The 144179-nt window shown below is 39.5% G+C and overlaps 3 protein-coding genes and 1 pseudogene across 9 annotated transcripts in view; 1 reads left to right on the plus strand and 3 right to left on the minus strand.

Annotated features, from left to right (window-relative positions):
• Positions 1-847: 847 nt before the first annotated feature.
• HPS3 (HPS3 biogenesis of lysosomal organelles complex 2 subunit 1) lies at positions 848-36713 on the plus strand. Of its 6 annotated transcripts, XM_072958954.1 has the most exons (18): positions 853-1226; positions 7954-8445; positions 8984-9155; positions 9261-9346; positions 12312-12504; positions 16170-16251; positions 18714-18868; positions 20387-20495; positions 22677-22858; positions 23696-23876; positions 24794-25027; positions 26215-26418; positions 26744-26932; positions 27878-27985; positions 31559-31765; positions 32397-32487; positions 35890-36019; positions 36207-36713. In XM_072958954.1, the coding sequence occupies exons 1-17, from the start codon at positions 1010-1012 to the stop codon at positions 36015-36017; spliced, it is 3030 nt and encodes a 1009-aa protein (XP_072815055.1). In that variant the 5' UTR covers positions 853-1009; the 3' UTR covers positions 36018-36019; positions 36207-36713. The 6 variants fall into 6 exon arrangements, 5 of the variants coding, with proteins under 5 accessions (XP_072815057.1, XP_072815058.1, XP_072815055.1 ...); XR_004190271.2 differs by having other exon boundaries at positions 850-1226; positions 32393-32487; positions 35890-36713; XM_015237969.3 differs by having other exon boundaries at positions 854-1226; positions 35890-36713.
• On the minus strand, positions 26478-79935 carry CP (ceruloplasmin). 2 transcript variants are annotated; one of them, XM_015237966.3, is made up of 20 exons: positions 79579-79935; positions 71304-71551; positions 68559-68771; positions 67657-67830; positions 65801-66055; positions 64363-64534; positions 61029-61168; positions 59740-59880; positions 58494-58708; positions 52333-52483; positions 50709-50921; positions 49538-49745; positions 48109-48248; positions 46930-47058; positions 44370-44476; positions 42658-42874; positions 42089-42228; positions 40823-40985; positions 30449-30553; positions 26478-26929 (listed from the first exon to the last, which is right to left on the minus strand). In XM_015237966.3, exons 1-19 carry the CDS (start codon positions 79722-79724, stop codon positions 30450-30452), a joined length of 3276 nt encoding a protein of 1091 aa, XP_015093452.1. In that variant the 5' UTR covers positions 79725-79935; the 3' UTR covers positions 26478-26929; position 30449. The 2 variants fall into 2 exon arrangements, with proteins under 2 accessions (XP_015093452.1, XP_006202852.1); XM_006202790.4 differs by lacking the exons at positions 26478-26929; positions 30449-30553 and adding an exon at positions 37086-37563.
• A 13681-nt stretch (positions 79936-93616) lies between these two features.
• LOC102525920 (ceruloplasmin-like) lies at positions 93617-123442 on the minus strand (annotated as a pseudogene).
• Positions 123443-135264: 11822 nt separating this feature from the next.
• The window catches only part of TM4SF18 (transmembrane 4 L six family member 18), a 14151-nt gene continuing 5236 nt past the window's right edge, over positions 135265-144179 (minus strand). The window contains exons 4-6 of the mRNA XM_006202791.4: positions 140701-140843; positions 136907-137087; positions 135265-136306 (exon numbers count right to left, since the gene is read on the minus strand). Coding sequence (XP_006202853.1) covers positions 136292-136306; positions 136907-137087; positions 140701-140843 — 339 coding nt within the window. The 3' untranslated portion in view covers positions 135265-136291. The remainder of the gene's footprint in view (positions 136307-136906; positions 137088-140700; positions 140844-144179) is intronic.

A 144179-nucleotide genomic window follows, 5' to 3' on the forward strand; every position in this document is an offset into this window, starting at 1 on the left:
GTCCAATTGCATCTCATTTGTCAATTCTTAGAAGAAAGGGTTATGGTTGCCTAAAGAAAATTTTGCTTTTTCTTTTCAGTTCTGTCCCTGTATGCCAAAAGTAAGACAGCATCCCTCAATCGGTAGATTACTTTCTGGATGAATTGAAAAGAGTATCTTCAATATCCGCTTCATCTAAATCTGTTTTTTAAAGAATGGGATTGCAACCCTGAGCTCCGCGTTGAGATGTCACGAATACTTACAGATTACAGGACAGTCTTAGGAGCACTGGACTAAGCGCCAGTGGTTTCACCCCTACCCCTCTGTATTCTGGAGCTTATACGGATCTTTTCCCAAATATTTGGAGTTCATTAGACAATATGATTCTTAAGCAAAATTTTTTTTTCCAAGCACGTTAGAGGCGTTACTCTTTTCCAACCAAACCATTCTGAAAGTTCCAGAATTTCTGAGAAGCTCTTTGGTGTGTTTAGCCCGCAGCTGAGCTGTGTGCACTCGGCTGCAGTTTTTGCACCCCTATCCTACCGAGGCTCGCAGGCTATCTCCTACACACAAGTGATGCCCCTGAAACAAGTACAAAATGGTACAAGACAGCATATGATCAAGTGTTAAAATGTGCTCAAGGAACATCTCGCCTGACCCAAAGCAGTAATGTGAAAAGACGAAAGGAAGGACACAGCGATCCCTGTGCCACCCATCCTCTGGGCGCCGAGGCGTGGTCAGGACTGCGCGGCTGGGTCCAAGGCCGCCGGGCGCGGGCGCGGACGCAGGCGGGCGGGGCGGGGCAGGGAAGGGCCGGCGCGATCTCTCCCCCGGCTGCGCCCTCGCCGGGTAGCTGCCCCTTTAAGAATCCCAGCCGCAGACCCGACCGGCTGGCGCTCACGTGACTCTGCTCCGCGCAATCGCTCGCGGAAGTGGTCCAGCTTCTGCGAGCGGTGCGGGATCTCCGAGAGCCCCGCCGGGCGGGCAGGCCGGAGCGGGCCCAGTGGGCGGCCCGCAGCCAGTTGCGGGGATGGTGCAGTTGTACAACCTGCACCCGTTCGGGTCGCAGCAGGTGGTGCCCTGCAAGCTGGAGCCCGAGCGGTTCTGCGGTGGAGGACGCGATGCGCTGTTCGTGGCGGCGGGCTGCAAGGTGGAGGCGTTCGCCGTCTCGGGCCAGGAGCTGTGCCAGCCGAGGTGCGCCTTTTCCACGCTGGGCAGGGTGCTGCGCCTAGCCTACAGTGAGGCCGGTGAGTAGCAGCGGTGTCGGGGGCGCATGGGCCCGGGTTTGGGGCCTCCTTCCTAGAGCGAGCGACGCCGACACCTCTGGGTGGGTAAGGGACTTCGTGCTTGCCCTATGGTCTCGCCCGGTCAGGCGGCTGACGGAAGGTAAGGTGAGCTGAGCTGTGCGGTTGTCGTGGCAACCACAGGTAGGGGCCTGCTTCTGGTGGGCGGGGGACGCTGATTGTTCCCCCTCTTCTGGAGCACTCGCCGGAAAGGCCCTTGATTGGGGGTGGAGGCTGGATTCCACTCAACCCAGACACTTAACCAGACCAAAGAAACGTTTTTCTAGTATAGAAAATGACACACACAAAAGTACAGAGATAGTCTCCTGAATCTCCCAGGTACCCATCTTCAACAATTACAACTCATAGTCCCTTTAAATCTGTAGTTTTATCCATTTCCTAACGATTTTTGACCCACATTATATGCTGATTTTTAAATCTCTCTTAAGTAGAACTCGGGTCTTAGACCCCTTTCCCCCTAAACAGAGTAACAGCATCTACTAGTCTTTTTTTTTCACCAGAAATGTGAAACAGTACCTAGGGATACTGTGTGGGTGTATCCTTATTTTAGAAAAACCCAACATTTAAAAATAGGTACGTCTTCAAGTTACAGAAGGATTCACCATAGGAGTCTCTTAACTAATAAACACGTGAAGTTTGAGTCCTGCTTTTCAAGAGGGGTGTAAAGGTGTAAATTGCAGCATTTAAGGTGGAAAAGCCTGTAGCTGAGTACTTACTAATAAAAGTGGAGAGCGTGGACCTGGGGGATTTGAAATCTCTGTCTAATCTTTACTCTGTTTGCAACTGGTCGGGTGTGAGTTTATGGAAATGTTTGGGTCTCAGTTTCAGTTTTTTGTTGTTGTTGTTGTTTTAAAGTAAACTGAATACTAGATCAGTGATTTCCAGACATTGGAATTCTGTGGATCAGCACAAAACTATAGGGCTGTCATACACAGTATCTGTTCATTTTACCAAGTAAAACTATATATTAAAAAAAATGAAAAGCCATACTATTCACTGACACCATTATTTATAAAAAGAAAAACAGCCCCAAACATTGGATGTTGTTGCTTTATGAACAACTTACTATGCTGTTATTATTTTATCTTTTTGACTAGTGAAGACATCAACAGGGGCCTGCAGGTCCACAGACCTGTGTGAAAGCCACTTAGTAGATCTGTAAGTTCTCCTTCAGCATGAGATTCTAATTTTGGTATTTCTTATGGTATCATTCTCCTAATCATTTCACAATATTGGTAGTTCTCCCCACTAACTTTTTAGACCTAAGAGTCCTGTTCTTCAAGAGCTCTACTGAGTGATAAACTCACCAGTTTCAACATTAGTATGTTTACATGATTTGCCGCATTCTTCCTAACGGACATTTAATCTAGTATTAGAAGTGGCAGGCTTTATGTAAACCTCTAGCTTTCTTGCCTGTTGGTAGTGGTGATTCTGGGGAATCCTTTAATGCCACTACTTGTGTATAAGAATCGCCTGGGGAACTTTTAAAAGTACCGATTCCTGGGCCTGACAGCCTCAGAGAAAGTGTCAGTTTTCCCCGGGGTGTGGCCCAGCATTGTCTCCTGTTTAGTCGAGATTGAGAATCACTGACCTAGAGCCATACTGGCTGCTGTACGCAGGGAGTAGCGTGGTACTGAAGCCTTGAAAAACAAAGATGGTTTTGTAATTCAGTTGGCTGTCTTAGAGTTCAGGAGTCATGTGGTATGGCATTAGTCATATAGCTCAAGGGTGACTTTCAGTCCTGGAGACAGCTTCTATCAAGCCACTGGTGGTGACTCCTAACTGTGCTGATATCCAGATAACACATCTTCCACTTCTCAGTTTTTTTCCTTTGGCTCTCTTTCCACCTGCTCACAGTCACATGGACATGGAGATTCCTGCTGTGAGCCCAGTGTCTCCCCCACCTTTTGCACCTCATTAAAAAAAAAGAAAAATTTTGTATCAGCAATTTATATTTACTGTAAATGCTTTGCAGTTCTCTTACCGAAGCAGAAAACATTTTCAGTTTTTTTTTCTTTTAAATCTTTAATTAGCAGGGTATCAGTCTCCTTTTATAAAATTTGGGGGAGTTAGGGAGAAAGTGGTAGAAATTTTGAAGGATAGGGGTTCTAACATCCTCATCAATAATAGAAACTTAATTTAGGTTTTGTGTGTGAAGGGAGGAAGGGGAGACATGGGAACTCCTTGCTCTGGAGGGAGAGAGACCTGGTGGCCAGGGTTGAGTGCTTTGTGGTGAACTCTGGTGTTGGACACTTGTTTATAAAGGGGTGTCTGTAGGTGGTGGGGCAGGGAGGACGAGACCACGTGGCCCCCATCACCTGTCGTTTAGAACAAGTGTATTAAAAAGCCCGTCTTTCTGTTTTCTCCCTCCAAGCCCTACCCTCCCTAAACTTTTCTAAAGTTACAAAGCAGTTTGCTGCATAATATGCTATTTCTGCCTTCTAATATCAATTTTGTCATAGGAGTGCAACCTGTTCCGAAATCTGCTATTAGTGTTAACCAGGTTTATGATCCTTCTATATAAAAGGAAAAGTATAATTATTTTTTTTAAATCAATAACTCACAGCTTAAGGGTAAATATAAGAATAATTTTATAATATATAATATTAATTTTAATTAATATAATAATAATTTTCAGGTTTACTTAATGAAGACAGAAGCTGTTAAAAAATAAGTAAAATAAAGCCCTGGGCACATAATGCTTTAAAAAGGTTGATGCCTTTCTTTTATAAAGGGCTAAAGTGCCACAGAATCCTCTAGACTTATACCTCCTTTCTAACATTTTTTGTTTTCCTTCCTAACATTTTGAGTGACAGCATTATTGGGGAGTGAGCATTGACCTTTGAGCTAACCACATCCAGGTTTAAGTCCCAGCTCCATCATTTATTGGCTGTGTTGCCTTATGCAAATTACTTAGCTTATCTGAGCCTCAGATTTGTGATCTGTAAAATGGAGAAGGGAATAATGTCCTGAAGGGCTGTTGTGAGGATTAACTGAAAAAAAATGCTAATCTAAAGCTCTTCTTGGTCATTTGGCTTGTCAGGTGGACATACTTAGCAAGTTCTAGTTCATCCTTTGTTAAGTTATTAATTTGAAAACATATAGGACAGCATAGTTCCTATCTACAGTTTGCAAATTATATATAAACAGTTGATGTATAGAATTTGCCAGTGAAATAGGCATGTATTTATAGATGCATGAATAAAAAGCTTTTATTGTAACTAAACAAATATTCTTATTTTTTAAAATTTTTTAATGGAGGCACTGGGGATTGAACCCAGGACCTTGTATGTGCTAAGCACACACATTACCACTGGGCTATTCCCTACCCCAAATATTTTTAGTTTCAAAATTCAGTTAGTAAATTGAGTATGATACTGAAGTACTGACATCAAAAGAAAAAAATTAGAAAAAGTGGATATCATCAAAATTAAAAACTTTTCTTCATCAAAGGACACTATCAACAGATTGAAAAGGCAACCCATAGAATGGGAGAAAATATTTGCAAAGCACATACCTGGTAAGGGTTTAAAATCTAGACTATATAAAGAGCTCCTTTAACTCAACAACAAAAAAACCCAATTCAAAAATGGGCAAAGGACTTGAATAGACATTTCTCTAAATGGCCAACAAGCACATGAAAAGATGATCAACATCACTAGTCATCATGGAAGTGCAAATCAAAACCACAATGAGATACAACTTCATGACCTGTTAAGATGGCTATTATCAAAACAAATAGAAAATAACAAGTGTTGGTGAGGATGCAGAGAAATTGGAACCCTTGTACATTTGCTGGTGGGAGTGTAAAATAATAGAGCTGCTATAGAAAACAATATGGAGGTGCCTCAAAAAATTAAACATAGAATTGCCATATGATCCAGCAATTTCACTTCTGGGCATATACACAGTAACTGAAAGCAGGGACTTGTGTAGATGTTTATACACTAATGTTCTTAGCATTTTTCACTAGAGTCAAGAGGTGGAAGCAACCCAAGTGTTCATCATCAGGTGAACAGATAAACAAAATGTGTTTTATACATACAATAGAATATTCAGCCTTAAAAAGGAATGGAATTCTGACACATGCTACGACAAAATAAACCTTGAAGGCGTTATGCTAAGTGAAATAAACATGACACAAAAGGGCAAATATTGAATGATTCATTTTATATGAGGGTACCTGAATAGTCAAATTCATAGAGATAGAAAGAATGGTGGTTGCCAAAGTCTATTTTCATGAGACACTACTATAATTTATGACAGTGTTCAGTCCTAGTTTCTACTTTCATTCTTAAAGCATTCAGTTTTGCTTTCAATTTTGTGTACCTTAGTTCTGAATTGAATCTGCAGATGTGTACAGATAGTTCATATTTATGTATTGTACATAATCATGCAGCATTGATGCTATGTTGTATTATGTAAATAATGAAAGCCATGTAGAGAGGGTGGGGATGGTTGCACAACAGTGTGAATGTACTTCATGCCATTGAATTGTACACTTAAAAATGGTAAAAATGGTAAATTTTATGTTATATGTATTTTACCACAACTAAAAAAATTTTTCTAAATGTATTTACTGAGGGAATTCAAGGAAGATGGAGGCCACATGGCATCTTTTGCCCCCAACCCCATGAAACTGCTTCTCTGGAAATTTCTGCTTCCACCTCTTGACTAGTGAAAAATACTATGAACATTAGAGTGAACAAGTGTATGGAACCTGCAGGATATACCTTGGCATTCCACCAGGATCTCCGTGGACAGGACAGATGCAGGCTCTGCCTCTGTGGCATCAAAGGAACCAGCAACAGGAGAAGTTTTGCCTCTCCTGAGGGCTGGCTCCTTCTGGAGGAGGAGGAAGGAGACACTCAGGAGGCTGGCAGAAAGGGGCTGCCCCCGCTTGCACGCTGCCTCTGTAAAAGGGAAGTTAGTGTGCTAACAGCAGCACTTCAATTTCAGTTCACTGGGAAAGGGCTTGTTTACCTAATAATGTTTAAGCATATAGTAGGCTCTCTGATTGGAAGAACCTCAACTTATACCTCCCTCACCCACAAAATTCTGGAGAGTAAGAATTTAAATTAAAAAACACTAAAATAGAATGTGTGAGGGTGTGTTTATGTCATTTGGAGGACAGAAGAGATAGTTTTAAGCAAGTTAGGAAACTCAGAAGCCAAGAAGGAAGAAATACATATCTGGCTACATGAAAATTGTATGGTAAGAGACATCATGTAAAGTCAGACAATAGCCAAGTCAAAAGTCAAACGTTAGACTACCAAAAATGATTTGCTATTCATGGCCAACAGAGGATTAATATTGCTCTTACCCAGAGAGCTGCTATTTCTTTATAAGAAAAACAAATCAGTGTAATAGAGTGGATAACTTGCAGAACAGAAATTATACGTGGCTGAATAAACACAGGATAAGATGGCCAGCTTTATAAGTGGTCTGAAGAACATAAATTATAATAACCGTGAGAGTGCCTGTTTCCTCCATCACATCGAGTCAGTGCTACTGAGGATGTGGGGAAGCAGTCCCATTCAAGCAGTGCTGGTGACGACCTGTGATAGTAATCTGGAAATATTTATTTCAATTCAGAATGTGCCTGCCGTTTGGCCCGGTATTCTCACTTTGGGGAATCTGTCATTGAAACTAACCTCCAGTAAATAAATATAAAGGTATAGGCCTGTTTATTACTGCATGAAGTATAGTGGCAAAAAAACTGGAAATGCTTGAATGTAGTATATCAACAGGGGAATTGTTGACTCAATTATGACATACATATACATACAGGATTGTTTTGTGGATATTGAAAAGGATGTTAGCTATCCATGTATCTAACCTGAAGAGAAAGCTATATTGGTAATCTTTTGGTAGTACACTGGCAATTTTTAAAAGCTGCAGATTGTTAAATATATTTAGTATGCTTCCATTTTGGTAAAAACAAAAACAAAATGACAAGCTGCCACTCTTTGATCAATGTTTATCTGAAAGAATGGTTTAGAAGGACACAGAGCGGGCTGTATGTGTTAACACTGTCTCCTCATGGGTCGGACTCCTCATGCTTTTCATTTTGTATCTCTATCACTTTGACTTCTCACAACAAAAAGTAATTACAAAATTACTTAGTAATTTTTAAAAAATTAATGAAATCAACAACTAAGGCAAAATTAACTTGGATTTAAATTTTATTTAATATGTACAGCTTTATCCTATTTCTCAGAATTGACATGAAGATATGACTTTTGTGGGAAGCAGAGGTGTAGTGTAAGTTCTGCTAACCTCTTCAGAGCTTCTTAATTTATACTTAATTTTAACATCATGCCAATATTAAAGTCTATATGTCAGGAGAGCTTTGTTGGAGCTGTACATTCAGAGCTATTGTAACACTTAAAGTTACTATAAGGAATAAAATATAAAATTTCTCTGTAAGCTGCGTGAATCATTAATGGGTTAGCTTAAGACATTAAAATGAGGAGAGATTATATTTCAGATCCTAAATGCCTAATGTCAGTTAAAAATACACACAAGATCTTGTTACTTAGAGTTTTGTTCTAGTTGATCTTAAGTTTAACCATTCACATTAAGATTCATTAATAGTTCCTTTTCATGGTGCAGGGTAAGTGGTTGTTTCTAATTACAGATTCTAAGTATAATCTTATTTCCTTCTCAGGAGACTATTTGGTAGCAATCGAAGAGAAAAACAAAGCTACGTTTCTACGTGCTTATGTGAACTGGAGAAGTAAAAGGACTGAAAACTCCCGAGTGTGTATCCGAATGGTTGGACATAACGTGGAGGCACCCTTCAGTGAAACCTTCAGGGACCAGATGTCTATTTTGGAGATGCCGCTTTCTGAGACCCCCTTGTGCATTTCCTGTTGCCCTGTGAAAGGAGACATTCTTGTTGGCTGCACAAATAAGTTAGTCTTATTTAGTTTGAAGTATCAGGTGATTAATGAAGAATTCTCAGTATTGGACTTTGAACGTTCCTTAATTATACACATTGACAGTATCACTCCTGTTGAAATTTCTTTTTGTGTTGGATATGTCGCTGTCATGTCAGACTTAGAAGTCTTAATCCTAAAACTGGAATCAGACCCCAAAAATGGAGAGAATGTTACCCACCACCCACGGAAGACCAACAATCCAATGAAACAGGCAGAAGGTAAATAATGAATTTAGCTTACTTCCTTGTTTTAGGTGAAAACTCTACTCTGAAAGGCTCTAGTTTGTGTATTGCCCAGCCACATTATTTATAGATTTAGTTATTCCTAATACATGGGATTTGGATTTATGATCTTGTTGCCCAGATCTTATTCTGTAGCACGTAAATGTATTTCAGCATCTACTTGTCATTAGAAATAGTGAACCAGCTGCTGCTAGATGAGGACTTTCTAGTCCCAGTCCTCATCTTTACTAGCTGAATGATCTTAGGTTAGGAATACCAACTCTGAGCTTATTTCCTCGTGTAAAACGGGGATGATGATAATACCCTATTGTACTTTATCGATTGTGAGGAATAAATGAGTAACTGCTAAGGCTTTTCAGAACCATAGTGCCTTATAAATATGTGAGATGTATGTGTGTATAAATAAATAAAATTTCTATATGTCTATTTAATTGGTGGGAGGATGTGAAATCTAATTGCATTCAAGTAGTACTTAGAGTTAATTAAATAATTTCCTTCAATTTTATTTTTTAAGGCATCAGTGATGAAACTTTACAGCTTGAGCCGGATGATTTTGTTATCTGCCAGAAGCCCATGGAACTTCTTGGTGAAAAAAGTGAACAGTCTGGAGTATCTGTTACATTGGAATCAACAGGATTAGCTGATGAAAAAATAAAATATTTCCACGTTCAGCACCTGCTTTACAGGTATTAGAAAGCTTTTTATAAACTAGGATTTAATATGTATTAATTAATGTGCTTATAAGTACATGAAAATTAGATTTCTCCCTCCCTCTCTTTTTAAACTCACAGACGTTTTGCTCCTGATATTTCGTCCTATGTCTTGTCTGATGACATCAAGTTGCATTCACTTCAGCTGCTGCCCATTTACCAAACAGGTCAGTGTGACAGTGCTGCAGTGCAGTGAGGTGAAAGGCTCTGGCCTGGGAGGGCAGACCGATGTGAGTAGTAGGTGAGGTTCTTCTCCTGAGTCTCCCTGTGGCCTTGGGTAGGTTCTTAGCGAATAACTGAGCACTAGAAAGGGAAGTCGTGACTGCTTGGAGAAGCCATGCCGAGGACCTGACTGACAAAACCCATTTCCCTTTTTGCAATAGTCACTGGGCCCCAAAAGGGGAATTGGAGCTGTATTATAGCTGAGGTTCGGTTGGGTTCCAGCTGGGCTTTTGGCAGAGCTTCTTACGATGGTCTTGTGAGCAACGTGGGAAAATGTGTACTGAATGGAAATCCATTTAGAGCAGTGGTTTTCAACCTTGCTGCACATTGGCCTTACTTGGATGCTTTAAAAATACCAATGCCCCGTCTCTTCATGCTGGAGGTTCTGACTTAATTGGTCAATATGATCGGCCACCAAGATTAAGAATCACTGTTGAGTTTTGTTCTTAACATCTTAAGGTGATGCCTAGGGAGAGATATAAATATTACTCTGATTAAATGTGTTTATAACCTTCATTTATTTTTTTCTTTCTTTTAGTCAACATGTTTCACGTACCTACTCTGTTGGGTATTGTGCTGACCACTAGGGAACCAATGATGAGCAAAAGTAGGCCAAGTCCTTGCACGCATGGCGCTTACTGTCTCTCAGGGGGAGGCAGACGTGAATGGAATAATCCCAAAAAGGAGTGTATATTTACACACTGACAGAAGTGGTCTGTGAGAAAAGACCCTGGCCTTGAGAGCCTGAAAGGAAGGATCCTGACCTCGCTAAGAGGTTGGGGCAGGCTTCCTGAGAAAGAGGATCTGCAGAGTGAATGGGGGCTGATCTGGGGATACGGCTGGTGCAGAGGAAGCAGCAAAGATGCCGAGGAAGCAGCTTGTTTGAGGAACTGAGAGAAGCAAGGGAGAGGAGTTGTAACGAGGCTGGAGACCAGACAGGGCCCCCAACCACATTAGAGGGTTAATGCTTTATCCAGTGGCTTCCCACAGCACCCAGAATCCCAAATCCTTTCCATGGCCAGCATGACTCTGACTCTGGGCTTATCTTGTCCCACTTGCCCTGCTTACGATTCTCCATCCAAGTAGCTTTTCTTTGTTCCTCAGATATGCCAAGTGCACTTGTCTAAGACTTGTCATTAACTCTTCTCATGCCAAGAATGTACCTCCCTCCGATCTTGCACAACTGGTGCCTTCAGTCATTCAACTCATGGCTCAAATGCCACCTCACCACTGAGGACTTCTCAGTTTAAACTATTCCCTCTCCACATACTGCAGTTTGTTTAGTCTCTGTCCTAATCCCCTTCACTAGAATGAATGCTGTTACTTTGTCTCATGCACTGTTGTATCCCCAGAACCTGGAGGAGTGACACTTAGTAGGCGCCTGATGGATGTTTTAAGGATATTATGGACAAATGAGGGCATAGGTAGTGCAATGTGAGCTGAGCCCTGATGGATGAGTAAAACTTTTAGAAGATGGTGATTTTGGTCCAGCACTTGCAACGTGTAAAGTCATCACGTGTGTTTGGCGATGAGTGAGCACTTCTGTCTGACAAGCGCAAAGATGTGTGTGGGAAAAAGAGGCAGTAAAAACTGGACCAGTTGCTTTGGGCCAATTGTGGGAAGTGCAGAATGGGACCTTCTTCTGTGGGTGTCCTTGAAGAGTATCAGTCAGAGCTGTATGTTATTAAAAAAAACTTTGCTTATGAAAAATTTCAAACACACAGATGTAGAAAATATAGTACAGTGTCCCCCATGTTCCTACCACACAGCTTCAGCAGTGTTGCATCATGACCACCCCTGCCCCATGCCAGATTATTTTGATGCAAATCCCAGAGTTATTATTAACATTTTATCCATTAATGTTTCAACATGTGTTTCTAAAAGAAAAGAATTATTTTACTTAAACCCAGAATACCATGTCACATTTTTTTAAATGTCTTGATACCATCAAATATCCAGTCAGTTCAGGTTTCTCCAATTGTCTGCAAGTTTTTTTCTCTAATCTATTTGTTTGAATCAGATTCCAAGTAAGGTTTATACATTGCAATTGGTTCCTATGTCTTTTATGTCTCTTTTAATAGGTAGGATCTGCCTTCCTCTCTCTTTCTCTTTTCTTTGCAATTTCGTTAGCAAGAAACTGGACTATTAATGTGGAATTTGCCACAGTCTGAATTTTGCTGCCTGACTCCCCGCAGTGTTATTTAACATGTTCCTGTATCTGCTGATTTTCCCTGTGATCTAAAGCTGCACTGTTCAGGATGGTAGTCATTTATCACAAGTGGCTACTGAGCACTTTGAGATGTGACTAGTCTAAGTGGAGATATACTATGAACATAAAAGTCACACTAGACCTTAAAGATTTAGTACAGCAAAAAAAAAAAAGTCTCGTTAATTTTTTTTATTGCTGGTTGAAATGATAACATTCTGGATATGTTAGATTAATACAACTTATTTTTAAAATTTTGCCTGCTTCTTTTTACTTTATAAAAAGTGGTTACTAGAAAACTCTATATTACATATGTGGCTCACATACTTCTATTGACAGTGCTGATCTAGATAGGTTTGATCAGATAATGAGGTGATGATGATCATGTTTTTTTTGTTGTTGTTTTTGGTAACACAAGTAGTGTTGAGTTCTTTCAGAACGTTGGCTCTTTTTGTGATGTTAAGAGACATTGATAATTGTTACTTACATCTGTTAACGTATTAGAAATTTCAAAATGTTCTACTTATATCACTCCATTTTCATTTCTTACTGGCATTCTTCTACAAAGAGCAGCTTCCCCTAAGCAGCTCTTCAGTTACCCATTTATAGACTTTTTTTTTGCATAGAAGTCAAAACACGGATTCCCTTTATTTACTGATTTCATGGCTTGTGTTTTTTTTTTTCCCCACATTTTTTTCATGCAGGTTCTCTTACTTCCGATAGGAAAAATTCATCTCAGGAAAAAGAGTTGCTGAGTCTCTTTTGTTTCTTCTCATTACCTCATGTGGGCTATCTGTACATGATTGTCAAATCTGTTGAATTAATGTCAGTCTACCAGTATCCTGAGAGGTCTCAGCAGGCGGTGCTCACACCACAGTTTTTACATGTCATCACAAGGTATGTTCCAGTCACTTTCTAGTCTTTGAGTCACTTATTTTTCTGTAAATTCTTGAGGTACCTTCTAAATCTTTAAATGAGAATTATGTGAATCAGTGTGTAGCACTGTAAATTAATGATATGCATCTTTTTTTTTTAATGGCCCATACCTACTTTTTCAATGTAAGAGATTCAGATTCTGGTTTTGCCTTTGTTTTATTTTCTTAGACTGGATGGAAATCTTTCTAAGAAAGTATAAGATTCTTCTGAGGGAAAATTTTCATAGGAAATTCTAATGAACGTCAGTGGGGCCAGTCGGGGCATCTCTTTAGATTTCTTTTTAGATTTCCTAATTTTTTTTCCCCACTGCTATTATATCCTGTATGCATTGAGTTACTTCATGATGGGTTAGAACTGTGAAGAGGTCAGAAAGACCACCTGATTCCCCCCTCTGAGTAGTGCAGATGGGGAAGGAGTCCAGAGGTTGGGATTGGTCAAGGTCATGTGGCTAATTGGTAGCCGATGTCTTCCGAGTTGCCTTACCCTAGTAAGCTGGCATGTGAACTGGGTTCCTAAGCGGGACTCTAATCTCATTTCCTTTTATCTCAGCAGTAAATGATGCTTGTGGTTTTATTTCCTGTTTTTTGAGTTTCAAGTACGTGCAAGGCGCTGCGTTGAGCCCTCTGGCCAGCCAACCATGAATAAGGCACACAATCTGCTTCCTGAAGCAACAACACAAGAGAGGGCCAGAGATACATACAAGGGACACAGACACTGGGAGATTTGTGAAAAATGTCTTAAGGCTTTGTGAAAGTGGCGTAGGCTATGGGAGGAGGGAAATTACTTCTGGCTGAGTCACAGAGAAAAGTTCTTTGTGTTTGAACTGAGGCCTGAAAGCTAGTTAGAATTTGACAGATTGGAAGAGAAGGGCATTACAGCTAGAGGGAAAACTAAGCAAAGCTATGTCCAGGTTTGCAGGAGCATCCAGTATAAATTGCACAGGACAGTGATTTTTTTCCTTCAACTGAGTGATAGTATCAGAATCTCCAGCAGGTGCTGAAGTATACTTCACAGAGCACAGGACCCACCTGGAGATTCTGACGCCCACTCCCAGTCGGGGTGCTCCCCTTTCTTCCTGCTCTTTGGTTTAGGGAAAAATGCTATTGTGTGTTTCTTAACCGAACGGTGTGGAGGTAACTAGTCTTTTCAATTTCCAAAGTGTTGTATAGTGATGTTCTTTATTAAATATAAAGGAGCTGAAACATAGAGAAGTGGGGCAAATAATGCTTGAGAGAGAGCTCAGGGCTTTGGAAATTAAACTAAAGATTCGTTTAAGGTTTTAACGAAAGAAAGTGATGTGATGAGAGCCCTGCTTTAGGAAAACGAATGGTGGCCACTATGGAGGATGGTTTGAACATAGATTATGAGTTATTGGGATGGTTCAGTAAGGGTAGTGAGTGGGCAGGGCAGTAGCAGTGACGAGAAAAGGAAAAGGGGATGGGAGAAGCTTCAACAAGAGAATTATAAGACTTGGCGTCTGGATGGGATAACGGGAATGATATAGGGTCCTGAAAATACAGTATTATGAGGACTTAAAGGGACTTAAAATGTGTGGGTTTTGCCTGTTTCCAGGTAGGAAATTATTGAAGCTTTTCTTAACATCAGCACCAAGAGATACTCTGATATCATTAACCTAACTATACAAGCATTAGACATTAGAAGAGTAGTTGTTATATATGAATTCATATTCTTAATAAGAATCCCACCCCTGTATTTTAAATTCTATATTGTTGAATGTATTTTAACATATTTTTTATTTTACCCAATAGATACATTTTAGAAATATCTTGATCTATAAATTTGTCTTGAAAATTTTCTTGAAGAGTGGCATGTTTATAGACCCTAAAAAAAAGGCAATAGAATTTTTTTTTAAAGAACTTCCTAACTAGAAGAGTAGCTCAGACCCCCTTGGAGCAGTTTTTCACGTACTTAACTGGTTCCCACCTCACCCCTACCAAATCATAATCTCCAGAGTTCATATAAAATCATGAGAAATGTTATCCTTATAAATACTCAAAAATGAGAAAGCCTCCCACAGTCTTCCTTCTCAGAGTCCATCGTGTCACAAACTGGTCTATATTCATCCAACTATTTTTTTTTAAAAGAATACATGTACTACTATGATTTGTTTTTCACAGAAGTGGATCATATGATGTCCACTGTTCAGTACCTTGCTGCTTCACTTAGCAGCAGATCCTGGACGTCTTTCCAGGCTAACGCACTTCAGTTTACTCCATTATACTGCTGCTTAGTATTCCAGCAGTAGCCAACAGCTGGATTATTGTTGGTGGAGCTGAGTCAGAGGACCCAGCCTTTTTATCTCTAGAACCTAAAGGTCATTCATTCATCTTTGTGGTCATAGCTACTCTGACCTGTCATTCTGGACCCTGCAGGTGCTTTTTTTGATCCCCGCTATCTCAAAGTCCCTTCTGTTTATTTTACTTCCTGAGGGTCCTAACTCTCTACTTTAGATTTGTAAGCAATGGTGCTACCATCCCAGCTGTTGTCATGACTCCAGAGGTCATGTCCTAGAACAGTGCGGACATGGACAGAGACCCCCGTGGGCTGAGGCTGAAGTTGAAGCCCTAATAAACAGATGGATAGTCCTGTGCAGGGTCTTGCAACATTGAAAATGTCAGAATGCCTCTCTTGTTAAAGAAGTATTTTTTTCTATTTGAAGATCATTGTTAGGTTTGCTTTAGTCCTTCATTTTTTTTAATGTCAATGGAGTTCATTTTTATTTCTCTCCCTGTCTAATTTGTTTTAAAAATCATTCCTGGGAACCCATGACGAGATAGGTTTTGTAGCTAAGTTAACCATTAATGGTTTTTAATGTCAATCTTGGAGTGCTGACTTAGCTACTAGTCTCCAGGTGTCTATTGGAGCACTTACTGTGGGGTCCCCAGGTTGTTTTTCTGTGCAGAAGCAGCCTGGGCTTGTGGAAAAAGCTAGAGGAGGGTGAGGAGTGAGGAGACCTGGGGTCTAATTTGGCTCCACTCTGCAGAGAGGACTTGGACCAGTCATGTACCTTGCAGGCCCTAATCTTTACAGCAAGCTGCTGGACTAGGTAATTCTAAGGATTCCTCCAGACAGTCTCTGATTTCCCCTTCTACCATTGGATTTGGGTTTGTGTAATCTAAGCATGTTGCCAGCATAATCCAGGCTCCGTTTCATCCTAAGATGAGTGGGATAGAGATGATAATAATCAGGAAACTTGGGTTCTAATCTTGGCTTTGATTGTCACCTATCTGTACTTTGCGCAGATCCTGGGGGAATCGTTTTGTCTATAAAGTGAGGGTGTTGACCCAGATTCATGGTTCTTAACTAGGAGTGTACCTCACAGCCACACATGAAGCTTTGTGGAATATACTTATCTAGATTCAGCCCCTGGAGATTATGATTTGGTAGGGGTCAGGTGGGGACCAGTTATGTACGTGAAAAACTGCTCCAAGGGGGTCTGAGCTGCTCTTCTAGCTAAGAAGCGGTATGACTTGTCAGCATTTGATAAGTACTTGGGTCGTCCCCCAGCCCCGCCGTCGCTCTGTTCTCCTGTGAAATCCCCCCAGCTATGGGCACGTTGGTTACTGGCCTCCGCTTTGCTCAGTGGCCTCTCTCCTCTTCCCCAGTAACAACCTGCAGTGTTTCACGGTGCGGTGCAGCGCGGCAGCCGCTCGCGAGGAGGACCCGTATGTGGACACCACCCTGAAGGTTAGAACGGCTTAGGGCAGTGCAGCCTTAAGTCAAAACGGAACCTGTGAATGCTTGCAAATTTCCTCATTGGATCTAAGCTTGGCAATCGTTAAAGTCTTGTTTGTTCAGTTAGAATGTTTGGATATAAAATAGTAAGTATTTTGTGATTCATGGTTTAGATGACAGTTTTTATGATTCCTGGGAAAACATTTCACCCACAATTTAGGTATAGTGCATAGTTTTAAAGTTTGGTGAAGAAAATGTACAGTGTTTAACTTCAGAACACTTCACAACTATAGTATACTACAATTTTATTCTCTTTTAATGGAAATATTGGTGGCAAGTGTATAGAGCTGTTAACGAAACAGTACAGAAATCAGTTTATTCAAGAGCACAAAATTGAATAGAGTGTATTAAAATGATTTATTTATACTATTGTCAGATATGCCTATAATTCTTTTGTCATTTTAAAGACCTCAACAACTTTCTGTATTTCCGTAGTTTTGATCTAGTGTTAATGGATCTGCTGGATCTGTAACCCTCATTTTTAACGAGAAGTAATATGCTTAGTTTCTGAAAAGCTCTTGACCACAAAAATAGACGGAGGCAATTTTATGCTGAAATTCTCTGTTATAACCTTGAATTTCTCAGAAATACACTGATCATTTGCATCCTGTTCAACATGTGCAATTTCACCTCTGAAGCATAGGCTTTTGAATGGATGTTTGTTATGAATATACATGCTTCAGGGAACCCCCAAATTATGATGGCCTATATTTCACAAGTTAGTTTATGTCCATCTGGCAGCTGGAATGCCTTTTTCTGGAAAAACATGTGTTCAATGATGATGGTTACATTAACAAGCCAGCCCCTGTTTAGTGCTCACTGTGTCTGATCACTGTTGCCCAAATCGTGATATGTAATAGCGTTTTATCGTGATCTGAGTTCTCTCTCTTGCTGTGGCCTGCCTGTAACTTTCTGCTGCTGACCAGGCTTACAGCCCACCACTTACCTTCAGCTGGTCTTTCATAGGCTTGAGAGACCAGAATCACAGCCCTCTCGTGCCTTTCTGTCTGTGTTTAACACACATACACACATAGCCTTTTCAAGAGATTATTTTAAAATTAAGGATGATGTCCCTAGTTAAAATGGAAAGGTGGCAGATTCCTTGTCTCTCGCTTCTTCCCCTCCACCCCATCTTGCCTTGTTTTTTGTTTTAAACCTCAGGGAGACATAGGCTTGTCGAGGTAGTGATGGTGGAGTGAGGGGTGCAGAACAGATTGAGGTAGGATCAGTCTGCATTTGAAAATAAATCATAATTCCAGGTCTTCTCAGAGACTCATAAAAACGGAAGGAAGAAAGGAAGGGAGACAAGAGGAGAGACAAGAGCTGGTGAGGGACACTGCTCCTGTGGCCCGTCCTCCTGAAGGCGGCAGAGCGGAGGACAGGGGTGGTTACACCTCCTGGCCCCCCCTTCCCTGAGACGCCCCCATTCTGAAGTCCTAGATGCCCCTGAACGAGCAGGCTGTCATTTTGCTCCCTTGCTGACTCAGGCTTGGGAGCTGTGGTGTCTGAGAAAGATTTCACAACCTCAGAGACAGGTTCAAAGGGCATGTGGTCTTTGTTTCCCTTTCCTCTGAGATCCTGCCTCAGCGTACCCAAGGCCACATTAACCATTCTCTTAGAAATGAAAAAATAAACAGGTGTTTCCCCAAGCACTTAGTATAAAGGGGACAATGAAAATGACCCCAGAATCCAAACAGCATTAATGGAGGAGGTGGGGAGGCCTCGCCACGTCATTTTGTGAGTCCCAGAAAGAGCTCCTCCGTGATCTTTCTTATCCATTCTACTTGAATGAATGGTTCCTGATAAGGACAGGAACCTGGCTCCTGGTCCAGGGTTTCCTCCGGGTTACCTGACACACCCCAGCCTGTCAGCCGTTCTAGGCAGTGTTCACATCTACAGAGCTAATAGGGGCCATCTGAACACGCAAGCATTTCTATCGTACACACCCATCCACTAGGAAACATTTTATATGCAGTAGAATATCCTTTTATAGTGTCTGATTTTGCCCAGAAGCCCCATTTGGACGTACCCTGAGCCAGTCTGCTGTTGGTGGGGAATCCTCTGGGTGGCAGGTAACCAGCGCCGGGCTGGGCTCCTGGAGCTGCTCTGGAAGGCACGTGCGGGAGTTCCCACGGCTGTGAGGGGCCTCTGGTGCACCGGCTGTCTGCATTTATCAAGTCAGCAAGTGCTGAGTAGCTTTGTCAGACACACATGAAATAGTTAGTTAGTTATATAAGTTTAGATAGGGTAACTTCCTTGCTCTGATGAGAATAGAAATTTGGATTGCTTTTGGCAGGGGAGTGGGGGGAGGAGGTTGGGGGAAAAGGAGAAATTGTATCAAATACATTAGCTTTTGGAGATCAGAGTTCATGTACTTTATTTCTTGGCTTAATTTGTGTTTGTTTTTTCACTAGGCTTGCCCACCTGTCAGTCTGGATGTCTGTGCTTTAAGAATACAGCTTTTCATAGGCTTGAAAGCCATCTGTCACTTTAAAAACCACGTCATACTTTTGACCAAGGCAGACCCTGAAAGCATTCCAGAGAGAAGAGAGTCACCCAAGAGGCTTCTGTAAGCATCCCCTCACCCCCTCAGACATTCCCGCCAGAGCTTCTGGAATGAATTGTTTACTGGTATATTTTGCATACATCTTAGCTTATCTTCTAAATCAAAACTTGGAGTGATCCGATGGCTTTTCTATGGTGTTCTTTTTACAGAGTAAGAAAAGGTTCTAATGATCTCTATCATGTCCTTTATAGTTGACTTTGAACTTTTAGAAAGAAATGAATTGTAAAGTAGTTTCAATAAAAATCTGTGGTATTTTAGATAAGAAGCTGAAGGACGTGTTTTTCTGTGTAATAAACGAGTAAGGCAGAGCCTCTTATTCTAATCCAAACTACAAGGCTCTTTACTATTTTTCTTCTTTGACCTTCCAGTGGTTACATTTTTATCCAAAAATTATTTTCTGGTATGTCAATTCAAAAGAAATTAGGAATGCATTTCTTACCTTAAAGCACCTTCATAGTGTATAGATATGTGTTAATCTGCCTTAAAATTGTATTTTGGTAATGCTGATTTCCGGTTGGCTCTTTGGTTTTCTGCTTTCATATTGTTTGGAATAGAATGCTTAATTCCAGCTATGCTAATTACACTTCTGTTTGATGTTTTCTGTACTGTCAATTTAGTGGTAGGGAATGCAATCTAATATGAACATCCTCTGTGAACAATTTTATCAGGAAAGAAATCTGTTTTAGGGGAAGAGTATATTTCAAGTCGAACATCGGTTTTAATTTTTAACATAAGTTTCTTCTTTTTCAAATTATTTGTGCCTGTGCTTTGTTCCACCAACAGGAATAACCAGGCTGACCTGGGTAACTGGTCATTTAGAGTGTGCACTAAGTGGTCTGAGACTGACTGATCCTGAAAGCTCTCTGGCGAGAGGAAAAACCACTTGTAATCTCGCACATTTGACATCTTAGAACATACTGTATTTTTCTAAATGATTAAAAAAATTCTAATTTATTTGAAACTTCATTTGGTCAAAGGTCTACATTTTTAGAAGATTGTATACTACAGAAAATGCATCACATAGTGAAAGCAAGAGATGAGATGATGCTGTAAGCAGGCTTAGAATTCTGTCTTTTGCATTTTGCCAGCAGCCATGAGTCTTTTGCTTGTTGCTCTGTTGGGCGTCTGGTTTGATCTGTAGTGTAGGGCATGCTGGACTCAGGAAGGCCCCATGCTGGAGAGAGCGTGAGCACAGGGACTTTCACAGCCAAGTTTCTCTTCCTTCTGAGAGGTCTTGCGTGTTCTGTGAGCATACTGCCCATTTAAGAATACTTACAGAATGTATTGGAAGTGATTGATTGATCAGTCCATGACAGTATAGTATATTAAATGCTGTAAGCCTACAGGGTATTGTGAACTGATGTTCTGTAAAAAATCTACTGTGTAGCCACCAAAGAAAATATTAAATGAGAATGATATCATAGTTATAATATTTTAGGTAACTGATACTTACCATTTAAAATTGCCATTTATTGATAATATGTCTTACCCTACAATTCCTGTGCTCTGTTTTGCTTTTAGTTCTAGAAAAGGAACCAGTGTTAACCTCAAAGCACCTCCTGTAGCTGAGGCTGGGTGGAATTTGTATATTGTGAATACGATCTCACCAGTGCAACTGTACAAAGAAATGGTACTCCTTTAAGACTTCCTAATTCTTATTTGTAGAAGTTTAGAGTCTAATTGATGACTGGAAATTGATTCTAATGATCGTACATTCAGAATGTGACAGCCAGCCGGCTTCCAGGCTCTGTCTGACAGAGGTGTGTGTATCTTCACCTTCTTATTTTCACAGCTTCTGACCTTTGAGGAGCCAGGAGAAATTCCCTTCACTAAAATAAAACTCCCTTATTCATACCTACTCTCCTATGAGAATTGATTAGCCAATCTAAATATAAATAGCCTTTGACTGTTACTTTGAATTCTAGCAAAGAGAACTGAAATGGAGCTGAAAGAAATCTTAGATCATATGTCCCTGTCTCACTCTTCTTTGAAGTATCAGCAGATGGTCCTGGGGCACTGCAGCATTGTCCCATGGGCATCCTTACTCCTTTTCCCAGAGTGACAACTGCCTGCTTAACCCTGACAATTTTTATAAACTCTTTATTTTGAAATAATTTCAAACCTACAGAAAAATTGCAAAAATTAGAATAGTAAAAATAAAACCTATATATTCCCCACACAGATTGACCCATAGTCAACATTATACCCCTTTTGCTTCTCTCTCTCTTTTTTTAAATTTTAATTTAATTTTTTTTATTTAATGGAGATACTCGGGATTGAACCCAGGATCTTGTGCATGCTAAGTACACACTACCACTGAGCTACACCCTCCCCCCACCTCTTTTTTCACTCTTGCACTTTCCAAATGTGCGCACACAAACACGTTTTTTTTCCTGACCTGTTGGAAGGTAAATTGCATAATGGCCTAATGCCTCTAAATACTTCAGTACATGTTTCCCAAGAATGGGGATATTTGCTTTCAGAATCACAGTGCAGTCATATGCATCAGAGAATTTAACGTTGACATAATACTTCATCTAGTCCATGGTTCATATTTCAATTTTGTCAGTTACCCAGTAATGGCCTAGCAGCATTTCCCCACCTCTGGTCCAGGGTCCAGTCTAGCATCAGGTAGTGTATTTAACTGTCATGTCTCTTTAGCCTCTTTTAATCCAGAGCCTTTCTTTATTTCATTTCAAAATTTTTTTTCTTTTCTCTTTTTTTAACTTGAGACAGTTGGTGTACAATATTATATAAGTTATAGGTATACAATATAGTGATGCACAATTTTTAAATGCTATACTCCATTTATAGTTGTTGTAAAATATTGTCTGTGTTTCCTGTGTTGTACAATATATCCTTGCAGCTTATTTATTTTATACATAATCGTTTGTTCTCTGTATCTGTCTCTTTTTTGTTATAGTCACTAGTTTTATTTTTTAGATTCTACTTTGTTTTATAACATACATAGATGTTTTTGAAAAATATTTGTCCCCCTCCACCTTTAAAAAATTTATTTATTTAATATTATTTTTCATGATTAGATTCAGTTTATGTACTCTTTTTCTTGGCCAGAACATTGTGTAGGTGACTTGTGTCTCTCTTGAGGTATCACACTGGGATGTGCATAATATTTATGTGCCCCTCCCTGGTGATGTTAATCTTGGTCATCAGGTCAAGGTTTGCCTGATTTGTCCCTTGCATTTTAATGCTGATGATTATATCAGCTTCATCCTGTCCTTTTAGTCTTGCTTAACTGAAAGTCCTAGGCTTCATCTTGATAATTTGCCTACTGGAGGCTAAAAATACTGATCAACTCACATTAGCTGGTGATAATATTTATAAGCCCACTCTGTGAGTTATAAAAATAGATGTAGTAGAACCTAAATTCACCAGATGAAACTAAGATAAAGGAAGGATACTCAGTCTGAATTTGAGAAAGATTTAAACCACAGAACTTTAAACAAAATTAACTGTTTCAGATATGTTCACTTGCCTGATCAAATTGTGATTCAATTATTGCTAAGTTAACAGTTTTATTAGTATTACAGTGTTACTTGTACCTTCTCTAATGTGCTGTTGAACAAGAGAATATTTACAATCATGTATGTATTAAACTGGCTCATAGATTGTGGGGAAAAGAAAACTGCTTCAGCTAGGCCTTATCAGAATGATAAATATTTTATTTTTTTAAGATTTAATCTGTTTAAGGATTAACTTCACTCACAAAATATATAGGTATTCTTAAGAATTCGGAAACTTTGGGGAGCCTTTCTGCAGCAACATTAGCTGCTTGCCTTTTTTGTGTTAGATAGACTACAGTAATACCTACAAGACTGCGAAAACCCAGAGCTGCATCCACCTTCTCAGCGAGGCTCACCTGTTAGTGAGAGCGGCCCTGATGGATGCCAGTCAGCTGGAACCGGGAGAGAAAGCGGAGCTTTTAGAGGCATTTAGGGAAAGCTGTGGGCACCTTGGAGACTGCTACAGCAGGTTGGTGATGCTGCTTGGAAACTTGTTAGAGAAGCCATCCTGAGCTTCAGGTGTACTTACTAACTTTTCCATCTCTGGTAGTTACCTGATAAGTGTGGTGGTTCATGTATTCATTTATTTCACAAGCATTTGTTGAGCACATTCTGTGTGCCAGGTACTGTGTGTGCTAAGCTTAAAGATACAAAGATGACCGTGACCTGTTCCCTACCTTCAAGGACTTGGAGTTGACTGGATGAGCAGTGAGTCTCAGCCTCATGAGTCTCCCACCAGTTAATTTAGCTTCTTTTCAGGCCTTTGGGTGGGGGTGGGGCATGACCAGTTAAAAATCCCTGAGACAACCTTATTCCTAATTAGCCTGTTAGCTTTAAGGAAGAGGCACCAGTTGGACAGTCTGTGATTTTAATCTTAGTAGTCAATGCTTTTATGATGTCAGAAAAGGACACTAGGTTGAATAGTGGTTTTTATTCTTGAGAATGATCTTTATAATTTTTTGGTATATGATTGTTTCAAAGGCTTAACTTGACCCATAGGAATCATTATAAATTAAAAGACTTTTCCTACTTATAAACATCATTATTTAAGAGCCATGTTATGAATATTAAAATCACCTTATGAGTTGTTTTTCTGTTTTTATTATGAGCAGCCAAAAGAAACTACATTAATTAGAATGATTTTGTAAAATAAAACTCAGGAGCTTGTTCCAACTCCTAATTGCAGTGGAAAAGTATTTTGAGATTAATGTCTTTTGGAAAGCATGATCTGTTTTATTATCAAGTGTGTTAGACATCCAAGCTTAAAAATGTCACATTTGAGGTTTCTTTACTTCCTTCCCTTTAGGCTTGACACCCAGCATTCCCACCTTGCCTTGCCATACTACAAGATGTCTGGTTTGTCTATGGCTGAAGTTTTGGCCCGCGTGGACTGGACAGTAGAGAATGGATCGCAGAAATATGAGAGGGGATTAATCTTTTACATTAATCATTCACTTTATGAAAACCTGGATGAAGAATTAAGTGAGGTGAATACAGTTTTTTCTGTTTAGTTATATCTAATATTTAAAATTTTTGTTTTAGCAATTTATTTTATGTAATTCTGCTTACAAATCAAGTTCCAAGTATTTTCCTTTGGTATTCTTCTTTTTCTAAAAAAAGTAACTATTGTGCCCTTTTCTTCGTTAATAACAGTCATAGAATTATAGCCTAGAAAAGAACTTATAGTATCTTCTCATACTTTTTCATCATATAGACAAGGGGATGTGGTCCGTTGTGGTTGAGTGACCTGCCCAGTGTGACAGTGGTCTGTCTTCAGGAGAATGACACAGAACCTGGGCCTTGCCCGCCCTCTTCTCATCCACAGCCCTTTTCACAACCCTAGTTGCCCCAGTCTCCAGGTGTCCAAAGCTTCCCTTATGAAATCATGGCCTAGAGACCTTCAGACATGATTAAGGAGTATTTTTTTGCCCCTCATGCATTTTTAAAGAGTTGAATGCAAATATGCAAAGTTGGGTGTTGTGATACCAAATGTTTTAAGCTATTGGGAGAAATGAAATTTTCTCTTCTAAATTACCTCATTGAGTATATTTTGTACTAAGCTGTAATTTTTTATAATGGCCTATTAAGTGTACTTTAATCTAGTTATCTTTTTTCCTTCTTCAGAACTCTCGTTAAGATTAGAAATGCTGACCATGACTTGGTACACACTTTCCCTGCTTTTCCTTCAACGTAACTCAGTAAAGAGTTCATTTCGAGTCATCTCAGATCTCCCACTTTATCACCATCAACTCTCCTTTTAAATCAGGACATAATACTATACTATACTGTTATCTTAATTGGAATGTTTGTATCTTGATTTTTATCTTTTTTTTTTTTTTGCTGATTGATTTTGTTGCTTTCTGTTGGCTGACTGACCTTCAGTGTCTCATTTGTGTTCATAAAGGAATTAGCAGCAAAAGTGGTTCAGATGTTTCACGTGGCTGAGCCGAAGCAACTGCCCCATATTCTCTGTAGTCCTTCTATGAAGAATATTGATCCTTTAACTGCCATCAGCTATTTAAGGAAGCTGGATACTTCTGGGTTTTCACTGATCTTAGTGACATTGACCAAAGCAGCAATGGCTTTGAAAATGGGAGATCTTGACATGTACAGAAATGAAATGAAAAGCCACCCAGAGGTACGGTACCCTCCCTGGTTTTGACAGCAGGCTTAAATAGGACCCAGTGGTCCTAGGGTGTTTAGCTTTTTCGTGGCTTCTGTGCAGCTCATTTTTTCTTAGTTGTAGAGGAAAACAGACTTAATATTAGAGAGGAAGTGACCCAAAGTGATAGTGCTTGGGCTTTGGATTTGGCAAATGGAAAAGAAGTATGAATGGTAAATGGCAGTGGTGGGTATACAGAGACCTTTCAGCTTGGTGTCAGGCATGTTCACAGCACAGTGCTTGGTACCGAAGACTATGCAGGCCCTGCCCTGAGCCGACAGTCTGACTGGTGTGAGGGGAGGGTGTGGTGTATCCACTGGAAACAGAACAGTGGTGTGTATTTGAGTACAGAGAGTAGGATATTAACCTTGAGCCTCCAGAGTCAGGTAGTTGCAGAAATAGCCAGCACTTGGGAAAAGTCACAAGTGACTGTGTGGGGGACTGGACATTTGAGTGGTATTTTGAAGAAAAGGCAGCTTCCCCATGGAGGAGAGGCCATTCGGGGACATGAGCCAAAGACGCTAATCACTTGGGCAGGAAATTAAGAGGAGACATTAATTGAGCACTTATTATGTCTCAAACCTATTCAAGAAGAGGAGGAGTGCTTTATTGCTATCCAGTGGCATGTTTTGTTTGAGGATAGCAAGTCAACACTGAGATGTCCTCTGCTGTGAAGAGTAGTATTCTAGAAAGATGAATTTGCTCTTCATAATTTTGAAAAAACTTACATAGACCTAAATATAAAGGTGTCTACAAAATAGGACACCTTGATGCTTAATTAAGTAATAGTAACTTCTAGAAAGACTGTTATCCATTATGTCCTTAGAACTTATGGTTAAGGAAAAAACTGAAATTAAATTATTAATGGCTTAACTGTGATTCTTTTTTCTTTTTTTTTAATTTTGTTTTTTATTGAAGTGTAGTTGGTTTGTGATGTCAGTTTCAGGTGTACAGCAAAATGAATCAGTTACACAAATACATACATATCATACATGTATATTTTTTTCAGATTCTTTTCCATAATATGTTATTACGGGAAATTGAGTATAGTTCCCTGTGCTACACAGTAGGTCTTTAACCATGACTTTTGAACGCACTAGCATGTGTTTGGAAGATGAATGCAATGTATATTTCTGTTCCTAAATTTCTTTTTCTCTCTGAAGATGAAGTTGGTATGTGGCTTCATCCTGGAACCTCGGCTCCTGATTCAGCAGAGGAAGGGACAGATTGTTCCAACTGAGTTTGCAGTTCACCTGAAGGAGACACAGCCTGGGTTGCTAGTGGCTTCAGTCCTAGGCTTACAGAAGAACAACAAAATTGGAATTGAAGAAGCAGATTCCTTCTTTAAGGTGTGTTGCTTTGAAAAGGTAATTGTTCTGGATGGTCTGGTGAAGTTGGTGTGGGGTGGGGAACAGAATAAGAGAAGTGAGTTTTCATTTGTTTATTGAGAAAACAGACGCAGAACCATTTACAAAAGTACAGATTAGAAGAATGTATCTGGAAAAATTCTGTTAATGTGACCTGGAGTGTGTTTCCTGTTACAATGTCTAAATTCACTTTTGCCTTGATGCTGATGCTAATGATAAATTATTGACTATATGGCCCACGTGATGGAGTGCTATTCAGACCAGCTGTAACTTGATCAGTACTGTATTTATCTGAGATATGGTGGCTTGTCTCACTGTTCTCAAGGTGCTTTGTGGTAAGGATGGAGATACAATTCCTCAGCTCTTAGTAGACCTCTGGGAAGCTCAGCTGGTAGCATGCCTCCCCGATGTGGTGCTACAGGAACTCTTTTTCAAGCTTACATCACAGTACATCTGGAGATTATCCAAGAGGCAGCCTCCTGACACTGTACCGTTGAGAACATCAGAGGATCTGGTAAGATAATGGAATAGTGCAGTGAATTCAACTTTATGTATATTACACATTATGATAATGACCCTTCTTATTTTTCATGGTATAAAATCAAACATAATTCTTATTACCAGATTTTTTTAAAGCAGGAGTTAAAAACACACTTAAAACTTGTGTGTGAGTGAAGTTGTCCACATTTTAAATGCTGTTTTCTAAAGAGTGCCCCCCACTGCTCTGTCTTACTCACTTGCCATGGTGCCTCAGCAGCCCTTTGTGGGGGAAGGGGCTTTTCCCCAGACCCGTCTGTGCTCCCTCAAGAGAGGGCCATGAAGTGGAACACGAGAGAAGAGGGAGCTGCAGACCTCCCTGAGGGGAGAGGGGCTGCAGAAGGCTGTGGGAGAGACACTTCCTTCCTAGACTCCCCCTTCCTTCGGCTGCACACACAAGAGCTGTTCTGCAGTCCCCACTGCCCTCTCAGTTCTGCTCGTACCCTTCCTGCTCCCGCAGTCCCAGCTGCCCCTTCACCTGTCATGGATGCCATGGCTAATGTGGGTTTTCTTGAATATGGGAGTCTTTATGGGAATTGTCTTGAGAACTTAATGGAAGAGACTTTGCCTCCGAAGGAGAGTGGTAGAGATAAAAATTATTTTCAGTATTACTGTTAGCTTTCTTTGAGTATAATTAGCTTAAAAGCCATAATACCCTTTTTGCTAGAAAGTGCCTCTTCGGAATCGTCTTAAAGGTAAAACATTAGGAGATATCCGGTACAGATTTATTCAGTGCGAAGCAGCAAGGCTGAAACTTTTTCCAGGGGAATATATTCTAAGACTTTCTTCCCACTCTGAGGAAAATGTATACCTAATTTTGCAACATGGCAGAAGGTTAGGGATTGCTTGCTGTTTGTAGGATAGATGAAGAAAATCTTGTTTTGCTATATTTTACTTACGATAAGTTTCTTTTATATTTTAGATAAACAGTTGCAGTCATTATGGCTTAATCTCTCCATGGGTTAATGTCTTAATATCATCCGATTCCTTAGCTGATAAAAATTGTATGGAAGAGCTTTCAAAATTACAGGTAAATAAAAATGCCCCTTTGAAAAAAAATGACTATGCATATTACAATATAGTATAAGATTTAAATTTGGTAAGACCCCTGGTGTCCTGTTAACTAGAGTATCGAATTTTGGGGACGAAATCTACTGTTAGACCTCCTCAGGAGCTCTTGTGGGAATTCCTGTCTCTGCCCGAAACTGCAGACGGGAAGGCTGGGGTTGCTGCCTGTGGATGAGTGAGCTTCACCAAGTCCTGTGACCATCTAGCCTCATTTTCAGGATGTGCTTGAAATCACTTTGGGAAACTGAAAGTATGGCAAACGTGCTGTGTTTTCACTGATGTCAGTCACTTTTATTTTAGTGTTCACTCACATAGTCTAGTCCTCTAGCCTAAGCCAGGCACTACTCTCTGTCTTATAGGAAGTAAATCAAAGTAGCCAGCTTTATAAGCTCCTGAAAGGCTTGTTTTAAAAATAACAAATACGATCAAGAGAATGTAGACCATCCGGCAAGAATTCTGACTCTGACAGTGTTTTGACTGGCAATGAGAAATAAAGTCCACATCTGACTTGGTGAATCGGACTGGGCTAGATGTGGATGTGATTTATTTATTGTAGTCAGTGGCCCAAGGACAGAATATAATCCTCTCATCTGTTTTGTTTGGTCTGCCCAGTGTAGCCCAACAGTAGCTGCCAAATTGAGATTTCAAATCAAGAATTTTGAGTTTCAAGTTTCTTTTGAAAAATTCAGCAGAACTTCCACTCAGTGGTAACCCTGGTCCCTGAGACCGCAGGTTGGAGCTGCCTGGGGGCTTCCCTCCTTGGACCATGCTGGCGCCGTCTGGGCTGCCAGTCTCATCTCCATGTCTCCCGGTCCACGTGCTGAGTGTCTGGCATCCACGTTCCTTACACCCAGCTGTCTTGGTGCATTTTCATCATCTGTGTGACCTCATTAGGCTTTTGAGTTTGCAACCCCAATTTACACTGGGAACTGGTGTCAGTGTGATTTTTGCTTATAGAAACAAAATTGTCAAATTGGGGATGGAGGTCAGGACAGGAAGCTCAAGAGACCACATTGTGTAGTCTTAGCCTCTAGACAGCCTGCGATGTCTTCAGAAATAGTGTTGCTTACATTTGAAAAAAATTGCCAGAGAGGATTCTTGGTTCCTAGCCCTAGTACCCTAAAAGGGTACTACAATTCAGAGGCTGCTGAGGGCTTAGTCTCAGATTCGTTCATTCCCCAAATATTCTTTGATCATGTGCCGTAACTGTCATTGATGTACAGCACTGGACAAGGCAGACGGGACTTGCCCTCCTACAACATATATACTAATTACAGATTTTAAATTATAATTGTAGTGAGTGGTATTAAATCTCACCTGATAAAGCTTCAAAGCCTGTTTATAATCTCTGCTTTAAAAGTGTAATTCAGTGATCTTTTAAAATCCATTTGAAAGTTTAAAAAGGGTATCTTCTTTCTGGGAATCTTTGCTGTTAAAGGATAGAAAGTTTAGTCAGCCTAAACTTTTCTAAATCCTTTTCCTAATTACAACTCTTTCTAAGTTATCTGAGTCAACTAGTCCTAGTCATTAAGAATAAAAATAACCATCAAGAAACAAAAGGATCTCATCTGTTTTCCCCTAGAGGAATGAGGAGCTTCAGAATCACCTAGAAAGCTTTTCCACAATTGTATGACTCGCCTCTACCCACTGGCTCACCACCACCAAGCAGATTTGATGTAAATCTCAGTCTCTTGTCCTCAATCACTCTAATAGTATAGTTGTCAAAAATTAAAACAATCTGTAAATCATCTACATGTCCAAAAGCCGCTATTTTAGAATGATGCAGTAACTAGTAAACGCCTTGCCTTTCATCAGAATTTTCCTGGTTCCCTCCCCACCTCCTTGCCAGCCACCTCTCTTAGAGCCACAGGTGTGATTGTGTAGGTGGAGAAGACAGAGAATTCTATGGATTCCAGCCCCACGGAGTCAGCTGAGGGTGAGGGATCTAGATCAGAAATGGGAATAAATAATGCATGTCTTGGGGGTGGAGAGTTCATTTTCAATATTAAAAAAAAATGGAGCACTCTGCTTGGAAGCAGACAACAATAAGAGTATTTTAAATAGTATCAGTAATACTTGGAACATTTTTTATCCAGTGACATGTGTTGTCCAGTGTTTCTAATTTTTAAACTTCTTGGTGATATGGATACAACCACTTAAAAGTTCATAGGTAGTCCATTTTGTACCAGGCTTTGACAGGTTTCATTTTAACCGCAGTTTGGGTTACCCATGCCTTGTTTCTTTCCTACCCCATCACTATCCTGATAGATCAAGAGTTGAATATAGAAATAATCTGTGTTTTCTTTCATTTGGAGGGAGGCTGTGAGTGGTAGATTATCACCTTATTTCATATTTGCTACCTTATTGTCAGGAAATTATTCAGACAAAGGTGATTATTAAACTTTCAGGAAGGAAAAGGACCAACCTTATTCTCCGAGCCATTCCTTGGTAGATATTTGCAATAAAATAATGACACTGACTGTAAATGGATAGTTCATGTTCCATATCCTCCTGTGAGTCTGAGGAGATGCTGTAGCAAAAAGTATACAGGAAGAAGAAAATCAGGCTATGACCATCTCATCTTTATCCGGAAGAACGGGAAAGCGGAGATTATTTTGGTGGCAGTATCAAAAGTAGTATTTATAGTTTAAATGCTTAAAAGTAAAATATTGGTCAAGTTGTGAGAACTAAAATAATACCTGCTTGATGTCATTCAGCTTGTGGTGAATGGTATTGATAAGAGATGATTAGGTTCTTAATGATTGCTTTAGTTTTCTTAAATGTTAGATTTTATTTTTAGTTCTATATGTAGTGAATGCTTATTATAGAAACCTTGGAAAATACAGGGAAGTGTGAAAAAGAAAACAAAAAATGGGCTTTGTCCTCCCACCCAACAAGCTGGTCTCTGTGTCAAATCTTGATGCTCTTCCAAAGGCATTTCTAGATGTACGTGGACCTTATGTAGGTTTTGCAAAATTGATCATGCTCTGAATATAATTTTGTACTGAGATTTTTCACTAATTTTATCATGAGCATTTTGTCATTAGCTAGCCTTTGAAAACAATTTTGAGAACTATAAAATATTCTGTTATTTGAATATACCATAATTTATTTACTCATCCCTTCTTGTTTAACATTCAGGTTTCTTCTAGTTTTTCAATATTATAAATATTCTTGAGGTGAACATCACTGGACATAAGTCTTGACCACCATGTGGATTATTTTCTTAGGGTAGAGGCTTAAAGCATTCCCATGAGTGTTAATTTGCAGTCTAGCCAAAGCAAATAAAATTGTGTTATTTTAAAAATGCTTTCCGTTAAGCAGATTTTTATTCTTTAAACTAGAGGTGGTTTCAGGATGATTTAATTCTTCGGTCTACTTAGACTTAGTAAATACCATAAGCATGTGCTCTAAAATTGCATTCTTCTTTTGTTGGCAAGTGAGGTTTAGTCTTTTTTAAAAAACTGTATTCTGTATGTTGTGCATTAGTTTTTCGGGTGCCTCATTCCATAACATTTCACTTTTCTGTTCATAGTCTCTTATATGTGGTCCTTCATTTGACATAGCTTCCATCGTTCCATTCTTGGAGCCACTCTCAGAAGACACTATTGCCGGCCTCAGTGTTCATGTTCTGTGTCGTACACGTTTGAAAGAGTATGAACAGTGCATAGACAGGCTATTAGAGAGATGCCCAGAGGCAGTCATCCCATATGCTAATCACGAACTGAAAGAAGAGAATCGGGTATGCTTTTCAGATTATGTTTTTTAGGCTTTATCAATGATAATCAGATGATAATCTTGTTGCCTTCTCTGCAAAATGTGGACAGATTGTGCCAGTCCAACCTTGTGGGGCTGTGTGGGTCAGAAGAACATGTATGTTTAATGTGTTATGTGTTTTGAGTACCATTAGAGAATATTAAAATGTATGGTGCTGGTATGTTATGGTCATCAAAAATCTCTTGTTTGGCGATAAAGTAGGCTACTACTCGAAAATTTGGGAAATATAATGCATGATGGGAAAATTCTTTTTGGGCTGTCTGGTCTTTAGAAATTAGAAGAGTTTTTGACTTTAGTACTTTTTCTTTTGTTCCTTACTTCTTTCTTGCCACCTAAGAGTTGATAACAGGACATGTCTGTGTTTATTCTTGAAAATAGCCATGTACGTATGTACAATACACATACTAGATTTTCAGGTTACAAATCTGAATTTTATGTTATAGTTTAAGCAGATGACTGTTCTAACAAAGTCTGACGCCCTTAACCAAGATGATGTGTTTTGCCCTGCGCTTCCCTGCACAACCTTCTTGTTCTTGTTGGCAATCTGAATATAAAATGCATCGAACTTAAAAAGTATTCATTTTTCCCTAAGATAGACTTTGTGGTGGAAAAAACTGCTGCCTGAACTTTGTCAAAGAATAAAATGTGGTGGAGAGAAATATCAACTTTACCTGTCATCACTAAAAGGTAAAATAATCTTTTTGGCTTGATTATTAAGTTTAACTGAGGGTCTAAGTTTTAGTTTCCTTAATCTGCTGAAGCCTTGCTTTCTCTAGTTTTTCATGTGATTCTTAAGTGTAGGGAAGATGGTCTTAGCAGAACCATCTGGAGAACTTATTTTCAGCATTCATATGTTCCCCTCTACCACACTAGGTATTCATTTATCTCTTTTAGCGCCAGAGCTGATGCTTTTAAGTTAATCTTTTCTACCAACAAATTATCACCATCAGAGAAACTTACAACCTCAGCATTTAACAAATCTGAATAGCCATTAAGATGAGTACATTTTTTATTAATGGTCTGGGTGTTCAATTTATTTCATGTAGGAAATTAAGTTACTATGATTATTAATCATAATTATAAACAAGTACTGAGGACTGACAAATTTCTCAAAGATTTCAAAGTTCAGTGTCTCTAAATTATGCAGTATTTTTTTAAATTATGCAGTATTTTACAACATAGGTAGTTGTTTGAATTTTTATAATTCATAGTCATTTATAAATCTGGGTAGATATATGGATATCAGTTTCTCTACTTTTGTGTGTTAATATCACTAGTTAATGGTTGGCCTGATGACAAAGGCATGGTTATATTGATATCAGTGTACATAAAATGTTAGAAGTGAATAGTGTTGGAACTGTATTTTCCAGCTGAGGTAATTGACTTTTACAGTGGTAGGCACTGAGCAGCGTTTTTCTGGAAATCTCCCTTTAAGTAAAGTTGTGTATTTATGATTGGAGTGACAAGGAGGGGACTTTATACTAACTTTTTGTCCTACCCCTCTCCCTGCGTGATTTTTTGGTTTTCAGAAGGTGGAGGTGTCATGTGTTTGATTGTCCAGCTCAAATTTATCACATAATTTTGAACTAACTCATCTTATTGGTGGGTCACTTTCCAGCGCAGATATCCCACGTCTTCACCCAGCCACGTCACTCTCTTAGTCAAAAGACTCTCTTCATCCTTTTCTGATCCACATCCGCAAACTCTCTACGCATAACTTACCCATAATCATTCCTCCAAATGTTCCATTTTTCTGTATCTTTACAGTATCTGTGTGCGCACACCTGTGCATGTGTATATTGTGTGTACACACATTCATGCACATATATATGTGCGTATATGCACACACATGTACGCGTGTATATGTATCTGGCTCATGGGACTAGGTGCTGTGTGTGATTTACCTTTATTGGACTGTAATACCTCCAAAGCTGGCATAGTGTGTTACTCATTTTTCATGTTGCACTGTCCTTGCCAGCAACATGCTATCCATAGGAAGCATTCTATAACTATTTACTGATTTGAAGAGGAGACACCTGAATAACCTTAGATTCATTTTCAAGGGGTGGGGGGTCCTCTCTCTGTTGGCAGCTGTGGTATACAGAGAGGAGACCAGGACTGGAGCTAGGAGAATTGAAACTGAGTTCCAAGTCTACTCCTTAGTCAGTAACCGGAAGCAAGCCAATTTTTTAATTGCCTGGGACTGATGAGAAAGAAGTTCGGGGTTGACTCTAGAGCAAAAGTAGGCAAATTTTAAAATTTACTCTAGGTAAAGTTAGGCAGAATTGGAAGATGAAGGTCGGGGCATATATAATATGCGTAGGAGCTTGGATTTCTTACTCTCTAGTGCAGCATTTCTCAGCCGTGTCACAACTAACGTCTCGGACCAGATATTTGTGTCCCCTGTGCATTTTAGGATGTTACCAGCATCCCTGACCTCCACCCCCTAAATACCAGTAGCACTTGCACAGTTAAAACAAAAATGTCTCCAGATATTACGAGATGTCCCCTGGAGGCAAAATTGTACTAGCTGAGAACCGTTGCACTAATGCAGAGCCGTTGAAACTGGGGTTAGTGGTTGGCTTGTTAGTTTCAAGGAAATAGTTATTACTGTTTTTGTGATAATGAACTGTGCTTATTAATAAAAATTCTAGTACTGTAGTAAATTAGAAACCTAAAGTTTAAAAAGTCATTTACAGTCCCATTAGCCAGAAATAACTATTTTTTAACATTTGACAGATATTTTCTGTACAGACTGGAGGATTTAAAGTACTCTGCAGATTTAAGATGTTGACCTTGTTCTTGGAGTAATAACCTGTTTTAGCCCCTCATGAGATGGCAGAAGAGAACAGAGCAGTGGCAAGATTTTTGTTGGTTCTATAACTGCTTTACACTCACTCAGTTTTTTGTATCTAGGATACTACTTAACGGGGGGTTCCACGTTTAAGCCAAGTAAACTAGTTTGCTAGGAAAGCATTGATAATTCATGGGTTTTGCAAATTAATTAGTAGTTGTTATTTATTAAAAGATTCTATTTTTTGTCAGATATGTCTCGTATTTTAATTTAATTCTCAAAGGACTCTGGAAGCTAACAGATGGTACCCCTACATTAGAGATGAGGAAACCAGGACTCGAGGTTAAGTGATTTTCTTAAAGTCACCCAGAGCGCAGGTAGAAGAGTGTGATCGCTGCCCAAATCTGACTGCAGAGATGGGGATCTTTCCCATTCCTCACTGTTGCACTACTCAGTAACTTTGTAGGAACAAGAGCATGTTATTCCTTTGTGTAATGGATGATGTAGGTTGCTGAATACTGGACAGATAACTTTGGATGGAGGTACACACACCTGAGCAGGAGATTTGATATTTGGGTCACTCTGCCAATAGAGTAAGTGATGGGCATGCGAGGATCACACAGGAGATTGGCACCAAAGAATGTTTACTGGAAACATTGTTCTTAAGTGTCACCCCTTCTCTTCCCAGCAGAGGGCAGCATGTATGTATCAAGAAGCAATAGAATAAAAATTACATAGTTATCTTTACAAAAATGTTTACTAAATTTCTTAATATTTAAAATGTTCATTAGAACACATTACTTTTCAGTTTGAAAAAAAGTAAGTGGTTTTGAAAACAGATTTGTGCTTATTAATAACGTGAAAATCTTCTAACAGAGAGGAACTGATTGAGGAGAATGTCGTCCAACAATTAATAGTATTTCCGATCCTAGCAAACAGTCTTTATAAATTAGCTGCAAGTATACGCCTAACAGTAAAAACAGTAGTCAATTGACTGTTTTTCTTTAGAGGATAATAGGAAACTATTGATAAATAATGTAATAAATACTCCAGCAAAGAAATTGTAAGTAAAATTGCATGGGGCTAGTATAAAATAAACTTCAACGGATTCTAGAAAGAAAAAATAAGTTGTTAGGACTATAAAGCAGTCTGTGGATTTAAGACACTGTTTTTTTTCTCACTTTCTCTTATAACATTTTGTCACCTGAATCAGCCTCTAATTGGCTGAGTGATTAAGAGAATCAGATGAAAGACAGAAAATCAGTTCTAACTCAGATATTCTTTCCTACAAACAGAAACATTGTCCATTGTTGCTGTGGAACTAGAACTAAGGGATTTCTTAAACGTCCTCCCAGAAGATGGCACGGCAGCATTTTTCTTGCCATATCTTCTCTACTGCAGTCGAAAGAAATCATTGACTTGAAGGTATCATTTGAAAAATACCACAGTGGCTTATGAGACTGAATTTTTGAAAATTGAATGCCAGATAAAAAACACAAATCAAGCATTTTTATATTGAATATGTACATATATTGCAAGTGCTTTCAGGCTGCATACCATAGTGGTATTATTAGCTTCATAATTTATGACCTGAATCCATTTCATTGTCCAGAATATAAAAAAGCTGCAAGACATAAGAATTTCCTCAAAGAAGGCGTGTATTTTTAAAGGTAGAGACTGACTTTTATACCAGGGAACATCATTCACTGTTTCTGGAGACACGACAATCTTTATCATCCCGAGGACACAAACATTTTGTAAGTATGCTCAAAAGACTATCACTCCAAGTGGCCTAGAATTTAACTATCTTGATTTTTTTCCAGATTTCTCTATTGGGTCACTTTTTTAAAAACTAATATTCTTTGAGAAAGATGTTAATGTGTCCCCACAGTATAAGATTTCAAACTTTATTTTCATGTTACTTTTAAAGGTAACTGCCGTGTTAGTCTCTGTATCAAATGAGATAGACATTTACAAAGCTAACTTTCTTCTTGTCTGGCTATTAATGTGATTTGTTGAATGCATGTTTTTCAGCCAAAGCCCTGTTCCTAGTTTTTGTTGATGTGTACTCTTGCTCTTAGCTAGAGTTTATGTGAAAATAAAGAAGTATAAAGAACTATGTCTTCTTTTTTAGCCTCTTATTAAATGATTTTGAGTCCAAGTTCAGCTCACTGACGGTGTGCTTTGACTTTGGTTAAGGCTGGGCAAAATGTACTCACCTGGTGTTTTCACAACCATATTTTGAAAACTTATCTCCTAATGGCAACTCTCATCTTTACCAGGATTTAATTTATAGATTTGTTTCATAACTCTGCCTCTCTCCAGTTTCAGATTAACATCCTTTTGACCATGTCTTCAAGGGTTCATAAAACTCAGATTGACATCATTTTATTTTATTTTATTTTATTTTTTATTTAAAGATTTTTTCAACTTAAACTTTTGTTTTTGAAATTTTATTATTAATATTTTATCTTATTTTAGTGCTATTTTTTATTTTACTTCCTCTACACCTGTGCCCCCATGTCCACTGGTTCATTAGGAATAATGTCAGCAGCATGCTAGAGGGACTGACAGGAAGTCAAAGTTGGGAAACACTTCATTGAATCTCAGTAGTGATCCTTTGAGGACTGTCCAGGGCAACATCTGGTCATAGATTTTTTTCTTAAATACAGTTTTGTAAGGCCATAACAGTGGTGATATGAACGGCCTATATTGATCAACTGTATTACCAAGTGTACTAGAGTCAGTCATGTGTCACAGTACAGCCTGTTGATCCTTTCATATGAAACAGTATAACACAGTTTTCCCCACAAATGCACAAAAGTGTATATTTCAGTCTTTTTTTTAATGCTTATCACCATTCCAACGTAAGCATTCTGTTAAACACTTTCACATATATTGTTATGAATCATTGTTTTTTCTTTTTTTTCACTTATCACCAATTTATTTCTTTCAGCCAGACTTGGTCTCTATAGAAAAGAAATTTTAAGACCATTATTAAAAATAGTATATATCATATGGTTAAAAACATTGATACATGATGCTTAGATTAGAAATGTATTCTAATTTTTTGCAGTTATTTTGTTTAATTATTCTTGATTCATTTATATTCTGCTCTTTCTATGTTAAAAGACATCTCTCATTCTAGTACTGATTTACTTAAAAAAAATTAACTTTCCTCCCCACAAGATCCTTATGAATTACAAGGGGAAAAATAGTAACTTTACAGTGGAGAAACCTGCCAGACACCTCCTTAACCAGGTGCTCAAAATGAACATGACCAGGAAGGGAACAAATCAACATCTTGTGCCTCTTGACAGGTATGCTGAGAAAAACACAATATCCCTTCTGTGAGAATCTCACCCAGAAATGCATAACCTAAATCTGATCGTGAGGAAACCCAGTTTGGGTCTGTTTGATCATTAGACAAACCCAAGTTGTAGGACATTCTGCAAAGTGACTGCCAACTGCCCTATATTCTTTAAAAATGTCAAAGTTGTAAAAGACAAAGACCAAGGAACTGCTCCAGACTAAGGAGACTTAAGAAGACATGTCAGCTGAACACAGTATATGAGCTGGCTTTTCTATTTTTATAAAGAACATGATTAGAATAGTTGGTGAAATGTGAACAGGATCTGTGGTATTGAATCATTTTTAATTTCCTAATTTTGATATATTATGTTTATTATAAGAATATTCTTGTTTTTAGGAAATATGAGTATACATATATTTATAATACCTGTAGTCTGTGTGTGTAGAGAGAGAGGGAGATAGAAAAGATGAGAAAGCAAATGATGCTGTGCAGAATGTTCACATTTGAGGAATCTGGGTAAAAGGTATACAGGAATTTTTTTGTACTGATCTTGCAGCTTTTCAATGAGTCTGAAGTTGTATCTAAATTTTTTTTTAAAATTCCTTTTCATTGAATTAATATGTGGTTAGATATTTACCAAGCAAGTATTGGATTGGATTTGGGCACCTACTGGAAATACAGAATATACACTCCCTGCCTATGAGGAACTTCAGAGCTAAGCAGGCTGTCATCCTGCAGACGGCTCCCAAAGGTTATCTGACTGTCGTGGAAGGGTCAGTCTAAAAAAAGTACCTTTTATATTTGTCAGAGGAGGCCTTCCTTATGCTTCCTCTGCTAGAGGAAGTGAGGCATACCATTAAGTATGACAGGATATCCACAATTCTTTTCTAATAATTTTTTTTTCTTTGTGGAGGAAATTGTCTGTCTCCTGGTGCATAATATTGAAAGATTTCACCATAACTTGATTTTCTCTCTTGTCCATATCTTGGTAGGTGGAAATGTTTCTAAGATTTAGAATTAAAGTAGACTTGGCCAAAGATTTATCAAACTTTCATTCCAGGGTAATTCAGACTGGTACATGTGGCTCCCCGATTTTTCTGTGAAATATTCAGACTATCTTTTTGGCTCATTACTGCCTCTTTCAATCCCATACAGTACCTTTTCCCTTTGTAAAAGCCAAGTTTGTCTTTAACCTTTTTCCAACGTGTGTTGTCCCTTCACATTTGCTATTTGTTCTGCAGTTTTTAGTATGGCTTTTAGAACAGTCTACCCCTTTTTTTAGCCAAGCAAGTGATCATCTCCCTCTTCTCCTTCCAGGCTTATCATACAAAGGGGATCTCTTCACTGCCTCTGTGTGTGGGCTCAGCCTGTAGCAGCATCCTCGGAATGCCAGGCATTTGTACACACAAATCTCCAGAAGGCCTTCCTCAGAGTTCCCTCACTCTGGGTTATTTCTCTGAGCAGGACCATTGTTTTGTGTGGTCTCCATTTGTGCTAAAGTTCTTTGAATTCTGCTTAAAGTTTTCTTTCTCACCTTTGGCTCTTCACCTTGTTTAGCACTTCCTGGCTTTAGAGCCAGAGGTTTATCTGTCTGAGTCTTTGGCATTCTGGTGCTCTCAGTACCACTCTGTGTAATAAAGGGTCTCAATGGAAATCGTTTTTCATGTTAGGAGGCCTTTGTGTAAGACTGAGGAGCAGAAATTAAACTTTTCGTTGGCACCCATGGTTGCTCTTCAGTGATTTTTAATTTTTGAAATATGTTGACTTCTATATTTTCTTCCATTTATATGTCCCCTTTTATGCCAGTTTTGAGGAGGAAACATAAGGAGTTTCCCCTCATTGGATTTGCCATTGCCAATTCCAACAGTTCTGAACTCAGAAGACCCAGGAAACACTGAAGCTAGCAGCTGCTATAGCAGGAATTTTACTCTTCATACAACACGTTTTGTCAGTGTTCAGTGTGCACCCATACAGGGGCTGTTTGTTTTTTTGTGTTTTCACTGTGTGCGTGCAGGTGCATGTGCCTGCAGAAGAGGGAGTGTTCTTGTGGGGGTGGGCAGAGCAGGGAGTTTAGGGTCTATATTTTCCCTGGATCTTTGCTATGGTCTAAACGTTTGTGTGCCCCCAGATTTCTTGTGTTGAAAACCTGATGCCCAAGGTGATAGAGTTAGGTGGTGGGGCCTTTGGGAAATGATTTGGTCAGGAGGGTGGAGCCCTCATGAATGGGATTAGTGTCCTTATAAAGGAGGCCCAAGAACTAGCCTGTCCTTCTGCCACGTGTAGATGTAATAAGTCTGCAACATGGAGAAGGACCCTCAGCCTACCATATTGGCACCCCGACCTCAGGTTAACAGTCTCCAGAGCTGTGAAAATGAGTCTTTTTCTTCATAAACTACCCAGTCTGGTATTTTGTTACAGCAGCCCAAATGGACTGAGACAATCATTGGCAAATAATCAGTAATGCTTCCCCTCCCCCTAGAAGCACAGAAACACACAGTTTTGCCTGTTTGACTATTTGAAATTATATTGGATTATTTAGGGTTTGGGGAGCCTTTCTCCTGTACTAAATACTACCTAGAAAAAACAGTAACACTTTCTATTAAGAAAGAGAGTAAATTTTAAAAGTGACTTGTTAAGTCACAACTACTCTCTTACACGGATCAGTTTTAAGGATGTTAATTAACAATGCATCAAATTGGTGTCAGTTTGCACTATTGGTGCTGCGTCAGTACCAGCTGTCAGAACAGAAGCAGAGTCCCGCACCATTTAGCAGTGAAAGAAAATTCCTGCTTGGAGGTAAAGAAGGAAGAAGTCAGAGCAGCAAATTCACAAGTGAGAGAAGTCTATAGGCAAAGTAGCGCACCTTAATTATGTTCGTGATACATGCCTTCTGAAATTACTAACTGGATATTTACCTGCATTTGGTAGAACGGTGTAAGTAGTTTCCATTCCAGCGTGAATGTGGTCAGTCACATGGCAGTGGAGTAACCAGGTTCCAGGTGTTCTTGGAGACATTTCTAAGGTTTGGTATGTCCCAGGGAAAACGTCAAAGACGTCAGAACTATAGACGCCCCTGTGCTTAATTAGAAAAATGACAAATATTATATAATGTTTATTATGTGTGAGAGTTCATTCAAATAATCTTTCATTGGCCAGCTCAGGGATATTAGAAAAATGGATAAACCCATTAAGAAAGAGAGCAGGGTAGAGAGAGAGACCCTCCACACTTCTACATCTAATACAATGAGATGTGTGGTCTTTGCTAAACCCTTGGCACTATGGGCCATTAAGGATGCATGAGGGAAAGATAGGATGAAAATGAATTCATCAATCAGGAACACCTGTTATCTCTTTCAATTTGACTCTGGTTTTCCTTTTTATCAGCACTTGAGTCACACAAGGGAATTTAGCTGTGGCCCCATTTCTTGCTGAGCCCATCCTAGATAAGCTTGTCTGTGAACTTGAGGGCCGGTAGGCAATGAAGAGAGCAGAAAAAGAGGCTGATGGAGAAGCCAAAGCCAGGGGCAGTTCAGGTAGAGTCCCAACTAGATGGAACACTTGGGAGATTTTTCTACAGGGATGGCGTTGAAAGTCTGCTAAGAAGTAAACCAAAACACAGGTCATAAAATAGTCTTTTCTGCAATGTGCTTTGTGGTAGCGTCTGAATTTTCTACATTAACTCAAAGGATAAGAAAAAAGCATTTCCAAGAGGGCTACTGATTCCTGCTGAAATCAGCACTGCGTGAGCAGTTGAAGTATGATTGAAATCTCGGGACCAATCAGTTGCTTGACACCAAACTGATGATCTTGTTCTCTTCAGGCCATTTAAGATTCAGAACTTAGAACTGGCAAAGGTTATAATAAAGTCTGGTCTCTGTACTCTGACCCCTCATTACATGAACACTCCTGCTCTCTTTGCTGACGATTCCATTCCAATACTTTGCCCAAGAGTATGTGGGCAGAACTCCCGGAAAGCCCAGTAAAAACTATAAATCCAAGGAAGAGCCCAGCGTGTAGCAAAGGATAGTGACGGCAGTTGGAGTTGCTGTGTGCCACACTCTTTGGAAATAGTTCTCTTGAAACCTTAAGCGTTTCCTAAGTCTCCCTGAGGAAATGTTCTCTTCATTTGTGTTAAAACATTTTCAAATAGAGCAGGGATAACAATGGTGGGTGGCCCTTACCTGGTATTGGAAGCTGTGGCCATGGAAATGTACTGAGTGCAAGTCTATTTCGTTGCCCATTCCCATCAGATACCAGTTGACTTCATCTCCCACGTGCATTGTGAGGCCTTGCAGGTTCCCAAACATTCTTCCATTAATAGCTGGGGGAAAACATGATATTTTTTTATTACCTCAGGGATATTTTAAACCAACAGCTATTTCACAGGAAATACGATGATTAGGTTAGTGAATGGGATCTTTTTGAGATAATAGAACTTATTTCACTACAGATAACGGGAAATGGACACTTTAAGGTCAATAATATTACACTGCTTGTCTAGTCACTTAGCACCAAAAATCTTATTCCCAACTTTGAGTTTATTTAAAAGGGAATGAGACTTTGGCATTGGGAGAGAAGTTAATAGATGGTTTTAAACATAGTCCCCTTTTTGCTTTGAATAGAATTCTACCTCACATGCAAAGTCTGGCAGGATTGGTTTATTATAAAATGAAACAAAGGGGTAGTCTCCAAAGTGATTGTATTTGAAAGAAGAAAAGGGAAAAATAGGTTTTAGAATAATGTATCATACCATGCATTTTATTGCTTTCTATGAATTCATCATTGGCTTTGTCTACTTTCTCAGGGTGGTCAGAATATGTTTTGATGTTGTCATCTAAGTACCAAGATTCATTCTCATCAAAAACAAGAAACAGAAGGGAAAATTCCGGTTTCTTTATGGGATTGAATACTTTCAAGTAAGATTTCCGACAAACAATCAGTGGACCAATTAATCCACTGTAGAGATCCTGAAAACAAGCAAAAACTTAGTCATCATTGTGATATGGGTCAGGATTTCAGAGAACTGGGACCTAACCACCTATGACCTCAGGAATTTTGGAGGGACTGGTTTAGGTAGCAGACTTTTACTCAGTGTGGTTCTGTCAAGCCAGTAACTTTCCACTTGAAGTAGTTAAATTGGAACAATGGTGAATAGTAGGTAAGTTGTGTGGGTGATGCTGAAGTAACAGAAATGTGTGCAGAAGCCAAATATTGGCTCAGCTAATGAGCAGCAGTTGAGAAGAACTGCAAACAAACAGTGCTGGTTTGCCTATTCCATAAGCCAGGTGCTGTGCCTGTCACTAAAAAATCCAGAGATGGATGAAACAAAGCCCTTGCCCTCCAGGAACTCAGTCTAGTAGGGAAGACAGAGGATTAGAAGAAATGAACCGCTTGCAACAATGGCGGTACGTCAAGTGCTAATGAACACAAGGGGAAGACCACGATGGACTTAAATCTACGAGGAGTTTGATTTGGCTGGGCATCAGTAATGGCAGATTAGACCTTGAAGGGCCTTTGAGCTGTATTATACTTAGGAATTTTTAGATTTTGTCTTGTGAGTCTTAAGTAGCCTTTGAAAAACTGAACATGGAATGGAAGCCTTTCAGACCAGTGATCCTGGTGGTGGAGTGAAGGAAGGCTTGTATGGGAAAGAGACTAGAGACTAGGAGGCCAGGGCAGTAGTTAAGGGAAATTACTAGCATCTGATCTGTGGAGATAAAAGGAATGGACTGAGCTCTGTGTAGATGGGTGAATCACCTGGGTGAGCCAGGGGTAAGAATTAGGTATTTTATATCCAGGGTTCTAGCTTGAACAAATGAATAGGTTTGGTACTTGTGCTATTTATTGCAGTTGGGAATACAGGAGGAGATGGAGGAAGATCTCAGTTTCTGTTATAGAGTTGCTGGGTTCCCATGCCTGTGGGACAAGCTGGTAAGAGATGTGCTTCAGTAGGTGGATATATAGACAGGTCTGGGACTCAGAAGGGAGAATTGGACTAGAGACTGAATTCTACAAGAGTCTTGGTACATGTTCTGATTTATAGTCGTTGAGTGCTTTTTGACACTGAAATATTTAATCAACCAGCAGGCTTTGCTGTGCTGTGATTGACTGCTGAGGTCACCATTTTTATTAGCATTTAATAATAGAGATCTGAAATCATGTACCTCAGTTCTTCGATATCAAAAAGGAAATTAAATACTGTATTGATTAATATTTAATTCTGTGGCACCCATAATCAGCAGTCATAGAGTTGATACATTTAAAACTGTCTCTTTAAACAACCCCCACACCAAAAAAAAAAAAAGAAAAAGAAAAAGAAAAGAAACCAAAGTGAACTGCAGAGCATCTTACTTTCCTGTGATTTTAACATAGAATTGGACCACAGGAAAACTCTAACCTCACCTTCCTTCAATTGTGTGTCTATTTTGGGAATTTGCACAAAACAAATTATTTAAAGTTTACCTTAACCCGATCCACAGTTGAATAGTAAGCCCATGGAATACAAGCAGAATCACCTATTCCAGCTCCAGATCTTTCTGGGATTTTCCATATGTAAGTGCGAATTTCACCTAAATCAATCAAGTGTTAATAGATCTGGTTATATTTGGTATGATTTGATATATGTATATCAAATTGGTATCAAAGCCTTGATAACCAATGACTCAGAAACTTAAAATGTCAAAGTAATTAGTTTTAAAAAGCAGTGGTACTCAAGGTCATTTTCAAGAATTTAGTTTTAAGATCAACAATAAGACACACTTTTGTATCTTCTTTGTCAATTATGAATTAACTAGCTATGCCACACAGGTCACATCACAAAGCCAGAAGGTGGCAATTCCAGTATCACAATTCAAAGAAATTTTGCAACAGATCTTTTCTGAGTTTGAAGTCTGTTTCTCTAATAAACTTTTTTCTTTTCAGGTCTCAAGTGATTTTACCCCAGTGCCAACCATCTTCTCTGTGTCTGTGTATCTGGACTATCCTGCGTAATTCCTTAAACTTCCCTGTGGTCTTCCTTTTCTCCTTTTTTCACCGTTACCCTCTGTGGTTTCACGGTTCCTGGCAAGGAGCCATTAGACGTCTTAATCACTGACCTGTCACAATGACCTCTCTTGCCTGTCCCATTCTGTCATACCGTATACTGTTCTGTCATAACTCTGTCACATTTAGGACACGACCACATCCTGGACCTCACACTTGGAAGGTGAACAGTTGCTCCACCCTCCTCTCTTGCCAAGGCCTTTACCTCCTTCCATTTGCTCTGAGTTCCTCTCCAGCCTGATCTTTGCTGCCGGTCACCTCAGGGCTCCCTGTACAACTGCTCACGAGAACCACGGTCACTCTCCAATCCCATTATGCAGACCTCACCATTACATATTTATGCTATCAGAGTTTCATTAGCTGGAATATGACAAATGTTTACTAGGGAACCAAGCAGGACATGAGGGATCATCTCAGAGGACATGCTAGACGTTTTCCTTTGTCCTCAAGTCCTCTATCTTACCTGCCCCTATGTCCTCAACCTTTTTTGTAAGCAGAACATTTCACTGGGAATGTAAAGCATAGATTCATCATCTGAACTTATTGCCTCTTCGTCTAGACTCTTATTTTCCGAAGCCAAAAAAATAGCATTTTATTCTTTTCTCCATTCCCTGCCCCAAACTACTCTGCTATCAGTGGTCGATGCCCAGAACCTTGGGCTTGTCCTTCACTCCTCCTTCCCTAACATTCTCTAATGCCCAATCTCTCAGCAGATCCTTTAAGCACCACCTTTAAAATAGAACCAGAGTATGACAACTCCCCACTTCAGCTGCTTCCACCCCAGTCCAAGTCTTAACTAGTTTTTTGCCCAGAGTATCGGGGTAGTACCCTAACTGATCCTTGATTCTGCCCTTGTCCCCTACAGTCATTCACACACCAGACAGTACAGTCCTTTAAAAAGTGTTCACTGGATCATCACTCTCCAGCTCAGACGCTCATACGGGATTTTAGAATAAAAGATAAGGTTGTCACCATGGCCTCTAAGGTCCCCTAACTCCTGTAGCTTCTGGCTCCCTGTGCCCCCTGGATCTCATCTTCTCACATCCTGCCCCTGTTTGCTCTACTCTGGCCTCTGGCCTCCATGCCATTCCTCAGACACACCAAGTCCACTTCCATCTCGAGACCTAGAATGCTCTCGCTCTATAACCCCCTGTGGCTCATTACTTATCATTTAGGTGTCTTCACCCATGGCACCTGCTCAGAGAAGCCCTCCAGACCAGCCCCCACTACCTAAAATAACACCCTTGTTACTCTTGCTCATCTGCCTTAATCTTTTTCATTGCACTTTTACAACTTGATACTATATCTCTATTTATTTACTATTTATCTCAGACGAATATGAAAGTCATGTGGGCGGGGATTTTTATTTCTATTCCCCTAAGTTGACAAGACCAACTCTATAGAGCAATGTATTTTTTTTTTCACTTGGTATGTTTGGGAACTGCTAAATTACTGAGAAATTAGTCCTTTCCAACTAATAGGAGAAAAATACAGTTTTTATTAAAATACACACCTGTGTATTTAATCTATTTCAGTTTTTACTCTATTAATTAAAGAAACATTTATGGAGCGCCTAGTACCTGCCAGATACTGGACTAGATTCAGGGGCCTTAGAATTCTGAGTGGCAGCCTCTGCCCTTAGGGTGCTGTCTTTGGATACAGTCATGGAAACGTTCAGCCATACGGTAAATTTATCTGGGATGTGTTCTAGCTGAGCCTGGGGTGATCATCTTTGCTGACTCAACCTTAAGTATGTAGAGGTGTCCAGGACCATGAGATACTTTCCTTACAGTTCTATGGATTGTTTTGTTTTTTTTTTTTGGTATGTGCATGTAGGCATACATCACACAGACACACCTCCCTGTGGGCCCTCTTAACCACCTCCTTCTTCACGCCTCAAGGTGCACTCATTTGGATAACAGTTGTTTGTAAAAAGGCTGTAGACTCTATTAGGACGTATGCCTCCCGCCACCGTGCATACCTGGTGAGGTTGGAGTAACTGTAGAACTCTCCGTTTTCACCCCATGGGCATGTATTGAGTAGGGCCTTGTGGCCATGTTTTTAAAGATAATATTGACTTTGTCTCCAACATCTGCATGAAGCTGAGGACCTGGCAAAAATGAAAAGGAAGACTGACTTATCTACCTGTCAGATTGGAAACTCTAACTCAGTAATAAAAGCAAAGATCAGGTGATTTTTTTATTGTTAAGGGGGTTGTCCACCCCCCCCCGGCGTCATGCTGTAAATCATTCTCGGATTAATACCTGGTCCCAAAGGATTCAGGATAAAAACATTAGTTATAGCTGTCTCTAAAGATGGAGACCGTGGGTTTGTTTCTCATCAAGAGTCCTAGTGGAGGCTTTGGCCTGAACGCTCCCTGCAGGATAGTGGCCTCATCATAGTACATCAGCTGTGCCCCTACCCTGGCCAGGACTCATTTCTCAACATCTGGACTTCAGAGCTTCCTGTGAATTAAGGACAGTTTGAAAGGATGGGTGAGGCTACCCCTCCCATTTCTACCCTCTAGCCGATCTTAGCTTGTCTCCTGCCTGAGGGAGTTTCTAGGACCCAGCCCCAAGAATTTGGTTAGTGTAGAAACACAGTGGGGCTGGGAGTGGCTTCCTTGGCACTTGACTGTGTTCAAGGAAACTCCCAAGACCGCTGTTGGTGGAATTCTTAGACATTCTGTCTTAAAGTGATCCCTGAAAAATTGAAGGCAACTTTTCCCCAAAACTGTTCACTGTGACACTTTTCCCTTTTCCTTATTTCCTTATTTACATGTACATTTCTTGGAGTTAATCATGTACATCTTAGCTTTAAAAGTAAATAGCTATGATTTTTTTTTGAAGTTGGGAATAACAGAATTTGGTTAAGAATTTCAGTAGAAAGTAATTTCTAGCACTTTCATCAAAACTACAGGCATCAATTTGGGAAGTATCAAATATATACAACTTCATTGGTGTATGGTATAGAATATATTGTTACTGACAGAAATAAATAATATTTTATGATGCCATATTTTTAATAAATATGGCTTCTCATTTGATTGAATGGTATTTTTATTTGAGAATAACTTTAATCTATGAACCAAGAAAATTAAACCCATAGACTACACGTACGTCACTAACCCACACCTGAGGAACCGGAGCTGTGAGAGTACCTAGAATTCCCAGATGTTCCTCTTCCGCTTTCCTCGCCACTGGAACGCTGAATGTGCTGTCAGTGTACTGCCGATACACGGCTTTCTTGTACTTGGAGCCTATGTAGTATTCATCCTTATCTAAAAATGCATTTGGAACACTTGGAAACACACACACACAATTAAGGTTACTATTTGTCTTAAGGAGAGTGGATGTTAAGTTTTAAATTTTGAGTAAAAATGTAGTTTTTATTTCATGATGCTAGGTTTTGATATCACTGTCCTATTCCAGCAGGAAAGAATAAGACTTTAACGATAGACAGGGGCGGTGAGAGCGCACCCAGACAGGAGCAGAGTCATTGGTGTCCTGGCCCTGACTCTGTTGCCAGCTAAAAGGACCTCCAGCTGGTCATTGCCTGTCAAAAACCCCTAAAATGTTTTTTTTTTATGGCTCTAAAATGTTTTGATTCCACATTTCACCCATGAAGTGTTCTCTGGGTACTGCAGTATTTCTGATCTATACAAACTGAAATGACCCTTTTATCTAGCCGCTCCTTTCACTGAAAGTTTTCATTGATTCCCAATGGCTCCATATACTTTGGACAATTCTACCCAAATCACTGAAATAACTTTTTACTCCCATTCACCACAAATCATACTCACCATCACAGTCAAACTAACCAGATAATCATCAGCTTAGCTAGAGGTTACCAGTCATGTTATGCACCCCAGATCTGAACACATGCCCACCCCGATCTCTCAAATCATATCCATGAAAGTTTAGGGCAAGACATGAGATGATGGAGCGGGGAGTATCTGGCAAAGCACAAAAGGGCTGGAAGCGTCAGGTGAGCTGCTCTGCATGGAATGTTTCTGAAGCTGCAATAACCATCCTTTCCTTACATTTATTCTCACTGAAACCATCCTTACATTTCCATAGTGTATACGTCATTGGTGGTTTTGAGCCGTATTTTCCTCTAAGTTCTTAGAGGGCAGAGACCATATCCGCTCTCGGGCCCTCAAGAATTTAAAATATTCTTCCGTACATAATAAGTAGTTTTAAGAACGTGAAATAACTACTAGACTAATAATGAAATCTTTGGAAGAAAGATAAGCAATAAATGGTTAGTAAAGAAAATTATTGTTTCAGTTCTGAATGTAGCCATTCATTTTGCTATCAGTTTGAAAATCAATGACAAGATAAGGGCACACAAGTCAAAAAGAGTCCAATAGAAAAGAAAGTAAGATGAGTGACTGCAGAGAATCAATGAGATAAATGAAGCCTTTCCTGTGAGACAGTCGAGAGAGGCAGAAGTTAATGAGGAAGGGTTCCTAGGAAGCGTTTTGTTACTGTTTTTGTAGCTGTTCATTGGAATTTAATGTAGCTTAATTCTTACTTCTCTGAAAAAGAAAGCTAGAAAAAATTGGGAATCTGAGTCTAGAGCATTACTTCAGTTCTTGTAAATGGTGCAGCTCCTTTTCCCATTCCCTGCTTGGGGAATAATCCCATTCCACCTCCACCGCCGCAATGTAGTAGGTCCTCTTCCCCAGGTAGAGGTATGAACTCTTAGACGGCCGTCGGCACTGGTTCACCGTGTATTTTTGCTTCATGCCGCCTGTGTAGTGATCAGTCGTGAGGCACTCAATATCAAAAGTCCCTGGAATGGTAAATAAGACAGGTTACCTCTACAGAGTATTTTTCCCCACCTTCCCCCATCAGTCATCAGCCCTTTCTTCTGCCCTATTTTCATAGTACTTATAATCAATTGATATATATGTGTTAATATACTTGCTTGTTGTCTGTCTCCCTGCATTTGAAATTCAGCTCCATGGTAGGGAAGGCATAGCTCAGTGGTACAGCGTGTAGCTTAGCATGCACAAGGTCCTGGGTTCATTCCCCAGTCACTCCATTAAAATAAATATATAAACAAACAAATCTGATACCTCCTCCCAAAAATTAAAAAAAAAAATAGAATTTCACCTCCACAAAAGCAGACACTTCATCTCTTTTGTTCACTTTTCTGTATTTACATTTGTCTAATGAATAAGGGAAAAAGGGACACTGGACCTATCTTGCGTTTCAGTGGCACAAAATGAACCAAATAAAGCCTGAAGAAAGTTAGCATATTTTCATGTTTTGGTTAAAATCCTTTTTGGTTTCAGTTTGTTTTACTCATTCAGAACCAGTCCTGCAGGGGGCTTGGAACTGGCCTGGCTATAGTTCTAGTACAGAATATTTAATAGTAAGCAGCCAATAAGCCCACACTACATCTAGGCTGCAGAGACATGACAAAAAGTTCAGACGCAGAGCCTTTACGGGAGTCGTTCCCTTTCTAATCTGATTTGCCAGCTGTGTGTAAAGGATCATAATTTAAAAGGAGACTGTTTTGAGGGTCCTGCTATGTGGACATGGGAAAAACGTCAGTCCACTCTTGTCACTCCATCCCCTCCTCCCAACAGACAGGAACTGGACGCGTCCAGCATGTACAGAGCTGACAGCAAGGAAGGAAGGATACTGAGAGGCTTGGGGAAGGATGATCTTATCATCCAACACAGAATTTTAAACCAAAACCACACAAATTGATCCAACAGAGACGTGTCTTGATTTTAAAGGAATACACCTTCAGTGTCAGGCTGCATGAGGAGTGTAAGGCTCGTTTGAGGGAAGAGGTTGGCTGTGTCTCTCCTCCCGTCTCTTGACAGGTAAGTGTTTCCTGAAAAGTAGATCCCGTGTACATCGGCCTCATTTCCAGCGCTGAATAAATACCACACGACTGAATCTCCTTGGCACATATTGAGACCAGGCTGATTCCCGTACATGAATCCATTCATGGCTGTAAAAGTTGGGAAATTATATTTTTAAAGTGGTTTATCTTACGTTCTACTTCATGACAGCCTCCCCTACTCTCCAGAGCCAGCTAGATTTATTTAATTTTTAAAAGACCCATTCAGGCCTGCCCACCCCTTTATGTATCAAGAGTGTCTCTGCAACTCCTTGCTGTCCCCAGCCCTTCCAGAGCCGGCCCTGGCTGAAGGGCATGGAGCTGTATGTAGGCTCCTTGTTCTGTGCCCTGCACAACAAGCCACTTCTCAGTTCTCTCAAAGGTCCTATTTGTGAGCATCCAAATGGATGAATAATAACAGCTCTTCCTGGGCACTGCAGACTGGGAATGCGTTCATTGCTCTAGATGGAAAATTCTCTGATTCATCTTGAATCACAAAGCAGAGTATATGCAGGAAGCTTTCTTTCTCTCACTGCTATTTCTAATAGATGATATTCATGACTCCTCCAAAATGCAAAAATGTAAAATCAAAAGGAATATTTAAAAAATTGTGGATATTGTGACCAGTATATATCCAATTAAAAAACATCAGTTTGTTGGGGTAGGATATAGCTCAGTGGTAGAGTGTGCGCTTAGCATGCACGAGGTCCTGGGTTCCCTCCATTAAAATAAATAAATAATAAAACAAACCTAATTACCACCTCCCAATCAGTTTGTAGTACAACTTTACTTTTTTTTCCCTTCTGGCCACAAAGATCTTCCCATGCTGTCCATTAGTGGTGTGAGCATTTTGAACAATTAGCTCACTGTCTCTGAATTCTAACTGCATTTTAGAATTACACTGGGAGCCCAAAACCAAATCCAATGCTAAGTTTGAATTAAATATAAAAATCTCCAGAGGTTGTCCCGAACACTTAAAAAACATTTTAAATAGTTTTTAAAAACTCCCAGGGGGTTCTTATATGTAGTCAAGGGAGAGGCTCATTGAAGTTCATTGAGAGCAGAGGCCATAAAAGGAGCCTGTCATTATTAAGCTGCAGATGAAAAAAGCATCTAAACCAGTAGCTCTCAAAATTTAAACATAAATCAGAATAACCTGGAGGATTTGCTAAACAAAGATTTCTAGCCCCATACCCAAAGTTTCTGATTCAGTAGGTCAGAGCTGGGGGCCCAAGAACGTGCATTTCTAACAAGTCCCTGGTGATGCTGCGCGTGCTGATCCAGGGACCACATTTTGAAGACCGTGTATCTAACTGTATTTTTTATTTTGAATTAAGTGAAGTGAGGATTTAATTGACTGATGCATTAAGCAGTCAACAATATTACCCTCAGACCACTGTTATATTTAATCATTTATTGAAAATTAACCAATCAGCAAAGCTATCAGTATTCTGGTTTAATTAAAAGCATTCCAGGCACAGTACGGGAATTACTTGATACAGGTGGACGATGCAATACTTACAGTGCATCTTATTTGACTCCTGAAAGTCTTCATTCTCCTTATCCACCTGATCAGGTTCTGTTGTAAACATTCTGATATTCTCATCCAGGAGTAAACTCTCATTCTCATCAAACACTGTGGGGAACAAATAGAACTCCTTGTCTACATCTTTCTGTAAATCAAAACAGGAAAAACGAGATGAAGGCAGAATAAGTAAAGCAGAAAGACTTCCATCTACACAATACTAGTTATGCACCAACATGCCAAAGGAAGGATAAGAGCTGAAGTGCCCATTCCTCTTTGTAAATGAAGCTCACGACACACTCCCATCCACCACCAGAATTTTGATTGGTATCTATGTAGTGCATCTCTGGTTCAACAGGATAATTGAAGCCTCTCTCTGCATATAAAAGTTCTGATTCTCCTCTCCCTACCTCTCTGCCAGCTCTGCCCATACAACTTGAACTCACCAAAAAAAAAAAAATCTGTTAAAATTGGGGGGTGGGGATATATGTGCTTGTGATAGAAATCAGGGAAGGTGCCATCCACAGTTATAACAGCTGAGAACTCGTGTAAGGGAGAACAGGAAGAAACAGACACATCTTCAATGAAGAAATAGCCTGCAAGTAAGTTGGAACAAGAATTCACACACTCCCCAGACATGTGGACATTCTCACTTCCTCTCGCCCATCCCAGGTGAAAAATAAGGAAGCAGAAATGCTATCTGGTCTATGGAATAATTGAGTAGTTCACAAGAAGGCAGTTGGTCTAAGAAATCAAAGCATATGAGTCCCTGAGAGCAAATTACTCCCTCAAAGAAAAGAAAACTTGAATGATTACTGCATGTCTTTTTCCTGAGATCATTTTTTTCAGATGAAAAACATGATTAATCAAATTTCAAAAATCCAACCAAAGCAGAAACCTGAAGGCTAGATCCTGCAGAAAACTGAATCAGCGATGGAGATGGTCTTAAGAAAGCTCCCATAAGTCAGAAGAAGAGATTCAAAGATGAAAAATATACACATAGAAATAATTTTAGAGAGAAGTTATAAAAGGGGGAGACATAATGATGATAGTGGAAGTGTTCACTGCCATAAAGGGAAAAGACTATTCAGAATCAAAAGCTTCACTGAAAACGAGGCAAAGTTAGTAATATAGACCTATACCTAAAAATGTTCTGGGAAAAATTTTGGATTTCAGAGATAGACAAATTTCTACAATAATCCATTTTAAAAGTTATCATGAACCTTGGACTCCTCTGGCACAGTAAGTGTCAGAGGAAGATAGAATTAAGTGCCAATTACATTTCTGAGGGGAAAAGATTATGATAGAAAAATTTTATACCAGGCAAAGCACAACAAAGTCACATTTTCAGATGTTTAAGGATTCCAGCAGGGAACTGCTACCATCACTTATATACTGACCTATAGAGAAATGGTCAATGAAAAGATTACAGGTCACATTTCCTGATCATCATGCAATAAAACTAAATATTACTAATAAAAAGTTAAACAAATAAAAAGATCATATTTGGTCCAAATAACTCTTAGATCAAAGAAGAAACAAAAATGAATTTCTAAGCATTGAGTAAATAATGTTCAGGAGAATACTACACGTCATGTACGACATAAATTAAACAAATTAAACATAAAAATTCAGACTCTGAACTGTTTAGTTTAAGCAAAGCTGAATAAAAAGAGACGTAAATATCTGAAAATTTTAGAAAACTAAAATGAAGAAAGAATGAGTTAATAAAGACAAAAGCAGAAATAAATAAATTAGAACACTAAAAAGCTAAACCTAAAAATGTATTCTTTCAAAAGACCAATGAAATATGCAAAACTCTGGCAAATATAATAAAAAAAAAACTGAGACCCTGAGTTAGGAATGAGAAAGGACTACAACTGCATCAGTGGGGGAGGAAAAAATTAAGACCATTATGGACAATAATTGTGGTCAGTTGACTTAGGAGGCAACTGAATAGACCAATTCATGGGTGAAATAAAGAGAGTGATTAAAACATAAACAACAAAATTACTTCTTTTTAAAAGTCACAAGCTCAGAGTAGTTTATAGGCAAGTTCTTTTAAATCTCTAAGGAGCAGATGGTTCCTATCCATTTAAACTGTTTCAAAGTACTAAAACTATGGAAAGCTTTCCAATTTATTTAATGAAGATAGTACAACTATGATATAATACCTGAAAAAGCACACAGAATCTAAACTAATCACAGCTTAGATGAAAAATTCTAAGTAAAATATCAAATTCAACACAGAAAGATATCAAAAAAACCCCACTGTGCTCAAAGTAATGTTTCTCCCCCAGAAGCACAAGGATGGTTCAACCCTAGGAAATGCTTAATGTAGTTGGTCACACTTATCGGTTGAAGGAGAAAAGATATGTAATAATATCAAGGAAATCTAAAAATGACTTTTTAGAAAATTTGGCATTCTGGCACTAGCTGTTCCTTTTGCTTTTCCCTCAGATTTTTGCAAGGATACCACTTTAATATCTAGATCTCACCTCAAATAATACTTCCACCTTACCTAAACTATAATTTTAGTTCACTATCATATTACCCTATTTTGTTTTTGTAAAGCACTTGTCACTTTCTAAGGTTATCTATTTTTATTTTTTGTGTTTGCTTTTCTTCTCTCCTTTCTACGCTGTTACTCCCATTGCCTTTTCCTCTCTGCTACACCACACCCTAGAATAGAAATTCTATTAGAGCAGGTCTTACCAATGAATTCTATGCCTAGCACAGTATTTTTTCTGGAGCAGCTCAGTGATTTTAAACTGAAAAACAGTCTCAGTAAACCAGAAATAGAATTAAAAATAAGAACTAATAGCCACTGTCATACTTAGTGGTAAATTAATAGATATTTTCATTAAGATCAGACACTAATCTGACTATTCTAGCCAATCTGAAGCGGCATGGCTAGTAAGTGAAAAAGCCCGGATGAGGACTTTTGTTTTTCCAAGATGAGGACTTTTAATGTGTCCTGTAGACCTTCCTGTGTTGTGACTCCTTCACTTGCAAAATGAAGATCATAAAATATGTGGAAGATAAAACTCAAATTTTAAATCTCAACTCACTAAGTATCAGTTCCTCTACTGTAAAAACAGAGCTAACAATACTTAGCCCCTTGGGTTGCTGTGAAGGTTAAATGAAGTAAAATGTATGAAATACCCCAAAATTCAATAAACTTTAGTCTCCTCTTATTCCTTTCCCAGATAAGCACAAAAATCAAAGAATGGAATCCAAAGGTAGAAAATCATTTTTTTTCAGTTACATATTTACAGTTTTTAAATGATGGCATTACCATTTACAATGGTTAAAGAAAAATAAAACATCTAGGCATAAACGTAACAAAAAAAAATCAAAAACCTATAAAAGGAACTATAAAATACTCCTGAACAAGTGGAAAGACTTTTTTTTTAAGGATTTGATGTTTCTCTCCTGCTTAATAAGACCTCGCTTTGCTCCATAGAGCCTATGACCAGTCGCCAATTTGTTTCTAAGACACAGAGTTTGCTTAAGTTTTCTCGGGGCAGGAGTCTCTCTGCTTAATTGGCCTGGACAAAATTCTTGTGTAGTGTCACTCAACTTTATAGTAATGTCTGTTTTTCCTAAGTTACTTTGTATATTTGAGACAATCTCAATAAAACACTATCAAGATTTTGTTTTCTGGAGCCAGATAACTTTTCACAAGGTTCATTAGAAAGAATAAGTAAACGAAAATGGCCATTAAAATGATGAAAAATAAGTGCATTGAGGTATGGCTACAAGTCATTTAAACACATTATAAAGGCTCTGTAATTATAATAGTATAGTATTGGTGCATGAATAGATACAAACCAATGGAAAAGAACAGAAAATCAAGAAATGGACTTAATTGGAAACGGAAAAATATCCTATGCTCTTGAATTGGAAGGATTAATATTGTTAAAATGGTCATACTACCCAAAGCAATCTATAGATTTAATGCAATCCCTATCAAATTATCCAGGACATTTATTCACAGAACTAGAATAGATAATCCCAAAATTTATATGGAATCACAAAAGACCTAGAATTGCCAAAGCAATACTGCAGAAAAAGAAGGAAGCTGGAGGCATACCCCTCCCAGACTTCAGACAATACTACAAAGCTGCAGCAGTTCAAACAGTGTGATACTGGCACAAAAACATACATATGGATCAATGGAACAAAATAGAGTGCCCAGAAATAAACCTACACACCTGCAGTCTATTAATCTTCGACAAGAATGTCAAGAATATACAATAGAGAAAAGACAGTTTCTTCGGCAAGTGGTGTTGGGAAAGCTGGACAGCAGCATGTAAATCAGTGAAGTTAGAGCACTCCCTCACACCATACACACAAATAAGCTCAAAATGGCTTAAAGACTTAAACATAAGAAAGGACACCACAAATCTCCTAGAAGAGAACATAGGCAAAGCATTCTCTGACATAAACTGTAGGAATGTTTTCCTAGGTCAGTCTACCAAGGCAATGGAAATAAAAACAAAAATAAACAAATGGGACCTAGTTAAACTTATAAGCTTTTGCACAGCAAAGGAAACCAAAAACAAAACAAAAAGACAACCTACTGACTAGGTGAAATTATTTGCAAACAATGAGACCAACAGGGGCTTAACTTCTAGAATATACAAAATATACAACTCATACAACCCAACAACAAAAAACCAAATAACCTAATCCAAAAATGGACAGAAGACCTAAACAGATATTTCTCCAATGACGACATACAGATGGACAGGTGAAAAGATGCTTGATATGGCTAATTATTAGAGAAATGCAAATCAGAACTACAGTGGGGTATCACCTCACACCAGTCAGAATGGCCATCATTAAAAAGTCCACAAACAACAAATTCTGGAGAGGGTGTGGAGAAAAGGGAACACTCTTACGCTGTTGGTGGGAATATAAAATGGAAAACAATGTGGAAATTCCTTAAAAAACTAAAAATAGAGTTACCATATGATCCAGCAATCCCTCTCCTGGGCATATACCTGGAGAAAACTCCAATTTGAAAAGATAAATGCACCCCAATATTCATACCAGCACTATTTATGATTGACATTGAAGCAACCTAAATGTCCATTGACAGATAAATGGATAAAGCAGTTGTGGCATATATACACAATGGAATACCACTCAACCATAAAAAAAGAATGAAATAATGCCATTTGAAGCAACATGGATGGACCTAGAGATTATCATATTAAGGGAAGTAAGTCAGACAGAGAAAGACAAGTATCATATGATATCACTTATATGTGGCATCTAAAAAAATGATACAAATGAACTTATTTACAAAACAGAAACAGACTCAAAGACATAGGAAACAAACTTACGGTTACCAAAGAGGAAAGGGCAGGAAACGGATAAATTAGGAGCTTGGGATTAACATATACACACCACTATATATAAAATTGATAAACAACAGGGACCTACTGCATAGCACAGAGAACTATATTCAATATTTTGTAATGACCTATAATAGAATCTCTAATGGAAATACATATATATGGATAGATAGATAGATAGATAGACAGACAGATAACTGAATCACTTTGCTGTACACATGAAACTAACACAACATTGTACATCAACTATACTTGAATAAAAAAAGACAATTGGGGAATGTGAACATTGATTGGACATTTGATGATATTAAGGAATTAAGATGATGCTTTTAAGGTGTGATGATTGTATTGAATGCATTTTTAAAGGAATCCTTTTCTTTTGAAATTCACATTAAAATATTTATTTTAGAGATAAAAATAATGATAGGGTAGATATTTCTATTTCTAGGTCATAGGGTCATTTTCTTATTTCTAAAAAATATTTTAAGCAATATTTTTTTCCTCAGTAAATGTTGAATTACATCATTAATAGATGGTTTTTTAAAATGTGTGTATTGAGGTCTAATAGTATCATGAGAGACTTTGGATTTCAAGGAAAATCTTGTTTCCAACTCATCTTGGAATAATCATGTTATCCAGAGAATCTCTGCATGATACAGATATAAGTTTAAGAAAAAATTATAGTAAACATTATGTAAGGAACTCTTACTGCCTCAAAATCTAGAATTTACCTTATAATAATGATATTCAAAGGGATTGGAAAATTATTTTCATTTTCCTGATTGGACTTACCTGTTTCCCATTTGGAAGTAAACTTCCTTTCCTGCATATTTTCATTGGCCCGATCAGCCCAGTAAATATATCTTTGGTGGGATCCACAGCAGAATAGTACATCTTAGCTAGACAGACAGGATCTTTGTAAGTGGGTCCCACTTCTTCGGGGACAGTCCATTCATAGACGAATGTTTCTTTGGGTGCCACATGGGAGGCTGAAGAAGAGGGCACACCTGTAGGAAAGGTCACATTGGAGAGGTGAAGTATGCTTTCTAATGTGGTCATTTGAGCCACGAAGTAGGATTTAGTCTAGGATAACCCTCTTCTGTGTTTCTCACTATGAGTTAGAATGGAATCCTACTTGTGCTCCAATGTCAGGTTACATATGGGTACGATTTCCTCCAGGAAGTCTCCTCTAAACCACTGTCTGAGATGGGTGCCTGCTACGACCTGAATGTTATGTTTCCTCCAAATTCACATATTGGAATCCTAATGCCCAATATGATAGTGTTGGAGGTGGAAACTTTGGGAGGTGATTAGGTCACGAGAGTGAGCCCTTCTGAATGGGATTAGTGCCCTGACAAAATGACCCCACAGAGCTCCCAGCCCCTTCCTCCCTGTGAGGATACTAGAAGTCTGAGACCCAGAAGAGGGTCTTTATTGGTCAGCTTTGACATACATAAATATCTAAATACTTCTATATAATGGAATATTTTGTATCATTAAAATTACATTTATAAAATGTTTATGATGCAAAGAAACCAAACTGGGTACAAAATTGTAGTAACTAAATTTATATATTATGATCTCAAACACATGTAAAATATATATTACTATGTACACAGATGAAAGATTGGAGGAATTATATAGAAATACAATGGTGGTTGTTTATGGAACTATGGATAATATTTTTGGCTCTACCTTTTAATATTTTTCAAATATTCTAAAATGTGCATCTAATCTTATAATTGCAAGAAGGAACAATCACCCAAACAGAACTCCAGGAATGAATCACTGACACAATCCAAGTAAGTTACTGCCAGCATTGTCAATAGTCGTCCAATTAAGGCAGGACAAAATTCCATAAGCCAATTGGCAATGGCAGGAGAAGAGTTTTATGTGCTTCCTGGCATGATGCCTGAGAATGAGACACGAGCAGTTTCCTCGGGAGTTCCTGCCTTTGGTTTCCGCAGGACTGTTTTCCTGGGGTGACCGGCACAGTGGGTTATCACACGTGATCGTTTGGTTGCAGTGCTGTACTCACTTCCACTGGAGGAGCTGTAATGTGTGCCCTCGTTGCTCTTGCTGACTCTCACCCCAATCGGCTCAATACTGAGGGGATGGGCTCCTTTGTTATGGAAGGTGACTCTGACGGTGTCTTCCACCTCTGCCCAAATGACAGGACCTAGGGACGAAGGAAGAATTACTGTCCTCTCTGGTAGATAACAGAACACGTAAGCCAATTGTTTTCTTTGGCTTATCCTCTGGCAAGAACCACTGGAAGCAACATGCTTGTTGTGGCAAGTGGAAAGCTTGGTTTTTAAAAAGCCCATTATCAATTTGACATGGGGAGGCTGAGAAGGGCTTTTGGATTCAACTTCAGGTTAATGAAATGTGTTATCATTTTTATCCAAGTCAGTTCACAAGCTTTATACATCTATAAAAAATGACCCAGAGTATCTATAATCCCCTAGTTTTCTGTTGGCTAGGTGTGTGCTATTCGTCCCAAGAGTCAAGGGGTTGCTATAAACTTTGACCACCCAAATAGGGTAAGTCAAATTGTCTGGGATGTGAAAAGTAACTCTCGTGTGGACTTTTCATCACCAAAATTAATATTATTACTAAATATAGAATAAAACCACAGATATATCATCTATAAGTATTTTACATACTATATAAAATTATATTTATTGAGAGCGTTCTATGTGCTCTTCTGAGTGTTTATGTGTATTAACCCATTTAATCCTTACAATAACTTTATGAGGTAGGTATTTTTATTATTATCATTGTTCCCCTTTTACAGAAAGGGGACAGGCGCAGAAGGTTGAGTACTTTCGAAGGTCACACAGCTAACAGGTGCAGCGCGAGGACAGTCTGAATCCACCCACTCTCTATTCCACCCAAATGCCTGAGCAAGAACCGGTCTCTGGGCTCTGCCTGACAGCAGCCTGCAGAAGGTTCTAAAACAAACCCAGTCTGTCTCATTAGCAGTCTGGATTTTAGTTCTAAGGGAATGTACCTTTAGCTAAGAGCTGAGGCTAATAGCTTTCTTGTCTATTTAAACATATTCACATAAATACACAATTCCCCTTACCTCTTTAAGGAAAAAAAAATCATCATTTGAAGTCAGCATGGCTTTTAATGATGACGATTATATATTGGTAACTTATGTTTGGAAAAGTAATCAGCTGCTGTATTTTACTGATGATTGCTCCTCCATGTCCAAAGTTTATGTGGAAATCATGCCACAGGTTCTGAAGTTTTGCTCTTTCTGAGGCTAGTTGTCACTCAGGGATTGAGTGCATTAGTCATAAAGATTCTGCACAGACTCACCCAGAATGCCAAGATGTTCCTCCTCAGGGCCTCTCTCCTTTTGATTTGTGAAGGAGGCATCTGTATACTCACGATAAACGAGCTTTTTATATGAGCCTCCAATTCTTGTAGAACCACGTTCAAAAAATACCTCTGAAGCACTGCCAAAAGAAAAAGGGCTTAACTCTGGACTTGAAAGCAGAACAGAGGCAGAATGCGAATTGAAGAGAAAAATTCTAACCAGTGCTTAGAGATAATTATTAGCCATGATTTACCAAATACTCAAAGAGAAGCAGAGAGTACTAGGCATTTCATAGAAGGGTATTCAGTTGAGGAGTAGAGACTCATGGCATGGAGATTTTACTTTTTCAAGTGAAATGAAAGAATTTCAAGAAGGTCCATGTCAACCCCTGACAGTTAATAAATTGTCCTACAGTAGAATCTTTCAAACAAATTACGAAATGTCCAAAAATACAATAGCTGTTCTATTGCATATTAGCACTCAGACGTTTCCATTTATTATCTGAAACTCTAATGACAATGCAACAAAGTTGGTTTTATTCTCCCCATTTTTCAAATGAAGAAATTAAATCTCAGAAAGGCATTTGACTTGCCAAAGCCACCTCATTCATCTCTTCCTCATTTGACAAACGTACTGCAGATCTGCTCTTTTAAAAAAATGTTTTTTTGGGGGGGGAAAGGGTAACTAGGGTTTGTTTTATTGTTTTATTTATTTAGTTAGTTAGTTATCTATTTATTTATTGAAGTGGAGTTGCTGGGGATTGAACCCAGGACCTCACACTTGCTAAGCACACAGTCTACCAGTGAACTGTACCCTCCCCTTGAACACCTGCTCTTTGCCAGGAACCGTGCTATGTGCTGATGGCATAACCATAAACAAGCTGGACCTGTCCCTGTCCACAAGGACTAAAGTCCCATCTGTCCCAGAAGACAGACTACAGACCAATCAATATAATAACATGTAATAAGCACAGGGTGTTAGGGAACATTTCTCCTGGGGTTGGAGGAAGTGGTGGGGAGAAGCCCCACAGGTTTTCCAGAGGAAGTGAGTCTTTGAAACCATCTAGAGGAGAAGTGGAGTTTAAAAGATGGAGTATGTGTGGTGGGGAGAATGCGGCAGGTGTTTACAAAGAGGGAACAGCCTGTGGGAAGGCTCAGAGGAGAGAGTGAACATGGCATGTTTTACAGAACATGACAGGAGCATAGCATGCAGGGCAGGGCAGAGGGGTGGAGAATGAGACTTGGAGGGAAGAAGGGGGCGGGCAGGAGGACATGGGTAAAGTTTCAGTTCTCCATCTCAGGGCAGTGGGAAAGTGTTGAAACATTTACATATTCAGGATTAGTGTTTTGGGAGGATCCCTCAGGAGGCTGCCTGGAAAGTGTGTTGGAATACGTAAGACGATGGTAGGGAGACCCGTCAGCAGACTGTCTTAAAATCTCAATGAGAGGCAGTGATGACTTCAGAGGCATTGGCAAAGAGGATAGAGAGAAGCAAACAACTTTTGGAGGTACGTAGGATATAATGGGGCACTATTTGATGAGAAGAGGAGGAGGGAGAGAGTCAAGGGTGGTAGTCAGGTTTGGGGCTTGATCAATGGATGAAAGGTGACACCATTCATGGAAACTCAGATTTGTGGGGAAGGCAATGGGTTCAGATTTGGATATATTGATTTGGAGGGACCTCATCCAAGTGGTGTGTCCATTAAAGCAGTTCAAAATCTAAATCTGAAATTTATAAGAGCCTTCTGGACTGGTGATACAGCTCTGGGAGTCGTCACATCTGGATGTCAGTGTCACCTGGGACTTAAATCTCTGCTTCAGGAGATGCAAGCTTGGGCAGAGCCAGGTCCAGCTACTGACCTATCATTTGTCATTGAGTAAATTACTTAATTTCTCCAAGTAGATGTGTGGTAAACAAGGCTTCTCTAAAAAGGTGATGTTTGAGCAGAGTCTTGGAACAGGGGTGTAGCATAGTCTCACTGATATTTTTGAAAGCTCACTTTGGCTGTTTTATGAGGAATGCACAGTAAGAAAGGGAGGCAGGAAGGAAGAACAACTGGGAGGTTATGGAAGTCATCAGACACGTACAAAAGTTAGCTTGTATACATCAAAGGACACTATTAAGAGAGTGAAAAGAAAACCTACAAAATAAAGGGAAATATTTGTAAAGTGTATATATCTGATAAGAGATTATTAATATCCAGAATATAAAAAGAACTCTTATACCTTAACAACAACAACAAAACCCAAACAATCTAATTTTTTAAATGAGCAAAGGACTTGAACTGACATTTCTCCAAATTGCCAACAAACATCTGAAAAAAATGCTCAATATCACTCATCATTGGGGAAATGCAAATCAAAACCACAATGTGATACCACTTTGTACTCATTAAAAGGGCTATTATCAAAAAAAGGGAAAATGAATGTTGATAAGGATGTTTGGAATCCTTGCACATTACTTGTGGGAACATAAAATGGTGCAGCCACTATGGAAAACCACATAGTGGCTCCTCAAAAAATTAAAAACAGAATTATATGATCAAGCAACTCCACTCCTAGTTGTATACCCAGAAGAATTGAAAGCAGAGATCTAAACAGATACTTGTACTCCACTGTTCACAGCAGCATTATTCACAACAGCCAAATGGTAGAAACCACTCAAGTGTCCATTAACAGAGAGAGGAATAAATAAAATGTGGTATATGAATACAATGGAATATTATTCAGCCTTAAAGAGGAATGGAATTCTGATACCTGCCACAGCATGGAGGAATCTTGGAAACATTATGCAAAATGAAATAAGCCAGACAAAAAAGGATAAATATTGCATGACTCCACCTGTTTTAGGTGCCTAGAATAGGCACATACATAGAGATAGAAAGTTGGATATCAGGGAAGGGGAGTTTTTGTTTAACAGACAAATAATTTCTGCTTGGAACGATGAAAAGCTCTGGAGATGGATAGTGTTGATGATTATATAATCTTGTGAATGTATTTAATGCTGCTGGGTTTTACAATGCTATGTTTTCAGAAATGGAAAGCAAATGAATTGATCTGTCTAATTGTATTCAGTGTTTTCTAGGGATTTTGTTGAGCATTTGATAACTTTTAAATCCATTCTTTTTCATGGACTCAGAAATCCTGTTTTTCAAACTTGGACTCACTACCAAACACCTTAATACATATTTAGCAGTCTAGTTAACTCAATTTCAGGTACCAATTAAAATTTTAATTTTTTAAGACTTTAATTGCTGAATCAGTCTTTTATACTTTTTTTTCTTAGGGGGAGGCACATTTTGAAATAATAATCTTTTTTTTTCCCCTGAATTACCTTTCAGGTGCTGTTAGGCTTTCTTTGGTGAAGTTGTCTATGCCGGAGGGTGCGTAGTTCCAGATGATTTCCTCCGCAGCAATGTAGTAGTGTCTGACATGTTTGCCACGGATGTCATCCTCAGATGAGGGCTTCTTACAGTCTTGTACTGAGAAAAAGGCCTGCAAACCAGCTGAAAATCACACAGAAGGAGACACTGGTTAATGGAGCCAATATTTCTCTCTCTTACTGCCTTGTAAAAACTGCTGGTGAAATGACACATAGAAATGGTAGAAACAGAGCTGGAAACCATACTACACACTAGAGTAAACAGTTGTAAATAAATTACTCATGGAAAGTTCAAGCAGTGAGGAGGTTGGAGTATAGCGCAGTGATAGAGCGAGTGCTTAGCATGCATGAGGTCCTGGGTTCAGTCTCCAGTACCTCCATTAAAAAATAAATAAATAAAGCCCAAATTACCTCCCTCCAAAAAAATTTTTAAAAAAATTCTCTATGTGGCACAGAGAAGATACTACTTGTGTTTTTAAAAATGTGGAACCAGTTTCTGTGGCATTCCACTTAGGAGGTCTTTGGGATGAGGAAAATAAAAAAGGTAAGGGATGTGGAGAGAAATGAATTTTCTCTGTATTTTATTGCACCTACACAGTGAGTTCAGCATTAAAATAAATAAGGCTTTAATGAGAAAAAATAGATAAATGATCAAGAGAGGTTTTGCCACAGTTTGAGGGATAGGGCAGAGTAGGGGAGGGGGAATAGAATGGGCATGTGCTATTATTGTTCTCTCCAATAAAATGGTTATGTACCTGCGGTGCTGGGCCCTCTGCGGCCAAGGTCACATCTGATGAATGAGATTATGTTTGAAGGTCAAAGTAACATACTCAAAGACCCATATTAAACCTAATTTCTTCAGGAGACCAATATTACAAACTAGTATTTTTCAAGGGCTGGGAATATTTTATTGCCTCACATTAAAGAGATGGAGGAGGGATTTAGCATGTTAAACCAAGGAATAGCTGGACTCAAAGAACAAAGTTGATTATATTTAAGAGAATCAAGTCAAAAAGCTACTTTTCAGCACAATATGCAAATCTTCTGGTGTTTATAATATTGTATAGTTTACAAAGCTGAGAAACTGTATATAGTGTTATACTTTTAGGGTAGGACTATATATACATTCAGGGCCAATTTTTCTTTTCCAAAAATTAACATATTTTCAGTTTTAATTACTTTATAAGTGCTCCAGTCTTTATTTTTTTTCAGAATTACATTATGATTCATACTGTCATAGGAATAAAATTAAGTTACCAGTTCAAAGCTCAGATCATTCCAAAGATATTTAGCTTTTAGATTCTGATTTCTAATAATCCTTCATGAATACTGGAAATGGGACATGGCTCCCTTTTCAACTGACAGCTAATTTCAGGCAAAGATGCCTTACCTTTCAGATGGTTTAGATTCTGACAGCTAAGCATCCATTCTCCAGGGTTCTGGGCCACCATTAAAGCATCAAAGAGGGTAGCAGGAAAGAGATTGACTGTGTCGATACGGAAGTTCTTACTCGTCAACACTTGCCCGTGGAAGAAAGCTGCATGCACGTCAATTTCATTACCCATACCAAAAAGGTACCATTTTACTCTGTCCCCAGCACACATGGAGAGCCCTGGGAGACTTCCAAAAGCGTAACCATTCACAGCTGTAAATCAAGAGCAGAGATGATGACTAGCAGACATTGGTGTCCGGGTTATTGACAGTAACCCCTACAGATACAAAATTAACTTGGGGTGGGAAATACCTGGCACACATCCTCCCTCCTGCACCCCCATCAGACATTGTTAATCAATCACAGCACTCTCATTTGGACCTGAATTCAGCCTCAGAATTTTTGTCAACACAATATTAGCAGATGAACACAACACTGAAGATAAAACCTATTTGCTCTCTTTGTTATAAACTATGCACCTTGAAATGTTCATGTGTGCATTAGTAAATACAAACGATTGCACACATACATATATGTACAAAATGTACACACGTATGGCAAATAGAAAAGAAGAGACTGAAGGTTATTTAGTGATCAATTATGTATCGTGTCAGTGGTGGTAGCGTGGATGATTTCAATGTTTTCTTTTCTGTTTGTCAGGACTTTTCAAATTTTCTACAGTGACTGTGAATTGCTTTTGTAATAAGAACACAAAGAAATTTTTTATTTTAGATTGGAAGACAAAATTTGAAGACATATGGAGGAAAGAAGAAACACATGAAGACGTTAGGGACCAGTTACCAGAGCCACAAAGACCTCAAAGTTCAAAAGCACGATGGCCTGAGATTCTTTGAAGAAACTAAGGGTCACCGTTCAAACTAGGAGGTCTTAGAGTTAAGGCGGAAATTGGTTCTGGGAAGCACAGTGAATGAACCAGATGCAACAAAGGCACCACACCAGGTCTAGCCAGACCAGAAGTTTGAGTATCTAGCACCTGTTTTGGTTAGCACATAACAGATGCTGGATTAAAGCATGGGAAGAGGAACGTCAAGCTGAAAAAAGCAAAAGTTGGAAACAAAAATCTGTACTTTGTTAACTTTTTTTTTTTTGATAGTACAGTTATTTTCGTGTTCTCAGTTTCTGAGTAAGGGTTATTTTGAAGAAGCTAAACACAAACAAACAAAAAATCTATACTTATTTGTCTAGCTGGTGTTAAAGGATTTGATTTTTTATGCAAATTCTGAGTGATACACTGTCTTTATTGACACATTTAGTGACTAATTATCTTGTGTCGAGAAATAAGAAGCAGTGTCTAGGTAGTACAGAAAGAATTTCTAGAAGAAATAAAGTGAACTAAAATAAAGAAAAAAATTATGCAAAGTTTGTGGGGAGGGTAGTGAGGGACAATATATACGTAAAAGAAATACCTTTTAGACCTAGTGGTCTGAACTAGTTTCATTAATATAGTTCAATGTTTTACAATATAATTTAATAATATTAGGCTACCTCGAATAGTTCTTAGAATGACTTGGGAGGATAAAAAATATATAAATATAACACACATATGCATTTAACCATAACTGATAATTTTTTATCTTTATCAGTTTGGAAAAAAAAATAGGACCTATCTGGCTTTACCTGGCTTGAAGCTTAGACTGACCCGTTAAATCAAATATCATGTTACACATCCAATAGGCTTTGTTACCATGGTCATAGATTAGAAACACACTACTGATCACGTGAGGGAATAAGCTTAGCAGAGTTAATGGATTGGGGAAAATAAGATAAAGTTAACAAGTCTTGTGTAATCTTACAATACATTCTGTTACTCTCCTGGAAGTCTTCATTGTCTTTGTCAACTTTTTCTGGTTCAGAGCAGTAGGTTTTAATGTTGTCTTCTAGGTACCAGCTGAAATTTTCATCCGCCACAGAAAACATCACCACAAATTCTTGATCAATATTTTTTTCTTTTTCTTGATCCAGAGAATCTAACGTGAAAATTACTATTTCAGTAAGACTTAATTTTTAGAATTTTAGCATGTGATTTATAGTTTTTAAAATTTTTAGTATTTATTTTCCTAATAAATCACAAGTCTAGACCAGTCACTCCTGTTTTATAGACTTCGACACCCTGAGGGAATTTTACATGCAGTAACCTGAGTTTGTGAGATCCTCATATATCTGGATATACACTGACCACGTAACTATTCAATATTTTTTGGCAAATGAGAGGGTTGGAATTCAAAGTTGTGTGTACATCTTTGAGTGTATATAGTCACAAACTGAGACAGCAAGACTTTGTAGGTAACTAAGCTATGCAGTTTTTTTCATGATGTCAGAGATGGATCCTATGATAATACATTTACCATCACAAAGCAGATAACTACAGATCTATCACCATGGCATGTCATTAAGGGAGTCATGTTTGGTAAAATCATACATCTCTTCAGTACCACTGTGGGAAGTTAGATACAGGAAACCTACCCCCAGGGAGAGCGTATTTATTGCAGCTGGGCAATGTGCGCGAATACTTGCTCCACGTATCCCTTCTCCCCCTTCTCCTTCCCTGCTTTTTCCTTTCTTTTTTCTAGACTCACCACCTCTCTACTTTACACACTCAGTCATAACATGGAAGACTTAACATTTATTTAAAAAACAAGACGTCTCTGTCTACTGCCTTTGGTCATTTATTGTGAGTGGTAAAGAGAACATGTACCTTTTTTACAGTGTATTAAAGGTCCAATTAGTCCTGAGGCGATATCTCTTGGAGCATCAATGTGGGAATGATAAATCCTGGTCACACAATTGCTGTCTTCCTCCCCGGGACCTTGTTCTGGGTCGGCATGCAATATGTATGTATGCTGCTCACCTGGCTGCACTTTGTTGCCTGCTTTTTGAAAATCTGTGGTGTTATCAGGGTAGACGGCCCCTGGGAAACAACATGCAATAAAATTACAAATTGAGTACGTTTGAATTGAAGTGAGAAAATAGATGGTCCATTAATTTGGTCAGCAAACATTTATTCAACATCTAGTATGTGCCCCCTTGGGGATGCAGTGATATCGTATTTGAACACAGAGAATAAGAGGCAAATGGCTACAGGGTCTGGACATTTCGCAGAAAAGGTCACTTTTTATACCTGGCTGAGTCTTCAAGGAGTGTAATAGATATGTCAGGACAATAGTGACTTTGGGTTTGCAATTTAGAGAACCACTTTTGCCCTGGGGCTATGGTATGGAAGTAAGAGCAAAACGTTTACCTTCTACAATCAGAAGCTTCCTGTATGGTATTAGATTTTTTGCCTGTGCTTTAACCATGGAATTGTTTTATTTTACTTTAATTTTGTAAATTTCCAAACATATGTGAAAGTTGAGAAAATAATATGATGAACCTCCCTGTGCCCATCAACTTAGCCTTAACAATGACTGATTCAAGGCCAATCTTATTTCATCTATACTCCCATCCACTCTTATCCCATCATCACTGAATTATTCTAAAGCAAATCTCAGACATCATATCATTTCATTCATAAATACTTGAGTATGTATCTCTAAAAGTCAAGAATTCTTTTTTCTAACATAGCCACAATACAATTATCATACCTTAAAAATGATTAATACCCTAATATGCCATGAAGCTATAAAAAATAAATAAGATGGCAATCAGCTTCTATGCTATGAATGTAATTGTTTGGTCTAGGAAAACAAAGAAAAAATATAGATGGTCAAAACATTCACCTTGTAAAGCAATACTTCTTTTAAAAAGATAATAATTAATCAAAACTAATTTGATCTTAATTTCCAACTCGATCCTTATCATTTCAATGACTGTAGCATGGCCTCAGCATTTCTGCTTATGATAATAGCTGACATTTATTGAGCTATTATTATGTTATTACATATTATTTTATCACTGTCCCTATTTTATACATGGGAAAACTGAAACATAGGGAATGTGACTTGTCCAAGATTATTCAGCCAGTAAAAGGCAAGGTTGCACTCGAACATTGGTCTATTAATTTTGAAGCCCTAGCTCTTAACCATAACAAAACACCATCTCTTTTCATCATCAAGGACTAAGAATGAGATCATAAGCACCAAACTTAATCTTTGCTCTTCCTGTACTGTCTGTAAGGCCCCCCAGTCCTACATTCAAGTGACCTTTTGGTTGCTGTGTCTCAGATGTGACTCTGGGATTATCCAGCCACATGCACCATTTGGAGGACGTAGGAGACCACTCGTGCTGCCTTAGCCAGGACAGAGTTTATCCAAAGTTAGGACGGGAGGTGGCAATGGCTACAGTGTGTTCACAGGTAGAAACTTCAGAGATAAGACAATCCTCATCTTGAGTCCTGTTTCTTCCCTCTGGACTTCTGCCTTTCCTAGGCTTTGATGCACACTACTTATTTCTCTTATTTTGACTCTTTGTCTGGAAGGGAGTTGGGCATTGGGAAGGAAGGCCTAGCTCTCATGGACTCTTGTCTGTATGAGTCCACCCGGAAACACTATCACATTCACATTTCACACCAACAAGCACAACCAAGAGAAACATGGCATTATTAGGATGAACCAAGATAATTATTCATAAAATAGTTTAGAGCTAAACAACATAGCTATAGGTCTTATCCAGGATGGGAGTCCATAATCTCAGAAGTTAAAAAGTGCTCCCCCAAAGTATGGAGATTTCTTTAAAAAAACACTAAAAATAGAATTACTATCCGATTCAGCAATCCCACTCCTGGGTATATATCTGGAGAAAACTCTAATTTGAAAAGATACATGCACCACAATGTTCATAGCAGCACTATTTACAACAGCCAAGACATGGAAGCAACCTAAATGTCCATCGACAGATGATTTGGTAAAGAAGTTGTGTGTGTGTGTGTGTGTGTTTATAAATACTACTCAGCCATAAACAAAAAGAATGAAATAATACCATTTGCTGCAACATGGATGGACCTGGAGAGCAGAGATCATCATACTAAGTGAGATAAGTCAGACAGAGAAAGACAAATATTACATGATATCACTTATATGTGGCATCTAAAAAATGATACAAATGAACTTATTTATGAAACAGAAACAGACTCACAGATATAGAAAACAAAATTACTGTTACCAAAGAGAAAAAAGGGTAAGGGTTAAATTAGGAGTTTGGGATTAGAAGCTATAAACTACTATATATAAAATAAACAACAAGATCTTACTGTATAGCACAGGGAGCTATATTCAATATCTTGTAATAACCTATAATGAAAAAGAATATGAAAAGGAATATATATATATACACACACACACACACACACACACACATATATATATATATATATATATAACTGAGTCACTCTGCTGTACACCAGAAACACACAACATTGTGAATCAACTCTACTTTAATAAAAAATAAAAAGTGCTCCCACTGAAGAGGAAGAGGAAATTCCAGCTAGCATATGAGCTGAACTCACCCTCATGTTCCTTATAGTAAGTCATTCCATGTGCATGAAATGTATAGGGTCTAGAGGCGAAGTTTTTTAAATGTACATAAACTTTATCTCCCGTTTCAGCTTTGATAATAGGACCTAAAAACCCCAGCCAGACAGGTTTTTCTATAATCATTTCAAAGGTTTCATCTGTGTACTGAAGATAAAGGGCCTTCTTGTAGACTCTTCCAATTCTGTTGGGGCCATTTTGAAGATAGATATCAGAATGTTCCCTGCAAAGGAAGAGAAGATAACTCTATGAGAAGCCATCATTTCTGGGGATAACATTATAATTAAAGAGAAATGAATGACCGCATCACATTAAATGTTTGCCTGTAGTTGTAGGGATGCCTCCAAAACATGGAGAGGAGAGCTGTCACTTAGCCCTGTTATTTCAATTATGTGAGGTGTCCCATAACAGCCACATGGCAGATAACCATGTGTGAATGCACCATAAAAAAATAATGCATCTTCCCAGAGTATTTCCTACAAGATTTTCATATTAAAACACAGAGGCATTATGGAATGGAATATAAAATATTAAAGTGAAATATTAAAGCAGTTAAGATATTTCTCACATATGGTGTACATATTTCAGCCACTGGAAAAATTTGAGTTTCTAAGCAATCAATCTGGATATGTGAGGTGTCAAAGTGTATATATAGAGGGGAGAGAAATAGCTCAGTGGTAGAGTGCATGCCTAGTATGCTTAAGGTCTTGGGTTCAATTCCCAGTACCTTTATTAAAAAAAGAAAAGAAAAGAAAATACTTTTAAAAAGTGTTTACATTTCAAAAAAAAAGTGTGTGTATATATTTCTTTCCTAAAGTAAAACTAATAATGTTGAAGTAATTCTGTAATTTTTATTTCTTTTAGCAAACCTAAATCAAAGTTAGAATTGATGCATGCAATGTGTGTGGGTTTTTAAATTACTTTTGCATTCGAATTACTCCGGTATTTTTTTAATCCCTTGCTACCAAAAATACTTAAACATTGAATGTTTATACTCTGGTTAGTGGCTGATTAATAGTTGCTTAAAACGTTCCTAAAAATATCTGCAAAGTAAATAGTAGCCAGGAAAAAAAAAAAGAAAGTGAGTTTGGCATTGAAACTTTTGAACTGGCTCAAGTTACTGTCCTTAACAGAAGCCTGTATAGCTTCAGGGGAGCTACTTGTGAGCAATGCCATCTAGCCGTTCAGGAGAACCCATTTAAAACTCGGACTTGGGCAAGCCCCTCCACAACCGAGGTCTCCTCCACTAGAATAAAAACTGCTAACACCCTGGCTGATGATCTGGTTTTGTGTGTGTTTGTGTGTGTGTGTGTGTGTGTGTGTGTCTCAGAGACCTTTGATGCCTTTCCATTTTCCACTCAACCCATGTGGGGCTGGATGACCTGACTGAGAAATAAACTTTGTCTTGTTTTCTCGGCGGTAAGCTCATCGGAAAGAATGAGGGATGTTTTTCCTTTCTCTCTTCAAGATGAGAGCAGGGCTTGTCTGGAAGCTCTGGGTTTTCACTGTTGCAGAGTTTAATGGCCTAGTTTTTTAAAATCTAGGGCTTTAGCCTAATGTTTCTTAAGTTTTAATGTGCATAGGAATCTACTGAGGACCTTGATAAAATGCAAGTTCTTGGGCCCCAGCCCAACTGATACTGTGTGTGTGCGGCTGGCGTGGGGTTCAGGCATCTGCATATACTGACAGGTACCCCTACGTGTTCTGATGCTGCTCTGGGCTCCTGGGCAACTTGAGGTGGGGAGGCTCCAGGGTGAAGGGGAAGAAAGCTGCCCAATCCCAGAGGTAGTGGGATTCCCAGAGGCCATGAGACAGAAAGGAGGCAGGTTCTGTTTCCAGGTCATTCCCTGGTAGTGACCAGCTCCCTGCGGGCATGGCTGCTTGAGAAAATCAGATTAAGCCTGAGTGCTGGGAGCACTTGGCAGTGACCCTGGGGGCTGAGTTTAGGCGGTGGGAATGGGTGTTGAAAACAAAACCAGGGGGCTTTGACAATGAGTATCTCGCAGTTGTCACCCTGGGGACCCCAACTTTCCTGGATTGTTTAAACCCCAGGATTCTCAGATTGTTCACTGAAAAATGAATGAGGTGGGATTCCTTTCCCCTATCATGGTGGGAGAAGAGCCAGGCTGGAGGTTAGAAAAATAAAGAAGTGACATCTTTTGTACCCACTATGGCGAATCCCACGCTTATGCCTTTATTTCTCGTATTCATTTTCATTTTCTAATTTCTTGTTGCAGTTTCCACTTTATCAAATGAAACAGAAAAAAAATTTAGAAGGGCTCTGAAGAGACTTCAAGGACATGAAAATGCATGGAAAAACAGCAGGATGGGGTATGAATTCTTCCCCTCAAACTGCAGCATTTGTATGGACAGGAGTTGTCTTAATAAATAGATGTTTTAACAACAGCAAAATTCCAAGGCACTGAAGATCACTGAGACGAAAGGCAGATTCATCCAGTCCATACAGCTGAGAGGAGGTCAGGAAGAGGACAGTGTCAGTCTGGCACACTGTTCCAGATGCAAAGATGGAATTCCTCTCTGGTCGCACCAGAACCTGGACCACTCAGTATCACACAGGCCCATCTAAACCTCAGGTAAATTTTCTCCAGTGTCTGTCTCCTACTGTTAGGAGATCAGCTCCAATAACATTTAAGTAGAGATTCTCATCTGTGTTCTACCATGCCCTGTTGATACACATTAAACAAGGCCAATGTTTAAAAATAGCCCTCAAATTCTGAAGGCTTCATTTAAGTACAGTGTGTATTTATATTTCCTGTCTGTGACTCTAAAGCATTAAGGAATATATCACATCCCATTTCAATAAATTGCAGTAGGTTTTGTGAAAATGTTCTGATTTCATTGAAATTCTCCTGTATTAATCATTTCCTGAAATAGGAGGAGCATTGCCCAAGCTTTGGGATTCGTTTTTTGCATACAAAGATTTTTTTTTAGCGGAGGGCTGAAAATTACTTTAAAAATAATTGATCTGAAGTTACAATCTATTCAGGGCTCTTAACATTTGGAATGTCTTTTATACACATAGCAATATAAAAATGTGTTTCCCATCTTGTCTTTTTTCTGAAACAAAATTAAGCCTTAACCAAATTGGGAAATATTTCACATCATGTGATACTTTGGGGGAGGTCTGTTTGCTTATGTTCTGTCCCCAAAGGAACATAAAAGTGTCATTAGGGGACATCTATTTAATTTCAAGAGTACAGCCTAGGGACAAAGGGTCAGTTACTGGAAGCTTGCAGAAGTTTGCCAGTCAGCTATCCAGTCAAAAAAAATCTATTATGGTTGTTCTTTATCCAAACAAATAATTCACATTAATTGTAAACCTTCTGGTTGATAATTATAACATGCATTTTTCTACTCATTACAACAGGTAAGTCCCTGTCTCAACAATCGCATCCCTCCCTTTTAGCTTTTCAATTCCTATAATCCTATAGTAATTCCTATACTTTCTGGTAGATTCAGACATAGAAGTGGCTTTTTAACAGTAGGGGAATTAAAAAAATGTTTAAACTGCCTTAGTAAGATAATAATAATGCTACTCCTTCCTATAAATTCAAAATACACTCAAGTGGTCTTGGTTTATGTCTAGATGTGGTTACTAAAATGTGGGTAATATACGTGAAAAGTTTCTGGATTCTTGGCTTCATTAATTGAGACATAGTATATTAGTTTTCTATTGCAGTGTAACAGATTATTACAAAGCAGCTTAAAACAACACCCATTTATTATTCCACAGTTCCATGGATCAGAAGTCCGGCATGGCATGACTGGTTGTCTGTCTGGGCTATTATAAGGCTGGCATCAAGGTGTTGGCTGGGCTGAGTACTTGTCTGGAGGATCTGTGGAGAAATCCACAGCCCTGCTCACTCAGGTTATGGGCAGAATTCAGTTCACTGTGGTTGTAGGACTGAAATCCCTGTTTCCCTGCTGGCTGTCAGCTGAGGACCTCTCCCAATTCCTTAAGGCCACTGGTATTTCTTCCCAGGTGGTCCCTTCTCGTTCAGGTCAGCAAAAGTTTGTTGAATTCCCCCCTCAGATCTCTTGAAATCTCTCTGATTTCCTCTTCTTCCACTGAAGAATTCTCTGCCTTAGACTAGGCCCACCCAGAGCATGTTCCTGCTTTAAGGTCAGCTGTGTCATGGGCTAACATAAATCGTGGGAGTGATAGCTCATCATATTCACCAGTTCTGGAGATTTAGGGTAGGATAGTTTGGGAGGCGGGGGGACATTAAAAAATTCTCCGTACTACACACAGGAATCACAAGGACAACAGTCAAAAATTAACTACTGGGCAAAGTCTCGACCTAGTTGTACACAGCACAAAAACCGCACAAACTCAAATGACTTACGGGTTCTAACTAGCCTGGCTTTACTAGCACAGCATGAGAGCGGTATCGAGGTGTCAGCCCTCTTAGATCTGTTTTTAGGGGAAAATAGCAGCGGTGATAATAAATTGTAGAGCTTGACAAGTCTGAAATGGTGTCTTCACTTCACTAGCTCCTGCACGCAGGTGGTCCTATGTGAAGTGTTTGTAGCACACTGGCTTTCACTTTACTGTTTTTTATTTGGCAGCCTTGAAGTACATATGAGGAATGGTAGTGACTCTTCCAGATAATTTTAGCTTATAATTATACCTCCTTAAGAATCATTAAAAAAATTTAAGATCATTTTGAAGGGGTAAAATGAATACCTTCTGCGCAAGTTTTTTTTCTTTAGAAGCGTTTTGTTTACTTTCCTGTTTTCCTAAACAGGGAGTCCTAGGGAAAAAATTCAATTTTTTCGTGATAGTAATGGTAAATACTAACATTTATTAAGCACTTACAGTATCCTGATCACTCAATATTACAATACTTATGATAATGCCATAATGTGGACTATTCTTAGTTTGTCCTCTGTTTCTTTGGCCAAAATTTGAACTTCTTCTTGGTCATTGGTTTTGTTGATGAAGACATCTTTACTATAACATTTCTGATTTATTTCTCAAACCTACAGAGGGCTGTAAAACTAGGTAACAAAGTCTGTAAAACCTGTATGTTATGTATGTTAACATCATCAAGCCTGACGGAGAGCCTACAGTGTCCGTGTAGAAGGGCTTCGTGCTGGCTGTTCTTGTGTTTAAAGAATTTTTCACTTACTTCTAGCTTCCTCTAGATCACCAGAAAAAAAAAAAGTAGCCTGAATAAAACAGGAGGATTGTCACTTACTGCTATTATGGACCCAGCAAAGTCAACATATATTCATATATTTAATTAGGGCCTACTATGGGCCCAGAACACAGTATTGTGTTTGCTAATTGTTTTTTTATATATGTCTTTTATTGTTATTTAAATACAAATAATTTAGGAGCAGGAACTATATTTTATAGATCTTTAATTATTTATTGATTTGTTGAAGTTGCAGATAAGGCACTGACCTAGGTAAATGGCAATGCTGAGCATAAAGAAATTACTTTCTACCTCGCCCCATTAGAAGAAAATGCTACTGGTACAATAATAATAATTAAAAAAAAAGAAATAAACTCTATTTCCCTAGTAAGAAATCCATACATTTTTCTCTTTTATATCTGACAAAGTTTTCAGTCCCACTAACCCTATGTAGAACTCCATAAATCGACTTTTCCTATTTCATTCTATCTTTTGATTTGTTCTACAGTGTAAATCTGTCCACACTAGGATCAAGGGAAAGTTTTTGTAACACAGCCTATCATTTCTTCTAGCTTCTATCTACCTTTTATTCATTCACTTTCATTTATTCAAAAATGTTTATTTGGTGTCTATACGTTCTAGGCACTAACGATCACCAGTGAATGTAACAGATGGAATTTCTGCCGTCTCAGTACAGACTTTCCTCTCCATTGTTCCAGATCTTCAAGGTCAACATCAGCTTAAACCTAATTCTCTGCCTAACAATCATATTGCCCTCTTCCAACCTATTTCTCAGCCTGTTTATCTCCACTTAACCTTCTTAATCTTCACACAGCAAGGATGTCAGTCTTGTCTGGTGATAAGGCATCATCCTTTGCCAACTGGGTGGGTGTTATGATCTGAATATTTGTGCCCCCCCAATTCATATGTTAAAATTCTATCCCCTAATGTGATGGTATTAGGAGGTGAGGCCTTTGGGAGGGGTTTAGGTCATGAGGGTGGAGCCCTTATGAATGGGGGTGGTGCCTTATAAAAGAGGCTCCAAAGAGACCCTTAGCCCCTTTCACCAAATGAGGACACAGAGAAAAGACTATGAACCAGAAAGAGAGCTCTTACTAGAACATGACCATGCTGGCACCTTGATCTTCGACGTCCGAGCCTCCTGAACTGCGAGAAACAAATTTCTGTTGTCGACCCAGACTGGGGCGTTTTGTTACAGAACACTGAATGGATTAAGCAGCTGGATATTTTGCAAATCTGAGACACAGGGAACGAAAAGTTGCTACCTCAACTCATCTGTACAGAAAGGTTAGCAAAGTATTGGCAAAATTGCTGCAGCTCTATTCAACATTCGCTGTTCAGATGTATAGAAAAATTGCACAGGCAGAGTGAGCAGCGCCATCTGGAGTTTGCACAACGCTAGGCTGTTACTGAAGCAAAAGGAGATGATCAAGCCCATGACGTATAACCTCCCTAGCACAGGTAGGACACTGGAGTGTTTAAAAATAAAGGAATTCTCTTCCTTCCCTGCAAAAAGCAATTCCTTAACAAAGCGCTTTTCTTTCTAAATGTCTAGAATTATTAACTCATACTCGGGGCAATGTCCTGTACTTATAATGCCAAATAAAGCAGATTTTTGATCACGAGTATTGGCAGAAGAATGGTGGGTGAGGGCACAAAGTAGGACAGTACTTTTTTTTTTCTAAGGTGTCTGACTTTTTAAAAAAATCTGTCTGGTTTTCCTATTAAAAACGTATACAATTTACATTATATTTAATGGGGAAATACTGAATCCATACAAAATAACAGTCACTCTGGAGCCATAAAAATCTGTCATATTCCTAAGAAGAGAATACTACTTCAAAACCAAGCTTAAAAAAAGTTAATTGCAAGATTTAGTAGTTTTATTTGAAATCAATTCTCTTTGGGTCAAAAACTTTCCTTACTGTATATTATTAACCAAAAAAAAAAAAACTTAAAAAGTTGATATTATTATCAGCTATGCATTTATTCTTTTACTTTGAAAAATTTCAAACACACATACAGTTAATGAAAGTAATGTCTACTCGTCAGCAATTATGAAATTTGGATACTTGTGAGCTTTTTTTTTGAAGATTCAGTCTTAGCAGCGGATGGTCATTGGGCTCATTTGTCACCATTAACATACATTAAGTGTTACTATTAAAATACATTCATCAGATTAAAACTCCCTTTTCACTATTAAAATACATTTTTAACTGTAGTGAACACTGGTTTTGAATAACAAATTTCAGTTCGGTGTTAACAGTATTCAAAGTGATGACTTTGGTATAGAGAAACTTCCATTACAAAAAACTTCAAGGAGAACTGCACTTTTTTGTTTTTCTGTGAGGTGAGTGTTGCTTGCAATAAGAGAGCTTTCAATGGACACATGAAAACCTTTAAGTTACATGGAGTTTTTTTGAAGGGGCGTTATAGTAAGTATCTGACATTTCTTTGGTGCATGTGTGATGCGTCAGGCACAGTACTAAGAGCTTTACATGCCCACTCTTCAAACAACCCAGTGGAGTACTCTTACTATCTTCCTTTTACAGATTAGGATGCTAAGTCTGAGAAAGATGAGTGTAATTATGTATCCAGAGTCATCCAACAAGCACTAGGCAGAGTTATATTTATTAAAATTGTATTTGATTTCTATAAATCATTCTTTGAAGGATTAAAAAACGTTTATTCTCACCACTAGCAGTCAGTAAATGGTAGGGTTAACATAACATGTTATACAGTCCTTCTTTAGATTACAGAACTTCTGCAGAAACAGACAAAAAGACAGAATCCTGATGGAAGATGCAGTAACAACCAGAGGAGGTAATAACAAGCCCACAGAGTTCCCCAGGACCAAGCGAAAAGGAGTGAGGCAGCCTCTCAAAAAATAAACAAGCAAAATCCCAGGAATTAGAGGAGATTTTTTAAAGTGCCTTGGGTTTCAAGCCCATATTTTGCAGCTTGTTTTACATAACATATCAAAGAAATACTTCATCTTATTGGCTCTATTTTTTTTAATCAACAATTTATAAGTTTGGTCTATAAACAAGAAAAAATAGTAACTTACTTGTCAACTGAAATAAGCTTCTTTTCTCCATTGTCAGAGGCGTAGTTCCAAGTTGTCTCAATAATTCCAATGTAATAATGCTTATCTTTGGCCCGGGCTGAGGTACTATAAAAAATTAGAAAAATACCAAGCAAGAAAATCTTCATTCTTTTTTCCTCCTGAAGCCTGAGACGCAGTGAAATGAAATCGGAAGCAGGCAATTTTATAAATAAGGCTTTCTTCCTTTATTTGCTTGACTGACAGAATTTTATGTTGCACAAGACTAAATTATTTCGTTAAAGCAAATAACATTTTCCACTTCAGTTCAGTTCTCGTAAACCCAGAAAAAACCCTAGATTTCCATTGCCAGGATTCTCTGATTACAAATAAAAAGTCAACAGTTATTGTTGGAGGCACTGGAGTGTGGATAACTCTGCTTCTACCATTTGTTGTGTAAATTCCAGGAGGGCAGAGATCATGTCTAAATGCTCCCTTTGTTCCTCCAACAATATGCCACAGTACAGTGCCCCGTACTCAGCGAACTTTCAATAAACTGGGACTAAAATGATGCACAATGAATCAAAATATGTAGCTCTTTACTTTCGAAAAGCCAAACAATAGTAAATTACCATTTTAGTTATGAAATGTGATATTTAGCATGCCAAATATAAGTACCCCAAAATAAGAATTTATTTTGAAGGATTTATTTATTTTGTAAGCTCTGAACACATCTGCACAGAAAGTTTATCAGGTTAGTCTGTATTGCTAAATGCAGATAAATAGCAGAGTGTAACCGGGGTTGATGATGCTGTTTCAATCATCGAAGAAATCAGACCTAGATAAACCCATCTTCAAAGGCAAAGTTGATCTTAGTTAAATGGAAGGAGCTCTACTTTACTAACCTGGGATTTCTCTCTTTGATGAGGACATGAATTTGGGGGAAATTCATTTTATTTTTGTTCTTCAGTTGAGGAAAACCCTGATGATATCAGTACACATTTTGTGTTGACGTAAACTTTTTCTCTAGAATACCTCAGTGCATTATGTGAGTGTTTGCCGAAAGGTGTTGTATAGAAATAGATTGGTATAGGAGAAAGCACCCTGATGTTGAAACAATTTATTCATTTAGTAAGTATTACTGGGTGAACCCCTGTGTGCCAGACACTATTCTAAGCATTGTGGGGATACAGCAGTGATGAAACAGACACAAATCTCTACCCTCATCAGTTTACCTTCTACTGGAGAGAGACCAACAACATACAAATGAAGAGCAAAATACCTGGTATTATCTGCAAGTGCTATGGAGAAAAATAGAACAGAGAAGGAGACTCATGAGTGCCAGGGCCAACAGTAGGATGAAGATCAAAATCTGATGGCACCACATGACCCCAGGCAAGATACAAAGTTGACCCCAGTCTCAGTTTTCTCATCTGTAAAATATTTCCGTCTCAGAGGGCTGCTGTCCAAATTAACTGAAATGACCCATGTTAGGTCACACAGATGCTTATTTCACCAGCTAGCAATAATCTTGACTAATTGTTCTGATATAGAAAATTGAGTCACAAAACCCAGCTATCCCAAGACCTCTTTCTAGAGCCACCTTCAACGATTGTGCCCTCGACCTGAGTGGGGCTAAAATCTTGCCCAAACTCCATTGGCCAAGCCCCGTGCCTTGCAAGATGCTGTTCCTTTAAAAAAGCTGGTGCCCAGAAGGACTCCATTGTTTCCAAATGGTCCACACAGGGGGAGCATCTTCTAGTAGTTCATTCTCCCATAGGGTGCACTTTTTTTCTAATTGGCATGAAGTCTCTGTATGAGCCAGTGCATGGCTGTTGGTGTAAATAATGCCAATCTTGGGACTGCACAGTTTCTCCTGTCCTTCTACTGACACTTCCCAGGACTGTGCTGTGTGGGAAATCACTTCTTTGTTATCAAGGGCTTTGTAGTTAACAGATATTATTTAATGATCCCTAGGTCTTCAGGTGGCCTCTATGCTGTTAGCCTCTGAATAATGATGAAGACCTTCACTGATCTATTCCTAGTGCCCATGAGTCCAGTTACCTATTTGTAAGTCTTGATTTAGGAATGCACTTCCTGTTTCCAAGGACGTATCCCTATACCCTAGATTCATATAAAATTGTCCCCCTGTCCCCTGGGTGGTGCGGATAACTGTGAGTGCTTCTGGATCTTTCTATCACGTCTGCTGCTCCTACTGCTACTGGGAAACAGAAAATAAGAATCACCTCAGTTCTTTGTCACCTGAAAAAAAGATTTTTGATGAGAGACAAAAAGCATGATATAAGCAAGATTTTTATTAGTGAAGTAAAAGAAATAGTGAAAGATAGTACCCTCCCGAGAACTGGGGGCGGGCCAACCCAAGACAGGAAAAATGGCGCCGCTCCCTCCTTCCTCCTGTTTTTGTATCCTGGTTTCATAATTGATTAATTACTTGATTGATTAACTGCTTCCCCGCACTCTGGTTAATTGACAGCTCAGGTTCCCTGTGCTCTGGTTGATTGACAGCGCAGGTTCCTTGTGTTCTGGATTGTTCCTTTCCCCTTCCTCTCCCCTTGCCCAATGCTCATTTCTATCTAAACTACCTAACACTACCCTGTAAGTTACCCTGTTATAAACTGATCCATTGATTATAAGCAGCTGCCTGTTTCATTTTTTGATGTCAAGGTATCTTCTCAGTTTGTGGGCACTTTTCATCTCCTCCATCCTCCAACAGTTAGTGAGCCAGCCAGGAGCCTGAAGGCAACACAGGAATGGGTGAAACGGTCATGCTGGGGGAAATCCCAGGCTGGCCAGCCCGTTCCAGGTGGGGTGACCTGGCTAGGTTCGTGGAATGCTTGGGGCCACTGTGTGAATACAGAACACCCCCAAAACACCAAAGGACTTCCTAGATATATTAACTGAAGTGATGGATAAAGCAAAAGTGGAAAAAAGGAAGAGAATAAGCTATCTCGGTCATTGTACAGCCTTTGTTATGTGCTCTAAGGATTAGCAAGAAAAGCAATCACAGCTCAGCAGGAAACTAGAGAAGACTAAAGAGACTCTGGCTTTAGAGAGGGATGCCTGGAGGGTGTGATCTGCCACTTCTGACCTTTTGTTAAGGAAAATACAGCAGGAGGGGTACATTGAGGTGAAGACAAGTAAGATGGCCAAAAGGCAGGGCGGTAGGCTGCGCCTTTCCGAGGTGAGGACTAGTATTTCATAGCAGAACTGCGACCCCCAGAGGTGGGATCCTTGGGATAATGACTCAGCGGAAGATGAGGACATAATTATAGAGGAGGGAAAGAACCTGTGAGCACGGGCTCTGACCCAAACTAAAACACAAGCCACAGGGGAACCAGGAGATAACTGAGAGGAGATCCCTACAAGCCCCCAAACAGCAGGGTGAGGCTCTTCCTCCCCTGAGTTAATAGAATTAACCGGCAGGTTTAACCAAAAGAAGAGGGAAGGAGTGGCAGCCTGCGTGCTCCGTGTATGGGACGCTAGGGCATTGCGTTAAATGGGTCAGAAATGTCTTAAATGGCCTGGTTACAGGGCAGCCTGGCCTCTGGCAACGTTTGCGTGCAGCTGGGATGGGAGAAAACTGAGGACACCTAGCCAACTTGATTGAATGGGTACTTGCAGGTATACACCTGGCTTGGTCAAATGAGGGAGAGGTGCCCCTCCCACCCTTAAGCTGGCATCTATGGAAGCGCTATGAGAAATGGAGAGGGAATTAGGAAGGAAGCATGTGGTCTCTTCTCCTAATTTCCAAGGAATGAGGATGAGGAGTTATTCACAGCAGGCATGAAAGATGGTATCCTACAGTCCCGCTCCAGGAGCCTGGTACCTGACCTTACTTTCAGTTTTAGCTCCGATGGTTAATCAACCCACTCAAATGATGGTGGCTGTAATAGCTGGTTTAAGTGAAACTGAAAAGATCTGACACAAGGGAAATAGAAGTGTGGATAAAACCAAAAAGGGAAAAATGTGAGGAAATTAAAGAAAGGAGACCAACTAGAATTTTCTGCAAGCAATTTTAGCCAGACCTTGTATTAGCCGGGACCCCTAAGGAGACTAGATAAACAACCTTATTTGGTCCTTTCAAACTTATGGAAAGCATTACCCAAAGGAAAAGTTTACTCCCCTGATAGCAAGAGAAAAAGAGGACCAGGCACAAGCCGGTGCTCCATTGCTGGGGGAAGATGAGGAACAAGGGTGGATCCCTAACTTCTAGGAATTAGGGGTGGGGTCAAGTTTACTCCTTGGTACCGGCCATAGGGGGCCACTGGAGGCCCCATTTTAAACTGACTGTTCATTGGTCCTGCACCAATAAACAGAATGTTCTGACTTCAGTAGATAGTGATGCTCAGTGCACCCTGATTTACGGGAATGTTTCCTGGTTCTAAGGGGAAATATGAGCCATTGATGGATATGGAGGCCAAACCGTATGGGTGAAACAAGTGAGCTTGTATTTACAGATTGGAAGATTGCCTCCCTGTCCCTTTCTGGTTTCTATTTTGCCCACAATAGAGTACATTTTAAGTATGAATGTCCTACAGGACCTGGACCTCTCAACCACCACAGGTGAGTTCTGCTTAGAATCCAAGCAGTCAAGCCTGTAATGGTGGGTCATGCTAAATGGGACCTTGTAAATTTGCCCATCCCTCGGAGACTGGCGGCAATAAAACAGTATCACCTAGTGGGGGACAGACAAGGATAGCAGCTACCATCAAGGGAGTAGAGGAGATAAGGCCTATACTATCAGCACAGCGCTCATTCAGCAGCCCGGTGTGGCTGGTGAAGACACCCCAGTAAGCAGCACCTGGTGTGTGACGGTCGACTACAGAGAATCAGACACGGTAACACTGTCTATTTATGCAGCAGTTTCAAACACAGCCCTGCTCTTGGATACGATCCTCTCTTCTCTCAAGACATATCACTGTGTCTTAGATTTGTCTAATGCCTTTTCTAGCAGACCTTTGGATAACAGGTACCAGGACCAGCTTGCCATGTCACGTGGGAAGGAAGGCGATGGAATTTTACTGTCTTGCCCCACCGCTGTCTGCAGAGCCCTACTATAGGTCATGGGATGGTGGCCCAGGACTTAGAGAAATGGGCTTCCCCTCCTTCTTCAGCTATCACTGCATTGATGATATCATGCTAATCTATGGCGACTTGCTCTCCCTTTCCCAAGCCCTGGCATCTCTTCAGGAAGATTTAAAAGCTCAGGGATGGGAGATAAATGCTGACAAGGTGCAAGGACCAGGCCAGTCAGTGCAGTTCCTGGGAGTCATGTGGTCTGGTAAGACTGAAGTGATGCCCGAGGCTGTTACTGATGATATTCAGGTGTATCCTGTGCCCTGAAATGTAAAAGAACCATGAGCCTTTACAGTTCTGCTCTAGTACTTGTCTGCCTTCCCCCTAGCCCCCACCTTGCCCAGATATTAAGACCCCTATATGCTCCAGTGAAAAAGGGAACACTCTGGGACTGGAACACTCCACAACAAGAGGCTTTTGAAAAGGCCAGGCTGGTTGTCAAACAAGTTCAAGGACTGGGGGTGTTAATGTCCGATGCAAGTTGTGAATTGACTGCAAGTATATATCTAGAAGGCTTGGGGTTGTGACTGGGACGGCAACAAAACAGGAAAGGAGTCCCGCCAAGATTTTGGTCTCAGTGATGGAAAGGGGCAGAGAACTGCTATGCCTATAGAAGAACTATTGTTAGCAGCTTACCTAGCCTTACAACAAATTGAGGATCTGACCACTGACTTAATCCACCAGTTACAGACGTCCCTGCCTGTGGGTGGATGGATGAGGGACAACAAAGAGGCCTTAGGTTTATCAGGAGGTGAAGGTCTCCTCTTCCAGAGGACCTCCAGCCTGGTGTTACTGTAATTCATTGCTTGGTATCTTAATCCTTTGGGGGACCTTGATTATCACCTTCAGTTCTGCCTTTGTATAGGAACGCACCCCGCACAGACCCAAATCACCCCCCTGAATCATTAGCACAAGGAGCTGAAGTGAGTTTGCACATGTGGGTTCCCACTGAGGCCCCTGTGGGACAAAATGTATGCTGTCACCCGCTGGGATAAATACCAAAACAGGGTAGGGGGTGGCAGTTGTGTCCAGTGGTGATCGCGACTACAATGTTACTTATAAATGAGGATTTACTTTACCTTTTACCCCTAAAACATTTGTCTAATTGCCCATAGTGTTTGCTTCATGGACGCCCAGGCTGCAGTTACCAGAAACGTCTCCCTCTCCTGACCTCAGCGTACGCGGAGGTTCACGGTGGTTCCGACTGCTAGGTCTGCAGGCTTGCTGCCTGTTTCCAGTGCCGAGCGGATGCCACTGACAGTTCACTTGTTCAACCGCACAGAATGGGAATAATGGCTTGGATTGGTGGCCAGAACTCCCCCTAGTGACCTGACTCCTACCGATGAAAGTTGTATGTTTGATGATAGTGATCTAAACAACATGTGTTCTCCCTAGTGTGAAACCGGTTAAATGATTGCTGGATTCCCACGAGTATCATATTTGGGATGGCTTGGCGTGGTGGGGAGCTGAACAGGGAGTCTTGATGTCAGTAGTCCCCATCTGCTAAGAAAGGACTAACTATTCCCAAGAGGAAATGAGATCAGGCAAGGGAGAAAGACTTTTCAAGAAAGTCACCCATTGAAGTTCTGTGTAATCAAACCTTGTGAATAAATTATTCTTTAATCTTTTGTAAAAATAATTCTAGTACTGTGGTTCTCTTTCATTGTTAATAAATCATGTGTTGATTGCTACATCATTCAAGGGAGTGAGAGGACTCCAGGATGTTTACTGATAGCACCCCGTCATATTGGCATATTGGTGGTGAAATGAAATGGTTAAACAGTAACATCGCTGACCCACTCAAGTCAGCATGCTATGGTGTAATGCAGGAAGGGTCATGAAGTCATATTTCTGTCCTGTTTTGAGATGGTTGCCTTTCCCATTAGAAGGCACATAGCTGTTGGGTGCCAGGAAGTAGGGAGGGCTCAGGACTGTCCGAATAAGAGGGAGAGGCCACTGGGGGCCAATAAGCAACCGGCCATGGACAGATTTGTTTAACACTCAAACTTCCTTGCAGTGATTCCAGAGTTGGTTCTTAAATGTAAACTTGGAATAATGTTGCATTTAAGAGTTTCTGCACTCAGCATAGACTGGGCTGAGACAAGAAGACAAAGGGGCTACCAGGAGAGGCTCAGTTGACTTACTTAGAGCATTCTGAGAAAGAGAGGAAGGGAGGAATCTTGACTGAACCAAACGGCCTGTCCTTTGAACTGTGTCTGTCTGAAAGCTTTTTAACCTCAGAACCCCAGGGTGTAACTTTGGACTTTGTTATAAATAATTACTGTCTCACTTGAGCTGACTCTTTAGTAACTCAAGCAGAGTTACATATCACAAGTTTTAATCATTTCCCACAATTTCTTGTTGATCTAACGATTTCTGGACTGGGTGGGTCTTATCTGTATTTAGTAACCAAGATTCTGGGACTGATTATGGCTAAAATCAAGGAAGCCATCTTTTTTTTTTCTTTTTTACAGAATATCGCTTCAGCTTTATTTCTGTCTGTCAAGATTCAGTCTCTCGTTACCTCCACTATCCCTGTTTATATTCTCTAGTTTGTTTCTTGTTGATCCATGAGAACTGGCTCTAAACCTCTACTCCATAACATCAGAATTATTACCATATAAACCACTGAGGACAGTGCTTCACTTTGTGACAGCAGGAGACACTGAATATAAAATAGCAGGTCATTCTGGCCATGACCGGTCAGACCACCACGGTGCTCTTTTTTGCAGGAAGTTGTGTAACTCTGGAATTTCATCAGTGAGTGTGGTCATGTACAGAACTTTGATAATGAGTCCCTGACATGACCGAGCCCAGGGTGAGCATGTCTGATCCTCTACCGTTCGGGACTATTTAGAGGATGATCATGCAGACAAGTCTTTGGCTGCTCCATCCCCTTTGGCTGCCCATTAGTGGGTCAAGGCCCTGATCGTCACCTCTGGCAGGTAGAGAGGTCACGGGCAGGGGGAGAGAGAAAGCCAGAACTATAATCTAGCAAAAGCTTTGATGGTACTGGTGTCTACAGTACTATAGGAAAGGGGATTTCTTTTTTTAATGGCAAAGGATTTCAGTTATTCCTTCATTCTTATTCCCCTCACTCCCTTGAATGATATATAAATCTAGGTATATGATTTATTAACACTAAAAGAGAACCACAATACTAGAATTATTTTTACAAAAGATTAAAGAATAACTTATTCACAAGGTTTGTTACATAGAACTTCCATGGGTGACTTTCTTGAAAAGTCTCCCTCCCTTGCCTGATCTCATTCCCTCTTGCTTCTCTTCCATGCTGGGGTGATGCACTCTGCATAAGTGCTTAACGCTTTGATTTGTGCCCAGGTCTTAATTTACAAAAGGTGACTGAGTGATGACAGGAAGAAGCCAATGCCATTGAAAGAAAAGTGTGTTGTGACTCATAGATCCCCCGGAAATGAGAGGCAGACCTATCACAGAGAGTCACACGGAGAGGCACCGAAGTGGCTCAGTAGCTGGAGCCAGGGGGAAGCATATGCCACAGCCTTTATTGGGGTTTCCGTGAAAAAGGCAAGGCAGGGCACAATAAACAGTTCAGGACTGGCTAGTCTGAATACTTCCTGCAGGCTTTAGGGCATGGGGTCTGCCTCTGGTCGTCTGGTACTTGGCTCAGGTTGATTTAGGGCAAGGAAGTATTGGCTTGGTGTGGAGAGTTAGGTGATAGATGTTGCTGGGGATATGGACTTGCGATTGTTTGGTCTGCATGTAAAAGTCTGGCTCATTGACAGGTTGTTTACTATCTCTAGGAATTAACTAGCTCTGGGAATGGCAGTCTCTCCCCAGCTAGTAAGGCCCTCTGAAGATGTCAAAGCATCATAAAATATTGAAAATTAAAAACACAATTAATACATGTTTCATATCTGAATTATCTCTTCGTGTGACTGTTGCCTCAGGTAGACTGGGACTCCTTGGGGCAAATGATTATGCCTGGTTTTATATCAAATTCCAAGCCCTTAGCATAGGGCTTGACACAGAGCTTAATAAATATTAAAAGAGCGAATAAATGTTAACTACAATAGCAGTTATTCACAATTGTTAGATGATGACCATGTGCCAGCACAGTGCAACAGTCTTATAAATTTTATTTCATGTAATTCTCACAACAACCAATCAGACAGGTGTATTCATTTTTCATTGCTGCTGTAAAAAACTGCCACAAATTTAGTGGCTTAAAACAACATACATTTGTTATCTTACAGTTCTGTATGCCGGAAATCTGACATGTGTGTCACTGGACTAAGATCAAGGTGTCAGTTGGGGCTGTGTTTCTTTTTGGAGGCTCTAGAGGAGAAGCCGTTTTCTGCCTGTTCCAGTTTCCAGGGTCTGCCCACATTCCTTGGTTCATGGCCCCCTCCCATCTTCAAAGTTAACAGTGGCAGGTTGAGTTCTTCTTCCATTGCATCACTGTGATCTCTTTTGCCTCCTCTTCTATTAAGGACCCACCATGACAATCCTGGATAATCTCCTTATCTCAAGGTTAGCTGATTAGCAACCTTAGTTCCTCTTTGCAATGTAAGCTAACATACTCACAGGTTACAGGGATTAAGATGTGGACATCTTGGGAGGGGTCATTATTTTGCCTACAGAACACCACTATTAAAAAACAAAATTCAACTGAATAAAATTTGGCTTTATTCATTGACTCACAAGTAGGGCAGTATCCTGTCTAGCAAGCAGAAGGGAGCTCTGAGGAGTGGTACACAATGAGAATTTTACAGGCAAAAGAGGGCAGGACAAGGAAGTTGCACTAGCAAAGAGAGGACTGGTGATGGCAAGTCCGTCTTCCTTTAGTGGGTGGCAGGGGTCTGCCAGGCAGATCATCTCACTAGCACTGACCAAGTAATTCCAGCCTAACTGGTCTAAAATCCCATTCCTGGAAGAAGGCAAAACTGTCATTTTAAGTATTAAATCTCAGTTTTGTGACACCAGAGTTAGCATAAGTGATTCCATTTTGGTCTATTGTCCTTTTTACAGATGAAGAAACCATGCATGGGAAAGATTTTATACCTTGCCCAGGACTCCACAGCTAGTGAGTAGAGTAGCTGGAGTTCTGTTACAGGCTTGAGTGACCCAGATAGGCACTGTGCTCCACAGGGCCTGCGAGCGTGGCTCCAGGTCGTGTTAGGCTGGACCTCCACGGCTCCCTGCACTTTGGAAGGGGTCTGTCCAGGATTTGGTTGTCAGTTGACAAATTCAGAACTTCATTTTCTCTATTTGCATAAAGACAATCAGGTTTAGAGGGCTGATGATTGATTGCAGACAGACCTGGAGAATAAATCAATATGACAATTTATCATTGGAAAGTAAAGAGAGATGGGCATATATTACTGGCCTTTTGAAAAATTTTGTTTATAGATCTACTCACAATATCGTATTTTGAAATACAGTTTTCTTGAGAAGTATAGAATTTGAGCAGAAGAGTGTGTATCCATAAAGCATATACCTTTACTTTTTTTCTTCAATTTATTTGCACTAACAATATTTCTGTTTAAATAACAGTAGTCATCATTAGGATAAGAGCAGTTCCTTCCTGCAGTTGTACAGGAGACACATCCTACTGACGCATTCTTAGTCTTTAACTCTTGCCTGTTACGGATGCATACAAAGGGCAGTCCTTCCATTCCACTCCACTCACCAAATCACACTTCACATACCAGTTAAATCAGGGTCTATTTTAATAGGCTGTGACTCCTGTCCATCTCCGAATTCTAAAGCCTAAGATTGTGCTCTTAAATAAATGAAGGAGTGGATGAATTAGGCATTATTCTTGGTGAGATTTGGGCAACATCTTTTTCAGTTTACTGAAGAATATTCAATTTTATCAGCAGTACCTTTACGCTTCTTGTATGCTTCCTGGGGAGGGGGTGACGCTAGTTGCATCCATATTTTACAGGTTCTGGTTAGTTTCAATATCAAAAAGTGAAGTAGTATTGTTAATTTTGTTTCATGTTACAATAGCATGATTAGTTTATTAATTTTTCAAAGTCTTCTGAAGACACATATTGGAGTATTTTGGGTGAAACGATATGATGTCAGGGATTTGCTTTGATGTATTATTTATGAAATTAAGATGTGAAAAAGTGAAAAGTCTGACTTTGGTTTCAATGCTCATGCTGAACCCTTTTGTTTAGCCAACTCCTGATTTCAAACACTCTTACTCATTGTCTAAGTTAGAGGCTTATTAGCCAAACCACAAGACATTTTAAATTCCTTCTCCTTGTTATTTTCGTTGCAGAGGCCACAAAAGCTCGTTTCCAGCTTTCCTTGCAGTTAGAAGTAGCCAGACAGTGAGGTAATGAAAACCAGTGAGACGCAGGCAGAAGTTGGCTGGGGCTCCTTCCAAGAGTTCTGCTTCCCTGAAGAAACGAAAAGGTGCGGTTGGTGCCACTCCTTTTCCCTTCTTCTCCGCTTTTAACCTGGAAGTAATATTTGGAGCTGCAGTAAACATCTTGCAACCATGAGGCAACTGTCACGAGGGGAAGGCCAGGGGCATTAAAGACACTGGCTCTCACATCATCAAGTTGCTGAACAAACGCTAGTATCCACCTGTCTCCTAACTTAAAGATAAAAAAAATCTGAGACAAACACCACTGGTAATCCCCCCCTAGCTCGGTTTTCTGTTACTTGTAGCAGAAGGCACCCTGGCTGTTACTATTGCTAGCTGAAAGTTCAGAGCACGAGTCGTTATTTTTGGTTCCGGAAAACTAGAGCTTCTATGTTCTGAAGCCTGTGATCTTCCAAGCCTACGGCGCAGTACAGTATATGGATTTGCATTTTAAAGACTGACTGAAATGTTTACCAGGATATGAGAATTTCATTTTTTTTAAAAAAATGTCTGCAAATGTCACGGTTTAGGGTAAAGTCTTGGATGGTATATTTTTTTAACTGAGCTAGACTTCCGTCTGCACCTGCTCTTTTTGGCCCTCTTGCTGACCCCCGCCCCACTGCTGTTTGTTAAAAGCTTTGTTACACCCCTGCAGACTCGACTCTAGGGACAACAGTTTACAGAAAGAGAAAGCAGCGTATACACAAAATTTTCCAAGAAAGCTCTTATTTCAAGCTAATTTTCCTGGCACATTCTCCATGAAAGTCTTTAGACGGTCCCCTGTACACTCTTTCATCCCTGAAGTTTTTCTTCTTTCTGCAACTTTAGCTCTGCCCCTGGACTTGTCAACATTCATATCAGGCAGACATGCAGTAGGAAAGAAAGTCGTGGAGTTTTAGGTTGGAATGTTAAACTGAAATGATTACATACCTTTAAGGAAAAAAACACAAAGTTCATATATGTCTTAAGAACATCCTTAAAATGACTACCATTGCTTTGGCAAGAAAAAAATCTACTTCCTACTTCGATAGCAACATCAGTGTCGTTCTGCCACGTGGACAGAAGACCTGTAAACCCAATCAAGGTTATATTATATTATTTTATATTATATTATTTGTAATGCAAAATTAAGTTTCCCAAGAAAACCATGTTATAAATCGGGGATTTGTTTCTTGGACAGCACCCCCAAATCTCTTCTACTAAGAATGAGTATGAATGATTATATGAATAAGGGTCATAATGACTATACCTGGATTATTAATAATATTAGTGTTGGTAGTAATATGATGTAGTAGGTAAAAATTATATTTTGGGCTAAGTTTTTGTTTTTGTGAAAAAGGTAGCCCTTTTATTCAGAGAGGATTCTGAGGAACAGTCCACACTGACCCTCTGCCCCCAGCTTCAGCTGCCCCTTCAGCCCCTCGAAGGCCCCTTGAGGACAAAATACCCACAGAGATGCAGAGCAGCACAGAAGATTTTAAACAGCATGTGATATATGTGCCCAATGGTTTTCCTGATTTTAAAAGTAATTTAAACATTACTGTAACCTCGGCAGAAACAGAAAAGCACAAGAATGAAATAAACCTCACTCATAATTTTACCACCTAGACAGAGTCACCATTAACATTTCAGTACATTTCTGTTTAGTCTCTCTATATTTTTATATATATGGATTATATTTCAAATACTATTTTATAAACTCCTTTTTATCACTTAGTATTATATTATAAGCATTTTCACATTAACAGTTTAAGGCATGAATTTTAAAGTTTGGTAATATTTCAAATGATACATTTCCTAGTTTTCAGTTTTCCACTAGCACAAAATAACATGGTGATAAATATTTTTCAGCATTGTTGATAATTTTCTGAGATCGACTGTCAGGTAAAATTACGGAGTCAAAATATTAGAATCATTCTGTTGAAAGACCAAAGGACAATGACTTCGTGAATGGTCTAAGGAACTAAGGAACTGATGAAAATCTCAGTAAAAAAGATACGTTTTCATATTGAAGGTGCTAATAAAATGTGTTGGAGAAAGGGGAATTGGGAATGAGAGGAAATGAAGTGTCACTTGAATGTGAAAATAAAATTAATTAGAACTGTTATTTAGTTTCTTTCCAGAGTTGTGGAAACAGTTTATACTTCCACCAAAGTCCGTGCACTGCACCATCTCACTACACTGTTATTGACACTATAGTTGAAAAAAGAAATCTTTGCCAAGTTGATAGCTTCTTCATTCAAAAAGTGCCATACTGTTGTTTAAATGCAATTTTTAAGTGATTTGGTTATGAGCAAGTTTAGATATCTTTATAGGTTCAATTGTCATTTGTATTTCATCTTCTATGAATTTTCTGTTCAAATCCTTATGCATATTTATATAAATCTAGAAATTACATTTAACTCTATGATCTTTTATCAGATCAGACACAGTTACCTAAGTTTGATAAAGAAAATAAAACTAGAGTACCTTGGTCATATCAAAGCAGCAATCTTTGAATGAACAAATGGTGTATCACATCATGTAAATGTCCAGTGGATCCGATATTCTTATATAAACACTGAGTTTAAATATCATCACTTCTAATGAATTTGGCTTCCCTATTCACTCAATTACAGGGTAAGTGCTTTCCATTCCAGCACCAAGGTGAACACTGACATGGCAGTGAAATAACTAGGCTCCAACATCTCTTGGATACATTTTCACAGTTTGATAGGCCCCAGGAGGGTCATAAACATCAGAGCGATACAGTCCCGAATCCTCAACAAAAAGACAAAACACAATTAAATAGATATAAGAGGTATCAGTCATTTACACTCCTTACCATTTGCTGTAACTCCTCATTTCTGTATATTTTGTTAGGTGATGGTCAGGAAGCATTAGGTACCACTACGCCTCTCCTCTGAGTGCAACTGAGAGTTTGGAGGCGGAGCAAGTCCCAGGACATTTCAGTGACAGGCCACAGGGCAAACATCTCACTCTAAAAAGATGCCTGTGTTGTTGTCAGTGTTAGCTACCTTTTCAGCATCTCATACAGAACACTCTAGTGCAGAGAACATCGGTTTCACAAATCCCAAAGTGTGGGTTTTTTTTTTTTTTGGTCATCATCATCAGTATTGTTATTGCTATTTTACTTAAAAAAATGGAAATAATCTCAAAGTTACAAAAAAGTTCAAAGTATAGTGGAAATAGCTTGGTTTTCCTCAGCAATTTCAGAATAAGTTGCTGACATGTTTTCTCATTACTTCCCAAAACTGTGGTATGTATATTTTTTATAAACAAGGACCTTCTCCTATATATCAACGACACAATCATCAAAATCAGAAAATTAACACAAATACATTATCACCATCTAATCTGCCACCTCGTCCCCGTATCCCTTGCAGCTTTAGCCAATTGTCCCGATAATGTCATTGTAGGATCCAGTGGGGAACCACTTATTTCATTTAGCTGTCTTAGCTCCTTAGACTCCTTCAGTTAGAAACGATTCTTCAGTTTTTTTCTTGATTTTTAAGACCTTGTTGCTTGTGAAAAATACAAACCAGTTATTTTGTAGATGTCTCCCTTCTTTGGTTTGTCTGATGTTTCCTCATGATTAGATTTTTTAAATTGAAGTATAGTCAGTTAACAATATCTGGTGTACAGTCAATTTCTGGTGTACAGTATAGTGTTTCAATCATACACATACATACATATATTTGTTTTCATATTCTTTTTCATTATAGGTTACTACAAGATATTGTATATAGTTCCTTGTGCTATACAGTAGAAACTTGCTGTCTATCCAAAGGTTTTAACTGAAATATTTCTAACTAGGAATGTTGGTGATGTGAAGATGATCATTTCTCCAGATGCAGCTAATCAGGAAAACTTGGGGTGACAGGACAGGAACTATGCCTGCTGTCTGGGGTTGGGCCTGAGGGCTGAGGGCTTCATGGCTAATTTCTCTCCGAAGCAGAGAACCGGATGTTTGGGAGACTACCTTGTCCATAGGCTATTTTAATTTTTTTGCATATATATATACATATATTCATTTTCATTAAAGGTTATTACAAGATACTGAAATACCATATGATAATATTCATATGTGGAAACTAAACTAAAGTAAACTATCATTTACAAAACAGAAACAGACTCACGGACATAGTAAACAATCTTACGACTACTGGGGAAAGAGGGTGGGAAGGGATAAATTTGGGAGTTTGAGATTTGCAGATGTTAACCACTATATATAAAAATAGATTGAAAAAAAAAAACAAAATTCCTTCTGTATAGTACAGGGCTATTTTGATTTTGATAAATGGAGCCGGGGGACTGGCTCGGATGGGTTAGGAAGAGAATACGAATGTCATGAATTTCTCTGCATGACAGATAGGAGGTATTTGGAGGATGGGGGATGTGTTGGAGAGTGCAGCTCAAGGTCAGGAGAGAAGTCAGGTCTGGAAAGGAAGAACACTGAGAAAGAAGTCTTGAGGGTGAAAGTAAAAAGCAGGAGAGTCAGAGGTTCCCAGCGTGCACAGTGGAGGGATAACTGAAGTCAGGGGAGGTTAATGTCAAATGGCGGCAACAAATAGTACTGCTTTCACTGCGTAATACGGAAAAAAAACCAAAACCCTCTCATTTACCCTCAAACCCTCACTTGAAGTCTATGACCCACAGTGGCCTTGATTTTGTGCTTGCTTAGGTGAATCACAGGAAAGGGGGGTGCGCTCCAATTTGGAACTCCACCGAGACATGGGAAAATACCAGCCACAGGAGGGGAGAAGCAAGGAAGCTGAGCAGAAGCAGGAAATGAGAGCTGACAGTGGCTAGAAGAAATGCAGGCTCTCCAGACTCCCTGCTGACACTGGGAGATCAGGAGGGGGAAGGCTGCGGTCTCCCACTGCAGGCAGAGTAGGGGCTTGAGCCATTGCTATTTAGAGAAAATTATTTTGCACTGAAGGGGACAATAACATGGATGGCCCAGATACACTTCTAAGATGTCAGAAAATTTAGAGAACAATATGCAACAATGTTAACTAAGAACTGACAAGGTCCAAGGTACCAGTAAATGTCCCATGTGTACCTGGAGCCCTGGCACCGAGGGAAACCACAGCCTTAGAAAATAGGAGGTGATTGGCTGGCTGGTCCCAAGATCCAGCTGGTAACACCAGAGGGCTGCTCTGCTGTCCCTCGATGTTCCCGGGAATAAAGCCCAGCAGCTGCATCATTGCTGGCGTAATTAAATCCCTCCTCAAGGGAAGGGGGAAGACTGCTTGTGACCACCTGTGATGGGGGTAGAGTGAGTGGCTAGAGTCGATAGCGGGTGATACCAGGCTCCATGGTATAAATAAGGATCATTCTGAAGGGATGCAGCTTTGTGAAGAGGTTAAGAGTGAAGGGCTCTGCACTATTTACAATAGCCAACCTAGATGTCCATCGATAGGTGATTGGATAAAGAAGACGTGGGATATAGACACAATGGAATACTACTCAGCCACAAAAAGGATGATATAATGCCATTTGCAGCAACATGGATGGACCTAGAGATTGTCATACTAACTGAAGTAAGTCAGACAGAGAAAGACAAATATTATATGGTGTCACTTACATGTGGAATCTTAAAAAAATGGTACAAATGAACTTATTTACAAAACAGAAAGAGTTTCACAAACATAGAAAACAAACTTATGGTTACCAAAGTGGAAAGGAAAGGGGAAGAGATAAATTAGGAGTTTGGATTTAGCAGATACAAACTACTATATACAAATAGGTAAATAACAAGGTCCTACTGTATAGCATAGGGAACTATATTAAATATCTTATAATAACCTATGATGAAAAAGAATATATATATATATGTATAACTGAATTACTATGCTGTACACCAGAAATTACCACAACATTGTAAATCTACTAAACTTTAATACAAAAAAAGAGTGAGGGGCTTTGGAGTGAGACCCAAGGGTTCAACTCTTACATTTAACACTTCCTGCTTGCAGGCAAGTTCTTTGTCTTGTTAGCCCTTCATTTCATTTCCCTACAGAATGGTGATAAAATAGTCCCTATTTCATAGGAAAGTTGTAGGGGTTTAATGAGAAATCCACGCCAAGCACTCAGCACAGCATCTGCACATACGGACTGAATAAAGGTCAGCCGTAACTATCATTATAGAAATGCTACCATGAATTCCACTTAACTGGACACCTTTTAATACAGTCATTTATGTAGATGTAACCCCTGAAAGATAACTGATTTCTTCTCATCTCCTCTCATTAATAGCAACCTTAAAATCTAGGCTTGTCCTTAAAAACATAGAAAGAAGCATGGAAAGGTCATGATTGTTGGACCTGGGCAATGGGTAAAGGGGCTCATTATATTATTCTGTCTACTTTATTATATGAAATTCCCTGTACTAAAAACAGTCTTTAAGCAACAAAAAGAAAGGTTTAAAGGGGATACATTTGTTTATCAAAGGAAAGAAAGAAACACGCCTGTAAAGCTTTGTGTAAAGTAAGTCATGCACACTTACTTATTTCTATGATAGGCCCAGAGCATTAAAGAAACTATGAACTGAATAGAATACACCTAGAATTCAGGCAAGCTTTATGTGAAGCTTCTATCTATGTGTAAAAGACAGACTGTGTCATGCCAAGTTGTTGGGTTAAAAGTTTGAGGTGTCACGGCATAAAATACAATTAGTCTTCCATTGCACATTCATGTTTATGTAAGGGATTAGGATGAGGAAATAAAGAGAATGCTCTTTAAGTAAATAAATGAAACTAACTTAGAAAGAGAAAGAGAAAAGATAAAATTGAAAATACTTACAATAAATTAGAGAAATCCCCATAGAAAGTGGTTAGTTAAAAACTGTAAATTTATGACTGGTAGGGTGATGGAAAGCAATTTAGACAGAAGATACAAAGAGACTAAGAACCCATAAAATAAAAAAAGACAGCAATAATATGATAATAATAAAGGTACCATAAAACCAGTTGACACCTAGCTCCACGTTTTAATTTTATATCAAATGTTAAAGGAATGATGGATTTAGAAAGCCACCATTTGTAACCATTATAAAAATTGAGTCAGACAAGGATCCTCAATGGATTCTTTTTAAAACTACAAGATGAAAAATTGTTGTAGAATAAAATATATAAAAGTCACTTTACAGACTACTTATTAATTGCAACAGGAAGATGACACTTTTAAAATGGGGAGAATGGTACACATCACCTTAATAAAGTCATCAAACAGCCTTAACAGTATTAGGACCCGCTGCTGTCATGTACCTCTTTTTTTAAATTTTATTTTTTATTGAAGTGAAGTTGATTTACAATGTTGGTTTCAGGGGTACCACACAGCGATTCAGTTATGCACATACAAATACATATCATTTCAGATTCTTTTCCATTATAACTTGTTACATGGAATTGAATATAGTTCCCATGCTATACAGTAGGTCCTTGTTTATTTTTTCCTTTCATTTTTCAGTTTTATTAGGTAGAATTGTTACAATCTGACTGCACATATACAATATATTGGATTGCTATCATGTACCTCTTGATGAGATGTGTGGGAAGTACACTGTACTACCTATGCAGTGTTCTTCCCAAAGATTTTTGATGTGGATCCAGTCATGGAGAAACAATTAGAACAATTCAGAATGTGGAACATTCTAGAAAACTGGCCTGGACTCTTCAAACGTGAAATGTCATGAAAGATTAAGAGAAAAAAGGCAGAAGTCTCCTATTTTAGGAAAGATATGGCAATGACAACCAAATGCTAAGTATAAATTATTAGATCTTGAATTAAAAAAACATTACAAAGAGTGTTTGGGGGACAACTGATGGTATTTGAATGGACTGTATGTTAGGTTACGTTATTGAATTAATGTTAACTTTGAGGGGTGTGACAGTGTTATTATGGTTGAGGCAGAGATTGTCTTTACTCTCAGGATGCACGTGCATTAGAATTGAGGGGAGAAGAGACATGATGTTTGCAGTTTACTTTCAACTGGATTCAGAAAAATTCACACATAGAGAGAGACCAAATGCGGCAAAATGTATATGTTTATTCAAGGTATTTTTCTTTTATGTTACTGAACGTTTGAAAACTAAAAGAATAAGGATAGAAGGGGTGAAACTAAAGATGGTTATAGATAGACGTCTTTTCACTTCTTCAGTAACGTCAGACTACAGTAAGAAATGCCACTCGTGTGTTCACAAGCATTTCTCGATGTCTGTGGGATATACAGTGCTAAATGTATAATTATTCACTGGCATCAGCTATATTGTAGATCGTACGTATTGAACCTCGGTTTTGGCTTGGTCGTTTTCCTTCCCATCCTGTTAACTTGCCATGCTGCCCTACCCTTGGATTACAAGTTACCACAGTAATTAAGTGGAGCTGCCCAGGGCTCTTACTGTGTATGCAAAGCTGTGGCCATGGAAATGAACCGTGTGCAGGTCAGACTGGCTCCCCATGCTGAACAGATACCAGTTCACTTCATCCTGAAATGTCAGGCCTTGGTTATTTCCGGACACTCTTCCATTAATTGCTGTGGGGGGTCACAGTGTATTATATTCAACAAAGATTTGAAATAATATTTAAAAAAAAAAAACACTGTACAGAAAGTATCATGGATATTCTCAGAGGCCCTGAGAACTTTAAAGCCGGCTAAGGAGCTGTTTAACATGACCAAGCCCTCCGTCCAAGGGTGTGTCTAATGCTAGAGAGATTTCCTTGCCTGAGGAAATGAGGCACTGACTTTAACACAATTGGGTTGTTCTAGACTATTTCACAACTAAGGATGCTTAAATTGGTGGATACTTAAATATGTCTATACATTTAAAGTATACTTAAAAGTATCACAAAAGGCTTTGACTATTAGGAGTGTGTGTTCCCATTTAACTGCCTTGGGTCAGACCTTCATGATCTGTCACCTGTGTGACTGGAAGGCCATTTGCCTGACATCCAGGCCTCTGGTCTGTCTCCTTCTCTAGTCCTCTCCAGGTGTGGTTTTCAAAAACTAATAGGAAGAAAATATTAAAATAAAAAAAAGACTCTCTCTCCTCCTTTTACTTTTATATTTTGTGTGCATCTTTGGAAACACATAAAATACATGAATACAGTGGCACAAATATCTAATTAATAACCATATATCTATGAAGGTTGGGCTCTAACACTTTCAGTTGATGGAAGGATGTAATAGAAAAAAACTAGGAGACTCTGCTTTAGATCAGTGCTTCTCAAACTTGAATGTGCCCGTGGCTGGGAATCTTGTTTAAAATGCAAACTGTGATTCACTAGGTCTGTGAGGACTGAAACTCCACGTTTCTAACAAGCTCCCAACTGATGCTTCTGCTGCTGGTCCAAGGACCACCCTGGGAACACAAGTGCCAGAGCTGTTCCTAAGACACACGTCTATTCCTCGTGCTCCCAAGCTCAGTGCTGTTGGTGCCTTTAGCACACTGCTTCTCTACAGGACTTTGTCCCCTAGGGGACAGTTGGCAGTGCCTGGAGACATTTTTTAGTTGTCACAACTTGGGGGAAGGTGCTACTGGCATCGGAGTTGAGGATATGGCTGTCACTAAACATCCTACAACACCCAGGGCAGCCCCCATCGCAAATTGCTATCCGACTCAAAACGTCAGTAGTAATAAGCTTGAGAAACCCTGGTTCAGAGCAGGTCTCCGTTGTTAACGAGCTCCTCAAGCTTCCACACGCTGATGGCTTTTTCTTTCCAGGTGCTGTGTGACTTGGCTGACATTCTGCCCTCTACCTGGAGTGTCATTCCCTCCTTTTCTACTAGACAGACTCCTATGCAACCTTAAATCCTCAACTCAAAGGTCTCCCCCCTTCATGAAAACTTTCTTGATCTCCCATGTAAGAATTTAGAGCACAGCGCTGTGTTTATATTTGTGACAGCGTCCCCTCAAGCCAGCCTTGTATTGTAGCCACACACTGTGAACAACCTGAGGGAAGATGTCCCATCTTTTGGACCCTTGTGTCCTCTTAGGGCCTAATATGGTGCTTTGTGGCCTCTGTGATGCTTATTAAAAGACTACAGATAGCATGGATGCAGCCCTCGAATTAATTGTCAATTTACATACATTTCTTGCAAAGGGGAAAAAATCTAACAAGTTAAAAGCGATCAATCACATTTGGATTTGCCTTACATAAGGATCCCTGGCCCAGTCCTACCCTTGAACTTCCTCAGGGGCAAGGATTGGGGCCAGAAAGATTGTGATTAAGCACAGTTGCTTATATGCTTTTATTTGAATAGTTGCCTTATTACTAGGATTCTACATGGAGGTGGGTCATAAACAGGGCAAACCTAGTCACAGTGAACCTATAAAGGAGTTCTGGGTGACGAGCATGGGGTTTTTAAAAGTTCTGCCTGCGAAGGTCCTTTGGTAAGGGAGTGAGGAGGAGTGGGTGGGGTATGCGCTTTCTAGTTTGTCTTAAACCCCACATCTCCCTGGGTCCATCCAGGTAAAATACTTAGAGTGTAGTCAGGCCCCTCAGAACCCAGGGCCGATTTCTTTGGTTTTACACTGCCTGCAGGGCTCCAGAGGCATGAGAATTCGCCTCGCTGCGAGGACAGGGGTCTCCAGCCCGCACGCCAGCTCCAGCCCACTCACTGCCCGTTTTGTTTCTCTGCGGCTCGTGAGCAAAGAATGGTTTTTAAATTTCTAAAGGGTTGGAAAAAAAATTAGTGAGTAATATTTCCTGACACGTGAAAATTGTATAAAATGCAAGTTCCGGCCATCAATGAAGTTTTACTGGCTCACGGCCGCTTCCATTTGTTGACACGTCATCTGTAAGTGCTTTTGTGCCACAAAGGTGGAGAAGACAGCTTATGGCAAAGACTGTGCGGTCTACAAGCCCAAACTCTTTACATCAGGCCCTTGATGGAAAAAGTTTGTGACCCCTGGTGCACATGATCTGTACCCCACCTCTGTGTGATCATGTCCTTGAAACCGTGCTGAGAGTGAGAGATGCAAACCTTTACCTGTTGCCTTTGGGCACAGCAACCTGTAGGCTACAGGGGGTGAGTCGGGGAGTGGACACTACTGTGCATTTGGTTGCTGAGGTCAAACTCATCGTCATTCCTGTCAACTTGGTTTGTTCTTGAGAACAGTATTGATGTTTTCTTCAAAAAACCGGGACTCATTCTCATTAAAAATCATGAAGTGGAGAACACCGTGAACTATGCTGGCTTTGGTGTCTTTGCGACATATGATCAAAGGCCCTTTCAGTCCGCTGTTAAGATCCTGGAGAGGAAAAGCAAGATTATGGAGAGGAATAGCCCACAAACTGACACAACATTGTAAACTGACTATACTTCAATAAAAAAAATTATATATATACTAAAAAAAGAACTAATACATTAAAAAAAGAATATGAAAATGAATATATGTATGTTCATGTATGACTGAAGCATTGTGCTGTACACCAGAAATTTATACAACATTGTAAACTGACCAGACTTCAATAAAAATATATATATACAAATAAAAACACTAAAAAAACTGTTTTAAATTTTTAAATAAAAATTAATATTTTAGTTGTTTAAAAAACATTCTCCCAGTCAAGGAAAAGGATGGAAACAAGTTTTAGTTTGAGTAAGATCAGAGGTTGTGTTTTTAATGATTAGGATTCTAAGTTTGAGCATAAGAAACCAAATGTTTGACATACTAAATCCCTGATTGAAGAAAAATGGTCATCTCCTTTATCAGCGTTGAGGTCTAAAGAGAACAACAAACTCCTGACAGGGATTTTAGACACGTTCTCCAGTGGATTTAATTCTATTTTTGAAATTTTAATTTAAAAACAGAACTTTGATTTTGATTAGAATTCCCGGGCATTGGAACCAGTCGGCAGACATGTCTCAAGGTCTCAGATCCTTTCCCCCGGGATGCCTCTGCCCTTGCAGCCACTTTCAGCTGGGAGCCTTGATTTATTTATATTCGTTTTGTTTTGGGGTTGAATGTCTGTGTCTCTTCTTGTTTTTGGCAGAGTGTAGGCCAAAAATAACTAAAAGGCCAAAGAGGGAACTCTTTTTTTTTTTTTTTTGGAATGCAAGTAAACTGGAACTCCAGAGATGAGAATTTTTAAAAGAAATATAATACATATATATTTATTTCTCATTAAGCATAGCATTTAAAAACCCCCCACTTTGTTTTCTGGAACCCAAATCCTTTTCAATGAAACAAAGAAGAGGATATTATCATGTAACTATATATATATATATCTCTCAATCCACAGTGGCAACCACAGTAACACTTGGGTAGATGTCATAAACCTAAGTGATCATAATGTCATAATTTATTTTGCTCTTGAAAAGTGCAAAATCATGTAGGTTAAAAGCTGAGCGGTATTGAGAAAGTTTACATAAAACTAAGGTTTTTTTTTAAAGAAAAAGAAATTCCTTTCTTTCACTATAATTTCTAAGAGGAGATAAGATAAAAATTGTGATTTAAAGTTTACCTTAAACACTTCCACAGTAGTAAAACCAAGGTATACACTCAAAGTCCCCTGGGGAAGGACCAGTTCTTCCCGGAATCTGCCAAATGTGTGTCGGATCTCTCCTAAAATAGGCAAATACAGTGTGTTTAAATAGAATCTTTTAAATCATACTTCTTTATGGAGGATCAGATAATAAGCCAACGCTAAAACTATATAAATATTAGTCCTCGTTTTCACTTCGGGCTCTGCTGCTCCTTGCTTTCCGGCCTTAGTCCATGTGTCCATGTGTTTACATTTTCTGGGCTTCTGTTTCCTCACGCAAATAAAATGGGGATTTAGGGATTAGACACGATGGTGCAAAGGAGGCCCTTGGTGCTGCGTCACCTGACCTACAGGGCAAGTCACTGTCAATGTCACTATTTTATCCTCAGTGTTACTGAATCAAAACTTTATAGAGATTCTGCTATTGAAAATGTCAATCAGTAAATATCTCATTTATTCATTCAACAAATCTTTATTGTAGTAAAGATGACTCAGGCTTTGAAATGGGACAGGATTGTTTTGAATCACAGCTCTGAACCTTCTAATTTGTGGATCACATGTGTCTCTTCCCCAGTCCCAAGGCTGTTTGCATTAGCCCTACTTAATTTGAATCCTCTTGACTCTTGCAGGAAAGTTCTTTTGCCCCCTCACCGTCTCCCCTCACTGTATAATCTGAAGTCTCCCCCTTCCAGAGGCTTAAGTTAATTTTCCCAAGCACGTGTGACCCAGTGCCCTCCACTAACCAACCCCATCTTCAGCCTCCCCACTTCAATCTTTAACAATCTATTTAGTACTACCCCCTACCTTCCTCACATACCACACAGTGCCAGGGGCACAACAGGGTACTCAGAAGTGTTTGTGAAATGCACGAAATGTGATCCTTTCCTGACTAATCAAAACAGAGCGCTGACTTGCAAACTCCCTTGATAGGACATTCATGTCGGTCCCACCATAGGACTTCCTGTTTTTAAAATCAAAGGGAATATTTCACTCACCATCAAGGTCTATCTTGAGTCCCTCTGCCCCACAGATCTTTCCTTTCTAAATTTGGCTGTTTCCTGGATACCCTGAATTCCCAGAACTTCATATTTTGGTGGGCAATGATGGAGGACATTTTGGGTGTCCATTTCAGATTCCCCCTTGAAAAATGCTCCACCAGTTATCAACCCTCTTCACTGACAACCTCAGCTGAAGAGAGCCACTGCCCTCAAGACTGTGTCCAATGACTGGGGCATGTAAAGGACCAGCTGTCTCACCCCAACTCAAGATGGCTGAGGGCCACCCAGTCTTCTGAATTTCTCACATGCTTGGCTGTGACTGCTATTCAGGCTGCATCTCTGTTGACCCTTTCCCCCTGCCCAAGTCTGCTTCTTTCTTTTTCATTCCATAGTTGTTGATCCCAAGATCACTACCTGCATGTGAATCTTCATTTCAGAGTCTACCCTTTGAGTGTAGAATGCTGAGTGGCCTGTTGTGTAGCGGTGATGCTGTAGACATATTAGCACGTGAGGTTCATTGCTTCCTCTTGGCAGCCCAACTCTCTCCCTTGCTCCCTCCCTCACACACGGCATCTTATGCTCGACTCCTACTTTAGCACTTGAGTTGGAGAGATTGAACAGAATAACTGACAGCTGGACAGGTGGAAAGGTGGGAGAGGGGGCGGCCCTAGAGGAGAAATTGTATACACTGGGGAGTTGTACACAGATTGTGTACACACGGTGCCCCATCCTGGAAGCCAACTCTACTTGCAAAAGGAACTTCTCTCCCAAACTCACTCTTCAGACCCTTCTTACTAGTCCACTGGCCTCTCTCATCAGGAACTACACCTGTATTTAAGACTTAACTATTAGGGGGTGGGTATAGCTCAGTGGTAGAGCACATGCTTAGCATGCACGATGTCCTGGTTTCAATCCCAGTTACCTCCATTAAAAAAAAAATCCTTGTGTGTTAAAAATTGAAAGAGAGAAAAACAAACAAACAAACAAACAAACAAACAAAATAAGTTTGAAAAAGAATGAACATTAGCCCCACAGTCCTGCATAAAAGCTTTGGGGCTTTTCTTTCTCCCAAAGCAGTTACCTGGCTGTGTTGGAACAACAGTGGTATACTTTGTTTTCACTCCATGAGCATGAATAGAATATGGTCTTGAGGCCTTATATTTCAAGACAATATGGAACACCTGACCAGGGCTGAGAAATATTATAGGACCTAAGATATAGAAAAAGGAAATTTGTGGATAGTTGCTATTTATTTTCAATTATGAGTCATATGTCCCCTTAAGTATTTACAGAGTGACTTGTTCTTATTCATTTCCTTAACACTCAGCCAAGGGAAACACAAACACATTTAACAAATGGATCACTGCTGACTCATGAAACATGGTTTTTCCCCAGAAAATGTAGATCATCTAGAATTTTTATAAGCCCCAGCTCTAGAAAACTTATTCAATGAGCATCAGTTAATGCCTATGGAAACACACAATTTAGAAATGGAACACTTTATTTTCTTTCTCGATCAGCCTCATCATTTATGCCTTTTATTCTTTCCCCCTTCCCTGAGTGGATGATTGGGAGGAGCTGCAAGGCCATTTTATTGACCCCGGTGATCATCTTTCCCACAGACTAGAGACCCTTCATTCTACTCTCTTTCCCTTCCATCCCAGGCCAAGAACTGGAGGGATATGATTTGTTATAAATCTTCTTTCTCTTTGGAAATAGACTGAATCTGTGGCTCTAAAAATTCTGAAACAGATGGTTTGGAGATGAACTCAGCAGTAAGAAGTCTTCTTAAACTTACGCTGTCATTACTCAAATCAGATGCTAGATGCTAGCAAAGCACAGCACCTCTTTGTCTCCCATGGTAATTCTACTGTCTCACACACTATGCTTGTTTTTCCTTTTCTATAGAAAGTCGGGGTGGGAGGAGTAGGTTTAAATAATAATAGACTCTATAGAGTTATGTTATTTATCTTAGTACTTTCTGCCAGAATCCTAGTGAAAACAAATATTTTGCTGTTACCAAAAATAAGGGCTCACCCCAAAACACTGGGAGCTGGATAGCACGGACCTCCCTCCAGGGGTTGCAAAGCCCAAAAGGCTAATGAGGAGCCAAGAAGAGTAAGAGTTCCTCCTCACAACCATGTAAATCCACCTTCTCAGGGTCCCACGCCAGAAAATGGCCTCTGAGAGACATCAGAGACAGATATCAGGACCCAAACAAGATCTGGGCGTATGGAAATGCCATGTGACTTCTGGAGACACTATGCAACATGTGGAAATGCCATTTGATGTATGAAGACATCAAGTGACTTATGGAAAAGTTATGTGGGGGTGCTTAGGGGGTGACTTGCAGGTTTCCCAGATGATCTGTCAAGGGTGGAGATAAGGGCTGTAACTTTTCTCACTCCTGGGCAGAAGATGCCATTAAACCTTGACGCTTAAGTGGTTAAACCAAACACTTCTACTGAAACACAAAAAGCCCTCTCCTCACTATACTGGGGTTTTGGGGCTTTGTTTTAATTTCAATGAAATTATCTCTAAATGCTACTTCTGAGGTCCCTCCCACATCCAGAAGTTTTGGATTCTGAGTGCAAGAAGCCGGGTAATATGAAACTGACCATACTAATTGTCTATGGCCTCTTTATTTTCTACTGAATAATCCTTGAATCACTTTTCTTTTCCCAGTAAAAGTGCCTATCTGCAAACAAATTAATATTAGAATTACAGACACCTCCCTCTGTCAAGGTGGAAGTTGACAATATCCTTAATGGATGGGACCCTCTGTAGAGGCTGAGAACAAGATGACAAACCCCAAAGCCAATCTTAACAGTATAGCAATACTTAGTATATCCAGATGTTTCTCATTTCATTTCTTGCTGTTTGATCCGTGAATGTGATGTCATCATATTGATGGTATATGACTTTCCTGTTTTTGGACCCAACATATGTCCCAATATTGTCCAAATACATGTTTGTTTCACTTTGAGAAAATAAAAACAAAACCAAAAAAACCATAAAATTAATTTAGCCATTAAATTAGACAAATTCTCATATGGAAGAACTTCTTATTGAAATAATACAATTTATTAATATCTAGAGGCTATTTTACCTTGAAGAGTAATTCCTTTTTTTAAAATATATATTCTTTCTAGTAAGATTGTTGGATATTCATTGTGCACTTTAAAACCAGTTTTCAGGATGAAATTTTAGTTTTGATAAACGAATAAACAGTACGAAGATAAATCAGAGACAGAAATCAAATTTCACACAGAAAAGAAAAATCACTGTCCTCAATTTGAGGTTCTTAGAAGAAAAATGACAGAAACAAATGAAGACCAAAAACAAACAAACAAAAAAACCCTGAATGATTCCAAATGTTAAATGTAGCTGAAATTATATTTATTCTACCTCAGAAATGCTGCTATCGGATGGTAAAACACACTGGGAAGATCAGATGCAAGAAGTGAGAAGAGAGATGGGGAAAAACAGCACAGAAGTAATGGAGGTACACGGGAAAATCTGAAGTCATTTATAACTGAAGACATCGCACACACATTTTGAAGTTGTTTGTAATTGAATGTATCCTAAATACACGTCACACACATTCCATGCACACACGCCCATCACACACATGTGTACCACACACAAACACACACCACACACACATACACATACACATGGGAGAGAGAGAGACTGGAAGGAAAGGGTGGGGGACTATAGAATAAACCCTGCCCAAGTAGAGAGTGAAGTCGCCGCCATGCTTCTTTACTGGAAGACGTCGCAGTTCCCTCTCCCACGTCCTGTTAGAACAATCCCACACAATTTCCTCAGCCGCGATATAAACAGTCTTCTCCTCCTGGTACTCTGTTGGATCCGGGTTTGGCCCTGAACACTGCCTCACTTGGTATTTCTGTTTCATACCTCCTTGATAGTGCTCTGTGGTCGTACAAACCACATCAAAAATTACTAGAGGCGAATAAGAAAAGAATGCTTAAGGTTTTGCACTCAGACTTCTTTTCTCCACGAAGTCATCTATAAGATATGAATCCCCAGAAGGAATACAGTAAGATAGTTCACTCATTCTTTCACTAATTTGACAAATAGTTATTGACAAATAGTCTTTGAGCCAGACATATTTCTAGGCACTTGGGAAACATCCATGAACAAAGCAGTTAAAAATTCTTGCCCTTGGAGTTTATATTGCAGAATATTATAGAGACAAATAAACATAGTAACTTTTATGTATGTTGGAAGTACACTTATCACCTGGATTAAGGAAAAAAGTAGAGTAGTGTAAGGAGGATTGAGAATTCTGGATGAATGTGTTGGGGGAGAGGGGCAGCGAACAACATTTTATAGGATGATCAGGGTGAGTCTTGATGGGTGGGTGACATTTGGGTAAAGATTCAGAAGAGGTAAACGGTGGACGTAGAGGAAGAGTGATCCAGGCAGAGGAAATAGGTAGCAAAGCCCCCAAGCTGAGGGTCTGCCTTGTGTATCTAAAGAGCATGGAAGAGGCCAGTGTGTCTGCAGGGGAGTGAGCAAGGGAGCGAGTACAAGGAGACCAGACTGGTGGGGAATGGAGGACAAAGTCACCTGGGCCCCTGTGGGCCACTGAAAAATCAGTACTTTCACGCAGTGAAATGGGGAGCCGTTGTGTGATTTTGAGTCCATGAGTGACATGAAGACATCGTGGCTGCTGTACTGAGAATAAATTAGAGTGGGCAAGGGTGGGAGGAAGGAGAACTGTTAGGAGGCTATTAAAATAGTCCATGAGAGGTGAGGAGAGGTATAGCTCAGGGACAGAGCACATTCCCAGCATGTCCTAGGAGGTCCTGGGTTCAATCCCTAGTATCTCTGTTAAAAATAAATGAATAAACCTAATTACCTCCCCTCAAAAATAAACTTAAAAAAATTTTAAAAAGGAAACTGTTAAAACAAAAAGAGGAAAAATTATAAATAAAATAGTCCATGAGAGATAACAGCGGATCAGAGAGTTAGCAAGTGAAGTAGTGAAAGGAAGTTGAAGGCAGTCAGCAATACGTCAAAACCCCCGAACAATAACCACAACAAAAACAAACCACCGCAACAAAGAAACGCCAGCCTGGTTCAGACCAGTGAATTCCAGCCGTCCTTTATTTTGGTAATTTGATGCCCATCATGTTCTGACTTCGCTTCTTAAGATTACCTTCATCAACACTAATATTCTCTTCCAACTCTGCACCCATTTCTGTTGTTGCTGTTCCTTATTGGGAAAGGTAAGTGTGAAGATTGATAAGAAAGAGAAACCTCCAGACTCAGAGGGTTTGAGAATGAGAATTTGTTTAGAATGAAATGATTCTCGTCTGGCACAATGCCTATTGCCTACTAGCTGCCTCCATGAGTTGACTGCGGGGGATACTGTTTAAGAAAAAGAGTAAAGAGCGGGAAACTTTTTTTTTTTTTTAAGTCCAGGAAAACATCTACAGTGGACAGGAGAGGAAGAAGTGGGTTGGGGATGAGTGACAACTTGCCACTGAGTGAGTGCTTACAGCAGGGAAAGAAAAAGCAGTGGAGAAAGATCTTTCTTTTTTTCTTCCAATTGTTTGTAATCACAGGCTTTGCTTGCAAAGTAAAATTTAAAAAAATTGAAATGTGAAAAGTGTAGTCACGTGGATCTGTAACATCACAGAGTTAAGATACCAATCCATGGTTTCTATAGGGTAATTGGTTTATTGTGTAGCTGGTATTGGATTGGTGCCAGGAGTATTTGACCAGGAAGGATTTTGTTTTCTTGTTTGTTTGTCTTTGTTTGTTTGTTTGTTTTGTGAAGGTAGAGCTGCAGAATAAAAGAAGAAACTAACATTTTACTGAAAGTCTAACATATGTCAGGCACTTCATTGCACCACATCTATCTCATCTGATTGTGTCTATTCCTTTATATGGATTGTAAATTATTACCCTTATTTTACAAATGAGGGTATTAGGTTCAGAGGGGACAGGAGGCTCTTCTGATCCCCATAACAATTCCTTGAAACATGGTGCCTTTAAAAAAAGTTGCCAGCAACAATCAATCCCACTGAAGTCAAAACATTTCCCTAGAGAGCAAAGCTAGCAAGAGGAGGAGTCAAGAGGGGAAGGTAAACACAGGAGGAAGAACTGGGAAACAAACAGACAGAGCTTAAGAAATGCAGCAAGTAACAGAGTGAAAACAGTTCAAATGCTTCAAAGCATCTTCATTGTTTTCAAAAAGTATGGTTGATTTAGAGCCTGGAGCATGTGAAGAGAAAACCAGGAAGGGCTGAGAGGATTTTTGTATACAGCAAAATGATAGATTAATGCTCCTAGAAGTTAAATAAATCAGGGTAAAGGTTTACTAAATGCTATATAGTTAATCTCCTTGTTTTTCCTCCTGTACAAACAGAATATTCAGTGCATAAGAAGACATTACTTCTTTATACTTTGGATGTATTTCAGGCTGATGCAGAAGATCCACAACTTACCTGTGGAATCAGGTGTCATAAGAAGTGTTTGGGAGCTGTGAGGAAACAGTTACAGTGTCATTCCTTGCTCCTAAGGTAGTGAAATATTTCCTGAAAGATACATCCCATGAAAGTCGTTAACTGATCCCATACTAAGAACGTGTCATGAAGCGTTGTCTCCTAAGCACATATCCAGTCCAGGCAGATTTCCATACCTGAATCCATTTATGGCTACAAGACATTTGTAACACAGAAGAGTATTTAATTTATTGGTACTTTGACATCTCTTGAAATTCAACAAAGGACTTATCATAAAGCAATTCATTTATGTAAGATCTCAAGGCTATTCAAGTCAAATCCTTCCTTTCAGATTTGAAGAAACGAAGGCCAGGGAGACTTATTTAGTGTCATTAAGCTAATGAATGGAACTGTTAAGACAGAGTCCAAGTCTCCAGATTCTAGACCAATCCTTTTCCCACCACATGGTACAGTCTTTAAAAACCAACCAATCAACAAACTAACTCAACAAACACCCACCCATCCACTCCACTACTTTGGCAATAGAGAAATACATGATTTTTATGTATCACATTTAGCAATAGTTAACACAGTGTATTGCACCAGAAAGGCATCGGTAAATATTTGGTAAATTGAATATAACATAATCACCCTACTAGGCAATATTTTGGGGAGCAAATTATATTTAAAGAAAACATGAAACATATTAGCCAACCATTGAGGGGAAAATGTAAGTCTGTCTTAAACAACCTGTAATTTTTTAGGCCTAGTGAAATTAAACAACCGCCTAATGCATTTATCTTATAAATTAAATGTTCCTCACAGTACGTGCTGTTAGACTCTTGGAAGTCTGGATCTTCTCTGTCCACTTTTTTCAGGATCTGTGGTAAATGTCCTGTTATTTTTGTCTAAAAGATAACCTTCATTTTCATCAAATATTGTGGCAAGCAGGTAGCATTGTTTATCTATTCCCTTCTGTGGATGAGAATAGAAAAAGAAATAGACAGGAAGTGTATACGGTCTGTATTCAAAGTCTAGTCAAATGACTGATCTGCATACAGGATTTCCCTTACAAGGGGATTTGTATAGTCCTAGAAAATCTGATCAATTGACTTCCCCACTTAAGAACATTTTATATAAAGGCATGAATCCCAGTGAACGGATTTACCCCAGAATTAAGAAGCTGGGAGAAATCTCTACGACTGTTTTCATGTAAAGCTCTTACTCTAGGGAGCCCCTACATCTTAATTCTGTAAAATGAAACTATATAATCACAGATATTTGTAATGCTTTTCATAGGATGCTTTGTAAAAAGTAAGTTAAACACAATGTTTTCAATTCTAGAAAGTCTGTAGTTTCAGGGTTTATGAAGAAATTGAATATGTATATTTTTGGATAAAATATAAAAGTTATATTTATTGTAAGAATGATGAGGCTATATGACTTTCATTGTATAGATGAATATAAATAATAGCCATATTTTAAAATAAAATACACATTCAATTACATGTTAATATTGGGGGATTTGTAAGGTTTTATTATATATGAATTACAAATGCAGAAAAGAACTTGGATATTAGGTTACTTGTGAGGGGGAACAAGGGAAATTCACTCGTTAAGCATTTAGGGGGAGGGCTTAGCTCAAGTGGTAGAGCGCATGCTCAGTACCCAAGAGGTCCTGGGTTCAATCCCCAGTACCTCCTCCAAGCAGAAATCAATGAATAAACCATATTGCCTCCCCCTCATAAAACAAACAATACAAGCATTTATTGAGTACCTATCACATGTCAGAGAGGTGCTGCAATTGTTAGCAAAAAGTTAGTAAAATCTTATGCATGGTTTCAAGTTACTTATAGTCTAGTGGGAGAGACAGGCCAGTAAAAATAATTGCATGGCTAAGTGTTCTGACAGAAACACACACAAGGATCTACGGTAACCCACAGGAACTTCAGTTAACTTTAGTTAGGGAATATTGTTTGAAGAGAAGGAAGGGATCCCTGGTCTGAGTTTTTATTAAAAAGTCTCCCCTTTTTGCATATAAAATGGTGAGGAAAGGCCCTTCCAGACAGAGAGAAGAAAGACACAATCAAAGAAATGTGAATTAGCCATCCTTACTCCGGGACTGACAAGCTAATTCTGCAGTTTAAGACCAGAATGGCCGGTGTAGGGTGGCCAGGGGTGGGCTGTGAATCTGGAGGGGTCAGCAGGGTCCAATGTATTGCCTCCCAAGCCAACAAATTGTGGGATGATTCTAGGGTGGGAAGTACTGTGATCAGATTTGAAATGGAGGGATGTGGCGCTGTATGAAGCAGGATGAGAGTGGGGACGAGACTTAGGAGGTTCCAGGAATTCAGAAAGAGATGACGCGGCCTAAAGGCAGTGCTATCGGAGAGTTGTTCACCAGTGTTGGAGTTCACTAATGTTGGAGGTGAGAGAAAAGGAGTTGCTGATGGAGTTCTAGGCTCAGTAGTGTCATTAACTAAGAGAGAACAGAGGGAAAGGGGCTGACGTAGAGAAGGGCGGGGCAGGCGGTGGCTGTCCAGGAGGAGATGAAGAATCAAAACAGTCAAGTGGAATTGGTGTCTGTGGAATCTGCCAGGGTGGGTGTTCACTGGGCAGAGGAAGACACAGGTCTGGACTGAGGAGAGAGTAGAACTGGGAGACTTCAGCACACAGAAGGCGAAGCTGCCCGTTGTCGCCTTGCCTGTCCCCCGAAGTCCTGTCTCAGGCAACCTCTCTCCAAGGCACACCTGGACACAGGTCCCATGACTCACCTGTTCGCCATCCTCTCCTAGACTTCCATTCCTGCCCACGAGGAGAGGCCCCACAAAGCCACTGCTGGTGTCGCTCCCACGATTTATGGAGGAATAGTAGAACCAGGTCAGGCAGTCGGGATCCGCGGAGGTGGGACCTACATCTCTTGAAACTTCCCACGTGTAGATGAATGTTGCGCCAGGATTTACATGTGAGGAGGGTGAAGGGGTACCTAGGGAGAGCTAAGCATTTGTAAAAGAGGACCCAGGACGAGAAGTACCCAAGTCTAGACTGTGAGATCTCTGAGAGAAGGGACTGTGTCTTCTTCATCTTACAGCCCTTTGGGTGACAGTGGACAGGGGCTGGAGGACTCACTCTGCCACAGTAAGTACACAGGGCTGTTCCGATGTGAAAAGCAGGCTGCGCAGTGACTTTAGGAGGAGTTTGACTTTCCTGTGGACTTTAAGTTGCAGGATGGCTTGCCTGGGCCTGCCGTGAGTCCAAGGACTCACTGTCTCCCCGTGTTTTGTAGAAGGAGCCCTCAGCGCTCTGGTTGTAACGCAGTCCGTGGGGCTGAATGCTGAGCGGCCGGGCGGCGTTGTTGTAGAAAGTGACCTGGAGGGTCCGTCCCACCTCTGCCTTAATGACGGGGCCTGGAAACCAACAGTCAGGAGCTGCCCTTGGTTTTCGTAAAAGTTGTCATCAGACTTGTGTTACCTGCCTAAGTCTCTTCTAGGAACAAGTTAAAGGGATGCTGCCATGAGTCAGAAGCGTGTCCAGCCTCAAGAGGTCTAGGTGGTTCACGGTCTTAGAAAGTTGCTTAGGATCTTCTGGATATATTCATCTTATTGGATTTATAAGGACCAAAAAGGGCAGTTTAAAATCGGGTGAATCGGCATGTCTTGGTTTCGTAAGGTTGTAAGATGGCAGCTAGAATCTCTGAAGCTGTGAGTTGGTTAATACTATTTTGATTGCACAGAATTTGTACAAATGGTGTTTCTAACCCCAAAAGCTCTGAATGTAATTTTACCAAGGATTCCAAGGTGCTTTTCTCTTGCCTTCTGTGTTTGGAAGGAAGCATCTATGTATTCACGTAAACTGCTTTTTTTGTAAGTTCCTCCAATTCTGGTTGCGCTTTGTTCAAAATAGAGCTGGGATTCACTGGGCAGAGAAAGTGGATACACACAAAATTTTTTTTAATTTACAGGGATCATACGAAAAGAAAGCAAGAATCTATATGCATCTGTTTTAAAGTACTAGTAGTTTAGTTATAAAAACAATGCATGCTCATTGTAGAGAATTTGGAAAATAAAGAAAAATACAACAAAGAAAATTAAAACTGTTATAATCCCACCATCTGTCAACATTACCCATGGATATCTTTTCAGTCTTTTGTCTATGCATGTGTATAAAAGTATCTGTGTCTGTCTACCTAGTAATTTATCTTCACATTTTCTTTTGGAATAAAAATTTAAAAGACATTATGTCTGATTTTTCTGAGGCAGATAACAACAAACAAAAAAGCAATTTTTTAAAACAACTGTACAGAGATGCTAGACTATTGAGAGAGATGCCATTTTTAACTTTTAAATTCTATCATCATAAAATAATGGAGTCCCCTGAGAAAAAGTGTTCCCTAGCAGTGAAGTGGCAACTTGCAGTGCTGAAACATCACCAAATTTCCCAGCCAGGAGAATCGTGCAAGCTGAAAGAATCTATTAATTCATACTTATTTTAGTCAATATAAAATGAGAGCTGGACATAGTTATGAATCTAATTTTTGCTCTAAGCCCAGATCTCCTTCTCACAACTAATAAAAACTTTCCATTACACAGATTGAATGATCTATCGATGTGCTTCAAATGTAAGAAGAGAAAATATTCACTTGGTATAGCATTCTTAGTTTTCTTAAATTTTCTGTGAGTGAATTAGAAAAAAAATTAAATACTATGGGAAACATTATTTTCTAATGGTTATAGAACTTGATATTTTCTGACAGAAAGCTTTCATTCAATAGATCAAAAGGATTAAAACTCCTGGAATCTTCAAACTGGTAAATGTATTTAGCAGTTGGATTATGAGAAAATTTTTTTGTGCACTTTTAAAAGCTGATGCTGCAGACAGGTAATTTAGCCTTAGTCTTTGGTTATTAAAGTAGCAATTGGTAATATATTCTTAGGTATTATTGAGTAAAAAATATTCATATGATTTAAGGCTGTCACAGGACACAGTTCATTATACCCTCAAATCTTAGCAGGAAAGAACAAATTACACATGAAGAATGTTTTTGAATTTTTGTGAAATTGCTATTGATCACACTGTCCACTGTGTTGTTGAATGTCTTATAATTAAAAAATAAATCCATTTTAAAATTCAGTGCTAGGAAAAAGATGAGTGGTATATTTTCCTTTACATTGGCTGCCAAGGCATTTAGAGAAAAATTTTGTGTAGCAATGACCCTTATATTCAATATTTTCCAATTATTGATATAATTATTTTCCTATCTTTACTTTATCAGTATCTTTTTATTATAAGATGCCTAACTCCTTTTTAGGAATAGCTAGGTTATGAAAAAGTTCAATTATCTTTATTTAACTATAAATATTTTAATCACTGAATCATTACCTTCCAGCTTCTGTCAAAATTTTTTTTAGTGAAGAAACCTACACTAGATGGAACACAGTTTCAAAAAATTTTCCTCAGCAGCGATATAATAATGTACAATTTGTGTCCCAGTGACATCTGTTGAAGGTTTTTGGCAATTTTGCCTGAATACTCTCTGAAAAACAGTAAACCCAAGTAGAGAATATTATTGAAACATTAAAACATTTTTCTTAATCTAGATATAAATATTTTAAAATTTTTGCCAACAACATTGCGACTTTCCCTTCCTTTGAGAAATTTGAGGTGTTTTATTTATGGAATCTGTGTAAAAACCTAAAATGTATGAAACAAGTACAAAAACCAGGATGCAATGATGAATGTGAGAGGAACACATACAGAGAATAATGACCAACCCTGGACCAGCTCCTGTGTGAAGATGGCACCTGCCTACCGAGAGGAATCGGGAAGTTTGGCCAATAACATCTCCCCTTATGAGTATGAAATTGTCACCATTAATTATTGTGAGTTAGTTGGTTTATTAGATTAGCTAGTTGGCAGGCAGGAAGAAAATCAAGGCAGGTACATTTCCATGTGAGGGCATCACTGCAGTGTTTTGATTCCAGAGCCCAGTTGGTGAGAATGTAAATCAATATAGGCTTTTGGAAGGTAATTTCTCAGCATTTGTTAAAATTACAAATGCTTCCATTTAAAAAAATAATTCACTTCTTTGTAGTTAACCAAGACAAATATTTTCACATAAGTGTAAAGATACAAATAAAGAGGTGTTAACTATAATACTGTTAGTGAGCCAAAAAAGGTGAAAGCAATTGAAATCTCTATCAGTAGGCAAATGGCTAAATAAATTAGGATACATCCCAAATATGGAAACCTGTACAACTGTGTAAAAAGAATGAGTTAGAGGCAAGGGGAATGTCCTGGAAAAGATTTCAAGACATACAGATGAGTGAAGAAAGCAAGCTGCAGAATAAAGGAAAACCTATTACATAAAAATAATACTCTATTTTTAGGTTAAATAAATAAATAAACACCTATTATATGTGATGTGATTTACATACACAAAACAAAATATAGCTTTGTATTTTTATTTCTACATGTTCATAGATATTTTATGAAAATGCATAGTAAACAGGTTTGCAAGTGTTCACACCAAACTGATTATGGTGATTACTCTCTGGGAGAGAACTGGGATTGTGGTGGGGTGGGGTTGGACTAATGGTTGTATTCTCAAACCATTTCTCCAATGACAAACACAAAATCTGTTTTTTGCTAATTAAAAAGTTTTTCTTATACATATATGTTTTTAATTGGAGTGTAGTCATAAATTTTATTTTTATTTTTGGGGGGTAGACAATTAGGTTTATTTAATTATTATTATTATTATTATTATTTTATTTAACAAAGGTACCTTGGTCATGGGGCTTGAACCCATGCCCTCATGCACGCGAAGCATGCATTCTACCACTAAGCTATACCCTTCCCCTTTTTTCTAACTTTTGTAGTGTAAACACTCCCCCTGTGGCCAGTATGAAGCTGCCAGGAGTTTACCAGCTGGCTTATTGAACTCTCAGCTCTCTTGAGCTCTGACAAGGTGGTTCCTATTCACCACCATAGCAGACTTTCACTTTTTCTGCCTGCTGCCCCCACCTAATTCTCTCTCCCTCCTTCGCTCCCTCCCACGCTCCTCCCTCTTTTCTTCCTTTCTTTCTTTCCAGTAAAAGTCTATTCTTCTATTCTTACAATTGCTAAAAAACAAACAAACAAAAAGACCGTAAGAACATTTAAAAGATGCTGTAAGACACAGGGAGAGAAGAAACACAGGAGAAAGCTATGGAGTTCATCAACCCAGGAGGCAGTCTTTCTGCAGAGTTGAGGAAGAAAGACCTGGCTGAAGGCATCATCTGCAAACGAGGTAAATGGGAGGAGTGAGCCTGAGTGTACATTTCAACCTGAAAATACTATTGCTTTCTAAGTGAGAATCTTTATCATTACGTTCTGTCCTTGAGTTACAATAGTGATGTGTGGTTCTCCTTTTTCCTACCGCTCTGGGAGATACACAACACGTAGCAAATCCTGATAAATACTTATTGTTTAGTTGTTTAAAAATTAATTAAAGCATGATGCTAACCAAAGTACAGGACTTAAGAAAAAGATTTTGATTAGAGAAATCAACCCCATTTTGTATAATAAAAAGGTCTTCAGTTCTAATAACAATCATGTTTTCTGATTAAAAAATAAAACATTGACATGATTATATGTAGAGTATGGTCATATCTAAGAATAGAAAAGACCAATAACTTCATAATGGGCCATCCAGTCATTTAATGCAGAGTGTGATTAAAGAGGGAAATGAAGTGACATAAAGAAGTTTACTGAGTACTAGATTAGAATTATTTGGTCCTACATAATTCCTGCCTCTCATAGGGTTTTGGGCAAAGGTTTCAACCTCTTGAAATTTGTTTCCTCAATTAAAGTGTAATAACACCTGCCTGATCTGACACTCAGGGTTCTTGTAAGGTTCACCGGTTAATGTCTATAAAAGAGTTTTGTTGCAAAAATGACAACAAAAAACCCTATATACCCCAAAGGGTTTATTATCATAAAGTTAAAAATATCAGAGACCTGGATTCTAGTCCTGGCTGTGTCAGTGGCTTTCCAAAAGGCAATCCTGTCACCTCCCTCGATGGCAGTTTCCCCATTTGGAAGATGAGGCGTTTGTAATGGGTTATAGCCTTGGGAGTCCCCTGACCCTGCATGATAGAAAAAGAGTAAATCCCTCCCATGTGTCTGACAGCCCAGCATCCACTCTCCAGCGCCCTGGGCCACCATGAAGGCATCTTCCATCGAGGCAGGGAAGATGGTAACGGTGTCTTTTCTGTGATTCCGAGAGATCAAAGTTTGTCCTTGGAGACAGATGGGGTGTGTGTCTGACACATCAGCCATGCCAACAAAATACCACTTGACCCTGACCTCTGCAAACATAGTAAGACTGGGCAGATTTCCATACATGTATCCATTTATTGCTGAAAACAAAGGTGTGTTAACCTATGAAGCGTGTTAGATCAGGGCCACGTGGTGTAAACTCCATGCATTCCCTCATCATATAAAACTGGCACTGTCAGCATTGTCCTCCTGCATCACCTGCGACAGGGTTTGATTTGATTTTCTCCCCCAAAGGGAGGCCATAAGCATCGCTTCTGATTAAAAGTGAGGGGCACACACATTTAGAGGCAAGAGGAGGGAAAGTAAGCTGGAAGACAGGACACAGGGAAAAGGGATAAAGAACAGAAAGAAGCTAAGCTCGTGGAAGAAGAGAGTGAGGGTGAAGGTGACTGAGAAACTAGGGCATCTTTTCAGAAAAGTTCTGTGTAGAAACACATTTCCATAAAATACCTGGTCAATTGTATTTTTGTCCCTCCATAACATTTTATTACCTTAAAATCATGTCTCTGTTATGTTTTCACCATCTCCTTTTGATCAATATCAGACTTCAGAAAACAAATGCACCGTCCTCACTGTCCTTGCTGTGAAACTTTGGAAACCAGCAGGATCGACTACCCTGCCTTGCATACCCACCAGCACGAAAACCTGGGAAACAGAAACTCACCTAAACAAACTCAAATGGAGGGAAATCACTAAACAGCATCACAGAAGTTAGAATTATAGGATATAATGAATGAGAAAGTTCTTTATAATCTTACAGCACATGCGATTGCTCTCCTGGAAGCCAGAATCACTGGCATGGACTCGGCCAGATTCAGTGTATGTATCACTGTTGTCATCGATGTGCCAGCTATTGTTCTCATCAGTTGTAGAAAACAACAGAACATAAGACTCGTTGATATTTGTTTCTATCTCTCCATCCAGGATGCCTGGAACAAAGAGGACAGCAAAACCTCTTCTTTGCAAAAATAACTCTGGCTATAAAATAAATTAGTGATCCTAGCTGATCCCACTCAAAATATTAAAGTAAAATCTTTTACCTCCACACATAGGACCCTAAGAAACTGAGCATGGAAAGAACAGGCAGACATCTTCTCATCTTCCTGTTCCCCCCACCCTGCAGATTCAACACTTCTCTGTAGGAGGGAAAAAAGTGGCAGAATTTTGTGTGGCTGTGGCTAAAGTGACCACTGTCTAGCGTCCACCCTGCATTATTGGACTTGAACTGAGGCAGTGGACCCAAGATCGCCATCTAGTGCTCAGAGTCCAAGTGGCAATGTTACTTTTCTTGACTGGAGAATCAAGGTCAAAGACAGGAAAAGAGAGCCCATTTGATAGAAAAATTCTAGTAGAGGAGTGAGGTAGACCTGGCATATCTTGGCTGGCTCTATTGCTATGATGAAAGTTTTTAAATGTTACCTCTTTTACAAGTCAGAATTGGTCCAACAAGTCCCAAAGCCACATCTTTTGGAGTGTCTATGTGGGAGTGGTACATCCTTGTCACGCAGTTACTGTCATTGGGACCAGGCCCCTGATTTTCTCCGACAAACCACCTGTAAGTATACTCTGCCCCTGGCTCCAGCTGGTCATCTTCCTCTTGCAGGCCCGCTGTATTATCAGGATAGAGAGTGCCTAAGAAACATAACCCACGCTGTGGTCACGGTAACACTGGACCACGCCATTTTGAATGTGACTCATACTTTGTCCATCAAGTTGTGAATGTATGCTGATTTTTATTTTTAGAATAAAGCATGCATTTCTCCCCTCCGCTCACCCACTTCTTGTCTCCCTAGATCGCTCTTAGTTGATTTCCACCTGAATGCCCAACTTGGCCAGTTTGTAGACTAAATTGGAAAGAGTCAGGCCTTATATTAATAGACTATCATCGCTTGTATTGATGGATTCCACAAATATTTACTGTGCACCTACTATGTGCCTAGATCTTGGACACATATTTCCTTCACTACAAATCAGACCTGGGACCCAGGGCAGCAAGAGGCATCCATGTTCCCTGTGAGCTGCCCACTGGACTCTGGAAGTGGCCTCTTGATTAGCTGACATTACCCCGAGACCACCTTAGTTCTGAACCTGGGGCCTGCTTTCCTTTTTTTTTCTTCTTCTCCTAGAATTTCGCCTCCGCTCTCCACCTCTTGAGGCTAGAAGCTGAGAACTACAGATAAAATGCCTTCATTCAAAAGAAGACTTTGAAGCCTGAAAAACCTCTCATTCTTTACCATCTTTTGAGTCCACCCTGTTCCGTGTTGAGCACAAACTCTATTTGTTAGCTTTCTCTTCCCTTCCTTTTGCCAACACCATCAGGCAGCTGCGAGTATAGGTATTTAGGAGAGAAGACAGTGTTTGGAGAGTAACAATTTCACCTGACATTGATGTTTTCCAAGAAGCTGGTCCTCATCCAGTAGGAATGGAAATGAGATGAAGGCGAAACGGTATGTCTGCCCACCTAACGTTTAGCTCATGAGTGTCCCCTACCCACCCCCACCTCCCAAAGAAAGGATTTATGTTTGTGAGAGAAAATTGTGTTTTCTTTCCCAGGATTCGCACAAGGGTGGCTACCCATTTCAGATGAGAAACTGAAGAACTGTCTTGGTGGGGAGGGTATAGCTTGGTGCTAGAGTGTGTGCCTAACATGCACGAGATCATAGGTTCAATTGCCAGCACCATCATTAAAAATAAATAAACCTAATTACCCACCCCTCAAAAAAAAAAAAGAAAAGAAAAAAGAAGAACTTTCTTGGACATAAACATTAAAGACATCTGAAGTAAGAGTCTGCGTTCACCCCAGACTCCTCCTAGCTCACAGTGCTGATAGGTTCATGGTTACTTTGCTTCTCCTGAGGCTTTGGGCTCAAATTCTTCATCAGCAAAAGCTCAGGAATCTAAGGAAAGGGGACCCACTCACCTTCATTTTATTTAGTGTAGGTGAGTCCGTGAGGACGGAAACTGTACATTCTTTTAGCAAAATTTTTCACATGTATATAAATGAAGTCTCCAATCTCTGCCTTAATTATTGGACCTAAAAATCCCAACCAGGATGGTTTTCCAATGACCGTTTGAAATGTGTCATCCGTATACTCAAAATACAAAGCTTTTTTAATAAACAGGTCCTGTCCTATCTTGGTTTTGTTGTAGATATATTTGTGACTGAAACTCTCTGTAAAAAACAGAGAACTTTAACAAATTTTGACTAGAAAGAAAATAGTGTTGAATCAACTGAAACTAGATGTGAGAAGCTTTACAGCCTAATTTTATAGAGAAAACCCAGATGCTGAAGAAAATCTAGATGGAATCAAAAGTAGTGTAGTAGGCAAGAAGGTTGGAGGGTCTGGTGAAGAGGTCAAATGCAGTATAGCAGGTAATACGTGTGGCATTTTGGTTTAAAAGACTTACCACGTTCTTTGTGCTAAACCACAAAATGGCTTCTAACCCCACTTTGAGGTTAGATCGATTCCTACAATTCAGGATTGTTTACACATTTAAATAATTTGTGGATTTGCTGGTAGAACTGGGGCATTTTGGCGGACAAACATAGTATATCAGAACCCTCTCCCCCAACCCATAACCTCTAGATTTCCTCACCCAGTGATCTGAACACAGGAATCAAGAAGAGAGCTACAATTTTACAACCTCTGCCATTGATTCCGTATCAGTAGAAAAGTGTTGTTTTCCATGTCGAGGACCACTCATACAGAATCAGTGACAAACACAGAGTTAGAGATGGTCCCTAAAATAATGTGTCATGAAGGCAAGAGAGGCAATAATCCCCAGAAGGAGCAATTTCTGATTTCTATTAATGGCTGTCTTCCATGTCATGCTTATACTAAAAAAATCAAAAGAACTGGTTCCAATAGCAAATATACCCTTAAAAGGTCAATCATGGAAAATTCTTCAGCAGCATTTTATCAATAAGTAACAAATACCAACGTTTGTTTCTGATAGCAACTGTTTCAGTGCAAAGGTATTACTTACTGATCCGAAACAGACTTCCTGTTGAGCATATTTGTACCCGTAGGAGCATATTTCCAAGCAGTTTCTTTAATGCCTATGTTGTAGTGCCTATCTATTGTCCGACCTGGGGAACTACTAAAACCCAGAAAGGTCAGTGGTAAAAGGACATTCATGTTCAAACCTTGAGGCTTGGAGAGGCTACCTGAGTGATGCTTGCCTTCCATTTAAAATCTACACCTTCTTCCTTTATTTGTGTTCCTTTACATAAATCAGGGTTACATAAGAGTTCTTCATGCACTTTATCTATGTCATTTACATTCCAAATGCATTTCTTTTTCATTTGTCAGGCCAGGAGAAATGTTGCACAACACACACAATATTGGCTCTTGATCCAGTGTACATTGCGAGTTTGGAGCTTCCTTGAATTACTTTTTAGATGGGCTGCTCGGATCATCCATCATCCCCTAACGATCGTTCTGTTCCTGAATCATCTCCAGTCTTGTCTAGTCTACAGACATCCCCTTCTCTCTCAGTTCACCATGTTACTGAGTCAAGATCTTTTGCCCGACCAGCAAGTCAAACCCTTTGATACCGAGGTATGCAGCAGAGAAAAGATTTATTCTCAAGGTAGCCAAGTGAGGAGATGGGAGGGTGGGTCTCAAATCCACCTTTCCAAAGGCGAGAGGCTTGGAATATTTATGAGATACAGAAGCAGGGTGGTTTGAGGCATGGGGAAAGGTGGCTGGAGGCAGGAAACAGGTGAAGTAACCATCATTCTGCGCAGGTGCAGATGAGCTCCATGCTTCTTCATGGGACATGTGTTCAGAAAATGGTGGCATCAACATGTTCTGAGGGAGGCATTTTGGCCCTCTGATATCAAGAGGTCACCTATCAGACACTCCAGCAGGCCCAGTTGAAGCGGTCTTAACTGGTGCGAAATGGATGAGAACTGATTCTGAGTTCTTGAAAAACAACTGGAACTCACATCTTAAGACTTACATGGATACAAACGATCATGTACAGAATAGATAAACAACAAGGACCTACTCTGTAGCACAGAGAACTCTATACAATAACCTGTATGAAAAAGAGTATGTGTATACGCACACACAGACATACATTTATGTATGTACACACAATTGAATTACTATGCTGTACACCAGAAACCAATACAATACTGTAAATCAAAAAAGAAAAAGAAAAAAGGAAAGAAAAAAAGACTCATATGTCAGAGATACTATCCATATTGGGGTGGGGTGGGCTGAGAAGGGAGCATTTTGATACACCGTCCAAGCCACGTGAAGCTTTGAGAGTATGCAATTTTGCAAGAGCAAAGTGCAAGGCCAGTTACCATTTTCTCAAAACCGGACAAGCTAGTTAATATTTAATGAATCGAACTAATAACTGTCTTCGGTTTCAACTAGCTAAATCAAGTCCTGGCAATTAACTGCACACGGTTTTGTACTGTTTAGATTTTTATGTGGTATTTTATTGACCCCCTAATAGATTGTAACTCCAATAGATTAAGGACCATTTCTTTTTGTTCTGTGTATCTCCTAGAGATACCAAGAGATAAATGTTAGATTTGGGGAAACAAATAGAGTGCCTTCGTCAGGGTGACCACAAGTGAGACAAGGAGGAGGCATCTTTACCTGCCATTGACCTCTGCATCGCTGCATACGGGGGTATCTATTATGATTAGGGATTGTCTGAGACTTTCCAACTTGAAAGCCACAGTGGTTTCAGCAGTCAGAGTGGCACTCTGATTTAGGTTGAGAAAGCCACAGTTAGAAATACTAAGGCAGCATAAATATGGCAGGTATTGTTCTCCAGCTTGGCTTTTATTCCTCGACTGCATGTCTTAGAGACATCCACATATCACTACCTAGAGGTCTACATCTTTCATTTTAATGGCAGCATATTTTTTTCTATTATGAATGTAATTCATTTATTTTTTAAAATGCACAGAATCAAGTGTATTTTTTTCTGGGTATTCATACAGATAAGTATGCATACTTAATGATGTTGTATATAAATGCTATTGACAATACACAGAAAGCTTGGTACTTTAAAGCTTTAATTCAAAATTGAAAATAAATGGTCATAATAATATTCACGAAAAAAATGCATACTTAAGGAAATGCCCCAAAGGATACATAACAAACTAAAAACAGCTCTGAGAGGAAGAGAGAGGATTATTATATTAAAATTTTTATAAGGAAAATGTATTTCCATATTATCTGATTTTAAAAATCAACCACATATTTGCTTTTTTTTTCTTTTTTTTGCATTAAAAAATAATGAGGCTATATACCTTCCTTATAAGCAACAGTTATTAAATCTAACACAGGCCAAAACGTCTCAGCTGTCATATCACAACGTTTTCACATTTGTGAGTCCTTTGGTGAGTTTTAAGAGGAAGTTAGGGAAACAGCCCACTGCCTTGGTGGATTTTTATGTCACAGACAGATGTTGGAAGAAATTCAGAAAAGCTAGGCCTGGAGGGACCACGGTAGGTGGAGAATTCACCCACAGGAGAACCTCGAGGAAGGGATTCACATCTGGAACCCTTTGGGAAACAGCTGAAAGGGGAGGAAAGATCCAGGTCAGACACGGCAGGTTTCACAAGAGAGGAGTTAAGGATGGGGTCTCTGGCCTCAAGAGGAGACCCAGCTGGATTGGAAGAGTCGGATGCTACCATCTCACAGATTTTGCTCCGCTTATGATGGAACCTTATACCTTTTCCATCACTGTGGCCTCAACCAGCTGCTGTAGAAGGATCTACTCATCAGGCAGGGGGGCAGGATCCCTTAAAGTGGGCTTTCAAATGTCCCTTTATCCCCAAATCCTATGATTTCCCATCCATCTCTTCCTTCCAGGAACATTAATCTTGCTCTGGATTGTACATAACAGAAGACAATTCAGCAGGCATTTTTCCCTCAATAAGTACCACAATAAATTCAAAGAAGTCTCATGTATTCACGTCAAACAGATCTACCTGCAGAACCCACTCCACTTGTTACTAGCTATGTGATTTGGGATGAGTTGCATGATCGTTCAGAACCCCAGTCCCTTCCTATCTGTAACATGAGAGTAATAATAGTAATTAAACCCCAGGGCTCCTGTGAGGAACTTATCCAGCCTGACACACTGTAGGCATTCAGGGGAAGTTAGCATCCTCCCCCCAGACAACAAAAATAGTGTTAGTACTCGTTCATTGTTCATTTGTTTTCTTCTCAACAAATGACTAGGACTGGCTTCCATTTTGGGGAAGTGGGGGTGGGGTGGGGAGCACCCTTTCTTAGGTAATGTTATATTTTATGCCTCATCAATAGGGAGGTCATGTTTGCAGTCCTGGCTTTCCCTTCCTGCATTACTCTCAGTAGCTTTGTCTTTTGGAACAGTGGTGTTTGAATTTGGTCACCTCTCTGCACCTCTGGCATTTCCTCTTCATTATGAGTTGTTGTGCCAGATTATTTTTAAGAGTCCTTTGCATCCACAAAATGGTCGCTGTGCTTCACTCTTTTACCTCGTTTGCAGATGGTTTTCAGACTAAGTTATCAGTCAATGACTGGGTGGAACCAGGAGCTAGTGGCTGGCCCTGTGCACATCATTTTGCAGATTCTTGGTAACATTCCTGCTTCCTATTTTCAGAGGGAAATACGCACAGCTGTGCATGAGAAAACTTTTTTTTTTTCCCATGACAATACAGTGCTGGCTAGTCCTGCCTATCCAAGTCTCCCGTGTCTTTAAGGATGAACAAAGAGTGATTTTGTAAATGAATGTACTTCAAAGAAAACAGTAATTTTAAACAGCCAGATTAATCAAATCTAGCACAGCCCCAACTCCTGCTGTTAGGAATAGATCAGGACTCGTGTACAGCTTCGAGATACTCAGCTGGCCAGAAATACTGAGATATAAAACAGCAAGATCAATTAAGATAATTGGGCTGGGAAAAAAAAAGGTTTTGCCTTCTTTATTTATCAACTGTGAGCCACCTTGACTTCACTGTATATGTGAATGAAAGTCAGTATAGTCATAGTTTCATTCATGTATTCAACATTCAGCAAATGCTACTGGAGAACTTCTACATACTTGCTTTTTCTAATTGCTAAGGGGGTAATGACATTATACAATTGGGAGGTATAATGACTAAAGAGGGCCTGCGGGTGATGGTGCAGCCACAAGTAAAAGATGTCCAGGCACGGACATCAACCTCCCATCTCATCTGTGCCCTCAGATATATGGCCCCGCTTGTTTACTTACTGCATTACTGAAAACAACCCATCTTCAGTGGATGAATGTTTGCCATCTTGAAAGACAGTAAAAATTATTTCAGGGCAATTCCAGAGGATAAGCTCCTACAACTCTTTGGAACCATGACCCTATTGTGAAAATGTCTACAGATCAAAATAAATTTCTTTCAACATTTTTAGAGAAATATATTAACCTTAGTGCCTAGAGTGACAAGTTATGAATTCTACCACCACCAGAGTCCCTACAGGCGCTCGAACATCCAAGGGCACATGGAGGGACACACAGGACCAGATCTGGGTTACACAGAAGCTAGCTGACAAAGTTTGGAGAATGAGGTAAAGACCTCAATATTAAAGCAAGTTTCTGGGCTGCTGTGCTTGGGGTTTGCCTTGAGCTAGAATTTCCCAAGACTTTCAGTGTAACATTTTGTACAAAATCTGCAACTGATTGTTAAAGATCCAGGAACAGCAGGGTGACACTGGAATCTACCTTGGTGGACACAGCTCATCCTCCGGAAAGTAAATTGCTCTTTTCTGTATCATTTTAAGATTTGACCTGGCTTATCTATCCCTAAACAATGTACTGTTTATTTCTGAAGGAAAAACTAACAGCCAGCATAAACCTGTTTGTGTTCAGAAGGGGTGACTGTGCCACTGTTGGATGAATGTCGCTGGGAGAAGAGAACCTGAAAGTCTCTAGGGCACAGTCTGGCCCCAGGGCCCGCCTCCAGCTCTCAGGAGGGAAGTTAAGTGTCCTCAGACGACGCAAACGGGGAACGGAAGGAATCGCAGGAGCATCATCAGCCTGTGGTTAAGCCAAACCAAAGACAGATAAAAATCCCAGCCAGCTGATAAAAATCTACTGTCCTAAGGTTAAAAGGGTAGTGCGCTGGCAGCAGGGCTCTGGTGGTGACTACGCTTGGCATTTCTGTCTCTCAAGTTACTCTGCTCCAGTGGACTGTTCACGCGTGATGAACAGATACTGCTTTGGACATTCTTTCCCTTCTTTCTGGGGATGCCCCTAACCTCTCTCCCATGTTCTATTTCCTGTTTCCTGAATGCTATTTCTTCCTCTTCCTGCAGGAAGACGAATTCTTTCATTTCAGTGGCGTGCATTCTCCAGTAGCTTGCTTGGAAGGGGGATTTTTTGAGAATGGACTCACGAGAAAGTACCATGTATCACAGAAATAATTTCTTTGAGAATTTAAAAGCCGATGCTCCACAGTCTTTGTCCAATCCAGCTGTTCAGAAGTTTAAAGCCAATATGATTCCTTATACTTTCTATGTGACCTGTTCTTCTTTCTCTGGAAACGTGTAGAGTACCCGCCTTCAGCTGGGGCTTTAAACTTCATTTGTATGTTCTTTCCATCTGGATGCTTGTGCTCTTCCGTTTCATGAAATGTTCTAGACTCACAATGACTTCTGCCCTTCGTTCTCTCTGTTCCCTCTGTCTAGAAATTCTTGTTATTTAGTATTGAACTTCTCAGACTGACTGGGTCTCTTTTTCTTAGTTTTTGTTCCATTAAAAGAAGATATATCTTATTCTTTTTGCTCTAGTCTCTGAGTGATTCCTCGACATCAAGTACCAAATTTCGGCTGAGTGTTTTTTGTTTATGCTAACTTATTTTTTATTCCCAAGAGTTCTTTGTTTTTGTTCTATGAATGTTCCTTTTTAAATAACATTCTCATCTTTTTTCACGAACACAGAATCTTCCCTTATCTTTCTGAGGAATGAATGATACTTGCTTTATTGTTTGAAGTTTTCTTTTCTTCAAATTTGTTTCCTCCAAACTGGTTTTTATTTAAATTTGTTTTGGTCTTGAAGGAGGAATAGTAAAATGGCCACACTTAGGCTAACTAACTCTTGGCTTCATGCTTGCGGCTTGCTTTTGGGATAGTCAGTGAACCTGACCGACCGGTCACTGCTCCCAGCCCCGGGCCCATTGTTACAGCTGAAGTTATTGATTTTGTTGTTTTCCGCTTTATGGTAGCAATTAAAACTTATAATCATGTTTAGATCCTGAGTCGTTCTCCAGGAAGGTCACGGAACTGTAGTCCTGCAAAATAGGCTGATTTGTCAAAAAGAGAAACATGCCGCAGGTGTTTACAAGATAAAAAGACTGGAAAAGTTACAACTACCGGTCTCTATAGAACTGTTGCCCAAGGACGTCCTGACGTCAAGAAATCTTGTGACAAGATAAATGATTCTGTTGATTGTTGTTTTCGCTTAAGCTATACCACCACCCCACCCCATCCTCAAGGTGGGTTCACAGGTTTGAAGGCACTAGCCCGCTGTGAGTCCCCTTCACCTGGCAAAGCAATAAAGCTGCCTCTTTTCTTCTAAGCTCCAGGACCTTGTCTGTAGGTTATTTGGCTCGTCAGGGATGGGGGCCGATCTTCCGGCAACAGCCTCTGTCTTTCATGTAGGAGGCTTACATCGGGGGTCCTTGTGTATCTGCCGATGGTAATGAATGGAGGGAGGAGGTGATTGGAACTGAGTGAGAGAGAGAGAGAGAGAGAGAGAGAGAGTGCATGTGTGTGTGTGTGTGTGTGTGTGTGTGTGTGTGTGTATGGCTTCTTGGCTCTGAACGCCACTGCTGGGTGAAATGAGTGAACCGCTTACTGATGAATTTCAAATATCACTATAATAGTTTCCTACTGTGACAAATGATCACAGACAAATTTACTGACTTACAGTCTGGGAGAACAAAAGCCCAAAATCAGTTTCCCTGGACTAAAACCAAGATTTCGGCAGGCCTGGCTTCCTTTTGGAGGCTCTAGACGAGAATCCGTTCCCTTGAATTTTCCGCTTTCCACTGACTGCCTGCTTTCCTTGATTGATCCCCCTCCTCCTTTCTCAGAGCCGGCAGTGTAGACACTTCTCTCCTCTCTGATTCCCGTTTCTGTTCTTACATCTTCTCTCTGAATCTGAAACTCTTGCCTCCCTTGCGACTGCATTAGACTCATCTGCATTATCCAGGATAATCTCCTCATTTTAAGATCCTTAATTTAATCACACGTGCAAAGTCCATGTCAAGGCAGCATATTCACATGCATCAGGGTTGGGGCCTGGGCATTTGGTGGGGTGTTATTTAGCCTGCCACAACAAGTATCTACATTTTCCCTCTTGCACTGGCCAGACTCCCTGGCCAGACACTGAAAAAGGCTCCCACTTGGAAAGTAAAGTTCTGGCCGCCAGCATTCAGACATCCAAGTGGGTAGAGAGGGCTTGGGGGTGAGTGTGCCCTAGCATTCGTCGTTCAAGATGGACCAGTCACTTAATCTCTCTGGTTTTGGTGCAGTAGTTGTATCTTTGGTGAATCTGAGTCTCTCCAATTCAGAGACTCGCCATTTTACCCTTTCCAGAGGATGAACTTTCAGACTTCTGCTGCTTCTCAGTGGCACAGAGAGAAGAGATACAGGGACTCACCCAATCCTTCTTGTCTCAGTGGTCTTCCTATACTCCCAGTTCCAGAGGAATCCAGTGCTATCCATTTGAGAGACTTTTGAGAACTCCGAGGTATAAATCAGGCTTCCTCAGTTTCCCCCAGTGATAGCTTAGGATTTTCTTATTTCTTGAGTTGTTTTTGTGAGTTACACCTCATCAGTATGTTTCATAGCTTCCAAAATTTTATTGCTGTTGCCTCCTCACCTGATTTCCCCATATTTTTTCTTAAAAAAACTTTTATTGTAAATGTAATGTGATTTTAGGCAGCAGTGAAATTAGATGCGTGCATGTATGTGTACGTATGTACACTTGTATGCACGTGTGTGTTTTCATATTAACCCAGATAAACCATTTAATTTGAATTGTTTGTGTTCCTTGGGTCAGGCACGAGTTGACTCTAACCTGGTGGCCAGGTTTGTGTAACTTCTTCCCCTGCCCAATGACACACCCTCAAGCTTGACTCTTTGCCTTGGTTTCCTGCCAGGACTGGACTTTTGTCCCCGATTCCCAGCTTCATCTGACAAAGCAAGAAACAGAAAGTGGCAAGAGTCTTTCTGAATATAAGAAGTGTTTTTCATAACAGTGACCTTGAATTGCCCCTGTTCCTTGAAACTTTTCAGTGAGATGCAGGTGTTTCAGAACCTGAGTATGATGGCTATTATGTTCCCAGTCTCCGGGCGTGTGATGAAAGGAGGTGCTGGCCTCTTCTGCGCTTTATCCGGGCTAGCGATGCCCACCTCTTACCTTTGCCTGCATTCTCTCCCCAAACTCCTGACCCTGTGCTGTCCCTCTGACCTTGTGACTTCCTTCCATCCCCTTCCCCTTCTGCTGTTTTTGTTGCATTACCAAGTCCAGCCATTTCAAATCTGCTCCAACTGCACCTGGATTCAAATTTGTCACCATGATTCTAAGAAATTTATACGTACTAACTCACTTAATCTTCCCCAGAACTCTATGATTATTCCTATTTTACAGATTCAGAAACTGAGGCACTGAGAGGTTGAGTAAACTTGACCAGGGTCTCCCAGCTAATAAAGAAGAGCCCAGAATGAATCTGAGCAATTTGACTCCAGAGTCCATCTTTATACCACTATGTTTAGACCACTTATAGATCTCATCCATGTGCCAAACACTTTATATATGTAATATAAATTTACATATAAATCTATATTATATAATATAAAATTATCTATATAATATATAAATAAATATAAGTTAGTGTACATATACACTCATTTAATCCTCATGGAATCCCTAGATTAAGCAAAGAATAACAACATAAAGATATTGAAGATCTGAGCAACAAAATTAATATTTTGACCTCATGGACACGCCTAAAAATCCTACACCCAATATTTGAAGAAAACATAATCTTTAAGTACATAGAACATACATGAATATTAGTCATAAAACAAGTCTTAAATATGTTCAGACTTCAGATCTGAAGTCTGAATCATATGTACCACATTCTATGATCAAAACATATATAAAGTGGAAACCCAAAAAAACCCCAAAACTCATATATTTGGGAATTTTGAAGCACATTCATAGTTTGAAAAATAAATCATAAATAAAAGCAGAAAATATTTATAACTGAATAACAAGCTAAAGACATTTTAAAACTTGTGAGATGCAGCCAAAGTGGTACTTTAAAAAATGCATAGAGTAGTCAGTCCCCTTCTTATCTGTGGTTTCAGTTACCTGCAGGCAGCTGAGGTGTGAAAATATTAAATGGAAATTTCCATTCAAATATTGATATGGAAAATTCAAAACTTCAGTGAAAGAAGTTTTAAATTGCACACCTTCTGAACAGTATGGAGAAATTGCACTCTGTCCTGCTCTGTTTCTCTGGGGATCCCCAGCCATTGACACCGTCCGCTCCTGACATCCAATTGTCAATGACATTATCACAGCTCAAGGATCCAGGGTAACGGGAGACAGATGATGCTCCTTCTGACATGTGGTCTGCATCATAGTCCCTTCATCATTCACCTCACTGCATCATGTGGGCATTTTATTATCTCATATTATCACAAGCAGCTGCAGAAGGGTGAGTATAATACAGTAAGATATTTTGAGAGAGAGATCACATTCACGTAACTTTTATTACAATATATTGTTATGATTGTTCTATTTTATTATTCGGCATTGTTGTTAATCACTTACTGTGCCTAATTTGTAAATTAAACTTTATCATAAGTTTATATGTACAGGAAAAAACAGTGTGTGTAGGTTCAGTACTACCCGTGGTTTCAGGCCTTCATTGGGAGTCTTGGAACATGTCTCCTGCAGGTAAGAGGGGACAACCATAGTCTCAAATACTTATTTTAAGAAAAGAAGAAAGCTTGAAAATTAATAAGCTAGGCATTCAATTTAAGAAGCCAGGAAAAGAAAAGTAAAATGAGAAAGAAGCAAGGAAAATAAGAGAGAAATAATAAATATAAGGGCATAAATGAACAAAACAGAAATCAATCTCAATTAGGATTAGTTAGCAATACTCAATCTCTGTGAGACTTAAAAAATGGAAAGAGTATCTTCTACAAATGGTAAGAAAAAGGACTATCACTAGCTTCATGTCTAGTTCTTTCTTGTTTTAAGCTCCTTACATGAATTTTATTCAATGAATTTATTTATTCTAATTTGTTTTTTCTAATTCTTCAAGTAATGACTTTTCAAAGGAAAATTTGAAAATATAGAACAATGTAAAAAAAGAAATATACTCTCATCATTAGGAGATAATTATGAATATTTAGTTATTTTTCTAGTCTTTTTTCTATGTATCTGAAGATTTGTACATGTCTACATGTAATTGTATGGTTATTTAAAATTTGGGGTTCAAATTGCACATTGAGATTTGTATCCAACTTTTTTACTTAAAATTGCATCATAAGCATGCATTCTTTAAATACAAATATTTGGGTGGCTGTGTTAATATTTGATTTTCAGATAGATACACTGTACTGAGTTTGTCTGTGGTCTTGTGGTTAAACAAGTTTCCAATTCTGTGGTAGAGTCATTCAGCTGACATCTATTTGTAGTCCACTCAATGTGTGGTACCAAATTGAATTTAAACACGACTGAGATAGTCTTAATGACAAACTGGTGGGATCAACTTGCCAGAAGTTCATTTACAAGAGGACTGAGGAGTCTTTGAGAGAAGTAAACAAAGAGGATGCTGGATATGGTAAGTTTATGTGCTTGATAGAGTAATCAGATACTCTCTGTATGTTAGTTTTCCTCCTCATCCTTTAATCATGTTGCCAACAGCAATGTCTGCATTGCTTCATTTACAGCTTCATAATTCAAATTTTCAAGCAAGAATAACCACCAATCTTATTTGGAAAGTGTTTCACTTCAGGCTAAATCACTGGCCACTGGAGTGACAATAGATTGCCCATGGCTTGGATGCTGGTCCCAGTTCTGTCAGCTAGGTACTGAGCATGGGGGTCATGCGGTACCCAGCATGGCTTGCTTTCAAGATGCTTGATTCAGCAAAGGCTGGGGATAGGGCCGCTTCCCTTAAAGGAGGTACCAAAAGAAAGAGGCATTTTCCAGACTACTGGTACTACTGCCCAGCTTTAGCACAGAGCAGGCATTGGTAGAACTCTGTTGACTGTGTCTGCGGAGGAGAGTAGTGGGGAAGTGGCAGAAGGGTTAGGGTCCAGTGGGCCCATGATGGAGACAGGTGCTCAGCAGAGCAGCCACAGAGAGCAGAGTGCCTGGCATCAATGTAGAACGTTGAATGTCTCTTATGCTCACTTTGTGCTAGGTCCTGTGGATGATGACAAAATATAAGACATGGCTGCTGTCCTCCAGGAGGCCATGGTAAGTATAGGTAGAAAATTTATAAACATTTTACTTAAAAAAATTTTTTTCAATAAATAGAGGTAGTGGTAACCCCCCAAAACACAGGTATCAACTGGTCAATGATCACTCTCTCTAACCCATTGAGTATGTCCTCAACTGCTCATTTATTTCAAGTCTATGTCTTGTAGACCACCACACTCATCACCAGGAGTGAGAAAATAATGTCAAGAGTTCAGTTAGATTATATAAGTTCATATAAAACTTTTTTGTGGCTTATCTACCTCACTACTTTCCTCTTTGAACACTGATTAAGGTGCTATTCTGTGACGTTTACAGATCGTCAAGGTTGGAAACATGTTTCCACATGTTTATGTGGGAAAAGCATATGCCTTTAAAGTTGGGAAAAATAGTAAAAATTTTAATAGCAAAAATATGAATTTTTAAAAAGTATTTTAATAGTAAAACATAATAAAGAAAACTTGGAAAATGTAGAAAAGGAAGAAGGATCACCCATGACCCAAATCAAACACAGTTTACATTTTTTGTGTAAATCCTTCTAGGTTTAGTTTTTAATCGTATATCCTTCCTTCCTTTCTTTTCTTTCTTTCTTTTGTTCATTCATTCGTTCTTTCTTTTTAAATTTTTAATGCCTTTATTGTGGTATGGTTCCTGTACAGTAAACTACACATATTTCAGATGTACAATTTGATGAATTTTGATAGATGTATACACCCATGAAACCACTTCCACAATCAAGATAGCTAACATTTTCATCACTTCCCAAGAAGTGCAATTTTTGAATTCCCAGTTTATCCCTTCCCACTTTACTCCCTGGTAACCATAAATTTATTCTCTGTGTCTGGGGGTCTGTTTCTGTTTTATAGATAAGCTTGTTTGTCCTTTTTTTAAGATTCCACATAAGCGATATCAAATGACATTTTTCTTTCTCTTTCTGGCTTACTTCACTTAGAATGATGATCTCCAGGTCTATATTTTGATTATTTGGTTTTGTTTGTTGGTTTGTTTTTGTTTTAGATAATTATGCTTATATTGTAAACATAAATTTGTAATCTGCTTTTTCATATAGCAATAGTCATAATCTTTAAAATATCATTTGTAATGCCTGCACAATATTATAACTAATGTACCACACTTTATTTAATCTTTTGCCTAAAAGTTAGAGTTTTGGGGTATTTATAATTTTCCAGAATATTAAATAATGTTCAAATATGTGTATTTGCATAAAGTTATAGTTTGTATTCTTATTTATTTTCATAGTTTAGATGATTGAAATTGAATTTGTTTGATCAGAAGGTATGAACATTTCTGAAGATCTTGACACATATAGCTTAGGAAAAAATTCTAAACGGAAGGGTCACATAATTGGCATTTCCAGTGAGGACAATAAACAGCTGGAGAAAATATCCTCATTTGAATATTGTCTTCAAGTCTATACAGTAGACATAGGCAGATGGCCATATCTTGATAAAGAAAAATATTCCTGTCCTTAATCAAATGATTCCAGGCTATTAAAAAAAAAGAAAAGAAAAACAAAGTGAGTAAACTTGACTTGATTAATGATCCATAATCCATGTAGCAACTCAAACTTATAGTTCATATTCAAAACAGGATAGAACAGGAAAATATCTGTTTGAAACTACCAGGAAAGACATATTTCTCCAAAACCAGTCACTAATGTCTTAATATAAAAAAAGGATTATTAATTGAATGTAGCAGCATTCAAAAGAGAAATTATTTCAGTGGGTTTGGGTTGTGAGCCTTCAATTATTTTATGATTAGGGAAATTCTCAATAAATTCTCTTTGAGCTTTGGGTTATTTCTACATAGAACACTGAAATGTTGCTCATTCAAAACACTGGTAGTGCTTTCACCATACAACACAGAATGAAATTTTACAATTATTCCATTGGTTTAATCCCTAGAGACAAGCCAACAGACACATTGGAATATTAGAAAAAAAAAAAACTGAGGTATTAGAGGCTGCATGAAGGCAGTAAGAATGGAGAGAAAATGATGAAATTCTAAAAACCTTTCAATAACACTCACTGAATCCTGGACAGTGGGGGTAAATGGAGGAGGTACAGGTGCCAGTGAGGGTCTGTTACCTGTATGATGACTGAATAGGTTCCACACAGCATCCTGGATAACTGCATGACTACTCTGATGAGGCAGACAATCACCTGAAGCCCACTGAGAGCTATGAGAATGGAAAATAAAATGATGTTCCACTCCACTATATGTGCAGGTTCCAGGCACTGGATCCATATGCTGGAATCTGTAAGGAAACTGAGAGAGAGGAAGGAAATAATCAACTGACACGTGGCCATAGCCAAACCCAAAGACTGGGTCCAAGGAAGAAGGTCATGAATATTCATATGTTTGGGAAATTAATATATATGATTAAAATATATAACATTATTAAGTATGATATAATATATAAGAATTACTCAGATACATACGTTGAACACCTAGTATGCACTGCTCTAGGCTATGCTAATTATGAACATGGTGCCTGCCTCAGACAATTCTAATTCATTTAAGAGGCAAGATGCATACTGAAGAGTTCAAAACAATGAAAGGCAGCACATGTCAATACCAAGGGAGGCAGAGGTTGCCCATCTCCAAGGAGCACAGAAGTTAGCCTGGGCTGTCAGGGACAGGGCTGAGCTGGCGTGGATATAAAATCACACAGGTGGTAAAAGAGCAGAGAGAAATGATGCTAGTTATTCTTAGACTCTGTCCCAAAGCCCTTTAAAACAGTGGCTCTCAAATTTGCGCCTATGTCAAGATTCTCTGGAAGGTTTGTGAAAATGCAGATTGCTGCGCCCTAGCTCAGAGTTTGATTCAGAAGGTCTGGATGGGGCTGGAAACCTTCAGTTTCTAAAGTGATGCTGGTGCTGCCGGTCTGGGGTCTACAGTGTGAGGACCACTGCTTTAGACAGCTGCTGTTCTGCAGCTCTGAAGGAGATTTAGATAATGCAGTGGAAACACAAAAGATTGAATGGTTCAGTCCGTCTAGGTTAGTACAGGACTGTGAGGATTAAATCACTTCGGCTTTGAAGATAATCTTAAAACCACTCTGAGTCATCCTGACTGACTTTTGGTCACTTCCAGGTCAGCCATGGCCATTAGCATTTCTCCAAGCGTGACACTCTCTCTGTCCAACTAAACTGAAATAAAAACCGGTCTTCTCAAAAAAAAAAAAAAAATCCCCCAAACAAACAAACAAAAAATCAAACCTAGTTACAGGGCAGAGTTGTTTATTAATATCGTGTTAGTAGCAAGATGGTTTTTTTTTCTCAAAACAGCAATTCAGGCAACCTTGGTATTGGCCAAGTGGCCCTGGGTACTGGCGCTTGTGGCTGAAAGGGGTGAGCTCTGCCTTTTGGTCACCACCACCACCATGTCTTCTTTCTTCTCTCTCTTTTTTCTGTCTCCCCCCTCCATTTCTCTCCTATTCCCTTCCTGTAACTCTCTTCCATCCCTTTCTTTATTTCCTGCTCTCTGTGCTCTAGGACATTCAGAGGCACTCAGAGAGTTTCTCAATATTGCTAACAGTCCTTAAGTCTCAAGTGGTCAAAAGCGCTGACTGTGGAGACAGAACTCTTGGATCTGTAGGATCTTGGGCCAGGGACTTGACATCTTTGACCTCTAGAATCTTGTCTGGACAATGGGCTTAAAATATCTAACCCTAGGATTGTTGTGAATATTCGGTGAGAGGTATGCAAAATGCTTCAGGACGTATAAAGCACAGTATGAATGTAATTTCCTCTTACCAGTTCCCTAGACCCATCTCAGACACCCTCCTACTCCTAACTCAGTCTCTGCCACCAAGGAATCCCTTCAAGACCCTTGCTCTAGACTGTTCCCAGTATATGCTCTGCATACATTGTCCACGCTTTAAAGAAAGATGATTTGCAAGGTTTCTATTTTTCTCCCAGGGTAGGGGTCCTATTTATTCTTGTATAAATAGAATGAGTCATAAGGGCACTGGCAGGGTCTGGAAGGAATAGAGAAGTCTGCTCTGATATACATTCTCCACAATCTCTGCACACAGTTCTATCACAGTATTGACTGTTAAAATTCTATCTTTAGCTGTATCTGCATATCTATTTCCTCACTAAACTGTGCACCGTGAGAGCACTATTGTGATTCATCCATCTCTGAATGGCCACGTCTAAGGCCTAAGGCAGTGCCTGGCGCATTTCAAAGGTCAACAAATGCTTGTTGAATGAAACTGATTCAGGACCCTCAATGGTCAGCATGCCAATGGCTGGACTTGCTGGCCGCCTCGCAGACGGAAGACATCAATGCAGTATAGAAGGCTATGGAAAGTAATGATGACGATAAAATTTGGCATGTGGAGAATTTATTAAATCTAATTTGTTCTTTACTTCTGTTTAATTTTCAGTTCTGTCGGGGTAGAAATAATTATTATCTCCAGTTTACAGAGGCTCAGAGATATCCAGGTATTTGTCTAAGGCCATATCGTTTGTAAGTAGGAGATGGGAGACTTGAACCCTATGGGATGCGCTGTGCTCCAAGGGCAGTGTTCCTTCCATGGCCTCCATCTCAGCAGAAGGTTCTGTTAGGTCTGTGTGGGTTCCTCTAGGGAAGCGAACCTGTGTAGTTTATCTTTGACTCTCTAGCTCCTGATCTAAGACTTGGACATGGTAGGAGCTTAATAAATATTTGTTGAATAAATGAACAGCTGATTTGTTCCCCATTAACACTGGCTCCACCCAGCCTTCACCAGGCCTTGGGAACTTCCCTTGGAGACCAGAGATTTAGCTTCCCTTCAGGGGAACACGTTTGTTTCACTGTTTCACCTCCTAACATTTTTACACAACTGGAATCGGGTGAATGCAAATATCAAGGGCAACTTTAAAGGAGGAATGTGGGCAGCCTGAGATTCTTGCTTTGAGAGGGGAATATTCTTTGGTTTGGCGGTGAGGAAAAGTAGAGGGGCTGAAGGCAGAAAACAATTTTTTGCACCCGTTAGGACTTTTTACGTTAGGGTCCCCTTTCCTGAGCCCCTTCAGTCCCAAAGGAGTGTCTCCTCCAAGCACTCAGAAATGTAACCTCCCCACGGAATGGTATGGACATGCCCTCATTTCACTCCATTAGAGTTCTGAGCGCAGGGCAAGGCAGGGTGCGATTCGGTGACCCTCTCCCGTACCTCTGTCTGGGCGCTGCCACCTCCCAAGCTGAAAGGCCCATAAGCCAAGCACAGTGCCAGTGTGAGGCACTCTGTGATGCTGGACTGGGTCCCTCAGCATCTGACTGAGCTACCAGCCTTCTGAGCAAGGCGACCCTTGGACGCTCCTTCAGTACAAGCTCGATAAGCTCCTGGCTCCTTCCACAACCTCCTGCACATACTCGTGTCCCTGGATCTCAGACTGCACTTTGCTGCTCACCTGCCTGCTTCTTCTCCTTGTAACCCCTGATGGTACAGCCGCGGGTGGCACCATCCCAGGGCACTGTGACTCTCTGCCAGCCGAGCCCTCTCACGTCTGTAACAGACATGTCAACCCTGGCCACAAAATAAGACTGGCTCTCCAGAACCACTCAGGTCCCAAACCCAGCAGTTGCCAGACCATGATAACCATGAAGCCCCGCTCTTCAGGGTGGGAGGAACATGCCTTGCATTTGGACATCTCCGGGACAGCCTCAGAACAGTGAATGCATAAGACGGTAAACGACTGGAGAGAGAAACACCTACACAAAGATCTGTGTAGGAACAAACTGGTCGGGATATTAGGAAACTAATAGGAAAATTCTGCACGCAGAGCAGCCCCAGCCTCACAGAGCCCCAGGGTGGTGGTGGAAAATGAGTAGGAGCATGAAGCCAGGTGTTTCTGACTTTCCGACCTCCTTGATTTGGGGGGTTAGCCCTTACCGTCCTGCGGTGCCTTCAAAGGCATACCCCCAGCCCTCGAGAGTGCGGCAGTAAGGGCCCTGAAGAAGGCCCAAAGCAGATATGCCCAGGCAGTATCCAGAGAAAGCAATTCCAAGGGCAGAAAAGATCATCGACAGCAGTGCCTAAATTAAACATAGAAGGAGGTTAGCGCCGTGGAATGAGACAAAGGGATACTGTGGATAAATGCTCAGATAGGCCCCTTCCCCTGCTCGTGCATGCCTACTGCAGTCTGTGCTATGCCAGACGTCCACATCAAAATGGAAATGTTTAATCCAAATCCACCTGATCTTAAAAATAGGGTTTTAGAGGCTTTTTCCACCCCTCTTTTGGCATTTCATACAGGAAATTCATAATTTACCAAACTTCTTCCTGTTTGTTCTGGAATGGTGATATAAAAAAATGATCATGTCAGACATAAATGCAGGGAAGGGATGTGTTCAATGAATCTGTACGTATTTATTGAAGAGGGTATTTTCTAGGTACGGTGGGTTCTCTGCGAATCACAAGCTACGATCCCTGCTTTGCTCTTACGAAGACGATCTTTGAATATATTCACACACAGGACTATGAGGGGAAATACCAGGTGTCAGCCCAGATGGTCATATTTATCCTCAAGTGAGGAAGGGGGTTGATGGGGAGGAGGGTGTTTTCATTTGAGGAGAGAGAACGAGCAATGTTCACAGGCAGATCAGTACAAGCTGAGTTGGGGGAGTAAGTAGATTGATCTGATCTAAGAGGGGAATTCTACAGAGCAGTGAAGGAGAGGAGTTGATGATGACCAGATTGGCATGGTGCTTGCGCTGGGAAACCACATGCCAGCCCTTTAGTCACATATAAAGTGAGTGTGGCTTGGTGCATCAGGGCAGAAGATGACCTTGGATGTTGAATTAAGGAGGCTGGACTTCATCCTTCAGGGCAAGTGGCTCTTCCCCGCAGCAACCTTTTATTACATTTTTTTCAAAAAAACAAAAAAGTTGAAAATAGAGGACCCTTTACGTAGACTCAGCTTTTGTGACTATTTGACCATTTTTGCTTTGCTCTCTCTCTGTCCCTTCCTTTGTATATCTACATCTGTATACACATTTATTTATTTACGTTTTTGTTGCTTAACCATCTGAAAGTAGGTAGCAGACATTGTGTTGTCTCAACCTGTTAGCATATCCGTACATACCTCCCAAGAAGAAAGGTATTCTATTATTCTGCGGCTGTTTTTCACTTTTTTATACAGCATCCAAAGAAGGTTTATGCACAAGGTTACATCCCTTTAGTTTCCTTTAATCCATACTTGTCTTGCTGCCTTTTTTGTTTTTCAGAATATTAAATTGTTTTTGAAGACTCCCAGACAGCTGTCTTGTAGAATGTCCCATTTTCTGGGCTTTTCTGATTGTCTCCTCACAGTTGGACTTGGGTTAAATGTTTTGGCAAGAACACATGATTGGTATGGGTACATTATGGGCCTCTCACTATTACCGATGATGCTAAGTTTGATCTCTTGGTTAGGGTGGTGTCCTTCAGATTTATAAATGTTCATTTTCCACTTAGCCATTGGGAAATGATTTGTGAGGTAATGCTTTGAGGCTGTCTCATATCTTGTTCCCTAAAGACATTTCAACTGATGGATTTAGCGTCTGCTGATGAGCGTCATACTCAATGATCACGAATTATCGATGTAAGTGGTTGTAATGTGCTGCCCTTCTAATTGCATGATTTCTCCTGCATTTGTAAGTTATGATTGTTTCAGCACAGAACGTCCACTTCCTGTTTCTCTCCCCTGCCTCTCACTTTCTGTATTATTGTGGACTCATGGATTTTCTAATTCAATGTGTTATAACTCATGATTACTATTATTCTTTAAGATGGTCAAATGGGCTCAATATGGCCAGTGGGCGCACCCCTTCAAGTCGGTGGCTGTGCCCTTTGACATAACCTATCATTCTTTGAAGACTTCCTTGCTTCCTGGCACAAGATTTCCCAAGCTCATTTTGAATTTATGCTGCCCTAGGCCTGGAACAGCTCTTTTTCCAACAAGCCATGGAATTAGTTTTTGAGCAAGGAAGTGACATGAACAAATAAATGATTTTGAAAAATTGCTCTGGCAGTGGTGGCACACCAGCCAGAAGTGAGAGGGCCCCAAAGTAAGAATTCCATGTGGAGAAAACTCCGAGTTGTGATGACAGAGACACGTGCTGGACAAAAGACATTGAGGAGGAAACGAGTAGCAGGAGATGGACTGAATAAAAGAAATTCCAGAGTTTGGAACTTGAATGAAAGGGAAACAGAAATAGGGATGCCAGGGAGGGTAGCTTGACTGGGGAGAAAATTTAATTTAGTTTTAGAAATGTTGATTTCAGGTGAGAACAGAACCACCGGACAGAAGTGTGCCCTACTAGCTGATGATAAATTCAAAAGCCGAGGCCAGAAAAAGGGAGAACAAAAAAACTTGTGACTTTTGGAACAAACATTGTCTGAAATTGTATTTCTTTGTTTAGAATTATTTTATGAATGTAACACTAATACATGATCATTATGGAAAATCAGAAAAAAATTTTTAAAAACTCAAAGAAGAAAAGAACCACCATGCTTTTTTCCTATTTGATATTAATGATTTCACTGGCAACTTCACCTATGATTAAAAGCTCTTTCAAATTATATTTCCCATATTTATTTTAATAGAGTTTTGTCTCATCATGGTATGAGATAAATAGAGCTACTTTTTTTTATAGTAGGTTTCTGTTAGTTATACTTCTTTAAAAAAATTTATCTATTCACCAATGCCGTCTTTGAAAAAGGAGGAGGGTTGTTTTCAGAAGGCAGAGCTCCTTGTTCACTAAATGTACCCTTAACCTGATCACTGGAAAGATCAGGGAAGAATCTCTTTATCTGGGGAAGTAGGCAACCATAGCACAATATATACGTACATGCACATAAACAGTAACAGTCTAATGAGTGAATATAATTGCACAACCGAGATAAGCCTCAAAATAGAGTAGGAATAAGAATCTCTCTGAGTCAGTTTCATTTTTCTGTAAGATGTAGATGATGTAGGTGGTTATAGCATCCATCTCACAGGGCTGTTTCAAAAATTAAAGGACACAGTGGATATAAAAGTTATTTGAAATGTAATACAGTATAATCAAAATATCTATTATTTCAAATACCCCTATTTGGCCAATTTTTGTTTTCCAGGGATAACAGCCCATAGAATGTTGGCAGAAGATGAGACTCTGGGGAGGAATGGATAGCAGCCATAAGATTGACGGGGTTCGGGTCACTCTGCTCCAATATGGGGACTTGACGTATTAGTATCTTAAGCTGAAGGAGTTTGAGGAAACCGCAGAAGCAGGAAGGTGACTCTGCGCTCCCCCACCCTCTCATCCTTGTTTTTTGAAACAGGTCATAAAACTTCCATGTGAAAGGTGCTCTCTGCACCAGGAGGAAGGAAGACATGCTTATCACCA

This window comes from Vicugna pacos, chromosome 1, assembly GCF_048564905.1.
Source record: "Vicugna pacos chromosome 1, VicPac4, whole genome shotgun sequence".
Taxonomy (NCBI): domain Eukaryota; kingdom Metazoa; phylum Chordata; class Mammalia; order Artiodactyla; family Camelidae; genus Vicugna; species Vicugna pacos.

Bases quoted from the DNA above. Each gene is read 5' to 3' on its own strand.
- HPS3 (XM_072958954.1), top strand. From the start codon at position 1,010: ATGGTGCAGTTGTACAACCTGCACCCGTTCGGGTCGCAGCAGGTGGTG. The intron at 8,446-8,983 runs GTAAATAATGAA...TTATTTTTTAAG, and splicing joins TCCAATGAAACAGGCAGAAG to GCATCAGTGATGAAACTTTA. The intron at 32,488-35,889 runs GTAAAATAATCT...TCCTACAAACAG, and splicing joins TTACCTGTCATCACTAAAAG to AAACATTGTCCATTGTTGCT.
- CP (XM_015237966.3), bottom strand. From the start codon at position 79,724: ATGAAGATTTTCTTGCTTGGTATTTTTCTAATTTTTTATAGTACCTCA. The intron at 42,229-42,657 runs GTATGATACATT...GTTTTCCCCCAG, and splicing joins AGAAAGCAATAAAATGCATG to CTATTAATGGAAGAATGTTT. The intron at 40,986-42,088 runs GTAAGGGCCACC...TTTCTAATTAAG, and splicing joins GCCACAGCTTCCAATACCAG to CACAGGGGCGTCTATAGTTC.